This window comes from Lipophrys pholis (assembly GCF_963383615.2).
Source record: "Lipophrys pholis genome assembly, chromosome: 15".
Classification (NCBI taxonomy): Eukaryota; Metazoa; Chordata; class Actinopteri; order Blenniiformes; family Blenniidae; genus Lipophrys; species Lipophrys pholis.
In genome coordinates, this window is record NC_137642.1 from 13,666,641 (window position 1) to 13,810,819 (window position 144,179).

The following is a 144,179-nucleotide window of genomic DNA, read 5'->3' on the forward strand; positions in this document are numbered from 1 at the left end:
TAACGAGGACATAACTATCAGAGTAATTCTGTGGTTATAATAAAGTGAGCAGCTCCATTTGTTGCTACGGTCCCACTGTGTTCAATGTGGGAGCTCAATTAATAATTCATTCATCTCTACTGTGCAGCTTGTGCTTGATGTCTGTGTTTCATAGCAACGGGAGTCACCTGATCAACCCCACAGACCCTCATCAAGCTGTAATGTTATACCATACCTTGATTGGTTCATCTAGCAATTGTTTCAAAAAACTAAAAGGATGACCGAACAGTCACACCTATGAATGTTTGCTTGAGCGAATTATAAAGACAAACCGTTTCATCATTATGCTAACAAGTAACAATTAACCAACAATTACCATAACAAAACAAACAAAAGATGGTACATGATTGGTACAACATCAGCAATGTAGTATGAGCTACCTCAACTTAGTAACTATAGTTACTGGTTACTGTAAAAGAAGATAGGGGGTCACTTCACTAACTTAGAGTAAACAATGTCTCTTGGGATAGAAACTATTGGTGCCCCCAAAAAACATTAGGTGAATAAAACATCTCTGTCTCTGTCTCTCTCTATCTCTCTCTGTCTGTCTGTCTCTCTCTCTCTCTCTCTCTCTCTCTCTCTCTCTCTCTCTCTCTCTCTCTCTCTCTCTCTCTCAAGATCCCAGTTTTAATGTTAGACTATAAATCAAAACAATAAAGAACTAATCTGTATTGATTGGAAATCTTACTTCAAAAATGTAACATAGCATTTAATTACAAATAGAAATACTCTAGAACTGTATTTGATTTTTGTGTACTCTAAAACTAAAATCCTGAACTCCGTGTATCCATCGATCATGTACACCTCCTTATCCAGTCCCAGCAGACATTGGGAGAAAGCAGGCTCCCAGTGCAACACAGGGCAAAAACAGGGAGACGGACAATCACATACACTCAAAAGTGTATGGAACATTTATGACCCGTCGACATCTAAAACATGAATTTAGGCTATGTAACAAAACAGGAGATGAAGAGTAAATCCCATATTGAGATCTTATCAAAGCTAAAGTTAAAGCTCAGGAATGTCAATGTGAAATTGAGTCAAAGAACTGACGTGTAACTGATACATACTGTATGTAATGACTGTGTCGATGCAGTAAAAAGTTCAAAATGCATTTCTTTGAAATACAACTTGATATTTATGAATTATGACATCTTACTGCTAAAACATCCGGAAGTCTTTTTTTGAAGGAATTTACAGTGTAGTTTTATGTTAACCCATTCCTGTGTTGTTGTTTTTTCCCCTCAGTCCATTAGGAAGAGAGCTGCCAGCAGAGGGCAGCACACACCATGAAAAAGCATCACACCAAGGACCAACAACACCACGGCAGTCATGTCGAGGAAAACAGAAGACAAGAGCAGTGAAAATTCACTCTAGAATTTATCAACAGATAAATATACAGCTTGAACATGATTTGAAACATCAAATACAGAGCACACTATAATGGAAATGCTATTCAGTGACAGTAGTATACTCAGGACAAAAACCCATGTTGCGGTGTGATTAACGGTGACAACGATCATAGAATCTAAATGTCTTCATCACAGTTAAACATTACCCCCCCCAAAAAAAATGTCAAGTGTTGGTTCCTCTTCATTTATGCGTAGCATTTGGTTTAAAGTATGCAGAGGAAAGATGTACATGTACAGTATACGCTGTAATGCCAGTGGAATTAAATGGCATCAACAGACACAAACAGCACAACAGAGAGCAAAGCAACAACGATGATCCATAAAGTGACTCAGCACTCAAGTCTTTCTAACATAGTGAACTATAGCTTTTATTCTTTGACATTGCATGTTTTTATCTGACTCTGACATACGCATTTACTTAAACGTGATTTATCCTGACAAAGGGTATATTTAACTTAGAATATAATACATTTTAATAACTATCACTCAATTGTCACTGATACATTCTAAAAACAAAATGTTTTTATGGAGCATAATTTAAGATTTCTTTCATGAATTTGTTTATTTCTTTTAAATAAACTCTTCAAAACACTTAAAATAGCTGAAATATTTGCACTCCATGGGAAACTTTGTTGTAAAATGTAAGTTTCATTCACAATCTAAACCAAACATTCAGAAGCTTTGATAAGAACATGTGGGGGACTTACAGCATGGAGAGCTGTTGACTTGATTGGTTTTGGGTATTCAGGGCACTGACATTCCTCCACTTTGACTTAAAATTCCCACGAGCCCCAAAGAGCTCGTATATGTGCGGAGATTGAGTGCAGCACATTGCCACCTATTTTTAGGGCATTACTCAGTACAGTCATGGGCCCCTGAAACTGACTGTAGGTAGACTCCTATTGCAGACTTTCATCCGTCTGTGGAGTATCTCATATTTCACCCTAAAACTCAATGCTTAATAACACAATCGTAAAATTAAATATGATGTGCCAAGTCAAAGTCAGGGAGGTTTTGTGAAATAAATTGTGATCGTGTCTGATATTGACTGTGAATAATTTCCTGCTGTAGTTTAGTGTGAATTTACAACAGAATCCAATAACATATGTCCACTCAAGCCTGGAACTGTTGGGGGTCCGTTAGAAATGTCTGCCGCATACCTGAGCATTTAGATCCTTGCAAAAGCAGCTTGTGATAATTTTCTATCTTTCACATTGCACTTTCAAAGCATGTATTATAAAAAAAAAAATTATAAGTTTACATTTGTCAACAAACATTACTTGTGTTTGTTTTCAATTACAAACAACTGAATTAAAAGTCAGGGCAGGAGAGATGGAATGCTTATGAGAAATGGTCAAAATGCTTTCAATGGTGGCGTGTAACGTGTAAGGTACAACACATCTTGTGCATGAACGGCATTGAAACTGAGGGAGACGCAGCAAGTAAAGTGTTAATGCAGAGTTCTACAGTGCTGTTGATTTCCACATCCTGAACAATGTCCAAATGACCTCAGAGATGCCTTCAACTTTAGACATCTGACGCGGCTTGTAGCAACACTAGTAGAGGGCAGGAGCACAGTGCATTTGATTCCTTATGTGTAGCGGTGGTGATGGCATGAAATTATCTCTCGGTGATCACATGTGGAAGAGGCAGGCAGTCAGATGTGTAAAATAGATATTCTTGCGTCAGAAATATTAGAGAAAGGATACAATCTCCCGCCTCCATTGACTGGGATGAACTGAATATACGAACAACTCCAATCATATATCATGTGGGACACATCTTTGGCACAGAGAGCAAAAGCTGTGGAGCCAAAGCATTCATTCTTATCAAACATCAGTGCTTTTAGTAAAACATACCGTAGATACAGTCTGTTTACAATGGCCTTCAAAACCCCAACCCTCTTCAGAGCTCAGTTTCAAACAATATGGCTTAAAGTGTGTGTATAAAAATAAATTTGCTATGTAACACAGCCCTGAGGGTTTTGTTGTCCACTAGTGTTCGTGCCGTCTCCACATCACTGTACAGATGTGGGTCTCCGTCAACAGCTCCGCTCCGCTGGCTGGGAGCTCCCTCCTTGAGACGAGCTGAATTCCACAGCAAGAGTCCTCTGGCAAGCCACACTGTCACCTCAGAAGCCTGTTTCCTGGACCCCCTCCCCGACCCCCCACCCCCACTCACACACCCACCAAAAAAAGTATTAAGTCTCCAAAAAATATGGAGAATATTCCTCTCTTCCACATATGGAAGACTGAAGGGCCTGGTGCCACTGGGGCGACTGGGCTGCGAGATCCCGTGCTATTGGATCCTTCCTGACCCAATCCCTAATCTCATTGGCTCCTCTGGGACCCTCACTGCAAGTCTCAGTGGTTCTTTTCCATCCAGTCCCAGCTTTCATCACTGTCCTTCCTATTTTTCTCAGCCTCGATGATCTCTCTGTAGCGCCGACGGAAGAATCCCATCTGTCAAAGAGCAAAAAGAACAGCGATTAATGGAGTTTTTAAGTTGTTTCTGTGGTCACACTTGAGTACAGTGGTGAAAAAACATTTGCACTTTCAAGTTATTATGTACAAATGAGAACTGTATTATGCTATTACTGATCTATTCTTAAGCATATCATTTTTAAAGGTAAATGTTTGTTCTGTGGTGATTTTTCGAGCAAAACATCCAACTTGAGTGATACATATCTGATCCTGAAAGTCCAAGATAATATTACCGCTCCATATTCAACATGCTTGAACTGTTGGTATTTCTCTCCGAAGTACTTCTCTTTTCAACATAATGTTTGAACTCGTTAATACGAGACTGTATGCAGCAGCAGGTTCTAACACTGCTGAGGCAGTTTTGGCCTCGACAACTATTTCTAGTCTTGGTGTTGATTTTGCAACCAATTATATGACAATTTCTATGTTCTTCTTGGGAGTGAATTAAAAGAAATGAATAACTTGCCATTTCCGTTTATAACTTTTATAGATTACTGATTAACATTTCTCTTTCTTAAATTTCTTCCTTTAGCTGTTAGAGTGATTATTGCAGACCACAATTAGAAAAACATGTGAACTACATACTATGTAAACACAGTGCACTACAGGTTTAGTGTTGGTTATTTGTCACTGTCAATCTGTCCTGATATAACTTTCACTGTTTCACAACCATGTTGAACAAAGGGCTACCCCCCCCCCCCCCACCACCAACTTTAAAAGTACTCAAGCGTTCTTTTTATTGATGTAAAACAATATGGCATGAAGTGACAATCTATAAGGAATATTGCATTTTTAGATTCAGAAAACATATGCTTCTCTCTGTCTTATTAAAATCAAAATTTATCAAATTATTTACCAAGTAATAGGCATTCTTTGCTGTATTTCTTTTACTCAACATGTATGTATGTATGTATGTATGTACACCAATTACCCTCCAGTGACACAAATAAAACTGAGCTGAGCTGATACTGTATGTAACTGCAATACATAACACAGTACATATGAGATCCAGCTGCAGAACAGGAATGTTTTCAGTGTAAAGAACAAAAAAATAAAAAATATATATATATATTTTCACCATAACATTGTTTTGCTTGTCCTTCGGAAATGATTTTACACAGCTGTTAAGTGCAACATTAATAAGCCGCCGACTCCCAGGAGTCCCATTGAATTCAAGACCAAAAACAGTTATTAAAAACAGTTTCTTGCTTCAGCTACAAAATTACAAAAATAACAACATTGATTAAAATAACAACTCAGAGGTGGAGTGAGGGATATGAATATGTGCAAACTGAAATTTCTCCCACAGTGAAACATAGCATGGAGAAGAATACATCTTAAATGTCTTAAAATAGAGTTAACAGCTTGAACCATGCAAAATCACAACATGCATAGAAGCAAATCAAGAATGTCTTAAGGAATGTAATATTGGCAATCAATTTGCATTTTAGTAAAGTACACTATATATTTATCAATGGTGATCTAAAGGAGATATAAGGAGTGAGAGCAGCAGACCCTTGATGTGTATCTGGGGTGCTCGCTCTCACTTTGACTATTCATTTAGCTGCGTTTGGCAACCGAAGTTTATTGATACAGAACTGTGCTCTCTTCAGGCATTTCCTGAAAAGAGCAATACAGGACATGTGCCGCTCTTGTAAGTGGAGTTTATTTTGGCAAGATCTGAGGACCTGTGGATTGAACGAGAGGGGGATGTATCCCAGGACCGGCATTCCAAAGTTTAGTTGCGGTATTCCCGGTGGAAGACGACAGAGTGAAATAGAAAAGGAGTTTTGTGCAAACAGGGCCTCTGGACATCAGTGTTATGGCCATCTCGCCTCTTGTTTAATGTAGGTTGTGTGGTGCGAATTTGTCCGGCGTGTGATTTGTCCTGTTCATGGATGTTAAAAGCCCAAAGAGGGCTCCCACCCCCCACCTCTTGGCTTGTGCTCCAGCTGTCTTTGTACAACTGGATACCGTGCTGACATCTGACCAGAGTAAATCCTCTGGCTGTGCACATAAATGTGCAGCAACTGCCCCACATGTATTCTAGTAGCTTCAACAGAACGGTCATCTGAATGGCGTGTCTCTCGCTGGATAATCACAAGATGTGTTTTTGGTTGCTTTACCTTCCAGAGTAGCACAGCCAGCAGCAAAAAGATGAGGATTCCCACCAGCAGGCTGATGGCAATGATCCAGCCGACGACGTAGCCTCTTGGCTCTTGACTGTGGAGCGCCTCAAACACCAGCTGAAACACAACAACACACCAGTGAGCATGCATGACCTAATGCACATTCAGTCATGTGCTGCTAATGATGCAATGCAGTGCAAACTAACAACTGCCACACGTCCTACTTCGCTGTGCTCAACCAAGAGTCAGAAAAGATTTTGGTTCAAGAGGAGCTACAAGTCGACCAACAAATCACATCAGACAAATTGCAAATTGATCGCTTCTAAAATAGCAATCCCCAACTTGCTCCTAACAGTGAGCGAGCACCTTGTATGGCAGCTTTGGTGAATTGGTGTGTGTGATTAATAGTGTAAAGCACTTTGAAGCTGCTAAAAGTGCAGTGAGAGATGTAGATATTTATCATTTAAAGTGGACCTGGACACACCAAAAGGCACATGCACAATGAACTCTTGATGGTTAGAATATGGATCTTAGTCTCGTTTTTTTCTTTTCTTAATCTCTAACTGTCCAACAGGCTCTTCTTTGTATCATAGATGTAGTTAGTAGTTCCAAGTGAAACTATTACATCATGGCAGATGTTTTCATTCTGATGTTCAACAAAGTAAATACTCAACGTCTTAGAGCAGTGCAGCTAAAAACCTTGTGTCATCTTTTCACCCTTTTACTGTTTAGAGTTTCATGCTTTTAAACAGATTCCTTGAAGGCCAATAGGATTATTCTGAGAGGTTTCAACTCACGCAACTCTTAAAAACAATACCTTAATAATAAAGTACTTATTTGGGATTTTTATCAAAACATGAGAGAACACTGGATAATTGGTCACAGACTGCAAACACTGGTACAAGCGTTCACTGAAGTGAAATAGTGCCGTTATATATTATGTATTTACTTATGTTGATTCAGTAATGATTAAACAAAGTTTTTTGAGTTTCTATTTTGAAAATGTCCTGTTAAAGTTACATGACACTTGTGTGCAAGGTTCATTTGCCACGCAGCTGTTTTTATTGAATTAGCTGACATTTGACTGGAGTGAAATATTGCACTACTCAGCGCTGCAGTTAATCTGGCTTTAGAGTTAACATTCAGGCCCGAAATGGAAAACAATACAGTCACTTGAGTCGTGAAATCAATGGGTTTAGAAACTAATAATGGCATCAAACAAAGATAAATGTTGTTGCATTGTGTCAAATATCAGATAACCTTGTAGAATGTGTTGCTGAAAACAATGGTGGAACAGTTTCAGAGCTGAGTGGGGAACTTTACTCCTCCACGCTGCCGTGCTGCACGAGCTTTGAACACAAATGTGGCATGAGATACCAACTGTGAGCCAAGGCACAACCAAGTGCACAAGTGAGGGATTAATCTCACTCTTGAAGAGTTTCCCACATTGACACCTCCCCCCTACACCACCTCTGGAAATGAGCTGTTATGCATACCACAGCATTTGCACATACAAAAGAAAATAAACGCCTTGCTGGTCATCGCTTCCAGTTTCCTATTTCGACTCGTGCAAGTTAAAGTGAAGTTTACTGGACTGAGTGGTGCTTTGCTAAATTAGTAACTTGCATTCTCATGGTAAATACAGACAGATTTATGAAGGCTTGTTGATGTGCTATGGGTGAGGAAAAATAAGGTAGCAGAGCAGCCAGGGACCACAGATTATATTTGCAGTGTGTACTCTAGCTAGTAGGGATCCCGAGGGACAAGGTAACCATGTTTACTGAAACCTTCCCGAGGCAGCAGTCGCTGAAATGAGCCCACACACTCGAGTGCTGAGCGAGTGGTGCGGCCTCGACATATTCATAGCGGGTAAGAATTTTCCGACCACAACTGGAGCTCAGGGTCAGCAAGGTTGCAACCCTAATCTCTCGTGAGATCCCACTGCATGCATGCTGGGTACTAAACTTAATCATCAAATATGATCTGCTGGGCCATTCAATCACTCAGCAAATAATGGGGATGGGGGGGGGGGGGTCCTGTCCTTGTGCACAGCTGAGGACTACAGGACCTGAACACAGCCTAGAGAAGTGACACTGTTCTGTCCAGCTGCTCCGCGGACTTACAATCCATTAAAACGGCTCCTGATACAGTGCTTTAAAGGCTAACTGTATGTATCTGAAAAAAATTTAATATAGGTTTATTTGTATATTTTTGCCTACATGGCTATACAGTAAACACAGTTTTGTTTTTAAGTTCGACCAAGCGTCCGCCCCGCCACATTTCTGAGGCCAATGAATTACAGTGGCATCAGTTCTCTCAAGCATTTTTGCCAGTTTCATTTACCGAAATGAAATATATGAATTCAGAGAGAGCCAATAAAGGCATATTTTAAGGCAGTAGTTCCCTCTGGTTTCGTTTCAACCCCCAAAAACAACCTTTCTTCATCTAGAGTACTTGAATCGATTGAATTTACTCACAGAAATATCCTCCGGCAGGCTGTTTGGCACCTCCTCTGCCCTGTCATTTACTTGCACGTTGCCCCTGGTCACAAACTGGATCACAGACGAACTGTCCTGGAGGTGGAGAGAGGGTAAATCACAATATTTCGAAAAGACAAACGTGACTTAATTTCTTAAGCTCTTGACGTGTCTTACCCTCTTCAGGATTTCAGTGTTGAGTAAAAGTTTTATATCAATGCTTAATGCTTCTTCTTTTAGCTGGGGTCCCAGACTGCAGGAGATTGTCATACAAGCTCTTCCAGGTCGGTCACAGTCCTGTTTGAAAAAAAGACCGTGTGAATTTCAGAGACTGAAGAGGTGACTGTGTGACATCTATAAAGTCAAAGTGTAATATTTACCAAGACTTTACGCCCCGATTTAGTGAAGAAGGCAAATATGGAGTGGAAGATGCTCTCTTTGTCCGGGGGGATGGTGCACGGTGTCGGGTTCCTGTGAGGGGTACAGTTCCCCCGACCGTCGGCAACCTGAAACAGAACAACAATATAAGCAAACTGAGTTTCACAAGATTTAGATATAATCATAAAATTGGCTGTAATGGTTAGACAAATTACAGCTCATCTGTAGTCTTCGCTGATTGATCCAAAGACGTGAACCACAGAAATAAATAGGACTTTTAAACTCCAATTCCAAAGGGTTGTTTAAGTAGACCCAATCACTCAATCCATCCATCCATCCATCTATCCATCCATCCATGGTAACAATAAAGTGAAAAACAACTTTACAACTACTTACTTAATTCGTAATCAAATATATACTTTAATGTTGACTGCATCTTTGGTAGTAAAAACACATAAAAAAAGAAATCGGGAGAATGATGTGAGGCTGATGGTCCCATCTGGTTTACACAAACATCTTTCCAGGTGAAGCCTTTGTAGGATCGAATAGCTTCTCTCATGTCTGAATTTATTCTGCATTGTTGTGCAGGAAAATGTGGGGGAAGGAAATGTACTCTGGAAATGTAAACTTGGTCAAAATTTGTTTTGTTACTGAAAAGACTGATGAAACACATCACAATGACTGGAAATCATAGATAATATCTTAGCGATGGAGAAGGTCAAACAGAGTTAAGAATGAATGAAAAATGCATTGCAAGGCTGAAAATATAATTCAAATACATAAACAATGGTTAGACGATGATACAGCAATGGTGAAAACCTTGACTGTGACTCTATTTTCCCAACATACACTGCTCATCTTTTATCACGCTTTCATTTGAATGATTTTTTAAATTCTATTTAAGTTGTTTTGTTCATTTTTAAAAAAAAATTTCCCATCTTCCAGCCAGGTTTTGAATTCATGTGGTTTAAATGACTGAGCAAAACAAAACAAAAACAGCAACTATCTAATATGTGAATTACATTTGTGACTTTTTTTGATTCATTTCACCCCTGATTAATTTTATCCTCAAGAGTTCACCATCTCCTAGTCATAGTATCAATGATATAGCTACACTTGAAGGAGTTTTTTTTTCATGTTTGCCAAGCTGGGATTTAGGTCTGACAGTGAAAATGTCGACACAAGCACTTTTGTCATCTAATCTGGCACAACCCCACTATTGTTAGGAGTCTCCAGGGCTCGCAGGAAGCTCTCCCCAACAACAGAGTGCCCCTCCCACACAGATTTCCCATATGGAGTGATTTAGAGGTGTCTGGTTTACTGCCCAGCCCCCGGGGAGCACTTCCCCTTTCCCCCGTCTCCTCCGTCCACCCTGAAGCTTGAGAGGTTGAAATCTCCCCTGGTCTTCATCGTTGTCTCTTTTTCTACCACTGAGCATTTATTGCTGTGCTTGTTCACATCCTGTGTAGCAGCCGCCATTACTGGTGTGAAGATTCATGGTAAGCATGTGAGAGGAAAATCTAACGGAGAATAATATTTCAAGATTTTTGAGCACAAAGGCATAGAGGGTAACTGTCAGTAACTTGTACATTATCTGTGAGCAAATGAATCCCTACATAAAGTGTAATTATGTCTGGCTGTAAAACGTAAGTGTGCAACTGTCCATTGTGCCACAGCCAGTAAATGTGTTAACAGCACTCATGTAATGTGCTTCCAGGTCGGGGATGTGTACGGGCAGTAGCCAGCTCCGCAGGTGTCCCTTTCCCATTTCGTGCAAGCTGTCTGAACCCCTGAAAGTGATTCCAGATGGCTCTCGGAGGGTGGGATACAGTCAACTCTGTCTACCCGTTCACAGTAAATACAATTAACAGCTCGAGCCCCCCCATGATCTACCTATATGAAAGGAGCAACGGCAAAGGTTAAGAAAACATTTAAACCCAGTGAGCGGATTGTGTTTCTTTATCCAAATGCAAAATGTTGTGAAACAAAATGGTTGGCCGGCTTCAGTGGCAACGTAAACATTTTTGCCGAGATTTTCACTGGTCTAGTGGTGGCCCACACTAAGCAAATTGGCCATGTTGACCAAAAGCCCACCGGTTTAGCAGAATCTCTACATAAACATGACCTATGAGGTGGAGACCAGGATGAGGAGAAGCACGGTCGACTGACATGGGCTGTATAAATGAGCGAAAAAAATCTGGCTTCCTGCAGGTGAATAAGATAATAAATAAACATTTGGACTAGATAAATAGTGTAGATAGACTACTGCTGGCATCCACCTGCGTTTCAATAATGTGGAACATGTCAGCTCCGTTGCCAGCGAGCCGGTTGGGTATCCTGATGTCCACGGTGGAGCCAGGCAGCCTGCTGGGCCCTTTGTTTATGGCCTGGAAGCACATCAGACACAAGCAGGGCAGAGGAGATGAAGAGAAGTGAATACATAAGGAAACAACTCGGATTATATGCGTCTAAAATTGTGTCGATACACTTTGCCGTTGCATTACCTGGAAAGTGAGATTAAGTGGCTGAAAGTCGCACTCCATGTCTTCCAACTGGACAAAGCGCGAGGCGTCGATGGAGTTTCCGTACACGAAGGTGGTCGGAGTTACCACACTGCAGGCAGGAAAAACAGAGGGGATATGAAAAAAAACATGCATTGATAATAAAACAATGGATATTTATTTAAGTGCATACAGATGTAATAATAAAAAAAGAGTCTCCTCAACATCTCTGCCTTCAATCATGCTTCAGTCTGTTACAGAAGCGTTTTCTTAAGATATGTGTCCAGATTGGCTCTGCAGCCTCCCTTCCCATTAAAGACAGCAGCCCTATCAGATGCAAATGTTTTGGCAGAGTTGGGGCTGTTTTACTTCTCTCTCCCTTCCTTGTGAAGCAGAGCTATGATAAAGCACCCAGAGATAAGGCTTTTCAAGTAGATATTCCCCATCCTGAGAAAAGTACGCCCTCTCTTCCTGAAGCCCGGCGGATGGACAACCAGATTAAACCTTCATTCTCAGACGATACAGATGAACATTTACATTTGCTAAACGATGAGTGTGTTGTTATGATTGCTCAGGTTTGACTTGTTCTTACCCCGTTATCGTCGTGTCGGTCTCATGGATGAGAGGAATAGACAGGTCTAAACTGTTGTCAGAAAGTTTGTGCTCTGGATTTGCACTAAAAGAAAGCAAAAAAAAGAAAGGTTCAATGAATACATTTCTAGTAATAAGTGCATAATTTGCAATGACAGCCACATTAGAAAAATTTTTACTCTTTTTTTTTTTTTTTTTTACCTTTTTGCTTGAACTAGGAACTGTAAAGTGTCATTTTCCCCGGAGAGCCGACTGGTATCAAAAATCACAGCAAAATGATACTGGAGGAGAAAAAAAGACTTGAGTAAGAATAAGACTTGAAAAGAAAGTCCAGTGTGACAGATTGTTGACAGAGTACATTTTCTGAACTCCCTCCCAATTAAAAAACACAAGACCGTTGCAGATCAAATGCGTTCTCATTTACTGGTAACAGGATCTCTAAAAAATGATTTACAGCCAATGTGCATGTTTGCCATCATGCAGTAAAGTTTCAGCTACCTTGGTCTGTGCTCTCATGAAAGGAAATCCCACTCTGCACTTGAGGAAGTCCAAATCGACGAGTTCACAGGAAATACCCTTCTCTTCCTGCAAAAAGAAAGATAGACAGACGGTAAGAGGAGGCAATAAAGACAGACGGGCTGGAGACATGATGGTCGACAGAAGACACAGCGGGGAAAAAACCAGGAGACAAGAGGCAGGCTGTCACATCGCTCAATCAGCTCTGTTAGAGACAAAAAGGAAAACAAATACAGAGCATCATAGATTCTGTTTTAATTAGGTGCCACTATTTTAAAATGTTTCTAAATGTAAACAGATCTCATTGAAGTTCTAAATTAGGTTAAACAAAGAATGTACAAAGCAGTGATGGCACACACATCCTAGCGGGTGGGTAATTGGACAACCTCCAGGCTGTGTGTTTGGAAGCTTGTCCAAACAATATGGAGCTTCACCGGCTGCGCTGTATAAACACTCAGGCCTTGACCCTACGTGGAGTAAGAATTCTTTCAGCCAGAGTTCACTGAGAGGCTGTCAGCTGAGCTCGTGTGCTGCAGGCTTGAAACGGGCAGAGATACTTCACAACTGTGGCAATCAAGATAGAGAGAGAGAGAGAGAGAGAGAGAGAGAGAGAGAGAGAGAGAGAGAGAGAGAGCGAGAGAGAGAGAGAGAGAGAGAGAGAGCTTTGTGGAACTGCAGCATTGAAAAAGGGATTTGGGCAAGTCATACAAATCTCCCACATTCGTGGGCTGTGGTCCAGTTTGAGTCAGTGTTTACAGCAGGTTGCCAGATATGATAAAGAAAAGAGGTGCAATGGTTGAGTCCGCTGACAAATTTAAAGGCAGTCATCCTTCCACGGACTCATCTGCTCTCACGAAGGCCCTTATTCAGCAGATTTCCGATGTCAGGCTATAAGGTGTGGCTGTGTCCTCCACCTTCATTAGGTTGGGTTATATTAGCAGGGCTGCCCTTTGCAGGGAGCCTACAGCGCTCCGCAAGTGGGTGTGGGGACCCCAGCATAACTGGCAATGATGGAATTTCCTCTATTTCCTCTATGCCTCTGTGCTGCTGTGCAAACACTGCCTGTCCCCATGAGACTGGGCAGGATTGAGGGGGAAGTCGGCCTGTTTACCCATCACCCACCTGGCAGCCCTTGAGAGAGAGCAGAGCACTCGGACATATGGTGCACCGTGCCTCTGCAGGGAGAAGAGTGACAAAGTCTGTTTGTTCAGCACTTCACTTTCATTCTCTAGCTTACTTTCCCTCCACAAATGGCAGGACCATTACATATCACATACTGTTTATGCTGCTTCAGTGTCGGCTGAAGTATCTACAAAAGGACTATGTCAGTGTAGATGACAATACACAGGTGTCCCATTTTCTCGAGACTCCACAAGTCCCTTTAAGTCTCCATCCATTCTTGTATTTGGACATTTGGCTCTACTTTGGTCTGCCTTTTCCAAGCTGATGTCATCACCTACTTTCTACTGAGCGATGATGAAGATCTAACTCAGTGTCACTTCACAGCAGAGAGAATAAGTGATTCATACATTTTCAGATATGGAGGTTCACCAAAATTCACATTTTTCTTGTTGCATTCCTAACTTTAAGGCTTTTATCAGAAACCGTGTCTGTTCCAACTGTTGCATTACCAAAAATCAGTGCGCGAATGATGTAATCACATGATTTGCTTCTTTAAAAGCTGTCATATCACACAGGCCCAACAGAGGTAGACCATTAAAAATGTAACCATAATAAAAAGTACTGATCTAAAATAGCCCCTTGCAGAGTGATATTTATTTATATAGTAATAACAGACAGTGGACACATTATCTTTCCTTAGTTGAGTTAATGGTTTTAAATATACTCTAGTTATAGCCATTATATATTATTTATTCATGCAATACTAAAATAGAAACACTTTGAAACACTGTGAAAGCGTTATGGAAGCAACAAACACAGAGGTATGTATGACTGTATCATTCATCGCATCAGCACTCAATCTTCACTGGACAACTGAGGAATATGGAGGACAGCTTTACAAGTCAGAAGAGATTTTAATCACGTGTAGCTTTCTGTTAGACTTTGCAGTGGCTTACTTCTTAAAACTATGGAACTGTGAGCTCCTGGATCATCTTGACTTCTCACTGTGTGAGAAATGTTCTGCACTTTCTGAACTTTAGTTCTCCTTATGAGGGACAAAAGTTCTTCTAGGAACTTTTGCACCGGATATTTTGTTATTTGCGGTTTGTTTTCTCTTCCATATTTACTGTTTACTTTCTCCAAATAATTTCATTTTGTTGCATTTTTAAATAGCTTCAATGGACACTGAGCTGTACTTTTGACATGGACAATTATTAGTATTCTCAACTGAAGTATACACTACGGGAAAACCTTCCACAGCAGGAAACATCTGCCACAGCTCTGCTCAATTAGGAGAAAAATGCTAAATATGACTGCTAAAACACTTCTCCGATAAGAAAGAGAAACAGTAGCTGGTGATGCCGTCACTGATTCCCAAGAGAGTGAAGGCACCGCTCCCGAAACCAATTCACCTCCATAGCTCTTTGACAGCTTGTGTTGCAAGAACAACAGACAGATAACACACTCTGCACTTGAGTATGAGGGGAGTGCTCGCTCACACTTTTGCTCAGTGGAGGAAAAACCTCAGGGGACACCAGGAGCTGACCCCCACTTTGCAAAAGTGGGGGTCACATCATCACCTCAGTCTTCCCCATTAGTAATTAGAAATGTCTCAAAAAGCGGGTGGTAATAAATCTGCTCGGTGGCCTCTCTGTCATCCATTAATACTGTTCACTTCCTGTTCCCTTTGTGCAGAAAGCCACGTGCACTTATCAGGTTCCTGCACAATATTTGGCTTTGCTTTGGCTGGTAACCTGACACTTAATGTCAGTCTGGTTCATTAGATTAGCGACAAAGCTGAAACGGCCTCACTGTTTTTCTAATACCTGCCTGCAGCATGTATTCCGTTTAAATTCAATTTCATCCTTGTTGGGGGTTTTGAATCATGGACGGTTTTGTGCTTTCCAGGGATGGTCTTATCCTTCAAAGAGGTGAACAAGCTCAGCTGGAGGATAAACATGGAGTCTATTATGTGGGACAAAACCCTTCCTGATGGATTCTGTCAGAGAGCACCATTTGACATGGCGTCTCTATATTTCTCTGTCAGCTTTGAGTGGAGACGAAGGCTTTCTTGCAACAAGTGAGCGAACAGACATGAGCACAAGCAGAGGTGGCTGCTGTGTAATCCATTTGCGTACGGTTCACCACGGCCACATGAAAAAAATCTTTCAGGTCTAAGGTGGGATGGCAGTGGGAAGAAATTTCTTCAACAGTGACTGAATGCTAAAATCATTAGAGGTCAAACTATGTGTGACGCAGATCCGATTGAAAGCACCGTGAAGGATAATCATAATGCTCATTAGATATACCCATTAAAATGCTTCTCTATGGAATTTCCTTTCTATTAATAACAGCATTTGAATGCTACACGAGTCAAACCTGTGTGGCTGTATATTCAAAGAGTGTGTCGCCTGGCTTGTTCTCATGCCTGCAGCTCACTTGATGTCTGCCTCGAATGATCCAGAAAAGCATTTGACAGGTCAGCCAGACGAGCTGCCCTCTGAGATGGGACAGCTGTTGATGCTCCCGCTGGGACCCTCCTACTTTTTATCCTTTCATCTTGACTTCTGCTTCCACAGCTCTGTGAAAGCTATAAGTTCATCAGTCATCTCACAGATCTGGCTTTGTGTATTCTTCACTGTTTATTCTGCTTGCAATCACAGAGTCTTTTTAAATAAACTGTCTCTGAGAAAATGTACATTTCAGCAGGAAAGCTCGGGCTTCCCCCTGATAACAATGTGTAAAATTAGTTTTCGTGCACCATTTCCACTTCTGCTTCACTTTGTGTTGCTAAAGTGAACCAACCTTGTGTCAGAATCGAGAAATAAACTTGCACGCCAGAGTAAATAAACTCTGGGATACTCTAAGAGGCACTACAGACCTTTTGCCAGAAGTTGATGTAGAAAACCTCTCTGGAGAAGTTGAAGTGGATGTTGGTGTCGTAGGCGTCATCTCCGGCGTTGGAGATGGTCAGGTTCAAAGAAACATTTTTCACTCCTCCAAGGGCCAAATGGGGTTTACTATGCAGTCTGGTGCAAGAAAAAGAAAAATGATGAACTGTTTGACTGAAAATAAGGCTCTCTTATATTTAGAGGTAAATGGATAAAGAGAAGGAACCAAATGGAAAGAAAGTTTTTGTATGGTTGAAAGATTGAATCAAAGGAATAAATGTAAACTAAAAACAAAACAGTAAAGTATAACAATAGTTGTTGCCATGACACGGATATACTGTTACTCAAATGTGAAAAGAACAGAAGAGACACAATGAAAAGAAGAGGGAACTCCCTAACTATGGAAAAACATATGGATATCCTCCAAGCATGCGTCATGGTTCCAGTCCCCACACCCACATGGCCTATGACGTGAGCCTGCTTCCTCAGAGCCGACAGAAACAGGCCGAGACAGAGAGTGAATCTAAACTTTACCCAGAAAGCAAGAGCTTCCCATGAAGCCTCAGGTCTGCAGCGCAGTCGTCTGACAGGCAATTCTTCTCAAACCAAGTCTGAGGAGGAAAACAGTCAAGCACACAGTCAGTTGACCTATTTGTGTTTGTACATTAAAAACACTGACTCTGGATTCAGACTAGGGGGCAGTGTTGTGTTGTTATAAAGGACGATGAAGACTGAGTAGATTTTGCGGGAAAGCCAAGAAACCTGTCTGATCGCTCCTTTAATTGGTGTGAGGAAGGCCTTTGGTCTCGCTAAGACGGAAAAGGAAATTTAAGTCAAGCAATGAAGTCTGATGTAACGCCACTGAGTTTCAGATAAATGGCTCCTGTAGGTGCTGAAAGAAGCAAATCCCTCAGTTTTTCTCAGAGTGCAGACACTGGGGGAAACACATGTGGGGCAGGTTAGAGGTGGTTGCAAAGAAAATAAATGAATCAGACTTTTTGGATTCCACTCAAGAAAAGCTAACACAGACAATAATACGCTGAAAACTAACACCAAATCATAACTATTGGAGGTATTTCTTTCATGCTCTCTGTGGAGCATGAGAAGACGTGACTTCAAATTTAGTTCTGGTATGAGGAGAATTTCATTGTAGTCAACTGAGGAAATGAGCTGTATCAGAAAAAAAAATCTGAATTGGATTTGGTCAACAACAACAAAAAAAAGGTTCCATTTTAATTTTAAGTAAAGAATACACAGTTGATGTGTAAAAAGCTTGTTTTTCACTCATTTTTTCTCCAAAAAGATATGATTAAAAATAATGATGATATGATCATTAAATATGATTGCCTTATTTAATAATGTTCCTAATCTCTTGCCTTCTACATTTATCAGAGCTCCATTACATTTATCTGAAGATCCAACAGGAACAGAAATTAAAAAGAATGAATAACTGATCAAATACAAACAAAGAGGGTTACTTAAATTCCATGAGTTTCAATGACAGTCTATATATAAGCACTGAACTCTTCAGACATTGCAAACACCAACGCGAGCAACAATTTGAAAGCCAGATTTCAAGGGATATCACATCATTAAATGGAAATATTCTTGATTTTTCACCTCATTTTTCACGGCAATTTTGTTTCCTTTCCTCCATCGCAGCACTGGACTGAGAGCTGGCAGATCTTGGTCCTGGTGTCCTTTCACTACATGCTTCCCGAGGCTGTAAGCCACCTCGAAGGTGATGGCCGTGAAAACGTCCTTCACATCTTTCTGTAGAGAGAAACAAAAGCAATGATTCTTTAGTATGGATTTTGTGGAACCGCACACACAAAGAGGAAAACTGAACAAAACCTCAAAGATGTCAATCAGATCACATGGTCTGGATATGATATCATCACTGTGTCAATACTTCAAATACTTGAATACAAGGACACCGATAAAATAGTGTGAATTCTTTTGAAAACATAGTGATACATTTGTCTCATTGACGACCTTTATTTTGGTCAATTCACGTGTTTTAAGTAACACAATGGAGGTTACCACAGCAAATACTCAACCGAGTAGATCTCTTTTTGAAACTTGCTGGCATTACCTCTGAGACATATCTTGGCCTATCTGCCGATCCAGCTAAAACCATGAAAGATGTGTTTGATTTGGCATCAGGTTTGGAAACAATGCCGGTAGAATGAAAGCGGAAAGCTGAATGTGATCAAATCCTGCATCGTCATTAGTTGACAGCGCTCGAAGACATACAGTACATGGGAAAGCCAGATACAACTGTTGACTTTTCATCACTTCTGTCTATTAGAGCTTCACTTCACTCCTTGAAGGCAACTTGGTGGGTCTGGCTCTGACTGGCTAAAGACCGCAGAGAAAACATACATAAGCTCCCGCTGTAACCTGTGTTCCTGTGCGCAGCTGATATCCACTAATGACGAGCCAAGCCCACATGGTCAGTACAAAGGGTTTCCCAATGTCACCCGCTGGACATTAGAGGCCCTTAGTTCTTTAGCTGTTTTCCTCTTTTTATGATTTATCGCAGGTTTTTTCCAGGGTCCACCCATCCATCCTCTGTCCCCTGGCAGGCAAACAGCCTGTCTGGGCTTTTGGCATTTTCAAGATTGCCAGTAATAAAATCTCCCAACTCATCAGCATGGAGAGTTGGAGCAGGAAGGAGCAAATATTAGTGGACGGCATGAATACACAAAAATTATTGATTTTGGACTCTATAAAGGAATTGTGCTGCATGCAGATAAGCACACAACTCCCCGAATAATGTAGGGAAAAAAAACCTGTCTGGCTGATTAGAAAAAAAAATGCAACAAATCAATATATTGTGTTTTCTGTTAATGTTCCGATTGGCAGTTCCAACAGCAGGTTATCTTCTTCCAACATCCTTGTTCTTGTTCTTGTATCCTCTTATCTGATCTCGGTAAATCATCAATTCATTTTATTTATAAAACCCTCCCAAGGGCTGAAGCTGAGCTGTTGTTTTATCCACATTTGAACGATGGAACCAGCAAATGTTTGTAGTTCATGTGATAGCATCTCTGCTTCAAACAAAATGTAAATATGCAACGACAACTCCAACATGCTGATGATTCTTCTATGAAGTGGGCTCATCCAGGAGGTTAAATGACACAATAAGTAAACATGCACTGAATGGTGGCACATTTTGAGAAGCTCCAGAGCACTTCAGCTGCAGCAGCAGTTACAGCAGAGTGCTTGAAATGGCTCCTGCCCGCTGGCCTCGGAGTGAACTGACCCCCAGGGAAAAGTCTGCCCGGGTCTCCAGTCCCAAACTCCCACTGCTTATCTCACATTTTCACAAACCACAGGGGACACTAGAGGACGTACTGGTCTGAAATCAAATGGAGTGTTCTTGCAGTCAACATCTCATGCTTAAATGTGACTTTAATGCATAAAGAAATAAGCACAGTTTGTCTCTTGTATTAGTGTACAGCGAATGGGGTTTCCACTTCTTTTTAAACAGAGCATCTATTATTGAGCAATGCAACATCACTTTCCTCTTGAAATGCAGCTAAAGACGGCAAATTAACCGGCGCCCTCCCAGCGCTTGCTGCATACTCACACTAGAAGTGCTGGAGTGTGTTTGGTAACACATGCCCTATGCTTTTATTATCCCCAGATCTCTGCTGCCAATTGCCACCACCCAAATCCGCACCCCTGCTCAGACCATTTGCTCCCACCTGATCCTGCATTTAATTCCTATATTTATGGAACTGAGGATTTCCTGAGAGAGAGACAGTGTTAACTGTCTGCTACCTTTAGTTTTGTGGAAAGAAACCCAACAACTGTTTCTTACATGCTGGTAAACGTCAGAGGAGAAAACTTGTGACAGGCCATTCTCCTCACAACAGGCCAACACTGTGTTAATCCGCCACACAGGAGCTCCGGGGTGTGTCCGCAACCGCACATCAGATACACTGGAATGGATGGCATTTCTGATATTTTAAATCCAGAAACTAAAGTTCCAAGTAGACACACATCTGAATTGGCACTGTGGTGGTAGTAGGTGTTTAAACTCTAATGTAAACAATCACAACACAAATTCAAATCTGGGAAAATTAAAACTTCCTGCCATCCTCTAAAATCTAAATGATGGCTGAAGCTGTAGTTCTCAAGCTATTGAGAGTAAAGTTTTCCTTTTCTTTACACAAGAGGAAGGACTCCAATGATTGCACTCTCAATAAAGAGTACAGACATATTCCACATGGTTAATCAGAAATGGTCTGAAACCTTTAGTCATCCCCTTCGCAACATTACTTATTAGGGGTTCCAGTCAACACAGCAAACGAGCCAAAAGCTAAGTGAGAAACAGCTGTTTTCCAGAAGCCATAATTGTAAATTTTCAACCATAGGATGAAAAATCTGCACATTACAACAGTTTGCCTGTTTTATGACACACTTGATGCAGGTACTGCCTCCCTGATTGTTCATACATTCAAATCACAAAGGAGGGACAGTCAGTTTGTCATTCTGCATGTTTAGAAAATAAATCAAGTTAAACTGTTGACATTCAGCACCCTCCTGCTTTGGAAGACGATTTCTGCCAATGTACTATCTCAGGGTTTATGTTCACACTCAGGACCCATTTATCTGGTACAACAGAGCATAGCTAGCACCTCACCAACCATTAATTCTCCTTGGCTTCAATTTCAACTGCTTGAATGGCTTATTTTCCACACTGGCAGAACGTAAGCACATAAAGTATTTTCTGCTTGATTTTAAGAGCATAATGTCGCTACTGTATGAGTTAAAACAACAACGCTGAACAGGCCTTTTAGATTCCATCTCTGGATGAGTTAGTTGCGCTACAGTTGCTGTCTGATGTACCGAGCTCTGATTTACACGTCTGATCAAAAACACACCGAGCTGCCCGCTTCATGCGCTCAGAGCAGCTCCACCGCGGTGGGCGCAGAGAGAGGATGACGTCAGCCTGCATAAGTCTCAGATCCTCAGTTTAAACGCCTCATGCTTGGCTGCAATGCCCAAGAGCTTCTCTCTCAGCCAAACCATTCACTCAAAAACATACAGCCTAAGCCTGGTCATGGGAAGTCTTTATTAACTTGTGAGGGAAACGTGCACACAGCACTCCTTATAAGGGCAATGGGTGTTTGGATGGCTTGCAGGTTGAGGCCTTTTTTTTTTTTTTTTTTTTAAGGGCTTATTGCCGGGGAAGCTTAGTTTAAATGGAAAAAAGCTTTTTAGTTAAGTGATGAATGAATTCAGGTTGTCAACGTTTGTTTGGTATGTGTGTATACTGAAACACTAAAGGAGGAATTGAAATGTAAAGTATTGACCGTAACCTACGCAACATATGGCATACGTTCACTTGAGCAGCTTATCCTGAAAGAAGATGTGTGAAAGTTGGATGCTTACTGAAACTTTTTGTGACTATAGGTCAAACTACAGCCACCGCTCGGCTCAGAATAGGTTAGCAGATGTTGGGAAAAGCGTTGAATGACACCCTGAGTACTGTAGGAGTAGGAAAGAGAACTGTCCCATTGTTTTAGCTTGAAACGTTCTTGGCAAAGTCAAGTAAGAGCAGCTTAAATTCTTTTTGCAAAGATGCAACTCATGCTCCTAAAGCTTCCTGGTGACGTGTCATAGCAGAGAGATAAGAGACAAATAAAGACGGGCAATCTTTGCTGTTAAATCCCCCCCAAAAAGGTCACTTTGCAAATCATGACGGAACTACTTCAGTTAAATGTATTTTCTTCGTATCAGTCTTAACTATCAATCAGTCTCCATCCTGCTGAGGGAGAGGTTCCTCGGTTGTCAGTGGCAGGATATTTTTTTTAAAACAAAAATGCAAATAACTTCCTTCAAGGACGCAGCCAAGGACATCTTATTGTGAATGAGTGCAGCTGGTTCTAAACACGTCGTGTACATTTTTTTTTTTTTTAACTGTTCTGCATTTTATGTGGTTTTCCTCTTACTGTTTTGCTGCTTTTACTGCACTTTCATTGTTCAGCTTTTACGTCTTCATTGGGTGAAAACTCCAAACTAAGTGCTTTTTTGCAGCTCACATTTTTCAAACAATGCAGGAGTGTGTTGTTATTTAAACCTGTTGTTCTCCAGTATTATTTTGGGAGCTGCAGAGCAAAGTGTCAACAAACCCTGTAACTTTACCACTTTGAAAGGTGAAGAATATGAACATATATGCAGCAACATTAACGATAACTAGTTTTGATCTGTGTCAAATTTATATGTTAAATAAGTGATGATGAAATAATGAGGGTTCAGTTATGCTTATTTTACTGTTTTACTCTATATGCTGTATATGTGTGTATTTGCACATCATGACGATTACTGTTGGGAATTATCCCTTTAATCAGCAAGGTTTTTTTTTTTTATATTTTACACCTCATTGTTTAGAAGCCTGTGACTTCATGGTGTATTTTAGTTCAGTGGGGTCGTTTCTAGTCTGTAAATAGAAGGTCGTTTACAGTAAAACAGCTAACGAGAACTTGTCAGTGCACATGCTCAGGAGTGAATTCCCCTCAATAAGCATAACTGAACCCTCATTATTTCATCATCACTTATTTAACATATAAGAGTTTCATAAACTATTGCATATCATTCATCCAACACTTGTCAGCCGTCAGACTTTGCACCATTCTGTAGATACATGTGATGTATTCGGGTTCTGCTTTTGTTAAAATGAATATCTGGATACTAGATCCTTTACTGCTTAGTGCTTCAGGTCTTTGGAGATTTTTTAAAATGAAAGAAGAACTGTGGCCAAAAACATCACTTTGTGGGTAGCAAAAATTAACCAAATCAGAAAAACTGCAGTTTGCCGGGCTAAACTGTGACCATAGCAGCTTTAAGTGAGGAGTCCTTCCTCAGCAGTGGAAATAACCTTTCTTTGTTTGGTTAAACATAAAAAAAGATTAAAAAAAATTAAGAAACAAAGGTCTAGACTTGTAAAACCCTCAGTCTGTCCAAAACCCAATGATTCTGAGTAATCTGAAACAAACAGCCAGTCATAGGAAATGTATGCAAGGCCCCGCTGAAAACAATTCCCATTCAACATGAGACATATTTACTCCAACCACTGGAAAATGTTTCAGTCCGTCTGATTCTGCTTGTCGACCCAGTGACTCTCAGATGTGTGTCCAACCTGATAAATCACACAAAACCTGTAGAGCACCAACGCACGTGGCAGCCAGAAAACAATTCAAACTGGCACCGGCTTTCAAACAACAGGGCTCACTGGTCATCGTACACTGTGTGAAGAACACCAAGCAAATACAGAGTGAGAACTTCCTAACAAGAGCCACACGTTTGTGGAATGGTTATTGCTCTCACCTCGTGGTGTTTGACTCTGTTCAGGGCTTTACTGTGTGGGGTTTGTGGAGTTTATATGTCAGTGAGTGAGTGGATTTTCTCAGGTTCTCTGCTTTTCTCCCACAGTCGAAACACACACCGAGAGTGAAAACTGCTTTTTGTCCATTGTCAGATGTGATTCTGCAGATTGAGCTCATTTAGCTTGAAACATGAACTGCAGGGGATGTTCAGTTATGGTTCATCCATTCCTCTTGTGTACTGCTTTTTACAACATATGGTGATGGGGAGCAGCTGACTATGGGCAGAAGCCAGGGCACACCCTGCCCTGGTTCATTGCAAGGAAAACAAAGACACCGACATTCACCCCAATGGCTAATTGAGAGCCACCAATTCCTCTAATGCAAATATCGTAGAACTGCAGGAGAAAACCAGAGTACACGGTGAAAGCCCACTCGCACATAGGAAGAACACGTAAAACTCCACGTTGTGGAAGGGAAGTTAGAAAGTGATCATTTTGCTGTGGATTAAGAATGCCAACCACTACACCGCCGTGTTATTGTTAACATGAGTAAATTATACATCCATCCATCTTTTATACAGCTCTATCCAAAACAGAGTCCAGTCGACGTGTGAAGGGAGGATACAACCTGGACAGATTGCTGGTAAATCCCAGGGAAAATAGAGACTCCCGGCTGCCATTTGCACATTATTCACGGTATATCATGTAGCATTGAAAAAATAGACATCTGAGTATGTGAGTGTATTTTCATATCAGATTAATGGTATGATAAAAGTTAAGAAAAATAATTCCATTTCAATCATTTCCTTTGTCACTTGTTCTCATCCGACGTTCATTCCACGTTATCACTGTCTCGCGCATTCCTTTTGATTCTTTTAAACTTCTTTAATATGAATTCTTTCTCAACCTTCAACACTCAAGGCAGGACCGAGTGAAAAAGAAACTCTGATCAGCTGGCTTTCAAAGACAGGACACCAGATCCTTCGTACAGAGCGAACCTGACGTTTCTCTGAAAACGTAAATCAACCAAATCCCATCCTTTATCAAGAGTGAGTGCTACTAGACATGATGTTGTGTTCTAATGTCTCCCAGGAGAAAACACGCATTTCCTTTTGGCTTAAACAGAAAGGTAACGTCACTTGCACGACAGGAAACATATACCATCTGTACTGTCACGCACCAGTGCGACAACACTCGTAAATACTTCTTGCGTGTCTTGCACGGAGGGAAAACCATACATTTATATGTCACATGTTTTTCAAAGTGTCTCGCAAACGAACTGTCCTCTTGAGCACACAAACACCTATTTGCTTCAGACCCTTTAAAATGACTCAGAGATAAAGATCCCTACAGTGCAGATAAAGAGATACACATCTTCTCTTTAAGGATCCATGTTAATTGAATTTATTGCTTTTTAAAACGATGTTCACATAAACACAAATTACAGGAAACCTTTATAGGCTCATGTGCATCATGAAGAAGGCATTCAACATTTGACCCTTAGACAGTTAAAGCCACAGCTGGGATTTATAATGGAGGAGAGAAAGGTGCCTCACTTCCCCAGTGGAAATTGGCAGATGGAATTGGTTTACTGCTCAAACATACCAAATTCATCAGCGTGTTATTTTTACTACAGTCTATCAACAACAACCTGACATGATGCCAATGCTAACTTTAGCTGCATTAGTGTAATATCTGGACCTGAAATCCAGCCTGCCGCCTATAAATACACAGATGTGCTCCTTCATATCTCAGTTCCTCCTCTCTCAGCTCTCGTATTGTGATATTTCCAACACATTGTTTCTGTCCTATTCTCGGTAACGCTGCTACTTCTACAGTGAAAACAAGACCTTTTGCTCCTTAAATAACCTGGAAGCTGTAAAGTGAATCAGTGAGAAGAGGAGAAGAGGAGCTGCATTATGACCTCCTCATTCCCCAAAGTCTCCGCTCAGAGGTCCCCTCATCATTATGTCTATCTACCTTTAACCCCGACTGATCTTCGTTGTAACCTGACAGACGTACGAGGAGTCACAACGAGGACACAGCCAAAGAAGCAAAACAAAGTCGCTGCTGGAAAAGGAAAGAAGAATTCAGAGGGAATCCTTTTAAGGAAGCCGGTTTGGGTCTTTAAAGGCTGCAAATCAAACTGAAACAAGCAGGCTTTCAACACCTTATATGTCTGCATTGTATTTTGTCCAATAATAGAAAGAATATTACTCAATTTTAGGTAATTGCTTTGTTCACACGCTTCCATTTCATGCTTAATGGATTTACCATATGAGGCAAAGAATAGATAATTCTTAGATTGTCAAGTCGTTTGATTTATCCAAACGTGGCATCTTTTCATGCCTGTAATGTCACTGGCCTCCCTAAAGCACACAACGTTCAATACTTACTACAAACACAAATAATATGTTTACAGGGAAACACCAGAAAGTCATTGCCGCAGTAACAGAAACAGGACAAAATGTTGTGGTTATCATGATAAAGAAACAAATTAATGAAAAGATGGAAGGTAAGACAAACACTTTTAGAGCAGAATTTGGGCATAACACATACAGCAACTATTCAAATCAAAAGATAAGATCAGTGCAAAACCAAAACTGTGACAGTCTCAACAGTTGCAGACTATATATAATGACTGCTAAATGAAAAGCATTCAGCATTCAACCACAAATCACTACATGGCATGAGACGAAGCACGGACAGCATGAGAGTTGAGGGTGGTGCGGCTTAGTTCAGTCTCTGTGAGGAAGTCTCATCCTTCGACACTCTGACAACCCCTGTAATGGAGTAAATAGTGAAATTCTTCTTAAACAGGGACTCAGAATCAGAATCATAAAAAAACTTTATTTATCCCCGAGGGGCAATTACTGGGTAAAAAGCGATACATAAAAGGGAGGAGAGAGAATAAATACATAAATAGATAAAATAAAATAAGAAAGCTAGTTTTGTAAAAGCAGCAGATTTGTAATATTGCACAGGTCAGAGAGAAACGAATAGTTTCAGACAGCACAATTATTTATTGGGTTATTTCTCATAAACCCATTCAACTCAAAGCATCATTCTATTTGTGGATTTGTTGTTGTTTAGAAAGAACAACAATCATGTGAAGACTTCCTGCCATTGAGAGATTAGCTTCCTTCAACAGCCTGATAAATCTCCTTTCTACATAAACAGGAAGCCTGCAATCTGCATTTTAATGCAATTAATTGCACACAAATGTTTTATTCTTGAAAGAATTCCTCTATAGAGTCTATAATCTATGATTTTTCTGTCATTTGAGACACTTAAAATGCTATACTACCCAGTGACCCCAGAAATCTAATGAAAATCTCTATTTCAATCCCGGGAGAAAACATTCCCATGATGGACGAGATAACAGTGGGGAGGAGCGGATCAAAATGTTCCGTTTTCAAAATGAGTGCGAGTGTTTGGGTCTGTTCCATCCTGGTGATAGAGGAGGCCTCCAGATGCTTCCTGGAGCTGATTTCGTCACCATGCTCGAATCTGGGGTGCTTCAACTTCTCTGTTATTGTTGGAACTATTGTTTTTAGACAAAGTCCTGATAAAACTGCAGCACGCACACACAAATTTGTCAAATCCACCTTATGAGGGTCGATGACAGCCACTGCCAGATATAAACAAATGTCTTGTGTATAAATTTGTTTCATTTCCTGCTGCAGATTGTTCATGTTTACACAAGAAGGACAATTCAAAGTTGTTTTATATATATATATATATATATAAATATATTAGCGAATAGTTCAAGTAGTGGGAAATGACAACAAGGTAGTTTTTTACCTCGAGCAAACACGAACACCGAGCCCTCCAACTGTTTCCTCTGCAGTGGAAGTGGGAAACACGACAGGAGTAACTATTCCACTGTGGTCAGGCTTGGCCACCCATTATGTTGCCTTGTGGTGGCATCGTGGCAGCAGCGCGGCCAAGAGACTGAGAGAAACGTTTTGCCCAGACTGCTTGCCGGCCAAAAACAACAAGTCATCAAATCTGCACACCCCTTGGTCGCTGTTGATGTGAGTGACGACAATGGATTTACTACAGCAAAAGAACAGATTCGGTGTAATGAGCAGCCACACTAAAAATAAAACCTCCCTTATATCTTGCGTGCACATACATGAGGGAAATTTTCACGAGGAAAGTGATTTGTTGCACTGCAACTAAAGTCTGTTGGCTGTGCACCAGCAGAACTACGCTGGAGAAGAACTGTCCAATGTTCATGCTGGCAGGGCCATGTAGGGAAATCCTGATGAAAATGTTACTGTGAGCTAAAATTAACCTCAACAGCTCTTCTTCAGTGTCCAGTAAATGCGATTAACAATAATACTTGCAGCTCAAGCATTCAGCTGGATTCTTTTTATATGAAAGCGTCTATGACATTTTCCATTTGATTTATTATATATCCATATATATTTAACTTTTTTAATATATTCTCTGTAAATAGTAAGCGCTTGACTTGCTGCCTTGAGTAATGCAAGACACATGGGTTTGATTACCTTCCCGCTATATACTTTCATTGTATCAGCTCTCTTGGCCAGAGGTAAATGAAATGTGGAGCGCGGCATCGAGGGAATTGCACATTTCTGTTGAACTTTAAAGAGGAAAACAAAGCCGGCAGTGTGACGGCAGCTCCGGGTCTGCGTGTGCCAGACAGCACCGAGTTTCTGGCACTTTGTCTTACTGGAGACTTAGGATGCAACGACAGGAACTCCTGCTTGGATTTGTGCTCCTGGGTTTCCTGTTTGTCTGCGGACAGCAGACTGAAGTGGTGGAGTCAGTAGAGATGACTTTTCTTTTTTCTTTTTTTTTTAAACCTGTTGCGACTTACTCTGAGAAAGAAAGAGAGCAGATGTCACTGAGTTCAGATGCAATTAGATAATCTGTCAGTAATAAGAAAGTGTAGCATACTGTCAGTGTCAGTGACTTCACTTTAATTGTTCATCTTCAGCGATGCAGAGTCAAATCCTATTGGTCCACAGAGTCAGCAATGAATCTTTAAGGCATTTAATTTTTTTTTCTCAAACGACAGACACAGCACCTGCTTGAAGTGACCCTGACTGTACAGGAACCTATTTTATGTAGCAAATTGTATTCATATTTTCCAGTCTCTTGGCTATTTTCCACTACTACATGCCATTAGACGTTACCTTTTTGTCTGTGTCTCTTCTGTTGTGTTTGCTTTCTCCACTCTGTTATCTCTAGCTTTTTTGTTGAAAGCTTCTGACCTACAGTTAAACCAGGCAATCAGTTTTAACTGTGTTTAAACGTCCCTTAACCACAACTGGCCGCAGCAGATGGCTGATGCCTTTGAAACATCATCTGATGGAAACTTGGTATGTATTTGTTTGTCTTATTATTAAAAAGAGAGTTTTCCTTTTTACAGGCAATTATGGTAGCTTATTTGGTAAATGTACTTATGTGAGATTTGTAGGTCTTTTTCTCAACTTTAATAATGCATATTGAGTCGTAATGCAACTGTGTGCGTCCTGGTTGCAGCGGTGTGAGAACCAGAGGCTCGTCTGTTATTAGGAACACAGGTCGAGTGGCGATGAACAGTAAATATGGTGCTGCAGCACATACTTCCAAACCCAACCAGACCTGAACATCCTCATTGGACTGAAAGTAAATTGTTCAAAGAAATGCTTAACAGTTCTGTTTATATTGTTCAAAGAAAACAAATTACTTTATGTGAGAAATGGAAGCCTGTCCATCTCATATACCGCATTATCATGTGCAGGGTAACAGATAGTATTATAATGTTAGTATAGTATTTTCTATATTTTTTGCTCGGGTTAGAGTTATGTTTTTATAAATTTATTAAAAACAAAAAACGTTCTAGCGCAACTTCTGAAATCCAGAACTCCAGCCCAGTATACTGTATTATAGTATATATAATAATATAGACAGCATGATATTTGATATTACCAAATACAAGAAAAGTTATTGAAATATAAATTACGTCACAGCAAATAACCTGATGGGAAAAACCACAATGGCGGTAAAGCTGTATTTATTGTTGGTTTTTGTCTTTCCTAACAACATATTGGCATGCAAATGATGCCTCTGTAATCAGACTTGTGTAATGTAGCCAAATGGGATCCAAATGGGCAACATTATGATTCTAACAAGCATCGAAATAGGCAAGTTAAAACATTATCTCTTTTGAATCCAATTTGCAGAGCTCATGATGCGCATAACCTGGTTCCATCTGCATCTTCAAAGACCATCAGCCTGAAAGCTTCAAGCACTGTGTTGTTCAAAACAAGTCCGCACAATGGGGACTTTTATTCTTATGAGGCCGGAAGGGGCCTGAGTGCACTTAGCGTTGACAGAGAGGTGGTCATCTTCTAAATGCTCCAACAATAGCAGCAGTCTTCGGAACAAGTTTGATGGACTTTCAAATACTCCAGCGGTGGTAGACAAACGTGAGAGGACGGAGGATATATGGGGCATAGAGTAATGTAGGCCAGGGGACAGGGGGAGTTAGGATACTTTACAAGCTAAATTAAAACGGACAACTGTTACAGCTTCAACTTCAGCTGCCTATTTTAGCTCCTCCTCGGAGACTGTGACGCATCTACAGCGCTACACTAAACCACTCATGGCCACAAATGGAACTGGCTTTTGGAATGATTTCAAGACTCACGTGCGCGCCGCTGTAATGGGACGGCTGGAGTAAAAACATGTACAGTGATGGATCAACTGCCGGAGATGTAAACACAGAAGGAGTGCAGGACGTCTACTGCGGGAATACCTGAAAAAATATGATCTAAAACAGACAATGAATCAAACCCAAGAGAGCAAAATCAACCTACAACCAAACAGTACTTACTGTTAAGTACTCAATAACGAATAAAGGGTTTACAGTTTAAAGTAAAGTATATATCACAGTATATGTCCAACATTGTACCTGTTGGACTTGATAAAATAATGCTTTACTTGACATAAAACATAGAGGTGTACATAAACAACATAGAACCAAATCTAAATAGTTTTCCAATGGGACTTGGCTTGCTGCTGTACTAATGGCAATTAGACAGTTCGACAGTGTCCCACGAAACACACCATGGAATGTAAGTTGTGATGTTTTGCATGTGCAAAACTTTGGAGATGATAGATCCTAATGATTTTAGCAATTGTCTAACTTTCATCACTAGGTTTGTATTTCTGGCTCAAGGCAAAATGTTGTAATAACTTTTTAAGTGATTGTTATAAAATGCTGCGCAGCAGGAAAGACATCTAAAACCCAGAAATAAGGTTATATTTTAACACTTCAAAGTCTCTGGAGTTAACTCTTGCTGGATGAGGTTTGAAGTCTTTATTTTATAGGAATTGGAATTATTGCCTTTCTGGGAAATGACAGGGGTTGTGGACGACATTGTGCCATGACTTCTAGATAGAGTTCATCTTCTCCAACAGATTTATCACACAACAACATTTTGAGTTTTCACCAACCATGTGTTGATTCTCCAAATGTGTCGGGGTAAAGGTGAGCTTGCGAACAAAATGTCCCTTCCGACAGCAATCCAAAAAAAACACAACAATCCCACACAAATTCCTCAATAAAACTGATCACTTTTTATGAAATTAAGCAAATAAATATGACAAAGACTTTGACATTGTTTTATCAATATAATGCACTGAACTGTGAGCAGATTAACACGTAGCGCAGAGCATCACTGCTGCACTCCTTGGTACACATACACACTAGTTTCACTGTAAACTTTGTCTCAAGATAAGCAACTCTTCCACTATTCAAACTACAATATCTGTTTCTCATCATACCCACCCAGGAAAGGACATGCAGACAGGAATACGAACCCAGAAGCCAGTTACCTCTCACGCAAATATTTGGGTTGTTTCTGATGAAAGGGATTAATCGATGAGGCGTCTGTGTGCATGTGAATAATACTCAAAAGTATTTTACTACACGAACTCGGTCTGGCTTAGTCAGCTTAAGGAAATATGGCTCATACATACAACATGCCAACTGAACAAATGTACTTAATAAAACACATCAAACTCAAGAATTCTTGGTCCTCTTGTTAAATGAGTCATTTCCAGCTCACGCACGGCGCTGCGGCCCATCTGAGCTTCTAATCATTCATCAGTCATCATGACCTCCCCTCCCTCACTCGATGTGAGGTACAACTGCAGTGAAAGTCGGTGTGGAGTTTATTTTGCTAAAAATAACTAAACAAAGACCATCTGGTGCGACGGTATGCCGTCCATTAATGCCAATGAAAACAAGTTAAAAATGATCAACATGAAAGTCTTGCATAATTTCACAAGGAATTACTCCTGGAAAATTCAACATTGTACTGTTTGCTTCTTTGCTCTCTGAATAACTTTCCCTCATATTCTCAGCGTTTCCCTGATCTACTGAGCAGCCGATGCAAAATGTTACATGATTTCAAACATTGGAAATTGGGCATGCCCTGCTTCATGTAACAACTTTACCAAGTGTAATCCAAAAATGTAGTGCTAACTTTAATAACAACTAGGGGTCAACAGAAGGTCAGAAGAGTTACAAACGTGCGAGTGGCTCAGAATAGCTGATGGCCTGCTTCCAGCGGCCTTCATGCATCAGGGCTCGAGCAATCAACCCTGACGTGAAGGTTTTCCACCACCGGCGCCCGTCGATACAACAGCAGGCCAGCACCTTGCTGTAGCGCCAGTCTCACCCCCGAGCTTTCTCCGCATGTTTCAGCTGAGTGAAGGGTGGAGTAGCCCCCCCCCGCCCCGGAGGGTGCAGTTGGGCAACCAGCTGGTTTCTATTAGCATACCTCTTTCAGGGGAAAGGGAGGAATAGCTCATGTGGGCAGACACACGAGGAAGATAAATGATGCGATTGGTCCAGCAGACGAGACCCTCACTCAGAGCGGAGCCAGTTTGCCTCTGATTATTGTGATTCTGCAGCTCTTCCTCTACGTTTAGGACAAACACATGCCGTGCAACAACAAACTCATGGGTAGACACTTATCATGCTAGGTCCTAATCTTTGGCCCCTGTACTTTTTCAGACATATTTAAGGTCATTCAGCCCATAAACAGTCTGGTAAGGTTGTAATTTGGGCACCACACCTTGGCATGCACCCAGTCCTGGATAGGTCTCTGTGGATTTTAGTAACACTGGGACTCTCATAACTACTTTGTGCTGCTGAACAGGTGGAATCTGTAGCAATGTAGAACAAACAAAGGATGCCCACAGCTCCAGTGGAAATCATGATGCACTTCACACCTCAGTTAAGCCAATCCAAACAACTCAATGTTTCCACAAAAGACCCCGACATCTGCAGACCTCACTATTTGCAGAGCAAGTAAAGACTACCTTGACAGATTGTGAGGATGTTCTTATTTGCCTTGTTGTTGAGTGTGATGAGCAGATCAATTCCATTCTTTAAATGTGGATCAATAACACGAAGTTGAAATAACACAGCCTGCAGACATCCATAAATAATACAGGTAGCATTATTCAGCTTAATGCTGGTCTAAAGATCATTAAGACTGCATTCATTTGTTTTATTTAAATCTATATTAGCAGCATTAAATTGTAATTTCATTGTGTGGCTTCAGTGCCTGAAGTAACTCAGCAAAGTGCAAAATATGGCATGTCCCTAAAGTAACATCTGGCCTGATGGACCATCCTTAAAGTGTAAGTGTGTTTATCTCCCAGCCAGAAAGATGTCACAGATATGTGGCAGCTCCGAGCCCACCCACAAACCTGAAGATGTTTGGTTCGGGTGTTGAAATGTTAGACTTTCTCAGCGCAGAAACACCACTTTATGTGACTTACCCTCCTTTTAGTGTTATGTGTGTTGAAACTTCAATGGACAGAACTGAAAATTAAGTTTGAAATGAAGTGATTATCCAGCCTGTAAAACTGCCCGGGTTTATTAAAGAGCCCGCATAAACACGTACTCGACTTCGATGAATTGACGCTGATAAGTTTCATGTGCGAGTCGCGCTGAATGAAGAAGATTACTGCCACAACTGATCTGTGTGCGGTGCTCTCATTACAGTCTGAATAGAAGAATGAGTAGTGGCAGGCGCGGTAATGACAGCCCCCTTCAGCTGGCAGCTCTGCCTCCCACAGTGAAAGCGCCTGGAGAGCACCGTTAAGAATGCCAGTGAAATTTACAGGCCTGCTGCGGGCCTCCATATTAGCGGAGGTGAAACATGGATGGTGCCCTCAGGACGAGGACCCTCTCCGTGGCTGCAGGACTAAATCACAGAGGAACACAAAAGAGGGACTATGCGATGACAAAAGAGACTCTGTTTCCTGTTTCTGTCATTTTCTGCAGACGCACACTTGAGTAGCATGGCTTCAGGAGCCATCAAGGGCCAGACTGTTACCTTTAACCTCACCCGGCAGGGTGACCCAAATAGCTTCCGAGCAGATGCCTGCTGATCCGAGACCTTTGGCTACAGCACCCATTTCTCTTGCCACTATGAGACATGCAGTAGCCCAGACTTTCATCAACGTAATAATCCTCTTGTTTTGATCTGTCCAAACATTTTTACTTTCATGGTCCAGCAAGAAACTTCACAAATAAATACAGAGGGAAAACAAGACCACACGAGCAAATAAATCACATCACAAATCAGCACAGCGGGGTGAATGCGCTCAGTGTCATGGGAAAGTAACAGAGGGATCGGCTGAGGACAGCAGGACCACATGAGCGGCCCAATGCTAACACATGGAGCAGTGTGAAGGCTCAAAATGTACCTTAACGTAGGCAGTGTAGCGCTGGCAGTCCTCTCTGTTGATATCCAGGCTGAACTGCTGGTTCATCTGACTGATCTGAGATCCACTATGACTGAAGTAAATCCGGGAAGGTTGGCTCTTCTGTCGCTTATCCACATCAGCTGTTAAGTTATACAGCAACTCTGGGTAAAAAAAAGGCAACAACAAAAAAAACAGATAAAAACACTTCAGCATTAACATGGTATCTTAATGCTGAGATGTCTACTGACACACTTATACAGAACAATAAGTGTTTGTGCTGCTATTTCTACAGAGAAAGGTGAACCAACATGGTTACACAAAAAAACTAATTCATTGAATTTTCCATCTGCTGCGGCAAAACACGTGTAGGTGTGAAAGAAAACATCTTAAAAACAAAATTCCTGCTGCTTCCAGGCCTGGATTTATTGACGCTGAGACAGACAGAATAGGGCAAAACCTGTTTTGAATCCAGGAATCATAAGCATGAAGTCAAACATTAGCAATATTTCCGAGAAAACCTTATATGGTCCTCCGACTATTTGAAATCCATTCCTCTGAATGAATCAGCCTCATTCTGTAGTGATTTCTTGTAGAGGGTGTGATGCTGGTAAAACAGTGGGAGGGGTGCTAAACACACCCCAGTCAGACCAAAGCCTACTGTTTTCGCCGTCCAGCAGAGAGAAGGCCATGAGCTCACTCTGGAGGAGGCGAAGTAGGGTTTCATTATGGGAGTCACCAAACACATGGTGCTGCACTTTCCATGGCGCTCGCCAGACGGCTAAACAGAGAGTCCTTTTTCCTGTCAGCCAGGACACAGTCATTATGTAAGGACAGGGTTCCTGCTCCCCTGGAGGGGTGCTGCAAATGACCGCACCCAAACACTGGAACAGGACTACACCTCAGCTCTCAACGGGCACCGCACCCCGGCAGTCAGTTAGCGCAAGGTCGGAGGGTAAACCATTGGCCATACTGACTGTCAGCCACCAGCCAAAGGCTTGCGGTAAGTTGGTGCGATCGTGTTTACACGGTTTCCAATTTGAATCAATCTCAAAAAATTTAAAGGAGCATAAATTTCACTTTCTCACAACACAAAATGGCCAAACCACATCTATAGGTATTTGAAAGAGGGAGCAGGTTAACTGCAATGACTTGATTTTCAGTGACAATAAAGCATGATGTTTCTCAAGAAACAAATAACTATTTATTGCTTTGACCATTCTGGTTTAACATCTTCATAAAAAAAGATATTAAAGAGATTGTATTTGCTTAGAGTGCAGGTCAGCTGTTTGCCTTGGTTTTTATTTAACATGCTATATGGGATCAAACATAGTAATTGTCTGAACTAATTCCTTAAAAAAAAAGGCTCCAAGTCAAATTAAGCTTTTACAATTCAAAAATAAAAGCAGAATCTGGAATTGAAAATATTCTCTTGAAAACAATCGTTATGTGAAGAGTGAAAAACTTGATTTTAATTGATCTGCAAATGATAAAATATAATCAATTGAGCCAGATAAAAGGAGGAAAGGTGTTAATCTTCAATCAATACAAAAATACAGTGTATATCCTCTTCAGCTCTATCTCACTGGGCATCTTAAGTCATGGATAGAGAGGAGTGTGGTTTTCATCGGTCGGGATTTATCACCTATTTGGCCGGGCAGCTGTCTCCCTCTGAAGCGCATGCAGACGGTGACGTTGAAACAGTTTATGTTCTGGTGGCCCTCGTGGCACTGCGGCACTGAGATGTTGATGGACACGGGCAGGAAGATGGAGACATCCACTGTAATCACGGGCCTGGTCCTACATGATCATGAGAGAGACTGAACATTAAAACAAGTACAAAGTAAAACAAATGCTGCCTTGATTTGCATGGACTGCAGCGTCGCAGAGATAAAGTCTGCAACTCACCTCAGTAGAACCACACTATCTGCCATGAAAGCTCCAATGGTGACATCTACAACAAAAAAATATATGACAGATTTTGAAATCCAGGAAAGAGATATTAATGCAACATCTGCTGACAGCAGCCATTGCACCTGCATGTCTGAAACAAAGCACAGAGGTGTTTTGCTGTCATGCTGGCTCAGACTGACTGTCAGCTGTGGAATGTGGTAAACAAGATGCCTCAATCACGAGTCTGAACCTCTGCTGGTGAGAGTAAGAGGACACACCTAATAGGGTGAACAATCCAATTATTGATTCAATATCTATTTTATTCCCAACCTTACTGAAAATGCAGTGTGAATATACCTGAGTATCCATTGCCATCCATGTCCACATTGCCAGAGATGGATTGGCCAAACATCTGCAGACCAGGGTGTATGCTCCGTCCGGACAGTTTCTGGAACAAAGGATACCAGCCTTTAAATAACACATGTGCACATGTGAGCCAACGTGGAAAAAAAAAAAAGGTTGACTTGTGCTTGCTCTGCCTTTGTTTTTCAGAGATGAAAAATCTAATTATGTGAGAAGTTTGGGTTATTTCAGGGATAGTAGTGAGAGTGAAAGGGGAAAAGAAGCTATTGAGTGGATATCTCTGCATTTAAAAAAGAGGAACGGTGACTTATGGATATGAACAATAATATAATGGTGCATTTATGAGAAAGTGGGAGGTGGGAAAGGTACCACTTTCCACAGGGAAAAATACATCTGCACGCTGTCAAACTGGGAGATTTGCACAAGGAAAAGTGGGAGGTTTTGGACAGCTGCGGGAAAAAGTACATGATGTCAATCAAAAGTTACTCACTTTTCTTCACATTAAAGGTACAAATTACGGCGCTTCAGAGAAATAGATTGCCACAGGATCTACCCTGGATGCTCTAGCTGACAAAGCCTGACCATTTGAGTCCTGCCTAAGGACTTACAGCAGAACAGGCTAACATTGAAAATAGAATTCCCCCCCCCCGCTTTTTTCTTCTGGTGAAGCTGCACTGCTGAAGTAAGTCCTATTGCTCATTTCTTATAGTCATATGAACACTAAACTGGGAAATGAGACTTTCCCAACTGATCACTGTTCCTTGCTGCATAAATGCACTATAAATGGTTTTGCTATCATTTACAGGCAGTGTATTATTCCCACATGTTTACAGAGCAATTTGTGCAGAAAAGAGTTGCAGTGGATAATCAGGGAGAAAAAAAAATCCACGAGCAATTAGATTTATTTTTATTCACAGATTAATGAGGAAACATTTTTCTAATGAAAAACATTGTTCAATTTGTAATCATGATCTTTGATTGGAGGATACATGACAGTATATAAGGATCAAAGTGACGCCAATTGAGCTTGAAAATGCATTGTAGTCATTATAATTGACATGAGAAACTGTGTCTGGTTCTCTGTGGGTCTAAAATGTTTCCCTAAGGCTTTACCACCTGTGATTTTACCACACATTACCCAGCTATTGCATCTGCATGCATTCAGAGGCAACTGCATGGCTTTAACCAAAATTCTCTACACATTTATGAGACTATAAAGAGACTCTCAAAAGCAGAAATGAGGAAAAAAGCATATCTTGTAATGACAATGCTGCATATGATGATTAAATGATGATACTTTGAGAAATTCTTACCATCGAATACTTCTTGATAAGTCCTGTAGCATCTCCATGGTAGATGTAGACCGCTCCTCCAAAGTCATCCTCTTTAGGTGCTCCTATGGCTACGTCTGAAAAGACAAATAAATGACAAAACGTATTTCTATTAAAAGCTGGCACTCATGTGAATGATGACATAAATGGCTGTGAGGTTACACAAAATCATGCATTAAGGCCCTCTGCTTACTTTGAGCAGGCCAGCGCATGGGAAACAAGCTCTAATAGTGAGACTCGTAATAGACAATTAAGTGTTGTTAGAGGCAATAAAAGTTGTGCAACCTCTGAGAAAGTGGAAACAAGATCATAAAGTGCTGGCAAGAGTGTTAAAACGCCCTCCTTTAAGGTCATTTCAACAGAAAGTCCACATTAATGGTTTTTATAAACCAAAACACTTCCATGTCATGGGGGGCAGAAAACCAAAGCAAAATAATAAAACAATGATTAGCATTACACCCAGTTACCTCAAAAGAGAAATAAAGTTACTTTGGTCGCATGGTCTACTGTAGTTCTCTTCAAAAGAAATAGGAGCAGTTAAGTTGTAAATAATTGTCTGTCAGTTGGCGAGAGTGTCCGGCTTTTTCTGTGCAATCCAAGAGTGACAAGTTACAAGATGAGTTATGCTCTCCAGCTGCCATCTTCTCCTCAACACACACACACACACACACACACACACACACACACACACACACACACACACACACACACACACACACACACACACACACACACACACACACACACACGTGCGCTCTGCCAGGCCGCAGGCTTCGAGACATATCTCACACAGAGATGAAACCGGGCAAAAGCTTCCAGGCTCAAGTCTGAGACAGACGCCAAGTCAAGTCCTCAGAGCCAAGCCAAGCAAACGCCAGGAAAACAAATGCAGTAAATGTCTGCTTCTGTGTGTGTGTGTGCCTGCGCGTGTGCGTGTGCTGTAGATGTAATTTGCATTGCGCTTCGACGTCTCTGTGCTCAGAAGAGTGAAAGAGGACCATGTTTCCTACAAATCCTTCTCACCACAGGGGAATCAAAACAAACCGTTTGGGAAAATGACTGATTGAGTTCCACCAACTGAGCCTCCCAACAGGCCTTCACCTTCATCTGGACTGATGTTAGAAACAAAAACTATTATTCACTGACTTCTTTCCTGCCACCAAGTGGCTCGTTTCTTAGGATTATAGATTCATAAATCACAGGAGCCTCATGAGTTGAGATTAATTCTAGAATTTCAGATTGTGTTAAAATGTTAAGAGTTCTTTAAAACAAAAAGAAAGAAAGAAAGAAAAAGTCAGTTTTTTTTAATGTAGGATACTTCTTTACAGTTCTCAGGGTTACACAAACATTTGGTGCCTTGATACATTTGATGCTCCCAGTTAAAACACATGATTGAATCATCAGCATTAAGCACATCAAACTAGTGACAGTGTTTCCAAGAAGATGCACGCGTCTAATTAGTCGGATTTAACGTCTTTTTATATTGTAAGTGGTAACAGGACTGTAGGAAGAAATGCAACAAACACTTTAAGCCTATGAATGTTTTAATGAGTGCCAAATACATTCACCCAATAACTGGGAAATTGTGGTTAATAAAAAAAAGAGAAGAAGCTTAAGGCCGCTGGTTGAGAATAATGGAACATTGCACTGACCTTGATATCCGTCGTCATCTACATCTCCAATTGCAGCGATGCACTCGCCAAAGTGTGCATTAAAAGCATTGTCACCAGTTAACACAGCGTGTTCCTCCATCACCCCCTGCAAATAAGAAAACAGTCATGAATCCTTGTCCTGGAGGTCCACTGTCCTTTATGTTTTAGAGATGTCAAAAACATACAGGAGAGTTGAACTGCTGGTTTATTTTCAGAGATGGCAGAAGAAAAACAAAAGGCCCTGCAGTGCACTGCTGTAGGGTAAATTCCTTGACCCGGCTGCAGAGACTCGTCTTAAATACAAGTGATACACCCAATATACCTGGTCAGAAATAGACATTAAAGACTATTATTTTCCTTTCTCTTATCTCAGTGCTACCACTCACATTGCCCTTGCTGATGTACACAGACACTTGGCCCTCATCTCGGAGCTGGCTGTGCATGGGTGCCCCTACCAGCAGGTCCGACAGGCCGTCCTGGTTCAGATCAACTGCACACAATGAGGAGCCAAAGTAAGAGCCCATCTGGAACCAAGCCGAGCCACAGAGCAATGGGTCAGATCACAGACAGTTCACACCACCGACACGCACTTCACACTCCTACTGCGCATACTTTTGCATAGATTGCAGATTTAAAGGAACATTTAAACTTACAACTTCCCTGAAATTCATATGACACTGAATTAAAAAAACAAAACAAAACATGAGTATATCCCTTGTTATTTAGCAACTTCCTTCTTTATTTCCAAACACAGCGCCGTCCTGACAGCAAAGTAATTGAAGCGAGTCTGCAGTGTATCTGAGATTAACTCCATGATTCTTCAAGAAGGTTAAGCTTAACAAATGGTTTCTGATAAAAGAGTATAAAATAACATGAGCATAGCGTCATTGTAAAATAGACATCTTATAGCAATCCAAACCAGGACTGTTTAGATACAAGCAATCTGAGTTCATACCATTTTCCCTGAGGCTTGGAAACTCTTCACTAAAGACACGCCATCGATCTTGAAAATATAAACCTGTGCGGGGGGAAAAAACAACAACATTACAGCAAACAACACAAGAAGACTTCACCTCGATTGCTGGACGTTGGAGAAAAGATAAAGTTCCTACTTTTCCGCAGCCGCTGTGCTGAGGCGCCCCTGCAGCTATGTCTATTACATTAGGAGAGGAGAAGTGTCCGGCAGTCACTGCGTAGCCTGAAGACATACACAATAATCCCTAATTAGTTACAGATCCATTTCTCTTATATACAGTATATATTTTTTTAATATTCAACATCATATGTTTATAAACCAGCTCTCACCAAGGTAGCTGTATCTGTGGGTGTCAATGCTGTCTTTGTTCAGGCTGTAGAAGGACTCAGACGTCAAGTTGTACACCTTCACTGTCCCGGTCCAGTAATAAGACCCCGGTGCCCCCATCACCACAAGCTCCTGCAATTAAAACCCCCAACACCATTGCAGATTAAATGGGATTCGCTCACTCTCTGCAGTGGAAAAGCCCGCCGCGGAGAGGGAAGGAGAGGGAAGGAGAGGGAAGGAGAGGGAAGGAGAGGGAAGGAGAGGGAAGGAGAGGGAAAGGCTGCCGGGTGAGCGTCTGGTTAACCAATAGCCACAGACTGGTTTGTGCTATCTGCTGTTAAACACACATCCAGACAGCATGCGAGCTGAATCAGCTCCCTTTGATGTAATGAGGAACTCAGAGTGAAAGCTGAAGGCTGTAAAATCCCAGCTTTTCACAGCTCTTTGTTGTGACGGTGCACGGCTACGCAAGAGGACGGCAATTAAGACGTTCTGTCTGGGTCGGAAACGCTGTCCTGTTCTTGGTCATTAACGGAGGCAGCAACACGGGAAGAGGTGAAGTTACCACTGAGATCTATTCCACAAAACACAACAACACGGTAAGGAGAGGACCTTACTCAGCAGTATGCATTCCCTGTGCTGCAGTGTCAAACATCTGGTCACCAGGCGAACAACACCGAGGCTCAGACGAGGACAAAGGTTTAACAGTTGGACATCCTTTTTTAAAATTCCCCACATTCCTTCGAGGGGGTCGTTCAAATACTTTGACGTGTCGGCACTGAAGACTTTAGTCCATGTACACAAACAAACAAACAAACAAACAAACAAACAAACAAACAAATTCTGGGTTCATGATCCCTGATGATGCCTCTGAGTTTGAAAACAGTAGATTCATTGAGGACTCTGTCATCAGTATCACAGGCTTTTCTATCCTGGAGCTACAAATCTTCTCTCCAGTGGTATTTACAGATTTCACATGATGAGGACTGAAACATTTTGCACACAGTTAAGTTTGATGATTTCGTCTCTCATGCTTTGTGCTTTTGCATTTGTAGGGTTTAATGAAAATAATGAAAATAATGAAAATATCCTTAACGCATGACGTCAGCTGCTGCTGTGCTCGTAACAGCTGTGAAGCTGAGGCTTTATGGCGCTCCGCTGAAACACGGGCATCAAAGAATTTGTTGTAAAGCATTCACCAAATTAACAGCCAGATCAGGTAAATTATCCCGGCTTCATATCAGTGAAGGGAAAAACATTTTAACAAGCCAACATGTGTGTGTTACTTCAAAGCAGCGCTATAATTATTCTTGGTTTCAGTTCAGCGTTGGTATTTCTGGGCATTTTCTTTGCATGTTCTCTCTGCGCATGCATGGGTTTCTTCTCAGCTTTCATCTACTGTCTGAAAAACATATTTGATGCTGTTTGATTAACTTGAATAGGAATATGAGTGAGTGCTACAGTGATTGCCCCTATGATAAGCCTGGAAACGTATCCATAGCCTCACTTCAACCATAGTAAGTTGGGATCCATTGTCCCTCAACCTCTAGTTTAGTCTAACAGTCACTTTACAGTACAAAAAAACCATTTTCTCACGTGGCAGATCAATAAACAATTGAATCTTATGCTTTTGACATTGACTGCTGTTAAACAAGCAGCCACACACGATTGGCTCGTAGAAGCTGAGCTGCGGAACACCAGCACCAGGCTGTCCAGAAACCGGACGTTATGGTCTATTGCAGAAGTAAATTAAAGGAACAGGCCTCAAATTATATGGAATACGTGGTCACAAGTGAGAACGGCTTGTGCCTGAGGTCAAAGCTGAGCTCCGACGATGCATTTTTAATCATTTACAGTCTACTGTGCAGTACTGTACGCTCCAAATTGAGCGTAGCTGTAACTTGAGACAGGAGAAGGACCTTCGCAGACCATGAAGCTCATATTCAACATCAGGAAATAATTACATTGATATTGCTCTGAAAGAAAAATGTCCAAACTGCTTAAATATTCATTTTTAAATATTAATTTCATTACAAAATTGGATTTCAACCTGTCACACTATATCTATGTATGTCAGGGCACATATATTGGACCTTCCTCTCACTGTAGCTTCACTGGCTTATAGACTAACATGTGAGCAACACAAAAGGGAGACGAGCATCACAGGGTGATGTCATATGAGAATACAAACACCGGGAGCTAGAGAGGAGAGGAAACTCTCATTTTCTAAAACGTTTTATCTAATGGAACCACCCCAAAGGTCAAGTGAGGCCACGGCAGCTTTTCCTCCTGCCTGTGCGAATGGAAACATGATGTAAGCTTACACTTATCAGCAGTTGGTGCCCAGGACAGCGGTGCCTTTGAAATAAATACTCATGTATATGTGACTGCAGAATACACATTTTCCACATCATTTAACATCTTAAACAACTTGGTGGAACAAATGCCTTTCAACCCATCACTTTCAGAGTGTAGTGAGCTATATTCAAAGCACCAGAGAGTCAAAGACAACAAGAGGAACAAGAGGAAATGAAACATTAAGCATGTGGTAGCGTTAATGGTAATCATGCTTAAGAGTGCGAAAATGAGTCCAGTGAGGAGAAGAAACAGACAGTGGGGAGGATGATAATAAAGACTAACAGATTGTGCTGTTACATGAGACTAAAACAATAATAAAGAGCAGTGAAATGCAGAGAGATGATTAAATGCTTCGCCTAACTGAGTGTTCGGGTAATGACATGCAGGTGACAATAAAACTACTCAATGTAGAGTAAAAGGTGCATAAATTAGAGATTACATGTGTTCGTAAGATGAACAAGCCCTGTTACTGACCTCCATAAAAACTCCCGCTATCCCAGCTTGGCACGAGCCGTGCTCTTCCCCATACTTCTGCTTATAGTCTGTAAGAAAAAACAAACCACAAATTATTTCACTGTGTGCTTGAGCCAGCATTTACTGGAGTTTTTCCTGCATTCCATATGGAGCTAGTCAAAGTCCCGGTCCCATCCAAGAGGAATCTGGGGGTAGAAGGCAGACTGAGACAAGCGGGTGCAACGCCACATTCAACAAGAAAGAGAGAAACAGAGAAAGAGAGAGAGAGAGAGAGAAACCTTTCACTTTGGGGGCTCCAAACTGCTCTCAGGTTACGAAAATATTGAGCTTGGATCTGTGCAGAATGCCCTGTAAACACGGTCCCAAGCAAAGTGTATCTGGCTCCTATACAGCTGTTGGCAACCGGAGTTATTAAAGGAAGTTAAATTCTGAGCTGGGAGCGCAATTACAATCTGAACGAGATAAATATCTCTGGGTCACAAATGAAAACACATCAGGAACCTAATGCATGCGTCATCTTCAAATTCTTGAGTTGGACAGAGGAAACGTGACGTTTAGCGCCACGGTGCGCATGCAAAGAAAATGACCCGCAGGACAAATGGCCTCAAATTACTACAGTCATAACAAAGTTACTTTTTTTTTTCTCCCTGGGAACAAACATTTTCTGAAAAAACACCTGATTGAAAATGTTTTTCTTTGACTAAATGGTGCCCGAGAAATGTGACCCCCCCCCATCTCAGTGGGACATAAGCTCATATATGACTTAACAAAGTGCATGGCCTTTGACAGGCAGGATACTGGTGTTGGATTAGAGCAGGATTAAAGCAGGGGTGTGTGGGAGGATGAGCATTATATACAGTCTGCAACTACTGCAACGTTGTCCATAAATAAAATAACAATTATTTCTGTTCTTAAATATGCATTTTAAAAACGTAACCATTTTTATTTTTCTCGGTCAATTTCTTCTCCAAAATGAAAAAGAAACAAATACCGAGTGAAAAGATGCACACAGGCTGCACAAGGCTTTCCTACTGCCAAACACCAGGCCAGAGGCAGATGTCTGATGATTTTGGCCGCACAGATAACGTGATTATAAATAAATATATATAAAACAAAAACAGTTGATTGAGAACCAAACCACTGGTTTGAAACCTGAGGGTCTCCCCCACTCAAGCTGTCCTGAAGACAAAATCTGTGGGGGGTCACAGGACAAATAAAGGGAGAAGAAATAAACAACACATGCCTTCAGACAGTGTTCCTCTCGCACAAAGAAATTACACATTACCGGATCACGACAACACACTCAGGTGATGGTCTGCATCTTTCTTTATTAAGGCTCCATTCACACTGAAGGGAAGTGTGGCTCAGTTTGTGGGAACACGGGCATGTTATCATCAAACCAAAACATGGACGCAGACAGCTCATTGGACAACTGAACTGCAGATATGTTAGACCACGGGCGAGTATGTAATAATACTGTCTGTCTGTCAATGTAGGCGTTGCTGGGGTTCGTGGAGCTTGCACCATTCAGCACATTGTGTTTCTGTCCTTGTTGGCTCAAAAAAACGGATTTATTGAGAATCACTTCCCGCATTGTGATATAGTTTGAAGATGTGAAACTGGGGATTAAAAAAAAATGTAGATTTCATAACTTCCTCAAAAACGCTCATGGGGATACTGATGTTTTTATTTTGCAGCTGAAAGTTCATAATTGTTAACAAAATGTGGGAAACAAGTGACATAAGGTCCTTTAATCAAACCAAATAAAGAAAGAAATACTGGAGGAAGATGATGATTCTGGCAGCCGTCACAGCCGGAGTTTGATTGAGTTAGACATTGTTTGTTTGCATCAGAGTTCATTTGGGACAAACTGTTTTTAGAGCACAAGCTTTCAGACGGCAGCGTCACACCTGTTCAAATCAAATGCACTAACAGAACAATCACAGCACAGCTTGTGTTTAAATAAATCACACCAGACCGAAGAGGCTTCTCACTCTGAGCTCTGTGTTTCATCCAGGCTGATCTGCATCGGCACTTAAAATGGAGTAAAAGTCTAATTCTAAGTTGCGCGTGACGTGCTTGTGCTTGGACTGTACCTTCATAACAGGGGATGAGGGGTTTCGTCCTGCCCTGAAGCGTTGGGGAAATAATGGAGCAGTATCCATGCGGGAGGATATACTCCGAGTCGTAGTAGACGTTTTTCCAACGGTGAGCACAAGCCTGTGAGAAAGAGACACATTCAGCCACATGCTCTCTCAGTGAACACAACCCCGTCTGCAGGCGGGCGCTGATGGCTCGAGCCCCGTCTCCGTGGGGCTGCAGTCTGCGGCCGCCAAATGATCGTCAGTGAGAGGGTGAATTCAGATCCATCCACAATCCTGGACCACAACAGCTCTGGTCTGTGGTGGGAATCTCTCTGCTGCAGAGTTTAAAGCTCAGCGAGAAGATCTTCAGGTCAACGTTTGAGGAGTTTTCATTTACAGATTCTCAGCTAAAGTGGAAAAGACAAGAGTTCAGGCAGCAAATAGGTTGATCCAAAGACAAAGAACCAAACTCCCCCCTATTTAGACTTGCTGTTGAAACAAGGAGTACATTACTTTCTCAATTCTCAAAACAATATTTTTTCTACTTTTTAAAGAAAATAAAACATTCCAGGAATCAGTAAGCAAACAAGATAATATGAAGTAGATTTCAAACTTTGTGCAAAGCAGGCCACATAAATGTGTAAATGTGGTAATAATTTAGCATCCCGGGGGAATTGTGGCGGGGGTCCTGTGGCTCTGGGGACTGTTCTGGATGCCTCTCTGCAGACAGAGTTCACTTCATTTCTCCCCCCGAAACCCACTGTACCTCCCTGATTCCTTGATATACACACACACACACAGACTCATATATACACACCCTGGCAATCTAAATGAAATGGTTGACTGTGGCCATACGCACAGCGTCAGATGACTGTCTGGAAGCAAGAGGTTATTGTGAAACTCTCGAGTTTCAAAGAAAAGACTTGGCCAACAGAAGTAGCAACACCAGCATAAAGTCTCCCCGCTGAGTAAAAGCAGAGTCTTAACATAAAAGATCAGTTGTTCGATATAAACAAGGCAAAAGCAGCAGTTCTGCAGAAAGTGGGGTCTTCGTGGGGGGTGAGTGAAGTATGTGCTGTTGTCATGTTCATGTTCACGTTAAAGAGTTCATTGGTCACAAACAAGGCCCGCGCTGCAGGAGTGCTGATGAAATCACTACTGTACACATCTGCCAAGCAGCCGTTCCCCTGTTGTTGCGGGGAACGTGAGTCCATTCAGATGAGATTAAAAAGGAAAAAAGAAAAAAGAAAAACTGTACTTTGGAGAGGCACAGCAGCACGTGGCCCTGGAAAAGCCACCGCTGCTCTTTTATCATGAGTCTGTTTGAACGGGTAAAAAGTGCATGGCTAAAGGTTTGTTGTAATCCAACGCCACACACACATTCCGAGACTGACGACTGTAAGAAGTCCAAATTTGATGGACTGAGAGATGAAAACCACGCTGGTACATTCCCCTGAGGTATCGGAGGTAAACAGACGGAGAAGAGTTGAGGTTGGACCATGAGACTTCTGCACGTCTTCAGAAAGAAGACTTGGCGGGATTTTCCTGACTCCCGGAGGAGCTCAATCAGCGGCAGGGTTTCAAACACATTCTCACCTGTTATGAGTGTTTCGAGCCCCCCAGAAGGCCGCAGGTTCCCCTCTGCCGCCCACCGCAGGAGACGGGGGTTAATATTTAATGAAGGACTGCCCTCGGATGGGACCACCGTAGCGGAGCCGAAGCCTAAACAAACTCTGCACGCTGCCCTCTGATCTCTGTGCAAATACTTACTGAGCACCTCCGGGATCAGCAGCGTCCTGATTTCTCTGCAACATATTTTAAATAAACGATCTACTCTGGACAAACTCCGCTCCACTGACTCTTCCAGCCCCCAAACACGAGGTGAATGTTTCACTGAATTATGTAACCAGGCAGCCGTTTCCAAACCTCTCTGGCTTTATTGTTACTCTGGCGCTAAATATGCAGAAACTCATTCAGAAATGTTTTTTTTTTAATTATTTCTTTTAATACTTGTGCCAGTCAAAGCTTGTAAGGGTTTGACAGGGAATGGAAAGAGCTGCCTTTTCACTACAAACTGGTTTAAAGTGTCAGCCCAGCTGTGGTTTCACCGTGTGGTTTGGGGCCAAACGTTTGTAACGATGATGCCGGTATAATCAGGTCTGTTGTTACGAGACGACATGGTTCACATTAAAAGAAATTTGCCGGTGTGGCTCTGCGTTGCTGCGTCCCCAAACTCACCAGTATTTTGCCGTTGGCTCTGTCCTGGCGGGCCAGACTGACCCCCATCCACTCATCATCCCTGTCTGCTTGGCATGTCTTCCCACATGTTTCTCTCAGCTTGTTTCCTGAAAGACAATGAGAGCAGTTAAGAGACGTTGAGTCACCGGGACGGAGGAAGTCTCGGAGCGAGCAACGTGTTACTTATCAGCCATAGTCAGTCTTTTGAGATCCGGGTTTACTTTTATTTTCTGCTGAATGGGCAACCTATTTGTTCCCACAGGTGATGATTTAAAATACCGGAGATCAATCAATCTGTATTAATGTAATTTCCTCACATATTCCAGATTAATGTGACTCAGATTTAGTTAAAATAATGTATCCATTCAGCATTTAATCTTCTCTTTCTATTTATTTTATCCAGATTAGGATTATGAAGCCAGGTCAACATTATTCCAAAAATCATATCTACAAACACAGGATTTGTGAGATTGTTATACTTTCAACTAATGTTTTTTTTTCTGATTAGCAGTTTAGATGTATGTTTAATTTCCACAATCCATCAATGATCTAAATTATGTTTTTGGTCAATAAAAGATGAGAAAACAATGGAAAAAATTGTCAGATATCAACAACAACAAATCCAACAATTTATAATCCGTCCTGCAAAATACAAAACAGGACTTTCCAATAATATCTAAACGCAGAAAATCAGCTCAATCCCATAGGAGTTATAGGAATGAGACCATCTATTTTACCACGTCAACCCCCTATCCTCCACTGACAGGATCCATAACACACACGTCTAATACCCAAAGCTTCTGGACCATTAATTATATCTTGGAAATTCAAAGACAAAAAGCAGAGAAATCAACTTTTGCACCAATATACTAAGCATGATAGTGGATCCACAATCCAATCACAGACCAGATTCACACATTTCTAACACGCGCACATTTTTTTCTGACAAATGTACAGCGATAATATCAACGAACACCCAAACAAATCAGAAAAGGGTTAAATATCTTTAAAACAACTTCCCAAGAAACAAGGCGAGGATGCAGCCCCGTGAAAAGGTTTCAAGCCATATCAGTTCAAAACGTATCCATCATGTCACATCATTAAAAGGCCTCTGATTCGTCCCAGATTCATCCTGCAGCAGGACAACGACCCCTGAACCCCCCCGAGCCGCCAGCCACAGTCATAAAGATCCATCTTTAGCTAGAAGAAGAACAGGGAGTCTCGCAGCAGATGGCTTGGCCCCCAGTAGAGCCCTGATCTAAACATCATGGAGTCAGTGTGGGATTATGTGGATTTAGGTTGTCATGAAGCAACAGCCCAAATCCACAGAAGAACTGAAGCTCGTTCTGTGAGATGTATCGTCAACAAGAACCTTAAGAGAGTATACACCTTTGAGAATAGGTCTTTCACTTTGAAGTTAAAGTGAGGTCACATTGAAAATGTTTTTTCTCCACGTTGTGCTCAACTTGTGTTAAATCTAACGCAACGGCGACAGGAAGCAGGACGTCAAACTTGAAATGATGACCCTGTACCGAGGAGTGCAGTGTTGCGACATGCAGGAGGATATTCAAAATGTCTTTGTAGAAAATATCCAGTTGCCAGTGCACTATGTTAGGATCCTTATGCTCGTTGTTTCCATGTTACCGTTAGTGGCTTTGAATCCTCAAATAACTTACGAGAAAAGAGGGATTGTGGAATTACGTCATCAGGACTTTAAACAGGAAGAAACATCAATCTCATTTTCCGACAAAATGTTTGAGGGTTTATCTCCTCTGTTGATAAAGACAGCTCCAACACGTGGCTGTTTCTATGTCACTGTGTTACAGCCCTCTGATGTATTGTTGTAGTTACACATTGACTGGGTGCCAGGTTAATATTTAAGACAAGCATGCACACTTTCTGTCTAAACCACAAAAAAAAGAAGAGGGGGGTAAGAAGTGTGTGTGTGTGTGTGGGGGGGGGGTGTTGAAGTCTAACTTTTCAAGTTAAGCTCAAGTGCTTGGAAAATATTAGCAGAAGCATAAATCATATTTATCAAAATATTTATAGACCTCTTGCACACAGAACACCCCTTGTCTTTCGCGTCACTCCTCCATATGGACGACTGGGAGCTAAAAGAACAACTGCGTACTGTTAAAGTCCACTATAAGGCTGCATTATTCACATAAAAGAAAACAGATGCTTGGGGGGGTTTATGCTGAAAGTGGACAAGAAGCAGCAGCAGGAGGAAAGCCCAGCATGTGTATGTATGTGGACCAAGTAAACTTTTCTTAGAGATGGCTGTTCATTTTTGAACAGATTGTGTATGGCTGCATCATGTGTTGCCCAGAGACTGAGTGTATATATCATTATATGGTCATGGAGTGATGCTGCGGGCTGTGGTGACTGACCTCTTCCCAGATCCATCTCTGTGCAGCGGCGCTCAGGGTTGCTGTGAACTCGGCACTTATACACCGCTCCAGGAGAGAGCACGGAGCTGCTGTAGGAAGAGTTTGCCCTGGGTGCCCCGACGATCACCCTGCAGACATGAGGACAAGTGAAGATGATGGGATACAGAGGGGTAGGTTTTTTTTTTGTTTTTTTTTAAATCTTTTTGATGGGTGTCAAGAAAAACTGTAACTTCTTTACCACCAAGTCATTTAAAGCACAAGCCAAAGCGCAATAGTAATGTTTCGATTCCTTTGGTGTGAATGAGGGTCAATCTCAAACTTTTCTTACAAGGGTTCAACTTTTCTGCGTCAACATGAGAAGTAGTAGAAGGAATATTACAAAATGAGACTCACCAACGTGTGTTGTCATGATAATGCTCCAGCACAGAATAGCCAAAAAAACTAGAATTGGGTCCACTGAACACGACGGGGTGTTCTAAGTCTATATTATAAGAATAAGCCAGTGAAATGGAGAGATAGACATAAAAAACATTCTGTACTCCCGTGTTGTGCCTCAGCAGAGGAGCCATCCCTTTGCGCGTCATGCGTAATAACGCGGTTAAAGTCTCCAAAAACAAGAAGAAAAAGGAAGAAAAAGAAAGGCTTGTCAGCTCTTCTGTGGTCAAATTGTTAGAAACTACCCCTCGCGAATGTTTTTCCTTGTTTAGCACAGCGTGCAGGTTGAGAAGACATGAGGAAAAAGGTGAGGTGGAAAGTTAACGGTCCGGTAAATATTGGTGCGTCAGCTTCTCTCCATTCTGTGTCAATCTGACAAAGTTGCTGCTCGCGGACTCTCCTGTCTCAGATAAATGCGGTTTGGTGTCAAGCTCGCATAAGTTGTTCTAACAATGGAAAAAAGTTTGACCCAAAATAAAAGCTCCGCTGCGTCATTGGTACCAGACCAAAAGGAACGTAAAGGCTTTACTGTGAAAGGTAAAACCGGATAGTGGAGGGTTGTTATGATCCACAGACTCTGTTAACGCGCTCATGGAGAAATGAGAATGGTTCTGGAGCGCAAAGCATCACATTTCACCCCTGGGTTTTTTGGGGGGCTTATTTCATCGAGGGTCAGGGCTGAGGGTGCATTACTGCCACCTACTGGTGTACAGTCAAAGTGCAGTGGAGAGAATAAAATCAAAATGAAATTAAATGAAATAAAATAAATTTTAGTTACACATCGGACTGTTCTGCATATATCTATGGGGTTTACACACAAAGGTCCAAACAAGAGACAACTATCCAGTGTCAGTCCTCTGAACCAAAATGCCTTGTTGATGCCAGAGGTCACAGAAAAATGGCATCATTGCTTCTTTGGTGAAGAAAGTCAGGTCTTTCTACGCTGTGTTTGTTTCCTCTGTGTGTACGTGGGTTCTCACTTCTCCCTCTCAGTCTCCCTCTGTTGGTCATCCTAATTTACCTGGAGGTGTGAATGTGAGTGTGTGGCGGTCTAAGTTTGCCCTCTGATGGATTGTAGTAAGGTGGGTTCAAATCACGGTTGGCGCCTGTCTGTGAGGAGTTTCCATGTTCTCACTTTGGCTCTCTGGGTTCGCCCTGGTTATAATGGAGTGGTAACCTGGGTAGAAAGTGACTTACTCTTGCAGCTCATGTCTGGACAAACTGGGAGATGAAGAGATGTCTGTTTTTGGATTCACCTTTCTTTGTAATTTGGTCCGAGTGCCCTTTGAGACGCAGGTTAAAGGCCAGGGAGATTCTGAGTGAGCCCACACACCCTAGCCAGGCAGTTCTTTCTGCTGCCTGAAGGCAAACACAGAGAGGATGAGGAGGAGCTTCTTCCCTCAAGCTGTCCACCCGCTGAACCTCGAAAAAAATAGACCTGGAAAACTGCTTTGTATATAGTTTATTTGCACTATTCAACACTGGTCTACTCATATTTATCTTTTTTTTTTTTTATCTTTCGTGTGCCTACATTTTCTTTTTTCATTAATTATTATGAATGTCATGACATGTAGTGTGTGCTATTCCCATTATGTGTGCTCTACATTTTTATTTCTATTGTTCCAGCACATAAAAAGTTGTTTTGGTGCAGAACAGGTATTTAAAATATTTCACTGCACATTATACTGTGTATAATTGTTGTGACAAATAAAAGACTTCACTCAATAACACATTAACACACAGGCGGTCCTGTAATTATTGATGTCTATAGGCCTCTAGTTATGTGTATATATATATATATAATATTTGTGGATATTGTCTAAACTTGACCAAAAACATGCCTGTTTCATGTGCAATTCACTTTTCCATTGTATTCTAATTTTGAAATTCACTTGTGGCTCTACAGGTTATGTATTTTATCTCATCTGCACCTATTACTGATACATAAACAAGACATACAGGTAGTTTCTAAAGAAAAAAGGTGAATTAAAGTGTAGAAAAACATGATCCAAGAAGAGTCAGTTTCAATGCATCCTTGTCGAGAAGACGTTTTCATCTTTTCCCTTTGTGCGACAGCTTCATGCAGGACCGGCTCACGAGAGACGACCGACTTTAATGCAACAAGTAGATGATTAATGATAGAAGTGACAACAGGTGTTGTATAAATAACATTTAATTTGTTAGTCTGGAAATGTATAGCAAGTGATATAGTGCCCTATAATACAGTCTTGATTATAATACAGCTTACAGTTTGTGTTTAGGGGTCTCTTGTCAGTGTTTGTGCGAAAATATAAAGTTTAAAAAAAGCTGTGTTGCACAGGCGAGTTCCGGAGGACGATATCTTAAGGTGGTGCCGAAGCACAGTTAAAGGGCTGTTTACAGAGGGAGGGAATCAGGAAACAACGCAAAACAAAAACGTACAAATCAGCTGACCATCAGCATCCACACGTAATAAGATTATCATTTATTGCACAAGCCAATCTGTATAAACACATTCTAAAAAGGAAAACCATAAAAGGAAAACCGTTTATCTTCATCTAAAACTTATAATTTAACAAACGTAATCTCAAAATAAAAGTAGTATTATGGAAGATTTGTGTTTCTTATTCCCTCATACCCTTAGACGCATTCTCTCACTTACACACACAATTCAAATGCCCACACACAGACACACAGAAATATTTAGAAACTGACAGGAAATGCAAAGAAAAAGGGTTTGATAAAAGTCCATGGCAGTCTTCCCCTTCAGCAGCAGCAGCAGCAGCAGATCCTTATACAGAAGCAGCCAAATCAGTCGGACGCTCATCGTAGCCACGGCTGTGGAGAGACGCAGGGAAACAAATTCAGACACGGTTGCACATGTGAGCTGAGGGAAGTTTCCTCGATGGGCGAACAGGCGCTTACAATCGGTTTAGAGTCTTCGTTGTCCAAAACCTTTTTCGCCTGGTCCGGGGGAAACTTGAGCATGGAGGTAATCACTTTGGCCATTGTCTGGAGAAGTGGAGGAGAGACACGAATATGTCGTTTCAAAAGAAAACCGTGAAATTTACCTCAGGCATCAGTCATCATGCATTTCCTTTCAAAGGAAGAATTTCAGCGACAATAGCTTTACACAAATACCAGATGTGCTAACCCATCGACCTTTGACACGACACTATCAAATCAGGCTGTTTCTGAGCCAATTAAAGCCCAACTGGACTAAAATATAGATTTAAATGAATAAGACCGAGCATCATCTGCATAATGAAGCCCAGGCCCATCCGCCAGGGAGCATGCAGTTCCCCATAAACACAGAGGATAATCAGAAACAGAGCTGCTGTGGAGGAAAGCGAAGCGCTCAACCAACACTAAACAAGGCCAGCATGTCTTTAAATGGCAACTCTGCGTCATGCGAGATCTCTGTGCCAGCGGGCAGCCTGGGGGACATCCTCCACACAGGGGAGGTCTGCCATGATGCCATAAAAGAGAAACGCTTAGCCCAGGACCCCGGGGAAAATCCCGCTGACTTTAGGACCTTGTCAACAACGCTGCTAATTAAAGGAGATCACTGTTAATTAGAGCAAACAGGAGTGGACACATGGGGACGTTATGTGGCGTCCTGAAATGTCCCGTATTGTGCTGCAGGAGGGCGGTCATGAGAAAAACATTCCATTCCAATTATGTTTCGGAAGCCGGTGTATCGAGTTCTGATTTCTGAAACAAACTGTGAGACAGTTGATCAACTTCTTAATATTCAGGGACGAGTTTGAGACGACAAGTCACAGCAACTGTCCCGCTGAACAAGCAACTTTCTCTCTGAATAAAATCGAGGCAGTAATAGTCTCAGTCATAGTGAACCACAACATGTTTCACACTTGCTGCGGTCTTAAGTTTAATCGCTTCCCTTCGATCCATGATAAGATCTTCCCTTGAAGTCACGACCTATAGAGTAGCTCAGTCTTCTCTATTAAATTTCCTGAAAAATAATGAAATGAAGCCGTGGATAAATATTGTTAAGAGCCGAGGATGACCTGCGACACTTCGCTCTGCTCTGCAGTCATGAGCGCTTGTACCGACTATCATCCATGAAGGAGGATTCAAAAACAACCCGGCGTTATCGCTGAAAGATCTTTATGAGAAACTGAAAGATCCTTATGAGGCTTTCCAAAAGCGACGGTTGACATTACCCATGTCTGACATCTTTAAGACACAAAAAAAAAAAAAAATAAAATCTAACTGAAACAAAAATGAAATTAACTTAGTTCTGGCAGTGAAAGGGTTTACTGAGGAAGAACCCGGTTCATGTCTGTTTGGGAACGTGTTAAGATGAGCATACTTTTGTTTCCCGTCCCATCATGTACTCAAACAGCACCTTCCTCAGGTACTCCATCTCAGTGGCTTCTGACAGAGACTCTGGAGTTTTGAATCCCGAATCTGAAACAACAACAACAACAAAAAAAACACAATCAAATACCACGGCATGTAGACTCTTTAAAAAACACTTGAAATTCGTTTTGTCATGGACTCCTTAGTAAATTAGACAATGTAGCGTTCGACAAACATTCAAATAAAAGAAGGAAGAACAGAAAACACTGCTCTGAGACGGCGCTCACGAGACGCTTCCCTTAAAGCTACATTCCTGTTTGTTTGTGAACGTAGATGTTTTTAAAGTAGACTAATGCCCGTCACTGTCACTGTTTGTGTTGGTAACCAAATACAGTCATGTCCAAATGAGGATGATAAGTAGAGGAAAGATTGGTGAGGCTCAGCATGAGCACTTTAATGCCGCAAGAGTCTGAGAATGAGTGTTTTATTTCTATGCCCCAAGCTTTAACACCCACAATCCCTTTCAGAAAATCTGAATGAGGGAAAAAAGTGGGTTTACTGTGAGGTCGAGGCTGGGAACACTTAGACCCCAGCTTGTCCTCGTCTCTTCATTAAGGAACAACATCCAATCACTGTGTGCGTTTCTCAAATCATCACAAGCAACCCTGCATGAGCCAAGAGACACCGAGTGACTCGAGCTGAAGGAAAGGTGATGAAGGACTGAGCGCAGCTCTTTGATCCCCGGCGTGGAGTAACGGGTCGCCAATAAATCACACAGCCTCTGTCCTCCTGACCCCGCCCTGACCCCGCCCTGACCCTGGCCTGCCAACAAAGAACTCATCTCACCAGCTCTCTCTCTCTCCCTCCATATCTCTCTCTCCCATGAAAACCAGGCAGAGCTTTGATTTTAGGTGGGGAGCCTGAGTATTAACTGAGAGGAAGACAGTTCACTAACACAGTGGACATAAGAGAAGAAGGACACGGGAGGTTGTTAGGGTGAATATTGTGTGGGCTGGATAAAGAGGGAGTTTTGGTGCTGCAGGCTCCGGCATAAAAAAAACGTCAAGTCCTAAATCTGCAAAACCCATTAAATTCAAGGACGGCTTCTTCAGCGCCACCTCTCCTGACAGCAGATTCTCTTCATTGCAGCGGCGGGGAAGGTGTAAAAGGGCTCAGTCAATCTCTCTAAACCCTCTCACGCAGAGGCACCGTGTTTCTGCCGTGGTACAGTCGAGGGTGCAGCAGGGATTTCCAGCCCATCCCCCAGAGGTTTATCCAAACTTGAAGCACAGGGGTGAAACATGTCCCTTTAACCTGGACTCCAACCTGAACCAGACACTAATACAGCCAAAGCCCAGCATGTCTGAAAGCCTGCAGCCTGAAATGTGTTCAGCACGTCACGCGGTATGATCCAGTGTGTGTCCATCGGAGAGCAGCGAGAAGTCTAAAAACTGAGAAACAAAAGCTTGGAACATACATCTTCAACATTTTTTTTTTTTTACGACGACTAATTATAACAGCTGCTTAAATTTCTTTTAAACGATTACTTCTTAACATATTTTGTTGATTCAATTTGTTTTGAATTTGTCATTTTAACACCAGGTTCATGTTGCCTTTGTTAGTATTCTCATAGAGTTTTAATTAAAGTTTATAACACATTTTAATATTCAGTAATTCTCTTTTTGTCTTCTATGTTTAGTTCACTTTGTGTACAATTGAATGGTTCAATGCATATAAAGTTAATTTTATACAATCATTCCAGCTCCTACAAACCACTGCAAACTTCTCAAGATCCTTTATCTATTAAACCTGCACATAAGATATATAACTGATACGCTGCATCACCATAAAATGTGAAAATTGGTATTTTGACAGATGATCCGTGAGCGCATGGATCATCTCTCACGGTATTGCAGGCATGCAAGCGGTTAATGAAATGGAAACCTGAACCATAACGGTGTAAAATAATGTTTCCCTGCACTGTTGGAAGACACATACAAAGCAGGTGTGTGAGCAGATTATGTTTAAAACAGCAGACAGTGACTGTCATGGCTATTGAGCGTGACCAAGTCTGACTCACCAGTTATATGATTTTGCAGCATTTGGCTGATTAATAATATCAATCAATCTGTCTTCTGTCATGCTTTATCTACTCAGGGCCACGGGACACTGGAAACTGGCCGCGGTCACCCCGGACAGGTCGCCAATCCATCACAAAAGACAAACATCCACTCACAACCACACCTACAGGTAATTTAGAGACACCAATTAGCCCCAAGTACATGCTTTTTTGGACTGTGGAGGGAAACTGAAGAAAAAAAACCCACTCATACAAAGATCCCACAGCCCGAGGCTGGACTCCTCCGGGCTACGAGGTAAGAGGGAAAGCGTGTTAACCACTTAAAAACTGTCCTTTTCTTGATCGCTGAAAACTTTCAAGAACAAATGAAATCAAAGCAACTCTTCATGCACAGTACAGACAGGCTTTGACCTAGTTTTGTTCAGTGCTGATCCAAGAGAGAAAAGAAAAAAATCCAATCTGTGACTCAATACTGCAGCTTGATCCATGGGTCTTATTAGCTGTTCCACCCCCCCTGGGCTCCTGGGACAAAAACTTATGACGTTTAACATGTTTGAACACGTAACGTGATCATATGTGTCGCGTTAAAAAGATGCCTTGACATTATTTGGTGCCCCAGCTCAAACCGACAGCCGGTGAAGTGTTTGCACACTTTCCCATGACGCTGTACAGTGTGGACTGTGCTCTGCACGTCGTCTTCGTCGAGCTCATCGAAAAGGAAATTGGATCGAGAAGCAGAACTAAGCGACTCACGGTGTTAACGTTACCTTTGTACGTGCTCCCGAGGTGAGTTACAACCGTGTTTCGGTGGAAGCATTTAATCTTGTCCTCAAGCGAGTGAATCTGGTGTGGGGAGAGAGACACACAAGCAGGCACAGGTTGTAATAAAAAACCTCTTCCAATCCCGGTGGGTTAATTCTATGCATTAGCTTAATTGCATATTGGGATGTCAGCATTATTTTACGCATCCTTGGGGGTTGTTTTGCAGGAATGACGATGTGTGTGTGAGAAAGCTGTGGGAGGCGTTGCTGTGATTGTTTATGGGGTTAAACCAAATGTAAACAGATGTGTGTTGTAATTAAGCTGATGCAGTAGGAGAGCAGTAGCCACTCTTGCTGGAGGCCACAGAATCCTGGGAATATCACTGCAATGGATTTACCGTTTGGCTATGCCCCCCTCTACCCCCCCACCCTCCCCCCAAAGAGAGAACACACGGGGTCTGACACTCACTCTCTCAACAAAGCCCTGCTCCTTCAGCCGGGCCTCGCTCAGTAGTGTCGTCTTCTCAGCAAGTTGAGCCTTTAGTCGAGAGGGACGGGAGGTCAGTGTCACAAAATAATGACAAACTATTGGAGTGCTATGACAATCTGTGTAAACAACAAAAACACAAACAAACCTCCAGCTCTTCTTTGGTCATCTGTATCCAAACAAAAAAGGATGAAACAAACAAATTTCATTAATGAACATGGGTTATTATGTATAATTAAACATCCTTCTTATTTTATCTTTGAACATTAAGCTTGACAGTATTTTTCCATTTGAAAAAGTTCTGTGACAAAACATTTACAAGCTGCAGTCAAGACCTCCTGACTTCCTATGTTGCAAGGGTCTCCATTGTTCTTGAGAAAGTATTCACCGTTTAGAGGACAATCATTGGAATACTACACCAGAGAATGTTATCCAAGACTTTTCAATATTTAAGAGTCAGTAAAACATGATATAAATGTCTCAATTCATAGAGAAGTATGTATGATTTCTGTTTTATTTTAGAAAAAGTATCTGAATTGAATAAATCTGACTGGATTTCTGTGAAAGTTTAGTAAAATATAATTAAAAATCGCCACGCTACTAAATAGAATATTTAGAGGAAAAAAGTACCGTAAATATGACTTAGTAACAACACTGCACAAATGGTTTTACTATCATGCACTTTCGAGACTGCAGTGAATAGTTTGTCAGTTTATTTGTTATATTTTCAAGTAAAAAGTATTAATCCGGTGAACTAAATGAAAGGAACAGACGCTTTGCCACGCCAGCAGCTTTTAACGATCTAATTATGTACAATGACTTTTCATTCATTTACAACCTATAGTCACTTGGCAAATAAAAACACTATTCAATCAGAATGAAAGTAGAAATTCATGAGCTAATTCAAAGATTTGACATTTTTCTGAAATATAATCAACCAGGTGTTAAGAGACTCACACAGAAGTCAGAAGACGCTGAGAAGTGGGATTCACTGTTGGACTTTTCTGGATTTTCTAGCAATACCAACACAGACTATTATTTGCCTTATCATTTAATAAATGTATTCCATTCTAAACAGGTGAAGTCCACTTCAGTGTGTCCAGCTTGCAGTGGACTTGTGCGTGTGAAAATTGTTGATATGCCGTCTCTACGGAGGACCACATTGAGTCACCGTCTGTCTGAAGAATGGTTCATGGGGCCCGTGGCAAGGAAAGGCCTCCCTGAGCATAAAGCCATACAATCCACCCATAAAGTTATTACCTCACCTGGGAAAAATGCAGCAGCGAGAGCAGCATAACTCTTAGTGTTTGTGTGTGAAGGTAGAAGAATCATCGCAGGGGTCTCATGGCACCTCAACACCTGGACTAAAACATCCCCCTGGAGTGTTCTTTTTTTTTTTTTTGGCCTACCTGGCCCCTTTCCAGTGCGTCCATCTTGCATTGGAGTATTACCGCGGTATAAATCTCAGGCGGAGAATCACCGCGCATGATGATAATTGAGAACAGGGATTGTGGCTGTGCTGTCTCACAATCTCGGCTTTCCGAGAAGAACATTCCTGAGTGATTCAAATGAGCTTCACTGCATCCGGCGTGCTTTGGAAATCTGCCACGCGACTGGAGCGAGGCCCTGATCACCGTCAAGTATGTAAGCAAATTGTCCCTGAGCTCGTAAACGGAATTCTTCAATTACGGAGCAAAAACGAAGGAGAAGACGAGCATTAACCGCCAAGTCTGTTAACCTGGATGTGAACTTGACAACAGGTTTGTGCAGACACAAAGACATCTGGATTGGGCCGTCATTCAAATTTAGTAATTGTCCCATTAAACTTCAGCCTTTTTTCCCCAGAAGGGAAGTGGAAAAGTGCTGATTTCATTCAGCCATTGTTTTTCCATGCACCCAGCGTGAAGTGACTTATGACTTTTAACAGAATAACAACATGAATGTAATCGAAACGTCAAGTCTCCTAAATATTATAGAATATAAGGACTTCAGGTATGAACAAAACGTCCCGCCGGCAGTTGCAGATGTTTGGTGACCTGCTGAACCGAGAAGTTTGTACCTCAGAGGGGCCGTGGCTTTTGGTTTGCAGCTCCTCCAGCTCTTTCTGAACTTGCCACACTCGGTCTCCCATCTCTTCCTCTCGACTCTGGAAGAATAAAACCTTGACGGCTGAGTCATTTCCTCAGTACCATGTCAGCATCACAACTGAAGTATGTCGATCAGACGGCAGTCCTCTTTCAAGCTTCTGATACTTAAAATGCATTAGAAAAATCTTTCCTCAGTTTGCTGCGTCAGGGTCAAAACTAATTTGAACTGTAGAATGAAACTGACAATATTCACACTATTTTACCTAAATGTTTCTACTATTTTTAAACCTCTGGATAACCAGCAGTTTAAACACTAAAGGCACTTCCCTAACTATTTACGACTGTGTATGTTTCATGTCATAAATATCTGGGGATGATTGGAATTTGACAGTTGTCTACCAAAAGGTGCTTTAAAAAAAAAAAAAAAAAAGGAACTGCTAATATTGCAGCCCAGTGAACTTGCAAAATGTTGGTATGGTTCATAAAAGTCTCAGAAATTTTTTTACCTGTATAACTTCCTCATATTTCTTGACAGTTCGATGCAAATCATCGTCCTTCTGGGAAATCAAACTCTTCAGCTGAGCGACTTCTTCGTGGTGGTTGCTGAGGAGCTCTTCTTCAACTGTCTGAGCCTTTGCTGTGATGAGAGAAGCAGCAGTTAACCGATTAAAAAAAGCTGTGATGTAACATGACGTTAATATAAATGAGGCAAGAAAAGACAGAAATTCTGATGCAAAAGTCCCAAATCTTGTGAAACGAGATATGGGACTTTTACTTTTTTTCACTTTTATCTTCCGTTTTCAAGTCATTATCTCAGCTACTGGACCTCAGTGTGTCATCGACTGAAAGGATTTAACTTCAAATGATTACTTTCCATACTTGTACATTTTGTGGATTTGATTCCACGAACAGACAGTGTCTTGGTTTTGGCTCACCGATGGTCTCCTTCACCGTCGTATCGAGTTCCCTCTCTTTCAAGGCCATTTGTGTGTTGAACTCCCTCAGCAATTGCTTCATGGCAGAGTTGTGCCTCATATCCAAATCTTCGAGCTCCAGTCTTTCGAAAGATGGAAACTTACATAAGTACTTACTACAGTTGGTAAAATCATCTGACACTAATCTGACACATTAAAATGAAAATGTTTATTTTGCGTTCGTTGCTCTTACTTTAGCTTCTTCTCGTTCTCCTCCAACAGCTCCTTCCTGGAGAGCTCGAGGTCATGCTCGTGCTCTTTTCTCAGTGATCGCATGTCTTTCTGGAGGCTGTTGAAGTCCTTGTGGATTTTCTCTTTCTCACCCTTCATCTGCCTCAGTTCGTTCTTGAGAGACTCGAGAGAATCACCGTCCTCTTGGTTGGGGGAATGGTTTTCCATCAGACTCCCGGCTCGTTGCACGCTGCTGCACTCCACCCTCTCTTCAGGCTCTGATGGACTCTGGACCTGTTTGAGGGTCTCCTGATGTTGCTCAAGCTGGGCATCCTTTTCACTTATTTCTTCTTTAAGGCGATTTATTTCTGCATTAAGGTTTTCAATCTGCTTTTCTGCCTCTCTTAGCTTCACTTCGATTTCACGCAGAGCAGATTCGGTTTCTCTCAGCTCCCCTTGTTGCGCTGCATCTCCCTGAAGGGAGATCAATTTGTCTTCATACATGATTTTCAGTTCCTCCAAAGTCTTTTCTCTCTCAAGCCTCTCATTACTCAGGATCTGTTCGCGTTGTATCTCCTGCTCTTCCCTAAGTCTGACAAGATCTCCCTCAAGTGATTTTGTTTTCTCTTCCAGTTTTTCTACGTGCAGTTTGCCAGAAGTTTCGTCGCTCTTCATTTCCTCCAGGCTTGTCTGAAGCGTCTTTATCGCCTGCTCTTTTTCTTCGAGCTGCGACGTGAGCTGTTTTTTAATCTGACTGATTTTCTGCTCGGCTTTCTTCTTCAGCTCGGAAACCTTCCGAGCGCTGTCTGCAGAAAGTCGCTCCTCGGTTTCCTTCAGACTCTCCTCCTTGTTCCTGATAATCTCATCTTTCACTTTTTCAAATTCCTCCATTTGACTTTCCAGCTTGTTTTTACACTTTCGGTTGTCCTCCTCGAGGGAGTGCAGCTTTTCTACCATTTCTTGTTCCAGATTACCGTTCTGAGTGCACTGCATCTGGGTCTGCTGGAGCTGCTCCAGCAATTCTTTCCTTTCACCTTCCCTGATGCTGTGTTGCTGTTTGAGGTCGGACGCGAGCTGCTCACACTCTTTCGTCTTTAAGGCTAGTTGCTCCTGAAGCTCACCGAGTCGACTGATGCAGCTCTCGAGCTCTGAGGTGAGTCCGCTGACCTTCTGCTCCTTCTCACTCAGCACCTGGTCCATCTCAGACTTGCTGATGGACTGATTGTCAATACTTGTGTTTAGCCTCTGCAAAGCTTCATTCTTCTCTGAGATTTCCTTTTCCAGCTCTTCCAGTCTGGTCTGCAGAGACGTGATAGTGTTGTCACTCTGCTTGAACTTCGTCTCCGCCTGGTTCTCCTGCTCTGACAGACTGTTCCTGAGTGCCTCCGCCTGCTCTGAGGCAGACTTTCTCTCCTGCTCTAATCTCTCGATGGTTTGTTTCATTTGAGCGGCAGCCTGTTGTCGCTCCTCTTCATACTGCTGGCTCAGCTGATTTATGGCTTCTTCCCTTTCTTTTATGCTACTTGCCAGCTGATTTTTCAGGTCTCCGATGATGCTTTCCAAGTTAGTGATATGCAGTTCATTTGCTTTCAGAGTTTCCGACATGACTCTGTTTGCTTCAATCAGCTCCTCTGTTTTCCGAAGCTGTTCACTAACGGACTCAGAACGATTCTCCTTCTCGTGTGTTAAGGCTTGGATATGCTCCTTATGAGCGTTTACCTGAGCAGTGATCTGTTCTAACGAAATGCATAGTTTTTTATTCTCCTCCACCTGCTGGCAGAGATTCTCCTCTAAAGTGCAAATTTTGTCTACTTTAGTACGGACAATGTCTTTGAGACGCCCTACATTTTTCTGACTGCAGAGCAGTCTGTTTTTCAGCTCGTTTATCCGGCATTCAACTCCTTGCTGGAGTTTGTTGGATTCACACTCCAATTTAAAGTGAATCTCCCGGCAGTAATCATCAATTTGGTTGCTGATCAGAACTAATTGCTGCTGGAATCCTGCCTCCTTGGCTTGTAGCTGAATGGAAGTTTCATTAAATTTGCTCTCCAAATCCTCACTTTCCTTAAATCTTGAGCCTTCCAGTGCGTCAATCTGTTTTTCCTTTTCGTTCAGCTTCTCCGACAAAGTCTTTAGCGTCTCTCTGCTCTCTTCCTCTGTTGTACTCAGCTTGTCTTGCAGGGCATTTCGCTCATTCAGCGCCTGGTTAAGGTTCCTCTCCACTGATTCCATTTGCTCTTTCAGCAGCGCTTCACCCTGAGACAAGCTTTCAAGCTTAACCGCTGCCTCATTAAGCTCCTCTTGCAGCTTCTGCACAGTGGTCTCTCTCATCACCAGGCCCTCTTTCAAATTCTTCACTTCACATGTTATCTGCTCGGTCTCCTCTCTGCTCCGACTGAGCTGTAGGGATACCTCCTCCAGTTCCTGACCCTTCTCCTGCACGATGAGTACATGCTTCTCCATTAGTTCTTCCTCTTGCTGTTGTAACTTCTCCTGCCACTGAGACCCCAGCTTCTCAATGTCATGCTCATGGGTGGCATGTAACTTCTCCAGTTCCTCCTTATGGTTGACCTGCAGCTCCGACACTGCGCTGCTGAGGCCGTGGGAACTTTTTTGGGCCATTTTCACAATTTTTTCTTGCACCTGTTGCTCTTTCTGTTGAAGCTCAGTCTCCTTCTTCGCAAGCTCCGTCTTCATTTTCTCTTCATTTGCCTGAAGTTTTTTCTTGAAGTTCTCTTGCATTTCTTTGGCTTTCTGCTTGAATTTTTCCATTTTTGTTTCCTGTGATTTCATCTTGGCTTCCATGTCAGTTTTAACGTTTTTCAACTTTTTCTCATGAGCAGCTTTTTCGTCATCCAGTTGTTTCTTGAGGCGAGTTTCTTCCTCCAGCTTAGTGTTCAGCTCGGCAGCAAATCCTTTCTCCTTCTCCATGAGCTCGTTTTTGGTATCCTGCAGTTGGTGCTCTTTTTCCTCAAGGGTCTTTTGTTTTTGTTGACAGTCGTTTTTTGCTACTTCCAACTGATGCTCTAAATCAGTCAATTCTCTCTTACACCGATCAAGATCCTCTGTGAGCTTAGCCAACTGCCCATTAGAGTTCTGGAGGCTACTATTTTCTTGCTGGGTTTGTGAAAAACTTTTCTGAAGCTCCTCCAATTCCTTGATCTTGACTTCTAGATCTCGTGCCGCCGATTGGGACTCCTCTTGTAGTGTCTTTTCTTTGAGAACCAGTTGTTTGATCGCTTTTTCCTTTTCCCTCAAAACTATTTTCATGGCATTAAGTTCCTCCTTTAGAGTTTTCTCAATACCACTGAGTGACTGCTTATGCTCTTTTTTGATGTTTGCAAGTTGCACATTGTGCTTTGACATCTGATCTTGAAACCTTTTCTCGTGTTCCTGCTGAGCAAGTCTATGAGCATCCTCAGCTGCAACCAGCTTCACTTCAAGGAGCTGTTTACGCTTCAACACCTCGGCAAGTTCAGCCGAAACTGCTTCAAACTCTGCCTGCTTTGCGTCCAGTTTCTCAAAAGTTTTGTTGTTCATATCTTCAACATGTGCTTGAAACTGCAGCTCTTTATCTTTCAGAAGTGTCTCGATTTCAGCCTTGTGTTTTTCCTTGAGCTCCTCAAGACTGTTATTCTGCTGCTGGCTGAGGGTTTCCTTGTGCTTTCCCAGCTGCTCCTCAAGCTTTCTCTCTAATGTAGAGATTTGCTCATTGTGTTTTTTCCTCAGCCCTTCAAGCTGACCTGAAAGTTCATGGGACACACTTGATTCATCTTGTGAGATCTTGTCCACCAAGCTCTCCAGTTCCAATATCCTCTGCAATCATACACAAATAGATGGTTAGAAATCTACTTAATGCTTAACAAACGATTATAAAAGAACAGTGAGGCAGCCAAATAAATGCCAATTCTACTGTTTTTATTAAGCAATCAAGATTCAAATAAGAAAATTAACTTTAGAATTTAAATGTTTCTTCAATTCTCTGTGAGTGCGCTTGCATGCTGCTGTAGAGTCTTATTGCTCGACAAAAGACAGGATTGAATGCATGAATTTCATGATTTTCATTTCGGTAATAAAAACATGTTTGGAGTCTCTTTACTCAGTCAGACATGACTAACTCACGGTTCGTGTAGTTTCCAGCTCCAGCTGCATCTCTTTAACCTTATTATCAGCTTCAGTTATAACAGCCGTCTTCTGTAAATCTGCATCCTCCAGAGCCAGTGAGGCCTGTTGTTCTCGCTCCTTGGCTAACTGTGCAAACTCTTCTTTGCACTGCTCCTAAAAAAATAGAGCAAAATAAATAAATTAAACAAACAAAACAATTAAAATGAGTCTGTTTCATAACGGATTCAATTAATTTTGGTCAACAATGGGATTAAAGAAAATCTTTGGCACCTACCACAGCTTTGTTGATCCGTTCATTCATCTCTTCTTCTTTAGCAGACAGAGCTTCACTGTGGAGTTGCTCCATATGAGCCACTTTTTCCTCTGATGATTTCTAGAAATATAAAATGTGTGTTAATTCAGATGTAATAACCCTAAATATTACACTAATATTGGCCCTTTACGTCTGTTGAGTGGCAGCAACATGTCACTTTGTGGAAATGCAACTAAAGAAATCAACTCAGAGTGTAAAGGAAGTTCAATCAAAACACTAAAGAGCCAAAGTGTGTAAATTCTCAGAAGAAGTGAGCTCCTGACCTTCATGATGGTGACAACCTCCTGCTTGACTCTTGTTAGTTCCTGCTGCAGAGCCTTCCTCTCCTCCTCACTGGCCGTCTCCACCTGTTTCACTTGTTCCTCCAGCTGAACTTGTAGTTGTTTCCGGGCCTCGTCTGCCTTCTGAGCTACACTCAGTGCACGTTCAAGTTCCTCAAAAGCTTTGACACCAAAAAAACAACATTAAAAAAACAAACAAAAAAAACGATCCAATAACATATTCAGAGAAGTTGTTTTAAGCGAGATGATTTCTGAAGTGGCCTGCACTCACCAGATTTTTCTGCCTTTTCTTTCTGTTCCTGTAACTCTTCTTTCTGTGCAGTGGTTTGCTGCAGCCTTGAGCGCAACTGTGCAATCTCCTCTTCTTTCATTTCTAGAGTCTCGTGCATCTGCCGCTTGGTCTCAGCAATCACCATTCCCTAAACAAAACGAAAGGCCATAAGACAAAGTCAGAATTTTAGTGCAAAAACAGACACTAAATCAAACACTGCAGGCAGAAGTCGCCTCTGTGTATTTCAGAGCCCCAAACTGGAGCCTTGTGCCAATAACTGTTTGTGACTTTAAGTGCTTTTCACATTCCTCACAGACATCTTGTGAGCTGCTGACATCCCACAGAGCTGAGGTCAAAGTTTAAAAGAAACAATACGACTCTTCGAGGTGTCTGACCTCTTCAGCAAAAACAACTGCAAAGCCTTCAATAAAGATGTGACTACCTTCTAGAAAGCTCCTCACCCACCTTGTCCTGCTCCAGCTGTTCGATGAGGTTCTTGGCATCACGCAGCTGAGTGATCAGCTTTGTCTTTTCTGTTGTGTGCAGTTCCTTAAAGACAATATATTTAAGGGAATTTGAGGTGAAAATTGCATGCATAGCACTTCTGACTGTCACTCATATCCTGTATATGCCTCGGTCAGATAACTTAAAAATGAGATGCTTCCCGCACCACCCAGGATGCCTCACCCACAAGCCAAATAACCAGAGTGTATACAAGTGTAGCTAAACCAACAAATCGGCCCAAATTACAGCCCAGTCTGCAGAAGTGGCATGTAGCAGCCATGTCTCAGTGGCACCGCACTTTAACCAGCAGTTACTAAAGAGGAAATGACAGTCTATATTTTTCAGTAGTCTGATTAACAAGTGCAGCATCTTGATTTTCAAAAAAGCTACAATACCATTTTGTCTGTCAGTAGAATATGTTGTCAAGCAAGTAAACATTACATCGAAAGCCTTTGCACTGAAGCTCTCGAATTATATACAGATGGGTCTGAGACTGTGGATTAACAGCCTAGCAGTTCCAGGATGCCATCACACTGCTGCACATAGGGCGAATGCTTGTTAACTCTTTCACGATTAGACCAACAGGATTTAAGTTATGTTGTCAACCTTTTGTATAATTGGAATGAAGCCCTGGAGGCCACTGTAAAGACACTATTCCTCTATAATTATGAGAAGTGCCCATACTAGTGTGGTACTGGTGCCACGAGTAAAAGGGTTGACGCTTACTTTTCATGACAAAGTAAAACAAAGTCTACATTAAAAAAATAAAAACTATGGAAATAATGAACGCGAGCAAGTCAACCTACATCCAGTCAGACACCAACTGTCTATTATGACAGTATCTTTAAAAAAGCAATTACTTGTTATCTTAAGCTGGGAAACATCGGGGAGGGTAAGTACAAGCCACACAAGCCGATCATACCAACATAAGCTAAATGTTTTGAAATCCGCGAAAACAATGGTTTGACCATGTCACCCCGACATAACATGAACCCTTGCATTGGAGTTTGGCCAGAGTATTTGAATGTTTGGACTTTGAGAACCACAGCAATCTGCTGTGTCACAGAGATAATGGAGTCACATCGTCAGTGAACCAGAAAGAGTCTCAGAGATTTTGAAGCACAACATTAATTAGCCTAAACACGCTGCCTCTTCATGTGCCAGGCCCCATTTTAATCTAACTTCTCCATAATGACAGTATGCTGCCACAAAAATGTTTGGTCTCATGGAAATCACTCCCAAAAATATCCGGGTACTTTTCATGTATAAACACATATTACATAAAATTCCTCAAATGAGTTTGAATGAACAAATCCCTCTCCACAGTGTACCGCGGTGCAGTTAAAAGCAGGTTATCCACCTTCGTCTTCTCCAGTTCCTGAAGTCTCTCCTGTAGCTGCTGCTGCAGAGTTTCGTTCTCACTGCTCAGCTGGGTGCTCCTGTCCTTGTGGGTATGCATCACCTCTTTGCACTTCTGCAGCAGGTTTTCCTGCCTCTTCACTCTCTTCTGCAGAGCGTCCATCAGCTTTGTAGGATCACTGTTGCCCTCTACTGTCCAGAAAGCGCAAATTAAATAATTGGCAGTCGTGATCCATTTACAGCAGTGGTCCCCAACCTTTTTATCACCACGGACCGGTCAACGCTTGATAATTTTACCGCGGCCCGGGGGGGGGGGGGGGGGGGGGGGGGGGACCACTGATTTACAGAATCAGCATGAAACTCACACACAGCATGCATCATACACATTTTGAGGATTTATATGAAACTGTAAGCTTACCCTCAGACTCAGGCCCCTGCTCTTTAGATGGACTCTGTGCGGCAGAATTAGTATTTTCAGCTGCCTCAGACTCCGGGACCTCGTCTTTAGCGGACAGGGAACCATCAGTGGCCCCTTTGGTTCGCTTCTTCAACAGAGCCACCTTAAAATAAAAGACATGTTTAAATAAACACTTCTTTTTAATTGATAGACTTGTTTCAGGTATTAAGATCATAATTCTTATTTGAATCACAATCAGTAAAACTGGAGGAGCAATGCAAATTAACATACAACAGAATATTGCTTTGTATAAGTGCAATCCAGTGATCCTAGGATTTGTGCAAAAGTTTTATTACATTCAAAACATTAAATTTAAAACTCCCAGCAATACTCACCTGTGTTTGGAGAACAGTAATCATTTGATCTTTTTCTTCTAGCGCAGCATCAAACTCCTCTTGTAGATGCTTCTTCGCCTGCTGGTCCATTTGAAGCTCCTGCAGATTATTCAGTACATTTACTCACAAGTACAGCTTTGATAGAATTGCACACTTTTTATAGAATAATAATTATGATGCATTGCCATACCTCTCGCAGCTCTCCTATCCTGCGGAGTGCTTTATCTTGACTCAGACTGAGGATAGCCTGAGGGAAACAAAAAAAAACACGCTCAGATCAGTTACAAAAACATTTGCATTTGTGTTGTCTAAAAGGGGAAAATAAGTAAAGAAAAAAAAAAAAAACAGAAGGGGAGACGTTACCTGTGATTTCTCTTTATCACGTTGCACTGTTCGGTATGCAGTAACAAGCTGCATGACAATGAAATCCATGTCAAAGGAAAGTGGTCGTTGTAAACATCCCAAGATAAACAAGTTATTTTTTGTGCATAATTCTTAGTGAGATTCTCACCTCTGAGTACTTCCCTCTGTACTTTCCCAGACTCCTTTCTACTCTGAGGAGCCGGTGCATCAACTGCTCTTTTGAAAGGGACTCTGTGGTTCCCGGTGGCTCCTCGGCCTCACTCTCGATATCTGACGGCGGATCATAAGTGGGGACACCTGAGGGCTCGTTTTCTCCCAGAGGTGTCAGGGAGTCGCGCGATGAGCTTCGGACCAGACTTTCTTTAGAAGGAGAGCGAAACAGATTCTCTGCCCGACTCGCGCCACCGCGAATCAACGACTCCATGGAGGGTACTTTGAGCTGCAGCTTCTGAGCAAATGACTGTGGCTCCTCTCTTTGCTGTGAGCATGAAGAAAAGCAGCGAAAGTGAACTTGTGATCATAAAAGCAGCAATGAGTTCAATGAGAAGATTATGTAACTGAACGTACATTCGGAGAAGCACTTCCATCCCCATTGATGCTACCTCGGGGAGACCTCGCAGGTCCCTTAGAAGAACTCTGCAGAAAAAATAAGAATGTAAAAGATAGAAAAGCTGTGCCAGTGGGCTTCCCCTGGGCCAGTTAGTCATCCACACCCAGCGTGGCTCTCCCTGATTACTCTGGAGGGAGCAATATTAGTATTGCTGGGAGCAATGCAGGGGCAATGGGTACCCTCATGCAACTTGGAAAAACAGAGGGGTTAAATACACAAAAGAAGGCATCTCTACAGTACAATAAACAAAAAAGGGGTTAAGACAATACGCTACAGAACAGCCATGAGGTCAGAACAAACAGATTGTTAAAGTCCAGCAGGAGAGCTGATATTTGAATTAAAGAGGCTTGCTCGTGCTGTGTGGCTGAATTGAAGGCGCACAAGAGGCATACTCGGTATAAAGACGACACATTTAGGAGCTGAGTTGGTTTAGTTGACTTGTTAGAAGCAGCATCAGAGTGAGCTCATCTTCTCCTCCCTCGTCCGGCTCAGTTTCTCCTTCCTCAAGGTTATGGTGCAAAATATTCAACAATTACTTTGCTTCTTGTTTGTTTCCTACATGAAGCAGTCACTCCTGTGGCCACATTTCAAGACACACCAAGTTTAATGGCTCCACGGAAACTATCCACCTTTACAAGACATTGCAGAAGTGCAAGTGAGAGGTTTTATGCTTGGTTTACAGTGCACACCAGTATGATGAAGCTAAGCATCCAGGTAGAAAGCCACGTACTCGTGAAGCTATTAAAAGAAATGGTCGGTAAGTTAACAGATATACTGTTGCTTGAAATCTTATGCTTGATGATCATGTGCGCCCCTCCACCCCCCCACCTCCCACACACACACACACACACACAAAGAACTAAACTTTACAAATTTCATACACGATGCACTTGTGCTGGTCAAAGCTCTTTTTTTAAATTTTTTATGACTGACTTTCACTACTTGACCCAGCATGCTTTCACACTTCGGTGCTCGCCACTTCTGCCTCGCTATTTTTGCTCACGTTAAAAACTGGACAATGACTCATGAATAACTACCGCAGGATTGTACACCAACAGTAAATCCAGGCTATTTTTGGACTGCAAGCTCAAACACTACACATCAAAAGTCTCAGAAGAGAGGGAGAGAAAAAAAGAAAGAATCCAAAGCAGCATTGCTCTGCAATCCTGCATCACGCTGACCAATGGTTGAACAAAGTACCAGCAGTAACAAACGTACATCCACATAAAGAGTCATTGGGTAATGTTCTTGGTTGACAGACAGGCGTAGATACCAAAACTCATCTTAGCGTTCAAAAATAAAGCTACAAATGCAATGGAAGTGTTTTATCCAAAAATCAACATGATGTTAGGATGTGATGTTGAAACATGAAAATGATATGCTGATGACTCGTTTTGTATATAGCACATTAAATGTGTCCAGATTCCAGAGCCAAATGTAATTTATGTCCATAAACCCTTAATCCGTAAACTCTTTGCTAAATGGGAAACATCGCCTTTTACTTCCTTTCCAAAACAATACAGTCAGTGTGTTGAGCTGTGGGACAGACAAATGACTGACTTATAATATACTGTATCTGTAAATCAGTAGTCCTTATGAAGCTGTACAGATAACTAGCTGTATTTTATTACAATGCCATCATCCGAAATCATAGATATAAATCCTGGTTAAATACAAAAAAAACCTGCTGTGTACTTCAAACAAACAATCAAGCAAGCCACTAAACAACTTCAAGTGTCCGTGCTACTCGATCCTCAAATTTAACTGCATTCATATCTCATGTGCACTAAAATGCTGATACAAGTACATCATGAACGGCATTACTAAACACAAGTTATACTTTTATTCCAATTACTATTGCTTCAAAAACCATTTAAATATAAGTGGTTGTATCAATACAGTAAACTAAACATCAAATATCACTTAGACAGTGATGTGAACATTTTCTGGCATCGTACTGCATCTACAGGAAACATGTTTTTGTACAAATGATAAAGATTATTTGAATTAAACTTGTGGTAAAGTGTTATTGCTCCTTCCACATACAAACAATGTCTAAGCTCCAACATGGCATCCAAAAATGTCCTCTCAGTTTGTTTGTTTACTTGGAGGAGTTGAATCATTTTAACTCCTCAAGAAGCTGACCTTTCAGACGAAACATCAACTTTTCAAGTAAACAGAGTTTTTAGGCGAAAGGGATAGAGACCATCAGGCAACATAACAGGGACTTGAAGGGTCTTAGAGGCAAGCAGCTATCGGTAGCTAAACACAAAGGGGTATTCAATAATATGAGGTTGCAGTAACTGAAAGAAAGGGCAATACACCAACAAAGGGCAATAAGCACAGACGTTTCTATTCGACGGTGTAAACCACAATTCCCATTGGATGCAGGGTTAGCCTACAGATGAGATGCCTTCTTACTTCTAAATCCAAAGAAAACAGGAGACAAAGAGCAGGGAACAAGCTGTCCCTACACGGGTAACAACCCTCTACCAAATCCCAAAGGCGCAGTAGACGGGAGGAAGGAACGGGACGAGAGGAGGAGGAGGAGGAGAAGAAAAAGGAGGAGGAAGAGGCAGGAAGTGAGGACACACTCACCACACTGGCTACCTGGGTCGTTTTGGGTCGTTTTGAATGGTCCAGTGCAAAGATAGTATACTCAGAGAGAAAAGCGGGCTCTGCTATCATCCCGGCCAGCATCTGACCCCGTCAGTGCAGTAACGGGACAAAAGGTGGGGAAAGGAGAGGAACACAGAGAGCAATGAGAAAAACAACACCATGAGTGTGAAATAGCGCCGAAGGGAGTGTCAAGCCAGCCGGTCCAGAGGAGGCTGGCTGAGAGAGGAAGAGGCTGAGATGGATGGAGAGAAAGAGAGAGAGAGCTGTGAGTGAGACAGAGGGACAGACACTATATGAATTGGAAAAAATAAGAAAAGTGAAACATCAATGTCATGAATAACAGTTTGACATCCCCGCGAAAACATCTTTTGATTTTTTTTTTGGAAGGAAAAAAAAAAAAGGGTGCTGTAATCTGCCTCAATTTCTCCAACAGTACAGAGATGTCAAAGCGTTAAAGATTTGTGAGGTGAGAAAAGATGCTGCAATGTCACAAAAGGCGTCTACACCGAGGGCACATGAGCCCACACTACAGCAACAAATCAGTGTTTCCAGGATACAAGGGAGAAAGTATATAACACTTTTTAGTGAAAGCTTCACTATCTCTACTCCAGTTTGGGGTATGAAGTGATCGAATGTGCAAAACTTATCATGGCTGAGTGATAAAATCTTGTTGTAAATTGTAGACATTCCTGTCTGAGCTCTGAGACAGATGTAATAACCAGATGCTGCATCATCTCACAGACATGCTCAGCCCCACAGTGTCTCTCTATCTCTTTCTAATGAGTCAAAGAAGCATTACATGGATTCCCTGATATCTACCAGGGTAAAACACAGTAAATAGTCACCGGAGAGAGAAAAACATTGACAGGAGGATGCATCAATTATTCATACACAAGCTGAAATATGGGGTGACGCTCAACCATTAAAACGCCCCTCCAAAAGCCTATAAATGAGAAGCTGTCTTGGGTGAGCATCCTAATATAGTCATATAATATAAATCTAAAAGTAGTTATATAAATATGGTAACGAGAAACCTTTCATTCCATCAACGGAATTGCTAATATAGATCAAATAAAAGGATTTCATACACCGAGATAAAGTTTTTTTTTTGCAGCTCCTAAAATGTAAACATCAAAATGCAATGCTGCAATACGTGCAGTGAGGATTTTCACAACAGCTTCTAATACCAATGTGTACTGGTATCAAATTGCTGATCACTCTCCAGCATTAATGACCACATAGTTTGCTTGGCCCATGTGTGCTGATGAAATTATAAAGTCCCCATGAGGTTACTGCAGCAACAATACGCATTTCAATTTGCTTAAGTCCAGGGAATAATGAGCACATGTTGTTTTATCATATCAACATAATCTGAGAATAAAGGACATAAAAGGACAAGCAGAAAACAGACAGATTTCCTATTTGGTTACTTACTCACTTTCACTGGGAACATCAAATGAAGGCACTGGTATGTTACTGAGGGAGCATTAAGCGCAACAAAACACACGGTAGATTTTTTAAAACAGTACTTTGGCCTGCAAATAAGCAAAGTAGCAGGGGGGGAGAAACACATTAGGCTGCAGCTCAAGCGACGGTAAACAAGGACTGCTTATATGTACACATAAGGGCTGAACCGAGCTCACCTCTCTGTCACTGGGCGAGGGAGCGCCGTCATGGTGAAATGAAGGCGTTTGGCTGCCTCGTCGCTCTCCACTGCCGATCTGTTAAAATGTCGAAATTCATCATTATAAGATCATTACTACAGAGGCAGTTGTATATGGGTCAAAAACACAAACTAAAACAACGATATTACAAACAATCATAAGTAACTCCTGGTTTAGCTACCAGATGATTTTGCCACTAAAGACTTTTTCTATTTGCAAAGACCTATGACCTTTTTCCTCTTTGTAATGGTTTTTTTTTACCAAGCTTTGTTAATGTCTGTTTTATTAGTATGTTTTTTATTTCCTTAGCCCCACTTGTAGCCCTCGAGATGTTTTCCAAAATGTAAAGTGCTTCACAAATAAAAATGTATTATCACTGTACCTCACTGCTTATTAGGCTTAATCTGTTAACTGATTCTGTGGGAATCTGGGGTCAAGAGTAAGGAACCGCAAAAAAATATATAGTTCAGTTAAACAGTATCAGGTTGGGATGAGATGTGGAAACCTGCAAGAGTGTCTTTAAAAATAGATGTGTTAATAGCTTATTTTTATCCCTTAATGCAAATTGCAAATTGGATCAGCTGGAAAGAAGTCAGTATTTGGTGTGACCTACCTCTACCTTTAAAGGAGGATTTTTTATTTTTTTTTTTTTTTATCCCCATAAAAGGTTTTTGAAGGAACCTGCACAAAGATTGTTTTAAAACATCTTTAAGAACCAACCATGGCTAATCTATTTTGTAGATGCTGTCTGGTTCAAATTTCATAACAACTTGATTTTTTTTCTTAATTCAGAGGTCTGTTGGAGTCACAGTGTCACTTCCAGGATCCTCTTTTCTTTTTTCTTACACTCTGGCTGTTTGGGGTTGTTTTCCAATGGATTCTCATGTAGAATAAATAGGTCAATCAGACACCTTCCTGTTATTACATAATGGAAAGTAACATTATATTCCGCCTGCCTAAAAATGCCTACATTTTTTCATCTTGAACGGTCGAGCTTCCACATACTAGTTTCCTTCTACTCGCTGCAACACAAAGGGAATTGACATAATCTCGTGGTGCCACGCCTCAGTAAACGTAAGTTGCTAATGGAATTCAACTTGGCCTCAAAACCAGTTAACGTGTCACACATCCGGCACGACAGGTGCACACACCTTTAACTGAGGATTCTCAGGTGAGCTCACATACACTTCAAATTTTCAAGGTAAAGCAGATCAAACTGTTAACATATATGGTAATTGACTTAATGTCATATTGTAGGAGAACATTTGATCACATGATTTTTAAAAGCAAACACAAGAAAATAACTTGCATGAATGCATGAAGAATAAATACTATTAAAATCAGCCCCTAAGACAATAGAATATACAATTGCATAAGTAAGACAGTATTTATTTTAAGGTAAGAAGAAAGGGCTATTGAAGTATTATCTAATCGGTGCAGAAATAAAAGAGAAAGGTCATAAACTAATGCAAGATTTTAAAATATGAGCAGTGGAAAAGAAGCATAAGCTGAACTAAAGAAGCAGAAATATGATCACAGAATAATGTAGGTCATCACAAAAGCACAACAAACACAGATTTAAGATTTTTGGGCAACTTCTAGCAGATGAGGGGATTGATTCTGTTTTGGCGATTCTCAGGTGATTTTGAAGCTTTTCTTTTTAGAGAGCAGCTCATTTAAAGCGGAGAGACACAGTTTTAACCGCAGGCAATGAAGAAATTCCTCATGCAAAATCCTGAGTAGGTCATCTGTGTGCCTTTAAGGATTAACTTTTTAAGCTGTCATTCTGCAATACAATTAGACACCAGTTGTAGTTTTACAATGGCAGCTTACATCCCCCCACTTAGGATCAATGACAGCAACACAAACACACAACACAGCACAACACACACAACACAACACACACAACACACACAACACAAAACACACACACACGGTCAATTACAGGCTGGGATTGTAGTTTCAATCACTGTTGTTCGTATTGTTTTATAGAAGGTTTACGAGTTTTCTTAAACACACCACAGAGACAAGTTCGGAAGCTAACTCAGGAGCTAACGTCTACGAAAGCGAAACAACTGGATGGCATGCCATCCTGAAGAAAACTTTTACAGTGTATTGAACGAAGCAAAAAAGATTCGTAACACTAGAGTACTTAAAAAAGTGAGTTATAAATGTCCAGGAGTATCGACGACTCTGTGGAGCAGCAGCTCGCCAGTGTAAACAGACGTCAGCTTAGCCTGTTAGCTCCGAGCTCCACAACAACCAACCTGGGCCTGCTGTGGTGACTGCGCATTCCGCTGCGGGGACTGCTCCTCATTTATCTTCTGCTTCAGTTTTTTAAACATCTTGTCAGGTCAACGTGGCCTACAACAGGCGACCAGTCGCTCACGAGCGCACAGAGATGTATTTTGTTGCTGTTCAGCCTGACATCCGACCTGAGGATCAGACTTCCTTGTTCGCGTCTGACTTCCAGCAGGTGGCAGGCTTCACTGCGCATGTGCGGCCAACGTGGAGGAAATCTGAGACGTCAGAGTTAAAGAGCCAGTCTAAAAAAAAATCAGCTACAGCGCCATACCTGGAGGGACGGACACACGACAGGGAATTCACTGCTGTTGAGAGCTCCGCACGTTTTCACTCAAGTAGAAGTTGTGATACTTGTGTGAAAGGCTCAAAATACGAATTGGACCTATTGTAGCCATCCGGAGGTTTACAGTCGTATTTTATTTTATCCAAAGCAAATTTATCAAGAAAGGACAAGACAAGATAAGATATGATTTTATTCATCCCACATGGGGACATTCTTTTAAATATTATTATTTCTACACAATAAAATATTGTGAATATTTAAATAGATGTGGATGACAAAAATAAGAATTTGCAAGAAAGATACACATCCGTATTTACCTTTACAATAATAAACAAACAACTGACAAACAAACGAGAGTGTTTTCAAGGGCAATGTAAGGCCATCTTTTTTTCATATAGGAGCATTCAGACACAGTACTTTACAAGGAAATTAAGGAAATATACATTAAAACAAGACAATTAAGAATCTTAATCTCAATGTATGGCATACATGAAAACAAAGCAATTAAGAAATTCATAAAAAAGAAGAATAACTATAACTTTATTAAGATAAAGGGAATTAAATAAATCAAATCTGTTTTTCATTGGAAAGCCTGAGCACATTATAATATTTTAAGGCCAGATTTAAAAGAAATTAGTGTTTCAGCAGTCCTCTGGAAGTTTGTCACATGGGTGAGGAGCATAGGAACAAGAAGCTGCTTCACCTTGTTTCTTTTGACTCTGGGAAAAAGTTTGTAAACTTGTTCCTGAGGACCTCAGTGGTCTGGATATTTCATATTCTCCAAGTCAATCTGAGATGTATTTGGGCTCAAGACGACCATTCAAAGATTTATAGACCCGAAGTAAGATTTGAAAGTCAAAGGGGAAAACAGACATATTTATATTGTTTACAGTGGATTTAACAAAGAAAGTGTCTGATTACATTGGGTCGACAATGTTATATAGTTTCAAATATCTAATAATATTACATCAAATAAGTGAAGAGGCACAATACAGTGTGGTAAATAATTTGGCAAAAATGATCATATTTGATTCTTGTCAATCGATAAAGCTTTACATTTTTGTTATTAGCTTTGTATTAGTACTGCACTATGGGTCACAATTAGTTCTGAAAACAAAATTGAGATCAAATTTAAACACACCAAAACCAAAATATCATGCACCACAGATAAATGTGAAATAATAACAAATAATAACAATACAAAGGATGGCAGTATAATCTAGTTCATGTGTCTAGCCATTGTTCTACTTTTATATACTTATTAAAACAGGACACTGCAGATGTAAACAGCAACATTGTGTAGACAGGAGAGGGCATTGTTTTATTATGTGCTTATTGTGAATTGACTTCAGGTCAGTTGAACGCACAACGAAAAGATGTTATGTAATGCTTCATCCTGTATGTTTTATCAAGTTTTCATGGCTGGTATTATTTATCCCTGCAAGAAGAAAGTTAATTACTTTCTTTTTATTCTTGGCGCCATCCTTGAAAGAGAATATCACAGGGGAAAGCTGCAGTGTTGCCAACTTAGCAGCTTCTTGTGGGGTAATTAATGCCTTTGTGCTGCTCCCCTTAAACCATTGCCAGTTACCAGTGCTGTACTGAGCAGAGGGGTTTGTACAATCTTAAGCAGATGACCTCTACTGCAGCAGCTATTTTACCAAGAAAGCATTAAACACATTAAATATTTCCTGATGCAGTATAGTTTTACACCGATTCAGGCTTTGAACATCATTAACCAACACAGTATCAAAAGACTATTTTAAATTCCTGAAAATGTGTGAAAAATCCTTTATCCTACAGCTCTCCCAAATTCATGCAATCACCCTTTGATACTGAAATTCATACTATGAAACTGACATTAAACATAAGGCCAAAGTGATTCATCATCGTTGTACGTCAGGCTATTTGTAGTCGCAAAAGCAAGTACACGAATCTCTCCCACACAGATAAACAACTGTTCTTGTTTATTACGTACGAACATGCAGATCTGTGTGGTGGAATCCCTGCATGTGCTCTTGTTTTATAATAAACTTATATCAGCGCTAAAAGTAGAACGTCTGCATGTTTGCTCTTAATCTGAGTCATAATGTCCTTTGGTAATGTGATAAAACCTGCAACAGACAAGGAAATTGATTAAAAAGTTCACACTGTAGGCGTGAATCAGGACTTACATGGGTGGTATTTTCAATCCTTTGAGATCTGGCCCAGTGCAAATATCTCAAAATAAATATTTCTGAGTCAGACTTTTGCCGTCTGTCTATGAGAAAACACAAGTCACGTCATTTTCAGGCCTTAAAGCTATTAAAATCAAAATGAAGTTGTGATTTGCATTTTTTCAGCATTCTGACTGTAATGCCTATAACTCAGTGGGACCTTTAATCTAAGACTTGTGGGTGGAACAGTGAGTGTGAACGATGGGTGGTTAACGGTAAAATGATGGCGATCCTCTTGTATGATCTGGTGGGTAATATCTCATCCTGACATATGCAGCAGAGAGGACATGAACTCTGTCTGCAGTGTTGTTTTGGACCATTGAAGAGCATGTAGGCATTTTCAACTGCATGAATGCTTCTGTAAATGTGGGAAAAACAGGCAAGACTTTACACTTTGCACAGCTTTCAGTACAATACAGCTTCATTTGATTGTTGCCAAGTTGAAGATTAAACTACCTCACATTTCTTGTATGAAGCTACCAATATATAAAAGTATTATTATTTTTTTTTATAAACAATGCAAAATACATGCAGTATATTGTAACAGTATATTGCATGGATTGTGGGGGGGTGAACTTCTCCACCCTTCACTCCAAATTAAATATGTAAAAATATGAGATTTCATTAGAAATATCACAGGGAGAAAAAAAAATCAAGCTGGTAAAATAATACAGTGCCGCACCCCTGCTGAAATTCTCCTCTGCTCACCAGGACAAACACACTTTGGAAACCACTGGTACATCACCGTGGGACATATTGCTACAATATTCTGACTGAAGACTATAATGAGAAAATATTTTATTTTTCTCGTCTTGTTACAAAGCGAGTCAACAGCATTGTTATTCTATGTTGACATTTTTTGCAAAATGAGTACTTCTTCATACAAGTGCCAATACAATATCTGTCAAAAGTACTGTTGCATCTGAGAGTCCTGTGAAACTATCAAATCATTCTCACTCTCATCCTCATCGCTGAATATCTGAAGGCCAGTATGTGTGTGTGTGTGTGTGTGTGTGTGTGTGTGTGTGTGTGTGTGTGTGTGTGTGTGTGTGTGTGTGTGTGTGTGTGTGTTTGCTGTTTACCTGTTTTACATTTTTGTTAATTTGTTTTTTGTTACAAGCAGAATGCTAAAGAAAATTGGTTTGATATTTCAGATGCTTACCTTGTATTTCCATTTAAGGTTTGAATGTGAAAGTATGCCCAATATTTCAACCCGACATTAATTGGAGTGCACCTTGTAAAACATTCTGTTTAATCGGGAGCCCACCTTTTAACTGAGACTGATGCTGAAGACAAGAACCTGCAGAAACGAACTGCAGGGACGCATTGTACACCAAAGACTCACTGCTGAGAAGACACAACGGGGTCCAGAGAGCAGATCACTGAGGTAAGGAAGGCTACAAAGCTCCAGGGGAGTCATGCTTTCCAATTAAAAGCATATATTGAGGATAACCTGTAGACATAATAGACCCTGCTGTTCTCCCACCAGCAGCAGTACTGTACCAAGTCCCAGTGCAAAATGAGAACTACTGCAACTTCTGCAGACATCTGTGCGCATTTATAACTTGTAACAACTGTTTTAGAAATGCATGTATTCAACAGGACATGATAATTAAATTGACCAACAACGAAAACATCTGGACTGTGAACACATTTCTTTATTGTCTCCTCTATCATGTCTCCCTTGTCATGAATTTCTGCGCTGTGGACAATTACTGTAAACCACTGCCTGCACAGGGGTGAAGCCGGCAGTGAAGGGCTTACAGGATAAAATCCATATCATAGTCTGAAATACTCCCACGGGTCTCCACCCAGTTAAAGGTTATATCCTTGGTTATAGTGTCCTTAAAAACTGAGTCAGTCAATCTCATAAGTGATTTACTGAATCTCAAGAGTAGTTCCTATCGTCTTTTCTCATGCATATTTAAACTGCAGGGCGATGACGACACTGATGCACCAATTTTACAGATCAGTGAGAATCGTGCTCCTTGCCCAGATTTCTCATGCTGTGCATGTGTGTAAGTGTGCATAAGCTTGAATAACCAAGATTTACAAACAGCGGCGTTGATTCAGAAATTGCTTTCTATACTTTCTTCTACCATAGTTTATGCTTTCTTTATTTTTTGCTGTGAAATGCCTGTATGGAAGTAATTAACACTCATATATCTGACGATGACCAACTCTTGCCCCGTTTTCTATTTCCTACAGTGTCATCGTCTGGTTGTTTTGTGCCCATGCATCCTGTCACATTGAGGGCATGCCAAAATTGAGAGTAGCTGTTTCTGGGCACGTGTCACTGGCATAAATGTGAACATAGCTCAGTTAAGCATGAACAAACTCATTTTTATTCATGGTCTGAAGCGATGTGAGATGATGACTTGCAATCCTTGCGTTTGTGTGTTTGTGTTACCTGGAAACACAGCGCTCACGGTAGACTGAGGCTAGTTGCATTTTTTTCACTAAATTATGCCTTTTACTTTGGTGTATATTCACGTCATTTACCTTATGGACACATAAACTCTGTTGAACAGCAATTCTCTGTTGTTTGTTGCACCTTATTTATTGAAGGAGGTATCCACTAGGTGGAGCTAACTCAGCATCCCAACACACTCACCTTATGTAGATCTCTTGGTCCCATTTGACAGCCCATAGTCATTAATTATAGCATCCAGAGATGACATTGACATTCATTGAATGTAATATCAGGCCCACTAACACGCTGGCCCACAGCTGACAGCACATAAAAAAACCCAATAAAAAGCCAAAAAAGTGAGTATTTATTATAGCTAGTGAACCTGCCACTTGCCTCTGCCACCCAGCTGCCTGAGTTACTGCTCATTTTTAGCAGCCCTACACTTGTTCCTGGACATGATGTGATGAAAAATACACAAGTTAGCATTTTTGTTAGGATTTATAAAAATCCACTGAAGTTCAGTGAATAACCGGAAGATAAAGTGTCGTCTATGTCCAGAGATCCCAATCTTACATTCTGCGCCAGTCTAACAGTTCTTTTTGAGTAATATTTTGGAGTAGGGCTGATATTATAAACAATCATGATTCTTTTCTCCTGCGTCGTCTCTTCAAACACAAGAAGGATCTTGTTTTCTTTTATTTTTTTTATAAATCACCATTATCTGGTTTCCAAAACTCATGTTTGACCTGATACGGCAACTTTTATTAGCAAGCACAGGTTAAATAAATTAATTGCTTGTGATTTCAGGCAAGAAGACATGTGAACATGTAATGTGGACTTCCAGTTGTGGTTTAAAGAGAGCACAATTACTGCCCAGATGGGTACCGCAACATCGTGGCAGTTAAACGCAAGAAAATAATTATGTTTAATCTGTAATAGCTCAGCGAAACCGAGGGACACCTGTGGCTAAAGTGCTGGTAAAGTAGCCACACTTAACATTGAAGAGATGTTTTTTTATAAGCATGGAGGAGAGGACAGCCAGTGTGGGAACAGATTAAAGAGGAAAGCCACAAAGCACTGAGGAGTAGTGATGAGTCCGACACGAAAGGTGAAAAACTATTGAAATAGGAAGTTACACGTCTTCCTTTTAGAAAAGCCATAAAGAATAAACAGTATCTGATCAATGTAACACACTCATAATTACAGCAGTTGCAGCCTCACGGCATTGCTCCATAGACACTGGCAAGCTAATGGTGGAGGGCACGACCAAATTAAAATAGTTATTTCCCACGAACTGCCAACACTGCTCTGCTCTTCAAAGCCAAAATTCTGTCATTACTGAGGAAAATCTAGCTTTTTACTCCTATCGCTCATACCAGTAAAAATGGATTGCATCTTCAAAGAAAATGAAGGTGAATAACTACCCGATAAAGGAAATATTATGTTGATACAGCAGTACCTGATAATCACTTGCAAAATAGATTTTATAAGCCATTCTTTAGCAACATAGATACCACCACATTGAATGCATGTTTTGCATTGCTAAATAAGGCAACGATCGATTTTATCATCACGACTGTTAAAGGACTTTGCTATTTGTCAACCATTGAAAGGTTTTTGAGGATAAATCTAATGAATCAAATACTGCTGTATGTATTTGTCAAGCATTCATAAATCTTACACAAAAGGTAAGGTGTTTTTGTTTTACTTTTGTTACTCGTTGACCTGTATGTTATAACAATGCTTCTTGGAAACGAGGTGGTGCAGCGGTTAGCACGCTCCCCTCACTGCGGGAAAATCCCCCGTTCGATTTCAGCCCGTCTGTGTGGAGTTTTCATGTTCGACCATTGCATTTTAGATGGATTGTTGTCTCTGAACGGACAGAGATTGAATGAGCGTGTGGGTGATTGTCCCTCTTCGTTCATGCTGTGATGGACTGGCGACATCTCCAGAATGCACGCTGCCCATTTCATCCAGCGGAGATTGATTACCAGCTCATACTTTGAGTGATGCGTTAATGTACTGCAGCAGAGACAATTAAATGTTTAATCTGTTAGTATTTAACTCCGTTTTTCATCTTTTATATAGGAAAGCCAGAATCTATCAAAATACCAACTGCAAACAGTGAAATTGTTTCCTCCCTGAGAAGCAAAAGTCATTATAAGGCATTCCCCACACGTTGGGATCCACACTGAGATACACGTTTCCCCAAGGACCTAATTGTTTTTTTTTGTTTGTTTGTTTTGTTTCCTTCCTTTTGTTTCCTAAGTCAATATATTGTAACTTTCTTTATAATTACTGTGGGAAAGAGGGGAGGAGGTTTTCTCAGTCTTCTGAGGTATTGACCTGCACTATGACACATGAGAAAAAGGAACGTTGAACAGGAAAGCGCCTCTTTAAAAAGGTGGGTGATGATAAATGTGCTCTGGTAATTGTTTTAGGATTCTGTGTGTTTCTGCCTTGGGAATAGTGGTATTGCGCTCTCAGGAGTTCTTCGCAAAGACTCTTGCAGTTAAACGAATTTGCTTCTCGGCATAGAAGCGTACACCTGGATGAACCGGAACGGAGGGAACAGGAGGAGGCAGCGCTGGTCCAAGTATTCTTATCTCTCAAGCAGTTGGATTTCCATCGCTCTCAGCGGTCACAGCGACTGGGATCTCCAGATGGTATGAATAAAACAGCAGATTCATCCCCGGCCTTATCTACAAAGCTCATTAGTGCTTACTTGTTGTGATTTGGCATGAAAGCGCTGAGAAGAAATATCACCATATAGTATTGATTTTGTGTTTGTCCAATATCAATATCTCCAGGACTGTATCAAAAAGCCGATTTTTCATGGTGAGTGTTTTTCTTTTCAATTATTAATTCGGAGGAGAAACCTACTGAAACAAGAAAACACATATTTCCCCATTTAATGTTTAAGTCTCATTATGAAGGAAGGATTACAAACCAGGCATCCTCATTAATATTTCAAGAATTATCATGATAACTAGTCTTGTTCAGCCATTTATTGGAAGAATTTTCCAAGCAGTAGACATTATACTCCGTGCTCAGTAGTCACTCGGTGATGCACATCTGCATCCCCGGCCACCGCACACAACTGTTTTGTATACATGTCATCCATCTGCCTCCTCAAGTATCTTTATCCCGAAAAGGCCCACGGGCAGCTGGAGTGTGTCCCAGCTAACACTTGGCAAAAGTCAGGGTGCGCCCTGGAGAAGCTGCCAATCCATCCCAGGACTAACACACAAAAACAGGCAGTCACTCACACATCTATTCACACCCGCAGCCAATTATTACTTACCAAATAACCCAACAAGCATGTTTTTGGATAATGCAGGAATAGGATGTACAGGCAGCAAACACACACAGACAACTCCCCTGATAAAGGCCAGGCACAGAACTGCTCTGGGACAACTATGCCAACCAATTCACGAGTGTTCCACTGCAAACACTTCATCCATCCATCCATTTTCTTCCGCTTATCCGTTTCCAGGTCGCGGGGGTGACAGTCTGAGCACCGTCACCCAGATCACATCGCACCAATTAAGAACCTTCCTGCAGGTGGTGAGCCCACGGGAAGGTGGCGCCCGGCGTGGCACACGAACCCACTACCTGGAGATTGTTAGTCTCATGCTCTACAAACTGAGCTAGCCGGGGGACGCAAACACTTCACTTAAAATCTAATATATGCATTACATATGTAATGAAATGTGTTGGAAACTATACAAGTGTCCAAAATGGAACATATTTTACAAGTTAAATTGTCAAAATGTCTCAAAACAGTAATACATGTCTCACTGTTATATCAGAGTAATAAATTCTAATGCTTACTTGAAAAGTCAATTTTAAAGAGATTTGGAAGTTACCTATGATAGTTACTTTCTTGTGGAAGAGTTAATGCTGCATATATTGTTTAGTTTCGTCTGATACTTAAGTCAATGTTGGGTTGTATTTAATTGCATTCTTATGGATGTCTCATAAATGTTTGTGTGATATAATGAAGATGGAATTTAAAGAAGCAGAACACAACAAAACCTGTCACTAAACTCTGTAATTATCGTTTTCTACATATACTTTTTGATCGCTAGTGTCTTAGTCTCTGAGTTGTCTCTCTGTCTTTGACCTACGATGGAGAAGAATGGAAGATGGATTGATGTCTGAGTTTGCTATTCTGACAATAGACTGAAACTAAACTGACCAGTTTTTTTTTGTAGTTGTTGCTGCTTGAAAGCAACTTGACTTTCAATATCACTGTGCACGTGTCATACAAGGTATTTGTAACAAATCAGTCAAAGTGTGTTTATAAAACACAAATGAAGTCCTCTTGGGGAATTTGTTGGGATCATTTTTCATTCTTACGAGAGAGTAAACGAGAAAGAAGCAGCTATTTTGATTTGGGCGCCTTTTATAAAAACGTCTGGATGTTTGACTTCACTAAAAACATGTAAAGTTCAACCCTTCTGATGTAGATGCTTCTTAAAATGTGCTTGCAAATGGTTGATACGTCTCCATACAGGGCAGGATTTTTACCTTTGATCTTACACGTTCTATAAATTATAACATTTATGCAGTTAGTTTGAAAATCTGAACATTTTAGAGATGTTCTTTCACTTTACATTCAGACTTTTCTAACCGGGAGGTCCTGGCTCAGAAATGGATTGATGGCTTCATTATTTCAAAAGCCTGGCTACGGCTCGGGATATTTTACAATGTTAATATGCAGACAAACTGCTGTGTATGGATATGAGACAGTCGGAAGCAGCATTGCATAATAACTGATGAGCTCAGAACTGTCACTTATCTCCATTAAACCCAAGTCAAGTGAGCTCTAATTAGTTTCTACAATCACATAAATGTGCATTTAATTAGACATACACTTATGTGTTTTTGGAATACAGAAATATGTTTGCCACAACAGATCTGTTGCTGACAGCATGATTGAATGTCAGTCTGCCCTATTAAAATGTCCCTGGTTTGTCCTTATTGTTGGCACTATTATCACTTTGCAACCTTGGCAAGAATGTGAGAGCTGAGATGAGAGAGCAGCTGCAGATCTAGTCTCACGATACACTGCAGGGCAACTTAGCTTTCAGCGCTGGTAGGAGGGGTTATCTGTGCGTCCCCCAATCACCGCAACGGTGGTAATAAAATGCTGCTTTGTGGTGCAGGATAAAAGCAGTCTTGCTGGTAACTGTGATTCCTCCTCCTTGGAGCGCCGAGAGTCGGGGCTGAGACAGTGAAGCCACTGTAATCTGATCATGTCCAATAGGGGCAATTGCTGCATCAGTCAGCTGTACCATAATCTCAACCTTCTGCCCCGGATGCTATTCTAAATTTCACATTTTCTCTGAGTTTCAATGAGCTGACATCTTTGTGATTTTGGCGTCACATTTGTATCTGACTATTTTTTTTTCATTAATTTCAGGCATGTGGCATTCAAACATTTCGTACATTCACGGACATAACCATATACATACACATACATACAGTTTTTTGGGGGGAATTTACCAGATTGGAATGACAGATTGCAGATGTATGTAAGAGGATGAACAATTGCTTCGATAACCTTTTTGACTATCGTCATATCTATACCGTCACAGTCAAGCGAAGTCTTGCTTTGTTTACAATTTCTATTATTTCGCTCTCCTCCACTGCAATGAGAAACATTGAGTTTGAATTCCTATTGATTAACGTTTCGTTCCATCCATCCTCTACTCCAGGATTATTGATTTTTTTCTGCCAGATTCAGTCAAACATTTACAAAATACCTGTTGAATTCATTAACCACATTATTCATATTAGAAATGTTCTTTTCATTATAAGTAAAATGTTGAGGGTGAGTAATTTGTTTTGAGCTGTTTCTAATTATCCTATTCAATATGTCCCTAATGCTTTTCATATTGATTCTATTCTTATCTAATAATTTGCTATAGAATTCATGTTTTGATACTTATTGCTATTTTTTGTATTTGCTCCCTGCAGTTTTAGTTCTATGTTTAACGAATTCTCTATAGAGTGCGTTCTTTTTTTTACAGGCATTTTGTAATCCTCTTGTGATCCATGGGGTGTCTAAATACTTATTTCTTTTAGTGCCTTTCTTTATTGGACAGTTTCTATCATATAATAACTTGAAAGTGTTTAAAAATGTTTCACAGGCTTTGTCATTATTGTCTTCTCTTAAAACTGACAGATCTTCTCTAAATGCATTTATTATATCTTCTGTCTTCACTCTTCTAAACTGTTGTATTATAATCCGTTTCTCTCTCCTGTAGCAGATGTCATATATTACAAAAACTGGAAGATGATCACTTATATCATTAATTAATAGTCCACTTACAGTTTTATTGTCTATTGGGTTTGTAAATATGTTATCTATTAATGTAGGACTGTGAGACACGATTCTACGGGGTCAGGTGATTTTAGGATAAAGACTTAGACTGTACATCGTATCGATAAACTCTATTGTTGGTTTGTGATTATTTGGGTTCATTAGATACATTTTAAAGTCCCCACAGACAAACAAGACCTTCTGAGTTGAAGCTGTATATGTTTCTTCTACCCAGTCCCTGAAGATGTCCCAGTTGGAACCTGGTATTCTATAAATGCATCTTACAATTACATTCTTTTTTTCCCATGCAGAGTTCAACTGCTATGCATTCAAATACATCCTTCATTGCTGTTGTCATTTTCTCGACTACTTTATAGTCCAGGTTTACGTTCACACATATAGCTGTCCTCCACCAGCCTTTCTCTCTCTGTTTTAAGTAGTTAAACTCATATTGCTCCAGTTTCAGAGATGGCAATACTACTGAAGGCTTGTTTGAACTGACCTAGTTAATGTTTGATTTGGCTGAAGTTTGAATATAAGCTCCTACTATTGAAATGTATAATAGAAAGCTTATTGTCCTGTTGAATTGATCTTCACAGTAATAGCAGCAGTTGTCAGTGATCTCGTAGACGACTATCATGATAATCTCTGGACTCCTCACGCCGCTGAGGACAAATATGGTCTGGCTACATAACTGCTGGCCTATAAGAAGAATTACTGGCTGGATGATTGCCAAGGAATACACATCTGCTAGTAATGATTAACAATGGTGTTCTTTTTATGTTTAGAATTGTTCTTAATATTGCTCTCAAGTCCCACTCAGTGTCTGACGGTATCATTTCGGTGGAGAATTTAGAAAAATCAGTCAATTTGTTAAAAATAAACTGTCATACTAAAATAATGGGGGGTAATTTCTACACCACTTCAATGTTGGCAGATTTATTTAAAAGCTTTTCTACTGAAGTGCTTGGAAAACTCTAAATGAATTAGTTTGCACTCCTGAAAACCGTTTTGGGTCCATTTTTAGAAATTATAGTTTCATTTTTAAGCCAGTGCATAACAGCCATAGCCAGAGGCTCGTGGTTTCAGATTGTCTGTCCAGTTATCATGAGAGTGATATTTTGGGAAGGCCTGTAGGCAGTCTGGTACAAACATTCATGTGGACTCAAAGATGAACTGACTGCAACGTGAAGGTCACACCTTAAAGGTCACATTGTCTTCATAAAGCACCTTTGTGACTGAAGAATAACTGAGAAATTCATAGGCCAAGGATGACAAAGATTATTTGGGATGACTTGATGATCAACTTTATCGTGACAACACAATGTGCCAAAAGTCAGGAACAGAGAGGATATTTTAGTGTGTTGCGTCACCGTGATGCTGGTGTTTATTCTCTTGGTTTTACCAACATATAACTGTGGGGGAAACATTTATTTTAATATGTGTGGGCAGGAGATATTCATAGATAGCCAGGCCACGACCTATAAGAGCGTAACACTCATCCCACAGTCTGAAAGAGACATTTCACAACCATCGCTAAAAGCAGCACTGTGAGGGTGCTCTGAATTCTCACAATCTGCTGACGAAGGCATTTGCAAGAAAGCAGTGCCCTTTATCAAATCAAATCAGATTTACTGCAACAGGCTTTTTCCTGCTCCCCGTCTCCAGCGCACAACAACGTAGCATGCTATATAATTCCCTCAGCACTTCAACACTTCTGCTGAACATCCAGTTTGTGACGAGAGTCCCTCCGAGCCGCTGAGGCTCCTGCCTTTCACTTCTTTCACAAACCTTCACAAAAAAAACGGATGAACAGTGGGGCAAAACCTGTTCAACCTGGATAATACTTCACATACGTGTTGTTTGTACAGGTGCAGGTATATTAGATGTCGTTGTTGGTGTGTGTTTGTGTGCATGTGTGCGTGCATGCATCTCTGTGTGTGTTCTGCTCACCTTCTCACATCGAGATGATATAAGTTGAGGAAAACCCAGAGACAGAGCCTATAGAGAGCGAAGAATCCATAGGAAACTGCCACAGTGATAAATGAATCATGGGAACAGGCAGATCTCTCTCATAATACGGTTCAAAGCCTCAACATGCCTGTAAGGAAGCCGTTTTAAAGGAACTCTACTGACTCAACATAAAACGCTGCATAAATTATTCCAAGATTAGAAGATTCCTCTGTGCTCAATTACGTTGGTTGCCAACTCGGGGTTGCACTGTCCATAAGTCATCTCCTCAGAGATTGCTGAGTACTGACATTTTCAGATAAATAAACATACGGTTAAAATAAAATAAAAAAAAGGAAAACGACTCTCCTTCAGTGAATTAATTCAGTTCTGAATTTACTGGAAAACTATCAGCCCTTGACATTTGCTGCTTCAAGGGATTCACAGCAATTGGGGAAGCAGCTCAAGGGAAGTGAAGCTGCACAATCAGTTTCTTCCTAGCAGTTAACAAACTATTACTACATCACAATCCCACTGTTGGCGCTGCTTCTGTGTTTATTTGTCTTTGAAGTTTTAGAACTTTTTTTTTTTTTTTTTATGTAATAGCTCAGCTCGTGGTGTGGTGGCATGCAATAGGATTTTGTTTTCACATGTGTTGAACAAAATTAACCAAAAGTGATATAGCACCACACTGCAGCTGATAGTGGTTACTAACATAAGCATGTTTTTCAGTGATAAGCATCCAAAAGCGGGCTTATCCCCTTTGAAGAACACTTTGCACACATTATCTTTCTATGGTAAAGTGATGCTTGATAAAGGAGATTTGATCGGTGAAAGAACAAGCAATATGTTTGAAGAAATACCCCTGAGAAACTTCAAAGTCTTCTCTGCTTCTCCGGTGCCAGCTTGCTTGAAGGAACGTCATAATATGTTCGTTGGTAATTTTATTCTCTTGGCCGCCCTTGAGATTTGTCAGTTTTTTGGGAGGGTGATTGAAACCGAAAGGTATGATAAGAGTGGAGGACTGCAGTGAACAGCCTGATACTGTTGTAGTGGACCGCCTCCAGCTTTTGACTGGACTGTTGTCATGAGCATCTCACCAAGAGGAGTACGCTCTATGAGATCCTCTTGAAGAGCTTCGTTTTAGAGGACGTGGAAAGCCTGTTTCATTCTGCAGAGTGACTGAAATCAACATGATGCATGAAGTTATAAGGCTAAAGAACTATGCACAGTATACATGGATCCAATTATAGATGAGGAGTTGAGGAAGGAGAACGGTGAGAGTGAGTAAGGTGAGTATTTTTTCCAGACATGGCTGAAAAAGTGAAAACATATTAAATACAAAGAGAGCTTGGCTGCAATTTTCACTTGTAATTTGAATTCCTCTTTAAGGTATCACAACCAAAGCAGCAGTGAAAATCCTTTTGGGCCCGAAAAAAAAATCCTTTCAGTGTAAAATTGTATATTGTTGGTAAATACTGCCGATAAGCCAAGTCACCACTCTAGAATTTGTCATTATCAGAATAAAATGCAGATTCCTCAACGGCATATGAATGTTCAAGGATATTCCAAGACAACTATTGCTGCGAGACCGCAAATTTAATTGGATTCTTGATGGTAAATCTGTCTCAGGAGGGAGAAGCAGGGAAATGATTTTTCATTTACTGCAAATACATGTAGTACAAAACACAGTTCGAGAACTGAATTTTGTTTGTTGGTCAGAATTGCAGAATTACTTGCACTTTGTCACTTCTTGTGTCAGTGATTACAGCAGAAGTTCATTTGAAAGGAACACTGCTGGTCTGTGATGAAAGTCGGTGACGGCAACATGCAGCTTACATTTCACATGTGTCGCAGCACAAATGGACACAGGAACCACTAACAAGTGACATTTCAGGAGGTTGAGATTTGGACTTAAACAAAAATGGTGAAAGAAGACAGCAGTGAAATACAGTGAAGTTTGTTGCAAGAAAACATGACAGTGTGAACTGCACTGTATGCACGGATTTAAATGTAAAGAATCCAATGTGCTCAGAACTGTAACCCACATTGACACCGAGGCAGTGATTGGCTCATATTCAGCCTTTTTGACACGAAGCGTTAAACCATGACCAGAAATACAAATTTCCTCATCTCCTGTGTGCGCTTGCTATTTGACCATGGAATAGGCGTGGTGATGAATTTGGAATTTGAAAATGGGATGAGAAAGATAAGCTGTTTGTAGCACATATCTACACATAAATATAAATATCATTATATTGTTATAATTTATTATTCTTTTCACTTTTTAAGATAACAGCCTCCAATGTCCTTCTTTCCTTGTTTGTCCTCAACATTTTCTATTAATTAAGTTTGGAAAATGACACAAATAGGTAAAAAAAAAACACTTTATTGGCTTTCAACAAGGTCCTGCAGTTTTGGGAATGTGATCAGAACCATAGTAAAACCTACAAAGAATGAGGTTTCTGAAGGTTTTCTGTTAAACCCCAGTGGAAATTGAATGTGTCAACTCAGATCTAAATCAATATACCTGCACTCCTGCAAATACCATCACAGCGCATGTTTTCTCTAACCGTCCCATGTCAAAGTACATGCTCGAGCTCATAACACAATTTCCCATTAAATAGCCTGTATGGAGGTGTTTTGTTTTTTTTCCTTTTTCTTTTAATACATTTACAACCAAATGCTTGCCTGAAGTGAGCCATAATGAAAGAATTTGAATAAACAGACGACAGCAGAGCCTGAAATAAATGGGGACACGGGCATCTGATTGCTAATGTTGGCGTGTTTGTGGGGAGTTAACATTTGACTGGACGAATGCAAATCGTAAAGACTTCAAAAGGGTTAGAAAACAAATGAACTGATTGTTTTGGGTGGGTTTTCAGAGTGACAGGATGATGGATTCCACCATATGTTCTCAATCATTGGGGGTAGGCCTTGCCCAGCAGGGTGAGAGGAAATCCCTCACACGCTTCCCTCCCTGCTTCATCCCTCACTGTGAGCGGACGCACATCCTCCCTTGTCTCCTCATCTTTATTCACCACGGGAGCCCACATTGCTGCACTCTGAAATATTGTCTCTCCTCTGTTTTCCCCGCATGCCCTCTGTGACGGTCCAGTTACGACGTGTGCCGAACTACAGATGGACAACATTTGGCGTTTCACACGTGCACGCCGAGTCTTTCACAGTGGAGTTGAAATGGCTGTAGAGGGATTCATTGTTGGTGCTTCAACTGCTTTTCAAAGAAAAGAAAAAAAATTAGTCATCCGTTGTTTTCAAAATTAAACAGCTAAATTCATGAACAATAATGCCTGGCTCAGCTTAATCTAATACTCTCAGAAGTTACCCTGCAGCAGCTTCACTTGGTCTGTCCAGCAGCTTAAGATGACTAATGCTTCTGAACAACACACACTAGTGAGTCAGTTTTATAACTTCATGACTCCTCCTGTTGTGTGCAACTGTTACACTATGCTTTCACTTTCTCTTTAACCAGTTATTGTGTCAGTGTCACAAGAGGCAGCACACAAGTACAGCTGAAGTCTACAAGGTCACGCGAGCGTTAAGATCACTGCATCCAGCATTTAACTTATATAAATGTATACATGCGTATTAAAATCTTCTTAACTTTAAACTAATTCCTGGTGACACATCTTTGAAACCAGTCTGTCTAACGACGGGTGGCAGATAGCTGGAGCCGATCCAGGCTGACAATGGGTATAAAGGCACACATTTGAGGGGCGGTGAGTCAACTGAAGGGGAAACACGGGTGACACCTGTTTACTTAACATGCATGCCTTCAGACCGTAGAAATAACCGAAGCAGAAGAACATGCAAACTTCACACAGAAAAGTCGCCCTACTCAGCCTGGGGTTTTCATCTGAGAGCTCAGCACCAAGCTCCACAACTTAAGCGACATATATAGATTTGTTCTAATTTTATTCAACCTTTATTTGACCAAATTTCATTGAAGTGAGACATCTGTAGAGAGCCCAAGTGTTCCACTGTCCCTTCAGATATATAAATCCCTAGAATGTTGAAACACTAATACACCACCATATTGCAAGTGCATATGTGGATGAAAAGACATGTCACAAGCTCACAGGTGTGGTTCAATATTTATAATATTGCCTCTATTCTATCAATATTTAATAAAATGATCCAACTATATGATATGTATCAGATAAAGACTGTGTGAATGATTTAAAGGTTTAATAACTGCTTTATAGTGCCATATTAGAAAAGTCTGTTTAACAGCATACATTTCACACGATAGCAGAGATGTTACTATGCTATAAATCAATTCTTAACTTTATGCTTCAATACCACAAGTTATAAATACTGCAGCAGGCTACAAGGAGGACTGGGTGATCTAAATAGTCAATATGAATGCGTGCTGGTGTTGCTTGTCACTGGGGTTGTAATGATTTCTCTGGCTTCCACTCCAATGCATGTTGGGACAGGGTGCAGCCCCCTGAGAGCCTCAGATTAAATTAGTAAATGGAGAATATGAATGTCGAGAAAGGAACACCTACTGTATTGTATCCACATTATTTTCACTTAAAAGCATTTTCCTCTTGAAGTCATTCATCACTATCACTGAATGTTTACTGTCCTGTGCTTCGCTTGTATTCTTCTGTAAGCTTTGTACAAAGTATAAGCAGATTTTTCAACAAAGACCACGAGATATAATTAAGTAAATGGATGGGCCGGCTGTCAGTGCTGCAGACGCAACTTTTAATTGACGTCCTCTCCTATTACATCACTGTGCAGGTCTTGCTTACATTTTGGGGTAAAGATTAGATTTGACAAGGACAAGGACTGAGGGGAGAGGAGATAACTGTGCTGAGGATGCCCTTGTTCCGCAGTCAGCCTTGATATTTGTAAGCTAATTAATTAGATTCGAAGGAATAATCAATACAACCACCTAACAGAATCCCACCACTGCCTTCTCATTAGCTAAATTATGTCAGACTAACAAAACATTGTTGGTTTCAGCACACGTTTTGCTCTATCGCCCAAAGAATAAATCTTCTATTTTCCTCTCATTCTTCTTGATGTTTTTTTTATTATATTTGTATTAGTGTAACATGACATATGATCTGTGTGTATTCTGAGAATAACCAACCGCTCTCTCCTCAGCTGGATCTTTTTTAAACATCGGTCAATAATGTCTTGGGTATTTTTATGGATCAGCAGCTGCAGGTCTCAATTGATTTCGTGGCATCTCCACTGCATGACCATCCAAATAGAAAAGGGAGAGCAGTTTTTCCCTTAGCCATAATTTAACCCTTGTGGGGCTTGTAAAAGTTCACTGAGCCATGTACTATCGTGAAAACTGTGAGGAAGAAAATTCCAACTTGCTGTCTTTCTTCCCAGTAACGTGCTGTGGGCTTTGAAATTTTGGATAAAAGGAAAACTCTCTCTCTCTCTCTCTCTCTCTCTCGTCAGTGGGACGTTTTCCCTTGGTTCTGAAGAACATCCTGACTGAATCATTATTCATTTGGAAGTGAAACAGTGACAGCAGAGTGAGATCATGTCCATCTGCCTTGGATTTACTTAATTTCCCATGTACAATGGGCACATACACACAAGAGAGTTAATTGAGTCCTGCTTCTGGATTCTTATCATTTCCAGTGGTGGATAAGACAAGGTATCATGCTTTTTTTGAGTACAATGAGTCAATAATGTCATTGTATCTCTACTTAGAAAATGTTCCTTGCATTCATTGAACAGCTTGGGTTAATCACTTTGATCACTCAGAACATAACCACTTTTGAAAGGTTTTTGAGACAACTCTGAATATGATCTATGATGTGAGGATTTTCCTCCTTGTAGCTCCATGAGTATGTGCCAATTGAACTGTAGGTCAACATGTGAGCTGTGGCGATGAAATAGGCATTTTCATTGAATCAAATAAAGATTATACACTATATTTATTGTTTTATTTAGAAAACACGGCTTTACACTTTGCAACACATTCCGGTTTTATTTGCATTGTTTCTATTGACGTCCTATATCTTTGTACATGAAAATACATAAACTTTTTATGTGAGTTAGTCAAAGGATGTTTTTTTCCTGCATTTGCACCCACGGTATAGTGAGTTTGTGGTGAGAGGAGGATCAGTGCGCATGGCATCAGGCTGCACCGGAGTAAAAAATTAAAATGTCATCTGAAGACTACCTCAAGTAAGGACGCACAGGGATTCTCCATTTGCTCAGTCTGTCGCACAGCCTGTAAATATCAAGCCGTCTTTCTTTTCTTTCTTTTTTTCTTCCTTACCTTCGGTGGTAAGATCTCATATTGCCCTCGATTTATAGATCTCACCTTATGCGCCGCTGGATGCAATGTGCCACTTTAACGTCCATCCACATTAAGGCTGCAGCTCCACACTTCTCCAGAACAGGCTTACTCGAGAGGATAAAGTGGTGTTTTCGGACGCGCAAATTCGTAACTTGCAGGGTTTTCAGATTCAGAGCGTCATCGTGTGTGTGTGTGTGTGTGTGTGTGTGTGGTTTTTTTTTTTTCCTTTGGAGAGAAGCGTTTTGGTGCAGTGGACCCAGAGGATAGTACTACTACTGCTTGCTTTTGCACAAAGACGCGCGTTCGGTTGGATTTAAGCTGCAGTCCACTTCACGCCAACTGCAGTATAACAACTGTGAAAGGAGGGAAAACATGCGTCTATTATGAACCTGGGCGCCTTTCTCATGAACTCTTTGGCGGATCTACAGACTAACATCCACAAGTGGGGCGTTTTTCCGCTCTCGGCCGCGCACAATTCCACTTTACAACTACGATGAGACAACGTGGCGGGGTGAGTGGAGGAGATGTTGCCCGCAGAAGTGCAATAACAATGCCGGACAGTGACTTCCAGCGGGCACCCGCAGACGAGTGAATGCCGCCTCCGATGTGGAGCTTGTCGCTGTCCGACGCGCGCGTGGTGCTGAAATTTGGATGATGTCTGGCCAGCGACTGCAAGGCTGCCGCTCCCTGCACTTCAACGAGGACAACGGTCGCTTCGTGCTGCTCGCCGTCCTCATCCTGCTGTACCTGCTGTGCGGCGCTGCGGTCTTCTCGGCCATAGAGAGGCCCTCGGAGCTGCGGGCTCACGGCCGCTGGAACGGGACGCTCCTCAACTTCAGCGAGACCTTCAACATCAGCCTGCAGGACCTCAACTCCTTCCTGCGGGAGTACGAGGCTGCCATCGCCGCCGGCATCCGGGCTGACGCGCTGAGGCCAAGATGGGATTTTACTGGGGCTTTTTATTTTGTTGGAACTGTGGTGTCGACAATAGGTGGGTGATCTTTGCAGCATTTACGGAAAGCCCTGACCTTTCCGTCCGTTTGTCCGTTTGCGCTGTAAATACATTTCGACCTAAATGTATCCAATCAGTTAAGCTTGGTGAAATGAAAATGAACTCCAAGAATGCATGGTAAACAGCCCACCTGATGAAGACATTATTTGGTGGATATTTATTTGCGTGGCGTCCTGATAAATGGTTAACATTGTTATGGTTTGTTTAATAACTAAGCCACACCTTTCAATCTTTCTGTCAAAGGACTGGAGGTGCCTCCCTATGGAGCGTTTCCCCCCCTAATAGCTCACATATAGAATAAGAGATTAAAAGTGTTTCGTTTGGGTTCTTTTTTTTTTTTTCATTTTGGCTGTGAGGCACTTTGGCATTGGGAGCGAGTCTGACTCTTCTGCCATTTGGAACAGCACTCTCATCACTGGCTATAGGACAGCACCCATGGGTGCAGTCTTTTTTTGGGGGGCCACATTTTGTTCAAACCAACAAGAATGTCAATGAGAAGCCCCTTCTCTCCCCCTCCCACCCCAAACCCCCCATTTAACATTTACTCATGCAATAGGTCAGAAAAGAGCAAGTGTCCCTCCTAGGGCACCCCGAGGGCCAGTGGTGTGGTGCACTGCATGCCTGATGGAGCCGACACTGACCTGAACCTACCCCCATCCCATTCTGCCATCAAACACACCTCCAGCCAATGTGAGAGGAGGTGCAGCTTTCAGTGAGTGAGTGAATGTGGATGGATGAACGAACATATGAACCCGCCGCAGGTAATAATTTGAGTTGACAGCTGCTGTCTATCTCTGACCTTGCCCTTAATGCACAACCGCACTCTTATATACAATGTGATACCCCCGGCACCTCCTTTTAATTGAACACTGCAGAGAGGCGAGTGATAAGGAAAAATGATGGCTGTATATTGGTGTAGAGAGAGAAAGAGAATTGAGATCACATGACCAGGGGACCTGTCACAACTTTATTTACTGGAGACCTGTCAGGAGATTTTTATTACACCCTCCACCTTCTGCTCGTAGATACACAAGTGCAAGCAGCCCATGCACGCAGCCCACCGAGGCACAGGGAACTGCAGCAGCTGTGTTTGTGTCCACGTTTCTAGGAGGTTGAGATCCTTTGTACTCCAGTTGTCACGCTGCATCACTGTCTTCAACCCAACACACAGATCATGCAAACTGACTCAGCTGCTTGGGGAAAAGAGATAGAATCAGGGGTGAAGTACAGATTCTGTTTACAGCATTTGTTTTTTTTTTCGTGTGCTCACATAGATTTCTGTAAGGAGTTTGATCCAGCTTTGATCTCCACCCTTTCTGACTCTCTTTTGCTTGTGTGCTACTTTTTCTGCCTGCTTGTGAGCTGCTGATAGAGAAAGGGATTTTGGGGCGTCCCCACACAACTCTTTATCAGAGCGGCATCCCCCTGTGAACTCTAGACGCTCCTCCCAAACACTTCCCGCCTCTTACTCCGCTGTGGCAGAGGCTTCAAATCAGCAGTGACTCTTTGCTTCCCTTGATGTGCCTCCACAGCATTGCTTTGAAGAATGAAAGTGACACAGTGACCATATGAGGCGGTTGTTTACTGGGAGTTTTGGACAGGTTCGCTGGTCATTAGTGCTGTGGTTGGCGTGTTGCTTTAGTTTTTAAGGAAGAAGCGCAGAAACTGTGAGACATGCAAAACACCAAAAACATACAAAATACAGATGTCATCTGAACAACTGCAACAAAACAAGTTTTGCATAGGGAGATAAAGTTGTCTAGTTTTCTTGATGTCTGAAAACTAGGCAGAGAGTGCACCCTAAAAAAAAGGACATTTGATAAAAAAACGCTCTTGCGGCGTTCTCACTCACAGTTCGTGAGGAGACATCTGTAAAACATTCAACAAAAACTACAAGTACAAACAAAATCTATTGCTTTATTATATTCTACTATACTATTGTCACAAACTATGTATTGTAATGGACCCCGTTGCTTCAACACCTGTACGTTCTGATTAGTTATATAACATTTGCAACATGACAACTACTGACGTTTTCTCCAAATTTTTCTTCCTATCTTCATCTCTTGCTTGATTTCTTGTTTCACTGTCAGTATTACCCAAGTCTGTGACCTCCAGTAAGTAACAGCTCAGTCACAATTTTTATGTGTTATTCCACCAAACCTATGTGTCCCGGAGAGCACTGCCTCAATGCTCATTACAATTAGCTCGTATTCATAGATCCTTTGAAGGACGATAAAGCATTCGTCCACAACTTACTGAACCTTAGCTGAACTTGATGAGTGAATCATTGAGTCAGTCCAAAATCCAAAGTACTGCAAGACTTACTTTCCCTAGTAAATCTATAGGAACTAGCAAATGACTCCAAAATAAACCTAAGTGAATAAAGACAACAATGATTGCTGATTTATTCAAATTTACACATTGTGTAACCAAACAGGCTATAAATCTAATTTCCTTCACAACAGCTTAAACCCAGGTCACCTCTCCTGTGGGACATTCCCTCTTCATTTTCTCCATGGTTAAAATGTTTAATTTAAAGATCACCATTGTCTTAATGAGCATGTTAATGTATTAAAATTCACATCCAGTCCAAAGTAAAAACTGTGTCTCCTAACATGGTGATGGACTTTTACTTTGTTTGTTTCACTGTGTTGCATTGAGTTGTTTCAGCGTTCATGTCTTTGTTTACGCAGACATACACTGAATTTTCAGATTGCTTTACTGCTTGTGCTCTCATCAAAGGAGGGCACAGGAGCGTGCTCAGTAAACACAGTTTTCACCAATGCTAATTATAAACTTCAAGGTTGATTGATTAATGTCGACTTCCAATTAGAGCAGCTCCCTGTAGTCGTTTGTGGGACTGCATGGCTCTTTGGAAGTCGCTGCAGTTACATTTTCAAGAAATGCTTTGTCAGTTCTGAAGTGCTGACATGGGGGATACTTGTCAGAGAATCAAGTGCACTAAGTGAGGACTTTTAACTTGCTGAGACTGAGTGGATGAAGTCAGTCAGGGCAGCTAGTTGTTAGGCCGTTTGGATTGTGTTCTGGGCTATTTTTTCCTGGGGATAAACTCTGTACCGCCTCCTTTTGCCCCTGGCAGCCACTGCAGAATCCTGCTCCATCACACTCATATCCACCCACTCAGAGGAGCCACAATGGCAGACAATACAAATGGTATAGCCTGACAAACAGCACGCTAAAGAAAAATACTGTTTTTGGCTTACAGAGAGGTTCGATTTAACTCCAATGAACATACCAATTTCCAAAATGACGAGAAATGTCAGGGGTGTGCAGGGTCCATTGAAGATGTGGTGCAGACAAAATCTGGCTGTTCAGAGCAAGATGCAACAAGATGACAGGCTACTCCTCCCTCAGGGTACTTCAAGGTATTCATCATGTGATCTTACAACAGTTTGGCTTGGACTCCCTTCTCTTATACCTTGAGTAAGTATCTATGCCGTGATCAAAAATTTATCACATTTAAATATAAGAATGACAGAATGACAAAAATCTCTGCAGGCATCTGAGAATCTTTCAAATATGTATATATGTTTTACAGTCGCTACACACCATTAGTCTTGGCAAAGTCCCATTGCTCTCATTTACAATGTTTCCTGACATCTGTTTGTGGGACAGAACCCCCCCTGAACATTTCCTGCTCAGCACCAAACAGCAGGCTGGATAACTTGTTAGCTATCAGGTGAACACGGTGAAGTATAAATCAGGTAAAATGTCAGGTATTCCCCTTAAGAGATGGAATAAACAAAAAGGAAGCTAAAGAAAGACATTTGGAAAAAAATACTCACGTTGTTAGTTGCCTGTTGGATATTTACATTAGCTGCTGGACAACTGTTTATACGTATAGTGGACAGTGTTGGTCAGGTTTACTGGAATATCATTTCTTGATTGCAGCTATCACTTTCTTCTTCAAAAGGTTGTAAGTTACTCAGAAAAATAACACCTGGGTTATTTTTAATTCTTTATGTTGATCAGAATGTCTTGTTCAAAGAGGCTGTGTTTGTGTGACACGTGGGCTGAACTGTTGGCACTGTGTGGGTCAGTCTGATGACTGCTTCAATCACTGAGTCCGATTAAGTTACATTAGTTAGCTGGAAGTCAGATAGTGGGGCTGAGACATGATCTTGGTCTACTTGTGTAAATCAGTCAGTTTCAAAATCTGGTATTTACACCTGCTCCTGCTCCTGCTACACACGTTCCTGTAATTTGGATTCAGATTTATTCACATGTGAGAAACAGATTTATCTAAAAAAAAAAAAAAAAGGACAATTGGAATGCTTTAATAGATTTTTAACTGATACTTCAAGTTTACCCAAAGATGTCTCATATTGATATATTCAATGGATCTTCTGTATGGATTGTAACTTCTGTTATAACCATCAACACAAATTCAGTTTTCTCAGAGGTCACTTGTGATTTATTCTGCCTCAAAATAACAACAAAATAACACCCCTTATTAAAGCTCTACTGGACAAACACCTTCAGTTTTCATTTAGGTTTTTCAGTGTTTTCTGTCATTTTAAACTCTGTGGTCTCAGGGACATTTATTGGACACAGATACAGACGTACCAGTTTTGATTTTCTCTTATTTGTCCTGACAGGTGTTGTGCTACGAAATGCCTACACCAATAAGCTTAAGCCTTTTTGAGGATTAAAATAGCTTAAAACAACTGAAATATTTAAGGATGGTCGATTCTGATAATGTAGAACAAGTTAATGCCTTCATCATTACTAACTTTCTTTCCAAAATTGTCCAATAACCTTTTTTTCTCAATGAAATGATGAAAGTCATTCTCTGGATTAACTATCCTGTAAATCCTCTAAATGAAGCAGTGTCGAGATAAAGAAATGGCTCCAGCATTAACTTCAATGTGCATGTGATGGTACCTTCTTTTATCTTTTGCAGAGAAGCAAAAAAGATTAAAGAAGGAACCAAAACATTCTCTGCAAAGAGCCAGTCAGTTACAATACCGGCTTATTAGATGTTTGAAAAGCAGTGAGAAGTGGACATGGATGCGTGCATGAGACACATCATGTGACACGACTTAGAAATGTGCACCATAAGTAAAAGTCAATTTATCAGTAATCAAATATAGATTCTTCTACATCTTGAAGAAACGTAGGACTTTTCCACAATATAAATGGCGAGCATCGTCAAGCTAGAAATGTTATAGTCAAGCACCCACCTGTTGCTGCACTGTTGGCAAAAGAAGTGTAGTTATATAGAAGCAAAGAAATACTTCACATTTTTCCAGATTGGTGGTGTGTGTTATGCTTGAGGCTGTTTTGCTCCTATAATGTCTTTAGTAGCCAATTAGGATTTTAAAAGCCAGGAAAAGAGTTTTACCTACAATGCAAAACTACCCCTCAAAAAAAAACATTTGAGTTGCATTTGTGTTTCTTCATGTTTGTACTTGTTTTGTTTGTTTTTTTTAAACCGCCCTTTGAAGCAGAATGTGAAGATGTCATTTTCTGCGCGCTTCAGTGAAACTCAACATTATCCAGTATCTGAGAAATCACCGCAGATGTTATCAGTTCAAGAGAGCAACCGCAGATTCCTGTTAATGAGCAGTGGATCCACCGCCTGAAACTACAGGAACCACAAGAAAGCTCGGCTATTGTCTGTAGGTTGCTGCGCGGTCATTATTTCAGCAGCAATTATGTTGTAATCTCATTGTAAAAAATTGATTTGATTAAAAAAATAATAAGGCTCTTTTCTGTCGTATTTAGCTGCTTTAAAAATGATCCTTGAACATATGGCAACAACAAGCCTGTTATGTAACGACTGATGTAAGAAAACATTAGAAAATCGTGATCACTGGAATACTTTTCCACGTTTCTGCAGTCTCAGTAAACAATTAAGTTTTAATGGCTTGCTGAGTACCGTTCTCCTCGTCTTCATGCGCCAATTTACAAAGTGCTGATACTCATTGAGTCACACATGGGAAGTTTGTGACTATTACAAGCCTGTCTGGCCGGAGCTGTGCGTCTGAGAGAGTGCTGCAAACCAAATTTCCTCCCTTCCACTGTACTGCGCTTTGTAATTCACGTGCCTTTAAGGTTACAAGGCAAAGTCACCTCAGTCTGAGAGCGTGTGTTTGGCATTTAAGCAGTGTGAAATGTCACATGATAGACTGCGTGGACTCCTGAAGGCAGGCTGTGTTTTTCACTTTGATGTTGTGTTCTTATTTAGATTAAGCGCTCTGTGCTGCCTCACCCGGCAAAAAAGAAAAAAAAAAAACCCCATCTGTGTTGTCCTACCTGTTGGCGTATGTTGTGAATGTGCTTTCAGGTGTTTGGAAAAGGTCTCACAATCCGTGGAAGCAAAATGTATCACCGCATGTTGATGTTTCAGACTTTTAATTGTCTTTATCTGAATTCACTCGTGAAATCATGGTGATCTTGCACACCGTGTTCCTGCAGGGCAACACTGTCCTTGTGTTTAGAATAGCAGCAGTTCATACTGTACGGACAGTACAATGAGATTGCATTACACAATCATTTGAAGCCGGTCAGCATGAGTCTTCTCTCCTTCTTGTTTCTGCTGCTGTCTTTTTCTTTTTTCTTTTTTTCCTCCTCCTCTCTTGTCTTCAGATCTTCTGGGCCACTCTGAAATCACAGACTCAGAGGAAATGTCACCGTTAAAAATGGAAAAGGCCCTTCACTCACATGAAAGGCACTGGGGGTCCTTTTAGACTGTGAAGTTCAGACACTCAAAAAATTGTCTCCCCAGTGGGGAAGTTGAGCCAAAATACAGCATGACTTTGTAGAAGCGTCTCTTGGATATTGTCTAAATTATGTGGGGAACAAATATTCTTCAGTATACCCCATATCCGCAATAAAACTTGTACATATTTTGGATAAGGACAATTTTTAAGATAACTTGGTCTGGAATTGTAGTTAAAGTATCTTCTGGAAGAAGAGTTGATTACCTAACTGAAGTTTTTTTTTTTCCAACTGCACATCTGCAGAGTGATTTTATTTTTAGATTCACAGGGGTCAGTCTCAGTGGTCACGTTCCTCACAGTTCAGCGCATCATCATAACTGCTCTCCTACACACGATGATTTTTAGCAGCTGGTGCACATTGCAGTGACAAACAAAGGCAAGTTAAACACAAAGCAAGAGTGATGAATTATCTGGATGAACCTCGGTTTAAATGTGATAAAGGTGCAATATACAGTGTGGCGAAGAATTCCATTTCATGCTGAAAAGATGTTTTCTCCCAAGTCTCACATCACATCTCCGGCGACGCTGCAAGAAAACATTCAGAGCACCTTCTATTACTGGAAAGAGAAAGCTGAGAGATGAATATTTAATTCATTTTTTAAATAACAGAGGAGGGCTCTGGGTGCGGCTGCTATGTTTCCCTCCACAGTCCAAATACATGCGTTTTGAGGTTGATTGTGTCCTGCTGGTGTGAATGTGTGTGTCTCTCTGTGTTTTCCTAAATACACTGGTCAAGAAGATTGACGAATGACAGGAGAGGATCGAAGCAACATTGTTTTGAAAATAGAAAAAATGACAATCATTGCTTTCCTCTGAATGAATGGGTCCACGAACCCCAGTTGTCCTCATTTAAAAGTCTGTTAAGACATAAAAAAACCAAACTGACAATCATCAGTCTTCTTTTTTTTCAACCCTTAGCTTTGTTGCTCGCTTCTCTCCTTCCTTAATACGAGTGCGTGTGCGTGTGTGTGTGTGTGGCCTTGTGGGGACAGTGTGATTGCATATTGACCCAATGGGACTCATGTCATGGCAGGAACAAGAATTGATGTCCCGACAAACCCAAAGGGAAAATCCACATTTTAAGTGAAGTCCTGTCTTAAGGTTAGACAATACTTTGTGTTTGGCAGGTTTAGCTGTAAGTTTAGATAATGCTCTCATTGGAAATGAAAACAGGTTGTGTGCATGTGTGTGTGTGTGTGTGTGTGTGTGTGTGTGTGTGTGTGTGTGTGTGTGTGTGTGGTGGTGGTGGTGGTGGTGGTGGTGGTGGGGGCGGGGGCGGGGGGCTCCAATAAATCCCTGCCATACTTAACTGATGCTCTCCAGGATGGTTGTACACACCTCTGCACAGTCGCTGCCGGTCATAAATTTCCCCCGTCTGGCTGAGACCTGTGCTCGCCTACGAACCGTAATTCACAGAACTAAAATCATCACGACCAAGGAATATTATCATTATCATTTTTTGAAGACACAGCAAATTCACAGCGCTGCCTTCTTCTCAGCCTGGTTTTCATTTCACTGATCTTTGCGCCAGCAGATTAAAGAGACCTTACATCCTCTTTGCTCTCAGCAGTGCACTGACCTGCTCTCTGTCGGGGTTAATTTTGACAGACATTTTAGATTTCGTTCCTGTGTTAATATTTCAATCATCATCCTTTTCTCTGACAGCCCCATTTGCGCCGGCGGTGGAATTATTGCTGACTTGCAGCTATGAGAGTTTGAACTTTCCCCGAGCAGAAAAGTCTGTCTCCCGAAGCACATGTATGGATGACAACCTTTGACGCAGTGAAATCAGACACACGCTTGCAGTGGCAAATAGTCGTATAATGATGGGAGCCTGCAGAGCAAATTTATATCTGTCACACAGTATATTTACCCCGATCTTCAGCTTATGTTTATAAATCACTTACAAATGTTATGAGCTGACAGAAAGTTGGTAAACAATGTGATTTCACTGTTACCTATTTGTTTCTTTGGGTGAAGGAGGAGCTGTGAGACAGCCAATAAATGCATGTAATATTAACATAACATCAAAAGTGTAAAAATGTTCATTTGTTGTAGTCTTCTGCTTGGCCAGTGTACAAGTTGTAGAAAAAAAGTTATGGCTGCATTCAGCTGTTTGTGAGTATGAATGAAAACATGACAACACATTTTATTCATAAAAGCATTAATGTTTTTTTACTACAGTAAAAGTAAAACAACACAGGTGTATTGGCATATGAACCGAAGTTACCCCAAGTTACATCTCTTTCCTTCGAGAATCAGGAAATGCACCAAGCAAACACAAAAGCGGCATAACCCCCGAAAAGTCTTTGCATTGAAGCAGAGCCTACATTTCTGAGCATAAACTTTAATCAGTGCGATGCTTGATCATTGAGATTAGATTACAAGATGAGGGCAAAACCTGACAGAGCACCGCGCCAACCCCGGAATCTCAGATCATAGATCACCCAGCGGGAGTCATGCATATTGTACATCTGCTTTTGCCGTGAAATCAGCTTGAATTAGTGAAAACACTTCTCTCGATCCCTCCTTCATATTGGAGAGCGCAGCTGCGCAAGTGAATGTATGCGATCTTCTCAAAGAGAGTCGAGCCACTGTGCAGCCCAGCCAACTGCAGCCGAACCTGCGTTGCCCCAAAACACCTCTGAGCTAATGGTTGTACTTTCTGCTGCCAGCCGGCATATTAACTGAAATCATTCAAGCAGCAGATTTCTAACATAAAACTCCTCTGCCTTTTGCTGCCCCGACATATTGATTTTGTATTCAATTTATCTATTTATTTATTTATTTATTAATGATGGCATTGCATCATCATGGTCTGTAAAACACACACACACACACAGATAAAACAACGGCAGAATGTATTTTGTCATAATTCCAGCTTCCACAAATTATTCCACTACCTTCAAGCCTCTGGCAGAGTGAAACAGTGAAAAGCTCATAGTGGGCACATTCCAGCTATTGGAAAATAAAACCATTATTTAATTGTGAGCAACAGAGCATCGCTTCATCATTTCTCCACGACAGCCCTCCACGGTCTCTCCGTGTATGATCCAAGATCATTATTGCAGCTGTCAGTAACTTAGCAGTGCCTGACAGCGATCTGTGTTTTTTGCACTGCCATTTCAGGGACTTGTGCGTTCACATTAGCAGCAGCAACAACAACAACAACAAAAAAAAAAGCAATAAATCGAATGCCTGCAGAACAATAAGCACTCATTTCCTTCTGGCATCTTTTAAGTTCTGTTTTCACATGATGGCTAAAATTCTGACACTACAGTGATATGGTGGTTTTAGTGCTGCATAGCGACCATATTTATAGCTGAACACGGAGGCCTGAAGGTGATGCTCTTTCCAAAGCTCCACCCTGACAGGTGTGTTTGCTTTGCATGCAATAAAGAGTGAAACAAGAAGGCTTTATGGGGGTAAGCTTTTATTCAAACATTGACAGCGTATACAGTGCAAGGTAATAGGACGCACAAGGACACAGCCTTTAGATCTATCAGGCAGAAGCTATTAATCTGATGAGATAACGGCTCCTCGGTCACATAAAAGAACTTTATCCTTGTCACTGTTTGAACACTGAAACCACACACATGAATATATATTTCATCTTGTCTATTGAAGCTGTTACTGTTTGTCCTTTCGGAGATTCCCGAAATCCTAAAAAGAAGGAAAATATTGAAAAATTAAGATAAAAAAAAAAAGGAGAAAGCAGCTTTTTTCTGACAATAAATCAATATAGGCTACGGGTGGAGCCATCGGTCCTTCCGACTCTCTCTGCCAGTGAATTTACGCCTGAGATATAATTTTGATAACTCATCTGAATCTACTTTGTATCGGCAATTTATTTATTTATTTATTTTTAAATGCATCTTGGGCTTTTTGCCATTTAGTGTTATACTGGTTTTGCTTGCCATGTGTATACATCTCATGTACAAACTGTTAGTGCCGTAATTTATATCCGTATCGATCCACTTTAATGAACGTTGCCATCAGGTTGCTTTCTGATCACGTCAGTCTAATATTCCTCATGGCTTCAAGCCTTGCGTAACACATTATCAATCTCTGCTTTGACATGAACAGCGGATATCATTAATGTACTGACTATATTGTGTGTGGCTGAGCTGGTTGTAAAAGTCACATTGTTTTGGCTTGAGGGGCTTAATAATGATTCTGTTGCATGCCTGGGCTTTGGCTGTTTGTTGGGTTTTTTTTTCTCAGATAATATAATGGAGTTTATATAAAATGTGTATGTAATATCATATATCACAATGTGGCCACATGTCAGGCTGAATTTGGCATTATTTGACCTGCTTGATCATCTGCTTTTTGTAAAGGCGGCGGCTTCGTGTGACAGTTCCTATAATTATCCAGTTTGCCAGTAATCTTTGCAGGTCCTCAGCAGATGGTGCAGTGATGGTGTCTCAGGTCTGGCCATGTTGCTGCTTCCTCAGCCCTCTGTCCTCTCTGCAGACCCCCCACCACGCCACATCCGTGACTAATGATTTCCTGTTCGTCAGAGAAGCACAGTCATCAGAGGGACGGGCGTGCATGGCACTTCCTGCCGCTACTCCTATTTTCTGCTCCGAATCCACAGGCCGATTCAGGACAGCTGCCACTCGTGGGACACAGTTGGTTTTTACTGGAAACTTGTTTTAAAGTGCATTAATTGGAGGCCATGGGGCAATGGGACGCAGGTATCAGAGATTCAGTTTGCAGAGCAGTGCACATAATGAACCTCTGGCTCCACTTTCGAGGCCTCGGGGAGTTCAGGCCGATGATGTTGTCCCTGATGACACACAATGACCTTCAGATGCAAAAAAGACAAGTGAATGTACAGAACATGTCCTTCACTTAAACATATGCTCCTGACTAAGCGCTTGTTGTTGCCATTTTTTCTCCTATGAGTATCCATTAGAAGCTTTTACCCACTTGAATTAGCCATATTCTCTGTATTGTGCTTTATGGCTGTGGCCAATTAATTCTGGCTGTCCCTTGTAATTTCTTCAGTTATCAGCTGAACTCACTCTGCATACTGAAAACTTTATGGTGACTATAACCATGTGACTGTTTCCTGGTAAAGCAAAGCATTATGCCACTTTACTTTCAATTGAATGAAGTGTTACGTTACTACGTCTGAAGCGAGCTCTAAGTGTTGTATATGTACCAGCTATTAAAGGGATCCTTTCACTTTCTCTTTTTATCCATTGATAATGTATCCTATACAAAATGTGTCCATTTAACTGCACTGGCTTGTACAGATATTATGCATCAAGTGACATTTCAAATTTTATTCATATGACCTTTTTGGGCTCACAACAATTTTGCAAACGCCAAAATTCTGATAAGTTCTGTGTTGTCTAACCTTGCTTTTGCTAATTCAGGTGCAACACAGAGCTTTATTGTTGAGCTGTGAGCTGTTCTTTGATTATAACAGAGTAGGTTCTTTGAGTACACACCATGTTGGTGTCCTAAATAATAACTCATGCTCTAAATTCACAGCTGAAACATGCCTGGGACCAAAACAACGCTGACCCCTTTTTGAGTATTTTAATGAAAATAAGTATTTTGCTGTTTTACAATGTATTTATTCACAATATATTCATTAAACAAAGGCATTACTAAAAAAAATTATATTTTTGACACGTCTTTGAAGTGCATCAAACATGTTTGGCCACTCTTTCACAAAAGTAAGTAGAAATAAGCTGTAAATACAGTATCGACACTTGTTTTTGCGATTACCTGACCTGCACAGTTGCTTTTTCGCAGCATTTTCATTATTGAGAACGAGAAGTAGTAGTCGTAGCAATAGAAGCAGTAGAAGTAGTATCATAGTCATTACTGTTGAGAGCCACATTTGTGTAAGGCTACACTGAAGCACACCCTTTTGAAGCTAAAGGGAATGACAGAGTTGGATGATAATTATCTGTGGGCTCGTCTCCATGAGCAGACCCTTTCACGTTACGCAAAATCATTTGATCCATTGTCATTATAGAAATTTTGATTATAGTATCTTTTATGATTCATGTCTTCACTGGGAACTAATGGACTTTGAGCTTATTGCCACAGGACGGGGTCAGGGAAATACTAAATAATGGACGCATTTCTCAACTTTACTATTTTAATGAGATATCGACATTAACCAAATATCTTCAGCATCTCCTTTTCACTTGTTGCAATAGTTTAAGTAAAGTCTTCTATCACCACAATTTCATCTGCTCTCATCAGAGAACATTTACTCTTGAAGCTGAAGAGTGATGGAGTCGTGCACTTAATTGGTTATTTAATAGCTGCTGTTACCTCCTTTGTGCTTTGGACTTTCCAGATAATTAAATGTCTGTTGAGTGTTTTAGATTTTGGTCCAGTTTTCCTTCACTCCACGTAGCTCTTTAGTGTACTGTAATCAGATGATTGATTGCGGCTGGGGGCCAGCGGTCTGCTAAGTGCACCAAATGAAAAGCAGAGCTTTCGTGAAGTCTATCAATATATCTATAAGGGTCGCCCCCACTAATTTGTGCTATTTGTTTAGGTCACAACTTTACCACGTGACTTAATGAACCATTGTAACTTGCAATAGATTTCTAATGAGACACTGCTTGGTCAAATTGCGTCAGCTCTCTAGTAGCTGCAGAGCACGTGTGGTTCATTCTTGACTTTTGTTGCTAAGAGAAAACCTGAATGGCGAGTCCACTACAGTCCACTCCTTATCTTAATTCTTCTCGTCCCTCACCCTTCATTTGAATTTCCCACAGTCTGAAAGCAATAACAGCATCCACTTCATCTCCTCTTAAATCTGTCAAATGATAATTAATGGATACTGATGGCACCATTTCACTCACTTTCCTCCTGGTTTGATCTCTGGTGGATAATTATGTGAGTAAGCATCATTAGCCATCAGGGCGTGATATCCTTTTCAGTGTGGATTCGAAAATACTTTATTTAACGTTAATGAATAAATATTCTCTCTGGGCTCTGATTGAATTGGATTAGCGCACATATTATTTCCTGCCTTATCAAGTTCTGCTGAATTAAATGGCCCATCTCGGCTCAGACTGAGCCGAGAGATCAAAGTGTTGACTGAGGTCAGCGGCTGGATCGCCAGCGTCTTGACGACAGTTGCAACGGTTCCAAGTTTTAAAGTATAAGTGAAGATTGGGTATCGGGTCACAAAAGATTTAGCTGATCTACTCCTTGCTTTCTATTATTGTTCAGTTTCCCTAATGTATCTTGACACGGTAGTTTGGAGTAATGGCTCTGAAATGCTACACTGAATCGATGCCTGGTGCCTTTTCCTCTCTTAGGTAATTTACTTGGTAATGAGAGACAGTGCGGAAGACTGTCTCCGCGCGCACTGAGAAGATGTAATCTGTTTTCCGTGTGATTCAGTTGGCTTAGAGAGAGGCTTGGGCCGCTAATTAATTAAGTATGAAACACTGAAATAGGATTTCACTGAATGGCTTAATTTGGGTAATCGGTGCCCCTCACCTCTCTGTTGCCTGGTGTCGCCTCGGTTCTCTGTTACCAAACTTTGTCATGATCACAGAAGCAGATCGTTTGACGTCTGGATTATTGTGTCAGACCTCAACAAGTCTGTCTGTCTGTTTGCGCAAGACCTTGACGTGTGTGCATGCGTGTGTGTGTGTGTGTGTGTGTGTGTGTGTGTGTGTGTGTGTGTGTGTGTGTGTGTGTGTGTGTGTGTGTGTGTGTGTGTGTGTGTGTGTGTGTGTGTGTGTGTGTGTGTGTGTGTGTGTGTGTGCCTGTTGTGATTGTATTCCCTCTTGTCTATCTGTATCAATCAGTGTTGATCTAAATGACCCGACATGTCAACAGCAAACCCATGTGAGAGTGGTTTTTCAGTGCAAGAGATAAGGTCAAAAAAGCCATTTTGGCTATCATAAAAGAAACATTGTCTAGATATTGATGTCATTTATTACCTTACAAGGATGCTTTGTGGGAAAATAGGGGAAAGCTGTGCCCTAATGCTCTGAGAAGACTCAAATGGAGGGAAGCTATGATGGAAAAATCAATTAACCTTGGCTGGGAAGTGAACTGCTTGATCTTTCAGCACGATTTTATTTGTTGACAAATATAACATCTGCTCTTCTGTGGATAAGGGACATTACACTGTGTGTGTGTGTGTGTGTGTGTGTGTGTGTGTGTGTGTGTGTGTGTGTGTGTGTGTGTGTGTGTGTGTGTGTGTGCGCGCACGCACGCGCACATGTGCGCACAATGTCCTCAAGATAGATATGGTCGTACATATACAAGTACCTACACGATGTATACAAATAGAAACGGAACTTTTGCTATCTGTAAGGGAAAGACTGTGTTTTTGAGGCTTTCAAACATTCATTGATGAAGCAAATCAGATTCTAGAATGTTTTGCTTTTTAGTTTTATAGTTGAGGCAATAGCAAGATTCTGCTGCTGCTTCTTACCTGAAGTATTGTAAACAAACCATTTAGCGGACAGATATCCACCACTGATATGGACGGCAGACACTCAGGCACACGTGCACACATTATTTAATTTTTTTCAGCATAAAGTTAAGTTATTGTTTTCTCACGTGTGATTTCTCCCTTCCGAGGATGCCAGTTGAAGTGCTTACAGAATTTCTGATATGATTCGACTTGATGGGGATACAACGATGCGCTCAAATCGAGACACTCATGTGAAAATGTTAACACGAGAGCTGCACCTGTGACACTCCTTGAGACTGAGAAGTGCTCCTTCAACATGCAGCAGAATTCATAAACACTCTCAGCGCTCCTCTCCCCTCTTCTCCTCGCCTCAGCCACACTGAACGAGAAATCTGAAAATAGCAGGAATCCAAAGCACTGAGCTGGATTGAAGAACGTATTTGAGGGGTTTACCTGAGATTGTTTCATTCCTCGTGGGTCTTCCACTTTTATACGTCCGCTGTTCTGTATCAAAAGATCTTTCTTATCACAGGGTGAAAATCTCATGAGGCTTTTCGCAGCAGATTGTTTATGGTAAACGGTAAATGGACTTGACTGATACAGCGCCTTTCAGCTGTGTGAGCAACCCCAAAGCGCTTTACATAGTTCATCACATTCACACCAATTAAAAAAAAAAAAAACCTTGAATCTCATTTGAGATATAAACCATAGCTACAAACTTTGAATGGAATGAAAGTAATTTTCTCATTTTTTTATTCAATTCTTGTCATCTCTTTAGTTGTAAGCACAAATACTTGGCAGTATGATTGGAGTATTGTCTCACAACATCAGATTGCTTTTCATGTATGCTCTGCTCTCTTTGTCTCAGACAAAACTAAATAGATCTTTCAAGTGAAAATCTGTTTTTGTTCTACATTGTGAGATTAACTTTTTGTGATCTCTGTCTCTTCAGGCTTTGGAATGACAACACCTGTGACAATCGCAGGAAAGGTGTTTCTGATCTTTTACGGGCTTCTCGGCTGCGCCGCCACCATCCTCTTCTTTAACCTCTTCCTCGAGCGCATCATCACTCTATTGGCTGTGGTGATGAAGGCTGTTAGAGAGCGGCGAATCAGGAATAGCGGCCTCCTGCCACCGGGCATCCGCCACGACTTCTCGGCCTACTCCCTCCCGGGGTGGAAGCCCTCTGTGTACCACGTGATGCTGATTCTGGGTCTGTCAGCCATCACCATCTCCTGCTGTGCTTCAGCCATGTACACCCCGGTGGAGGGCTGGGGTTACTTAGACTCGCTGTACTTCTGCTTCGTCTCCTTCAGCACCATCGGCTTTGGGGATTATGTCAGCAGCCAGAGCGCGGCCTATGAATATCAAACCCTCTACCGAGTGGCCAACTTCTGTTTCATGTTGATGGGAGTGTGCTGCATCTATTCACTGTTCAATGTCATTTCTATTGTCATCAAGCAGGTGCTCAACTGGATGCTTGAGAAAATGAGCTGCTTGTTTTGCCAACGCTGTAATAAGGCCAATGCCTTCTTGGGCAGACGCAACGCCATCCGCCCAGGTTCGAAGAGTCGCCGCGGTCGCTTTGGCCAAGTGCCCGACTCAGACGGACCCTGTGACAGTGACACTGAGGGACGCAGACTATCGGGGGAGATGATCTCAATGAAAGACTTGGCCGCCTCCAATAAAGTCTCACTGGCCCTCATGCAGAAGCAGCTGTCTGAGTCTGCCAATGGATATCCCAGGACAGTGTGTGGCAGCTCCAGGCATAACGGCTTCTCTGGGGGGGTTGGCGCCCTCGGTATTATGAACAACAGGCTGGCAGAGACAAGTAACTCCAGGTAGAGGACATTTTAACAAACGTAAAGGTTGGATTGCCATATTAAAAAAAAAAAACTTAAGGCTTCTGAAAAGGACTGTTAATGTATCTTGTTATGCATGATATTTATGATTTGTGGAATTTCAAGCCTGTGGTGATCATAAAGGCCATGATGGTGAAATTTTAAGTGACAGTGGCATGAAAAGGAAACCACAGTCATCCCAAAAAAAAATAAAAAAATAAAAATCATGACTTGACGCATGGGGATTACCCATCACCCATTTCATCAACCTCAACCTCAAACCAGAACAAATCACTGAAAATGTTACAGATATCAATGTTAGTCTGCGGAGGGAATACTTTGCTCAATACATCAGGCATAAATGGCTGGAAAATTGAGCCATAAAGGAGCAGTACAATCTTTATCTGCTTTGGGAGAGATTATTTGAATGTACATAATGAATGGTATAACGTGGTGTAATCGCGGAATGATATAGCACATACTGATCTATGCATTATACTTGTCATGCATTTTTGCACCATTTCCAGACCTTTCATTGATTGTGCAAATCCCTACGCGCCACCATTTTTTGAAAATTTTCTTTGTCGTTCTCTCCTCACATGATTGATTTCCTTTCCAGGGAGACTTGTGGGAAGCAAAGTTCCCGAGCGTGGCCGTGATGTAGCTGATTTCAACAGGGCTTTAAAGAAGGTCGCAGGCGGGGAAGAGTAATTCCTTATTCCTCCAGATGGAGAAAAGAGCACAGTTGAAGAATGAAAATCCATTTCTCGTGAGGGAGAGACTGGCCTTCTTATCAGCCGAGAACATGCTTTGGCGGCCAAAGACTTTGACTTGAAGGGTAAAAGGAGCCACCTTCTGAATCTCTCCCTCAGTGGGCTTTTCAAGGCTTACAGTGGTCTGCCAGGGAAATAAATGATAAACCCTCGCAATATTTTAATTACTCTTTGAATGCGGGATGAAGACATTTGTTGTAAAATAGAGTAAATGAGAAATCTGTTTGTCTGACCTCAAACGTAAAGCAGAGTCAGGTGGGCAGGGATACAGAAATGGATGGATTTCATCCTGGATGCTAACTGATGTGGGTGGAAAGTAGCAGGATCAGTGACGGATGTTGAGGTTGAAAACAAATACCTGAAGGAGTTTCTCATTTGTACTGACATATCTTATCATGGGATTTATTTTTGTTTGGTTTCATCAACCGAAACTTCTTTGCATTTCCATTTTTTTTCTTCCTCTGACTACATAAATACAGGTCAGGAGAGTATAGAGGTTTGTTTCCCTTTTAATTTAAGTGCAAATGTGCAGCCGAGGCGTAAGGATGGGTAGTGTTTTGCAGGGGACACGGTGCTTCTCTGTCACACCCAACGATCAATGTCCCCGCTGCCAGCGACCGTGTCATCCAAGATGCTGGTGATTTAACGTTTGAAAACCGTGATGCAGACGTGTAGACATTGGCAGTTAGTCTGCTCCAGACATGGTAATGAAGAAGAAGAACAAGGCAGCAACAGTGGCGGAGAAGACGGAGTCGTCAAATTTGTTCAAATCCATATTCAATGCCCATTGAAAATCAATGACCTCTCACAGCTTAGGGCTCAGTTTTACCTTGAGTTCATCTTCAGCATCTAATGTCCCCTCACAGCCTCCTCTAGTCTTCTTCTTCTTTTTTTTTTTTTCCTGTCATCTCTGCATTCTCTTCACACACACTGCACCAAAACTCCTCCTGCTTCTTTTGTCTTGCAGATCTCGGCTCTCTCCTTACGCTCGTCACTCTTACACTGTGAAAATGAGACGTGTCATAAATGTGTATGTACATAGCATTGGAATGTCTTCAAGAGCGCTTTTACAACAAGGTGTGATTTTGGATCTGGATCTATCTTTGTGTATTTTCACTGTTACAGTGTATAGCTCTCAATACGTTCACCCCGCCCCAGTCTCACTAAGAGGAATAGAGAAATTGACTCAGGTAGTTAAATCTTCAGGCTTGTCTTAGTTTTTCCTGCATGCCATTATGGTAAAGCCATACAAGATAGCTGTATATAAAACAGAGTAATCTTTAAAGTCTATTTTTCTACATATAGCTTTCAAATATGTACATGTTTGTCACTGAAAATCTCACTGTCATGCGTCTCCTACACACAAGCTGCAGCATTAAACGCTTACTTATCCTGTGTAAGAAGAGTAACACAGCTTTTCCAGATGTTGAACAACATGTATTCTGGTTTTATTTCCGTTAGACTACTCAGAGAGCACTATCAGTCTCTTCATCTCGCTCCCTGCAAGAAAGCCATCACATGTATTACCTAAAAAGTCAGTTTAATCCCTAACAATTCCCAGCAGACCAGCTCATGAGTAGTGAAGTGAGCGTATGTCGGCGATGTGAAGCTTGACGCACCATGTGGGGGTCCGCGCACACTGCTGGTGGCAGCGACACTACAACTGTAGAAAAAGTGCCAAACCCTGAGACGTCTTAGCAGGAGCTTGGGCATGTTGTAGCAAATGAAACGCTGTAGTTTTAATTCATTGGTGTTCCATGGCTGCACTATGCGTCGGACGGGGGAGGTTTCACCGGCACTTTTCATGAATAATGATCTTGTTTGTGAACCTTCATTTTCCCTCTGAGACTTAAGGTTACAACAGTCGAGGTTACAGGAGTTTCTCATGGAGCGATCAGCTGCAACCTCACTGTCGTTGTGTCTGTTGGTATGCACCGGGTTTTCCAAACTAGACTAAGGAGGACAATCGAAGGACTGTGATGTTAACTTCAAATGTTTTCTCCAAATGATACCCCCAGAAGCTATTCAGCTCAATATGATATCCATTAAGATGTTGTTTTAAGCCTATAAGACATCAAGCTTTTAGGACACTGAATATTGTATTTAGAATAATGTTTGCTCACCTAAAATGCATGCGTGGCTTGAGATCAACTGCCTTACTTTTAGTCCTGCATATTACAAAAAAAATGTTCATTATTAAGAAGATCCTAGTGTGTAGAGCTTGTGTGTTGTACTACACAATCCTTTTGCATTTTGCAAAATTGATCTCCATTGATTGCAATGGTTTTAAGTGAACCACTATCCTCTGTATCTTCTGTAAGAGGAAACAGGTGGTCTTTGCATTTACTGTATGTTTGTATTTGTTAACTGCAGAACTGCGTCTTTAATGTGATTTTTGGTTTGTTTGTTTTCATCAGTCCCGAAATTTGACTAAAAACAAGCAAAATTTTGACTTCCAGCCCAAGCTATTTGTACATAAAGTGCGTGAACACGTGCGACAGGGATCACAGTGCTGCATGATTTGCAGGAAAGCTGTCAGCGTTCATTTAACCTTAAATTATTAAAATAATCCCTGACAGCATTCGGTGTGTTCCTTAGGCAACGGCTCTCTGACTGTAAAGTAGAGCCATTAAATGTCATGCTTCTGTGGCCATAACAAGCCCACAAATAAAACAATCTATTGAAAACAAGACCAGACTGGAGATGTTGTTTGCAATATTCTCATGAGTTAGTGGTGGTGCTAACAGCATTATCAGTTATTCAACAAAGTTCTCTGTAATCACAGTATGATGCAAAACACTTTGTTCCCTCCGGTGTCCGCCATGGAAGAGTGCATGAGCTCTTTTGTATTTTGTGACTGTTAAAGCCACTGAGGAGGAAAATAAATATATTTACATTAATTTGGCTGGAGCACATTGGATAAGACTGTTACCAGCAGGCCGGTAAACAGTTGAGTGGCTCTGCAATAGAATGATGTATTACTTGCTCTGCGTGGCTGCTTCTGATCTTTAACAAGAGTCACATTGCGGGCTTTGATCCAGGCTCAATTTCCGACAACACAGTACATGTGAGACGGTCTTGGATTCTCTTAAAAAGGCCGTTGATAGGGGGCCTCAGATTGTAACAAGTTCTCTGTTTAAAAGCTGCTTCTTGTCTCTGTGATCCACAGTGATGTTGACCACGCTTGTGACATCAACGAACCTCGACAACTTGGTGTGTGTGTGTGTCTCATGTTGCTTGCATCATCGTGTAACATCCAGTTAATGTATGCAAATGTATTCTGTTTGCAAGTTGCACATTTATACCAATGATTGTACTTTTATATTTATGTATCTAAAAGTGAAGCCTATATGGAAGAAGAGGGTTACATTAAACAGTGATATTTACTGAAATGTGTTTGAGTAACCATTTAATCTGAAAGTGCATGTTTTTCGGCTGTGGGATGAGAGTAGAATACATGGGGGAACATGCAAACCCCACAAATAAAGCCCATGCTAGACTTGAACCGTGGACCTTCACAGTGTGAAGTGCGATTGCTCACCACTACAACCCTGTGTGACCCTACCATGTCTGAGGAGACTTACCAGGCAAACAGACAGACACGTGACTCGACTATGACTCATGAATAAACTACATAAACAAGATATGAGCCAACATATAGTAAACGGACCCTGACTTATACAGAGCATTTTACAGCTTGCACATTCTCAATGTGGTTTTACATGATCAGTCACATTCACAAGTCACCACTGGGGGATCAGATGTAAGGGCAAACAAACCATGAAGACACAAACCTTAATTATTATGTCTTTAATTAATCACATTGGGAGACCAACTTATATCAGAAAAGTTGAGAAAACCTAGTTTTAGGTATTTTCAATGTAGGTGCCAAGTCGGAGTCTTTAAGATAGTTCAGGTTTTGTGATTCGAACTTGAATACAGACTCCATCTGATATCATTGCAGCACAAAGTTCACAAATGACTTGAAATGACTCGTCTCATCACAGCTTGTCAGACAACAGCAGTGATTCCAGAAAGTTTAGAGCACAGCCAAGAAACACACAAGTGCTTTATCCCAATAAAACCAAAACTTGTCATTTATTTTTGCATTTCAGCTTTTGCGGGATTAATAAAAAAAAAAAGAAAAAAAAAGAGTTTTCAATGTACTGGTAGGCAGAATATATTACCATCAGAGACAGAAATATAGTCTTTCTGCTCGGTTACCTCATCTCATTCTCAAATCATAAAACAGCTTTGCCCAAATGTTCTTTTTTAAATAACTCACCAGTGAGAGGAGTTTTTTTTTTTTTTTTTTTTTTGATGTTTGTCACAATTTACACGTTCAAGAAAGTCTGCAACATTGCAGAAACTCTGTTGAGTTGCAAAACTGATGCCAAGAGAGAGAAAAAAGCTCTGTACTTTGCAAGTGCACTTGCCAGTTTATTCCAACAGCAAATGTGTTTTGCAAAACACTGAATTACATTTCTGAGGATTGAAAAAGGGACAAGAGAGAAGGCTTATCTTCACAATGTTTAAACGAGCTACACTGTGTTCCCAGATTACTATCGTTTCTCTGCACGATACAGTAGTTTTCTTGCTCCTTCACAACACATAGGAGTGACTGAAAGCGCAATGAGAAAAAAAATCTCATCTTTAGTAATGGCTGGATCAGGATGTTAGTCATAAAGGGAAACCTGTAATTGCATTCATTATCGGAATGAGTCTGATCCCGGCATTATGCCGAAAAACAACATGCATTAATCTAAATGCAAAGGGGTTAAGAGGAACCTGCAAATAGGAAATGTGCCACAATGTCTGCGGTCATCAGTAATTTTCGGTTTCACAAGAAGTCTTTTTTCTCCTATAGGGCTATAAACAGTCCGGTATTGTTGCCGAAGCTGTTAACACCCACCAGAATGATTGCTGTTTTCTTTTTCCTTATGCTGGACCACAAATTATTTTTAAGGCTTTTGTTCTGCTGAAATATCTGCCTGCTGCCAGACCTGCAAAAAGTAACAAGAACTGCCTCTATTTCCCTTAAAGAAACGAAACAGGAACAAAGCTACTTTAACTGTAACACATCCAATTCAGCTTTTGCACCCAGAAGAGTTTCCTGACTTAGACACTTACGGGAGTGAACAAAAAAAAAATCTCTTTGCTTCCCCTCTCCTCAATTGGCGTACAAACAAACCTCTCTGTCACAGCAGTGCTGTGTGAACAGCGAGCATTTCCCACGGGGGGACGGGACTGCAGCTAAACCTCCAGCAGCAGGCTGAAGTGTTTCCTCGGGGTCTCAGCTGGTGTCACAGACATGTGTCTCAATTCTCGCACTGCAGCAGAAAACCCCTGATTGCCTGCAGTTTCTCCAGAAACGATCACACGGCCTCTCTGCGTCTCATCTTTTTCACTCGATGCATCCTTTTTTTAGATTCAAGCCGGCAACATCAAGACACTCTTGTTGCGATTGCAATCAGATGAATTATCCTGTCTTTAAGTGAAGACAGAGACAGAGAGAAACCACTGCTTTTCCACTCACATTCATAAGATGTAATTTGTCTTCATTTAGCAATGTCACAAGTGATTGGGCGGGCAGGCAGTGGAGAATCAGGACTTCTTAAAACCTCATCAAATTGAATAGGTTATCCAATCAGTCTTGAGAGGACAAAGTAGTGACACACATTAATCCAGCCAGTTGAGTCAATACATCATTCAAGACAGGAGCATCTTGAGCAAATAAAGAGAATTACATGATCGCACGAGAGCTGCGGTGTAGTGGTTTGCCTGCGTTTACTCCAGGCACCTTGTTTTCCACAGTTCAAACATGGATCTGAGATTAATTGGTGACTGAGTGTGTGTATGTGAATGTCTGCCTGTTTGTCTCTTGGCGTTTGCCCTGTGATGGCGACCTGCGTGCGATGCACCTGCCTTCACCTAAAGTCAGCTTGGATCCGCTCCAACTTGTTTGCTGAGACTCTGTTTCGAATTAAATTTACAGCATTGTCAGAGTTGTTTTCCCAAAACTATTAAAAATACATCAGTGATCCGTGTTGCATTTCACTGAGTGTTATGTTGCTTAATGATGCTTAATGTGAGCCGTGTAATTTATTGTGATTCAAACCAAATTCAACATTCAGGGGCCATAATTAGTCACAGGAGCACTGAGTGTGTTTTACTGTGCTGCAGCAAAATCAATTGTAACCCAAATTATTTCTTGTTTCTCTCAAGTTTCCTGAAGCCTCAGTACTCAGAACTATCAAACCCTGAATGCAGCAAGTACGATCAAGGTTCAGGCTACTGAAAACAAGTCTAGTAACAATCTAAAAAGCAAGGTAACAATCAAAAGCCATGATAGACTTGTTAAGAAAACAAGGCACGGAGGACAAACTGGCAACAGACATCCTACACGACTCTCAGCATGTTTCAAATCACTTACATTTACTTTTCTGAGTGCATGAGTGCATTTTGTCAGATAAGCCACTGTACAGTACACTGTGAGAGCACACCCAGATGGTGTGCTGAAAACTGTCAACGGGATGAGTGTAAAACATTGGACACTTGTCACACTCGACTGTCACCACACCAAAGAGGAGGAATCTGCAACTGTTGGAGAGCCAAAGACCTCAAAGGACAGAAGATATATGACTCCAGTCAATACTTTCACTTTGATTAATGGCTTGCGCGGCCATTTCTGATTTAGGTTGAGCAAACACAGAGAGCAGATGACTCGTGACACGTATCAGCTCCTACAAACTTTACTGTTACGGTATAATTGTCTGTGATTTTATTGTCCATTTCTCTTGCTGTTTCTTTTTTCTTGTAGTTTCTACCAAATTTCCATTGTGACAACTCTGCTCAATTGAGTGCACTAACTGGTGTTACGCCACATGCTTTAGTGCGCTCGCACATTTTTGAAAGAGCTGCGGACCGATCTCACCAGAAGAGTGGAGATGGCAAAACACAGGTGGAGCCATTTAGGGAGGAGTAACAATCAGGTGAGACTTGAAACCCACGATGGAATCAAGACAAGTCAAACCAAACCTGAAACAAGAGAAGTCCCGAATTACAAGAGACGAGCAGATGATAAAAGTTAATTAGAAAACAAAAGCATGATTTAAAACCTTGTTGGAGAAATTCATAGGGAATAGACTTTACCTGGTGCAATTTGAAATTTTAAGCATTTAATTTGTAGTTAAATCAATGAGAATGAATGCTTTTCGATTCATACTGATGGATTTTTCTTTTTCAGGTAGATGAAGGACAAACCAAGGACTCTTGAATAATTTGTAGACCGAGCAATGACCTGCGGGCGGCAAGACTAAAACTGCCGTCTCTACAGATTTATACACTGAATTAACAGCTATTAGCATTAAGTGCTCCAGTTGCCCTTTTAGTGTCCTCAGGCCTTTTACTCTCAACATTCTTGTTTTAACTTAGGGCAATGATACCACGTTAGGGCTCACTCTCAATCCAGACCTCCTCTGATACAGGCCTTTCATGTTGCCTGCTGCTTCATGAAGCCACGTGGTGAAGTGTGCTGAAAAACCCTGCAGGCACATCTGAATTAAAGGGTAGGGTTGGAAAATTAAAAGTCATTGTGGAAATAGGACATTTACCTGTAAGTAGCAGCCTGAATGATGAAGCAATTACTGTATAACATCTGCTCTTTCAATTACCATTGGAGGGGATATCGAGAAAGGCAGAAAGAGAGGGGTTAATAGATAAGAGAAACCCACCAATTCAGCTAATGAAGTCTAATACGATCTCTGCCTCGGATTAGGCCAGAGCGGTGTTTACAATTGCAGAAATCCTTCAGTGTCAGCTGGCTTCCGTGTAATAAACCGCAGAGTTCACAGCAGATAAAGTTTGCACAAATACTAATCGCGCTAGAGGTGAGAAGAAAACCTTTCGGCATTGAACGCGTCAGTGACTCAGAAGTGGAGGTGTGGAGCGAAATTCAATTCTTATCATGTAAGGTGGAAAAATAAGTCCAGCTTTCTAAATAAGATGCCTTCCTGTGAATCAAAAAAATTCACCGCTGCCATCAAGTTTTACTCCTTTAATATATAACTAAAACAGCAGTACAGTTTGAGTGTGAGATTACCCCTTTACATTTGAGAATAAAATTTTATAGTTTTCTTTCAGAGAAGTAAAAATGTTGAGGGAGTAAATGCAGTCAGACAGTCAAAATGACTCATTAGATTCCCAAGCACCTTTAACAATATCTAACATTCAGCTGTTTCATATCTAATGCAGAACTAACTATTGAACTGCCAGGAAATCTGACATCTTTTCAGAAGGGTTGCATTCAAAAGTCTTGACAGCGTAATAATACATTTATGAAAATTCCCCACAGTCGCAGAGATTACGTTCAGAGCATTTATCTTTGTCTTATTTCATATGGCGGCTCTTCTCGTAGACTATTTGCCTTTCATATTACAAACTGCAGGACTGAAGGGAAATTTAGTCCTTTATTTATTCCAGCTTTTCACTCTTTGACCCACGAGGCTTGAGGCAAACTGCTCACATTGACATTCACAGTGGCTTAACTTTGAGAAAAAATTAAAGACCGTGTGTAATGTAAAAGTCGCTTGCTTGCAAAGATTAACTTCCTGTTAATTGTCTAACAACCTGGGAATCTCCCCTTTGGCTCTATGGAGCATTTTACTGTCTTACACCTCATTGTTTTGATTCTTTGCAGTGAAGTGCTTTGGTGCAGCTTCATGTGACATTTTGCCACAAAGTGTCTCATCTCTCTTTTTGAAACAGTCAGCAGATTCGTGGCAATAAAGAATTAGAGGTTTTTTTTGGTGGGGCTTTCATTTAATAGCTCAGAAGGATGAATTCAGGTGGACTTGTCTGATATGAAGGTGAGTGTAAAGTGAACTTCCAGCAGCCATATAAACTATGCAGAGAAAAGGAGATTGGTGTCTTATTTCTTGGCAATACTTTTGAGGTGGAAAGTGTGAGTATCCATCCATCCATCCGTTTTCTTCCACTTATCCGGGTCCGGGCCGCGGAGGCAGCACTCTAAGCAAGGATGCCCAGACTTCCCTCGCCACAGACACTTCTTCCAGCTCTTCCGGTGGGACCTCAAGGCGTTCCCAGGCCAGCCGAGAGACATAGTCTCTCCAGCGTGTCCTAGGTCTGCCCCGAGGCCTCCTACCGGAGGGACATGCCCAGAACACCTCCCTAGGGAGGCGTCTGGGGGGCATCCGAAGCAGATGCCCGAGCCACCTCAGCTGGCTCCTCTCGATGTGGAGGAGCAGCGGCTCTACTCCGAGCTCCTCCCTGGTGACTGAGCTCCTCACCTTAGCTCTAAGGGTCCGCCCAGCCACCATACGGAGGAAACTCATTTCAGCCGCTTGTATCCGGGATCTCGTTCTTTGGGTCATGACCCAAAGCTCATGACCATCGGTGAGGGTAGGAACGAAGATCGACCGGTAAATCCAGAGCCTCACCTTTTGACTTAGATCCTTCTTCACCACCACGGACCGATACAGCGACCGCATAACTGCAGACGCTGCACCGATCCACCTGTCGATCACACGCTCCATCTTCTCCCCACTCGTGAACAAGACCCCGAGATACTTGAACTCCTCCACTTGGGACAAGGGCTCTCCACCGACCTGAAGGGGGCAAGCCACCTTTTTCTGGTCGAGAACCATGGCCTCGGATCTAGAGGTGCTGATCCTCATCCCAGTTGCATCACACTCGGCTGCGAACCGCACCAGTGCACGCTGAAGGTCCGGGTTTGATGAAGCCACCAGGACCACATCATCTGCAAAAAGCAGAGACGAGATCCTGTGGTCTCCAAACCGGACCCCCTCCGGTCCCTGGCTGTGCCTAGAAATTCTGTCCATAAACGTTATGAACAGAACCGGTGACAAAGGACAGCCCTGCCGGAGGCCAACGTGCACTGGGAACAGGTCCGACTTACTGCCGGCATGTTACTTTCAGTGTATAGTTTTTTTTTTGCACCAAACTATTCAGTTTATGAAGCTTTTGTATCGTTAACTTCAAACAATAGAAATTACAGAGCCACACAAGAAGAATCATTCCTTTCCATTACAAGACTTTAAGATTAGGAGAGAATTAAAAGAAGAGGAGTTGTGATTGCTCTGAGATGGACAGTAAAAATAGATTCGGGAATGGAGATGTTTAATTTGCTTTTGAATTGCAAATCAGTGTGCAAAACACCAGTGCATCTCAAGAGGAGAAGTTGGAAAATACAGTCAGACATTTTCTTGTTGGGTTTTCATGGTCGAATTCTGCCTGTTTTTTTTTGTGTGGGTGCTCAAAATAACCTAATTTGCAAAGACTCAGCTACTAAATGCATCTAAATATAGACACGTTTTCTCATACTGCACCAGAGGGAGGACAATACGCTGTACATTGGAATATCTTTTTCCGTCTTTTTTTTCCCGTTTCCTCAGTTTACTCTATACAAACACCCTCTGTCCCACTGGAGGAGAAGATCCTGTGGCTGCTGTAAAATCTGCTGACTGCACTATCACCCTGCTCCCACTTCAGCTCCCCAAGAGACGGCTGAATTAATATGTGACTGAACCTTCCACATTTATAGTATTTCAATAGATTTCGGTGGAATGGAGCCGTGCGACATGACGAGACGCATTAGCTGTTTTGCATTAGGGCTTTTAATTGGGCTTTTAGTAAGAAGAAATAAATGGGAATATGCAATGTTGTGATCATAGAATCTGACTAATGTTGGTGTAAAGTGGGACCAGCGATAAAAACAGAGCCCACTGTTTGTCTAGTCGCCTTATTAAGCGGCAGCGCAGAGGAAGAAGAGATGAGAGGAAGAAAGGAAGGAAGGACGAGGGAAGGACTGAGTTTCTATTTCATGTTGTTTCTCGCTCTCGATGCAGTCCCAGCAGTGCTGGGGGAATTTCCTCATGAGTCGGCTTTGCACTCCTCATTATGCTAAGACGGGTCTCAGTTTTCGAACAGCATTAATAAAGAGCTGGTTTGAGACACAAACTGACATGCAGGATGAACAAAAACTGTGATAATATATAAAAATAATAGAAGTGCTTTAATGGGCAAGGTGATGAGGGCGCAGTACATCAAAGGAAAATGAGAAAAACAGATGCGATGAGAGATTCTCCTCTTTCATCAGCTTTATTGCTTTTGCTTTGTTCTCCACTGAGATAGCTGCGGAGATGACTATTAAATAAAAGTACAATATTAATAATGCTGTTTTGAGGCATTTGCCTTTTTCTCATCAATTCTTCATTGCATCTACCACTGTGACAGTGTCTCTCACAGGGAAGGCAACAATGTCAAGTGCCCTATTATTTTGAAAGACTCCTCATCTTTACTTATACAGAGTCCGTAATAAAGGTTGCAAATATGTTGGCAGCATAGGGAAATGATCATAGCATCAAGGTAATAAGTATTGTCCATACTCGGCTGACCACAATATACTAAAAACTGATGGATGAATGCTAAAGCACATACCAATATGCAACCACACCAAGAATTATATTCAGGAAAATCAGAAGTGAAATATTTAATACTATTTCCTGTCATGGCCACACAAGATAGTTTTGCAGTTTGGTTGTATCAACAGACTGCAGAAGGCAATAGTTTCAAAGTATGACATGTTTTTTTTGTTTTTTTTTGTTAAAACGTTACAACATACTACATTTTTCAGATATCGTTGCTGGTTTGAACGGTAGAAATGAAAACTGATTTCATAAATCAATTGTGACCGGAGCAATTAACAGAAATGTTTTTCTGACTCTGGAGCCAAACAAACCTCATAAAAGGATCATTTTGTGTGTACAAATGGGACGAGCACTCTCTATTTCTAATGCAAAATATGGAGTTCACCAGGTAATTCAAAGTATATACAGCAGGGGACAATTATCACCCTGACCCATTCTGTGATGGATGGTTATAAAAAAATAAAAATCTACAGTTCAAGCTTTGCTGTGCATCAAAGTTCAATATCTTAATATCAAAGGTGACCCGTTCCAGGACATAACTTTTGATTTGCAGGTCTTCAGGGTTGAAAACTAAAAGTAAGGGTTTTGTCTCCAACAGTACCGGTTCATGATGTAGTCAGAATAGTTGGGCGTATCTGCACACATAAACCTTGCCGGTAGCGGCTTTGATACCGGGTGACGGCCACATCACTGAGGCCACTTCATATTTCCGGCTCACATCTTTTCTGCAAACACTTGACACAGCTCCATCAAGCGTGCCAACAAAAAATGTCATCCTCAAGGACCAATTTGGGAAAGGCCTCTGTGCTCTGAATATAAATGTGTTGTAAGGTTTGGAGGTGAATTTACATTGCTGTTCTATTGTCAGAACATTTCAAAAAAAAAAAAAAAAAAAAAAAGGTGAGAGAAGAGGGAGACACATAACGAAACACAGTTTAACATTAACAATAGCAACTCGCCATGTCAGCTGTGGCTGCTCTACACTACTGCATCACCCTTATCTGTGTGCCTGCCAGGCAAACAGTCACTGTGCACAGAGGAGAGGCCACACAAATGTTTAAAAAAAAAAGACAAGCACAGTGGACCAGGACAAAGAGGAAAATATGTTGGGGGTCATTTAAAGAAAGCATTTAATTAGCTGGTCCAGTCTATTTGGAATTGTTCTTTTTGTTTATCCTTGACTTTTAACAGGTATTAGCAATTTTTCCATTTAGCAGTAATAATGTACAAAACTGTTATTCACATGCTTATATTTAATTAAAATTTGAGTTCCTGGAAATACATTTTGGATCATTTTTGCTGACAAAGAACCGTCTCCATTGCAGAGAAACATGAGAGTATTTATCATTTATTTTCAATTAATTGACTTGAAAAAAACTTAAACCTGGGCCTTCGTTTAAATGGTCCAAAGTACACAGTCTTAATATCAAGAGACTTTTAAATATGGACTCATCCACTTCCACTGTTTTAATGGCAGAGTTTGTGTGATTTAATGCGATTGTACTAATAATTCTAAGTCTTGATGAGTATATTGATCGTATAATCTAATAAAACCCTTAGCTTGCTATCCATAATCCCTTTAATAATGGACATGTGCATACACATTGTCACACTTGTGATTTGGCCAAGCAGTAGTGACAGTGACAGCAGGAGCTCAAGACTGATGACATCTACTAAAAACTGCTTCTGTCTGACGGGTCAAGTACAGACGGGAAGTACAATGAGCCCCCGATGTCTTGAGTGTCACAAGCAGAGTGCAAACAAGTCGTGAGTCCACTTGTTTGTGGCCAGTAGCAGACATACCTGAATAAAACATGGTGATGCACAATGAATGTGCCTTGGTTTAAATGCAGGAGGAATTCATGAGAGCACAAATGAGCACAAGTACATCAGAGATTTCAGCTGTGTGGGTGCCAAGCAGGAAAATAACAGCTTTATCAGCCTGAAACTAGCAAAGACACTCACAACAAACACTGTGTCACTTTGAGCCGAGTGTTTGCTGAAATAAACTCTTGAAATCTGCTTCAATAATGAGTGTTCACTTCCATAGAGCGAGCGAAGGCAGTCCATGTTTTAGCAATAACTGAAAGCCATCTTAGATGATTTTACACATAGAGAAAGAAGGTGAACGGGAAGGGTCGCGGCGAGTAATGTCAGTGTGACGAAATCTTACAAATGGTCCTTGAAGGGCGAGTTATTTCACAGTTTGTTACAGCTACTGCCCCACTACTCCACGGCTTTCATAGCAAAGCCCACAAACACCTTGGCAGGCTCTCAACAACATAGAACCTGATTTATGATGAAATGTCACCCACCCTGGCAACGATTCTGATAGAACGATTCCTTTGCAATAACTCAGTAACTATTGGCCACCATCTCTTAAGTCATTAGCAATATGTAATAACATTTTGATCAAACAGCAAGCTCATATAAAGAGACCTTTCACACAGAATACATTTCAACACTGAGAGTGAGCACACGGTGAAATAATGAAGCCACAGCGAACTCCATTAATTGGCCTCACACGCCGGCTCAGTGTCACGCTGTTAAGTCTTTATTGGACATTTCACTCCAAAGTAGTTACTGGTGATATTATTAGAAAATACCTGTGCTTGTCTCATCAAGACAAGTCAAAATGTCTGCAGTTAAAAAGAGGCCTTTGTTCGCTTCGGGAAATTTTTGTCCTTGGTAATTAGCTGCTCTTCGTCAGACTACTGCTTCCTGCAAAGCTGAAAGTTTCTCAGGAAAGAGATGAGGAACTTCCTCGTTTTTCTCTCGAGGATCAAACCTCTTTAATTATGTACTGCTGCAAGCACAACCTGCTGCAATAAATGCTGCCGAATGTCGCTTTGCTAATTGTGGGGTTATAATAATTCGAGAATTATAATTCACAACAGTATCTGGCTTTGCCTAATCGGTGCCATGAATAAAAGTGTCCAATTGTGTTGAAGACAAAGGTCTTTATCATGGTGGGTTCATTCAGTTCATATTTATGTTTTTGATTTGTTTCTTAAACGAATATCTGTCTGAATGAAAACAGCCACTCCTGTGTATGGTTTTATAATGCTATCCCAATTAGATGTTTTCTATCACCCACACACCATATGCCAAAAAGTCATGTGTGGGTGGATGTTCAATTGTTTTGAATATGTGAGGCCGCCCTTATTTTCAAGAGGCAATATTGGGATCTGCTCACACAATATTTCAACTATGGACATCAATATGTGTAGTTAAGCATTTGAGTGCATCAGTGCTCGCAAGACCATGCCGAGGTGATTGTTGGTATCTCAGCTAAAATTTTTAGTTAAAACAGGATATTTGCTCATTCTATGCAAAAAAGTTTTAAGGTTTTTTTTGTTTGTTTAATAACGCAGTTTTAAGGCATTCTTAATATGGACACAAGTCACTTTAACTGGTCAACACAAACATAACATTTTGAAGAATCAAACGTGCGACTGCTGAGGGGAATAGTATTTTTTGAGTTCCAGAGAGCTGGTTGTGTCATCTCATTGAACAAGGGCCATTATTCACGAGACCTGCAGTTGTCTGCTGCTCCCTGCTGGTAGTGAATAACTAGTACAGAATACAGAACCACTGAATTACAGCTGAGACGTCTAACTTCTATATAGTAAATCTGCATTCACACTGAGGGCAATCAATTTGTGCTTCTAAAGAAATAACATGTCATTTCATGAGTTTTAACAGACAGCATTGACTTGTCTGATGAATGGTTTAATCTGTACTTTTCTACACTGACAAAATATCCATCGACCAATTTGCTATTTAGATCTCAGTCAGATATACCAGTCCACTTTAGATTAGCGAAACTGAAATTATCAGAAGAAGAAGAAGAAGAAGAAGAAGAAGAAGAAGAAGAAGAAGAAATCCTAATCTGGAGAAGGTCTTGCAATTTGACCAAAACTCCGAGCAACAGATAACATTATTTGTTAAGAGCTGTGAATGATTTGCTTTAAAGTGCTTGAGGAAACAACACACACTCACATCTTTATCCAAACTTGCAGTGGCTTTTATTTAGTTTGTCCTTCCTGCTTCATACCATCTTTCTGAACAAATCAATAGATTTGAATAGACATTATACCCACCATGTATTTGAGGTATATTTGCCAAAGTCAGTAACTGTCACTAATTACCAGTAAGAATGGACTGATATATAATGGTTACAGATCTTTATGTTAAGTGTTACTTTTATAAACATGATTCACACCTTGTTGTATTTGTTTTGAGAATAGTTTGATCTAACCAAGTGTTGAAAAGAACACGATGAAGATGTATGTTATTTATCTGCATGGCTACATCCGTCAAATAAAGTTTTTTAAACAAAAAAAAGAGAAAGAGAACAAGCTAAACTCTGAGCGCCAACAACGTGTCCAACAAGAGAAGCTGTGTTTGGATCACGTGGTCTCCGTGTTCTAGTGTACTCGCTTGTGATTGGCTGCTTGCTCTTGACCACGCCCATTACACCACACGCCTGTATTTCCCGCGAACTTGTAGCACTCGCGTCCGGCTGGATGCTAGGCTAAAGCAGGGGAGTTCGGCGACACAAGACAATCTCTCTCTAAACCACAGTAAACGTAGAGTCTTAATCTTGCAGACATGGCGAAGCAAAGCTCGCTTTTCAACTTCTTCACCAAGTCCCCGCCGCCGGTCGCCAAGCCGAAGCCGAAGCCGAGTCCCTCTCCAGCGGAGGCGGACCTGCCTTCCTCCGTGAAGAAGTCGAACTCCTCTCCGAAAGAGCAGGCGAAAGAATCTCCGCAGAAACACAAGACCCAGCAAGTCAAACGGAAAAGCGCCTCCAAGGCTTCGAGCGGCGGGTTGAAGAAGCTTTTTGGCGACAAGGCCCCAGCAGCTAAAGACAGGTGAGACGCTTTCTGGAGCGGTCTACATGCTGGAGTCTCGCTTTCCTCTTCCCCTGCTGTAAATGTCAGGACACCAGTTTGCCTAAATACATTGAAAACTATCGTTTACTTCTGTGCACTCAAACGCCCCGAACGTAAAACTAGTCGCACGTGGAAGAATCAGAGCTGACGTTTTAAAAAAGTTTAACTGGTAAAGTCACTTCAGTGGGAAATGAAATATATCTGCTTTATCACAAGACGAACTGCAGCGATGGAAAGAATCTAAAGTACAACTACAGCTACATTACTCTTGTTATACAGTACAATGACTTTTCTCATACCTCCTCAACTAATAATGTATATACGAATCACAATGTCAATTTATGAAAACAATGCAGCGCAAAGAATTTGACTATTAATCTAAATTGTGTGTCTCTGTAAAACTACGATGTTAGAAGTATCAAAGTGCAACCCCAATTCTCCAACTAGTTGGAAGGCTCTATAAAATATGAATATAAAGTGAGTTCAAGTATTTACAAATCTCTTAAACTCACATCAAGTATGTTCTGGCAGCAATGCAACCCAATCAAATCCAAAATTTAGATCTCATAATGGAACAATAATATGTCCTTTAACACCTGACACTTGTAGTTTTTTTGTCTCTGCATAAAAATTCTGTGTTTATTTAGATTTTTACATCGTGTCCTACATTTTGGGAAATAATGTAGCAGATTGCATGATACAAGTTGTTCTTTCATCTCTGCTTAAATGTGTGTATTCCTCTTCCCTTCAGCAGCCCAGCATGCCCCTTCACTGCTGGTGCTCTGGTGTGGGCCAAGCTGGAGGGACACCCCTGGTGGCCGTGCATGGTGGTGCCCCAACCCCTGACTGGTCAGCAGATGAGGGGCCGCGGTCGTGAGCAGCGCGTACACGTTCATTTCTTTGACGACCCTCCCACTCGAGGATGGGTCAGCTCCAAATATGTCAGAGACTACCAAGGTTGGCTCCTGCGAACCCTCTTAGAAGTGATGGTGGTCGGTCAGGCTGGTGCGGACGGTTTGAACCTGATGTTGTTTTTTCTACTGTTACAGGCTCGGACAGTAGTGATGCTAAAATTGGAGGGACTTTCTTCTGTGCTAAACCTGTAATCCGCCGTGCGATGGAGCTCGCTGATGAAGTCATGTTTGATAGCTCTGAAAAGAGATTGAAGATGCCTCTCTGCATGGATCCATCTGATGAGGAAGAAGATGACGACGATGATGATGATGAAATGGAGGTAACATGTTGAATGTTTTTGACTTGACCAAACATAGATTATCAAATTTTGATACTGTGTTTAATGTAGACTGGAGTATTTCAAAGTATGTGTTGTTGTTGGACTGTGTCTAAGCAGAACTTGAACCACAGAGTTCTGCTGCAATTTAGTCATTTTCAAAGTGAATCAGAAAACGGCGTTTTAAAAATAAATGAATAAAACAAAGCTGGCTACTTGGTTAATGTAGAATATCATCGTGACATGAGCCACTTTGAATATTTGTAATATGTCATTATTTTTCTGCATAAATATTCCTCAAGAGTCTGATAAAGAATGTGTTTCTAATAATTTCATCACCTCTGTCACAGATCAATCATCATCTTTTTCTTTCTTTCTTTCTTTTTTCCTCCCTAGCTTGACAACTCATCACTGACTGATGATGAGCAGGTCAGTGATTTGGATGAAAAGAAAAGTGAGGGCACGAAGGCGCCCAGAGTCAGTCGACGTTCAACCCGAACATCGACAGAAAAAGGAAGCGGAAGCAAACCCAAACGCCGGCGCATCGTCGTAGCTTCGGACAGCGACGGCTCGGAGGACGAGTTCAAACCCGAGCATGCAGCGTCCAGCAGTGAGGAAGAGGAGGAGGGGGCGGTGAGCAGTGAAGAAGAGGGAGAGGCGAGCATTGAAGAGTCGGAGGCGGACAGTCCCATCAAGCCGGTTAAGCGTAAACGCCCTGCAGACAAGCCTGCAAAACCCCCCGCCGCCCCCTTCGCTGGACCCAAACGAGCTCAACCGACAGTAGCAGTGGACACAAAGTCTCGTTTGTCTGCCTTCTCTGCACCCGACAGCTTCGAGAGCCAAGCCAACGGGTCGGGGTCCGCTGGGGCGACAACTGTCTGGGACCATGAGAAACTGGAGTGGCTGCAGGATGGACGGAGGAAGGACAGGCGGAGGCGGCGACAGTCGGAGGAGGACTACGATCCCACCACCCTGTACGTGCCTGAAGACTTTCAAAACAGAATCACTCCTGGCATTCGCCGGTGGTGGCAGCTCAAATCTGAAATGTTTGATACGGTGATTTTCTACAAGGTGGGGAAGTTTTATGAGCTGTACCACATGGATGCTGTGATTGGAGTCAATGAGCTGGGACTGACCTTTATGAAGGGCACCTGGGCGCATTCGGGCTTCCCGGAGATCGGCTTTGGGCGATTCTCTGATGTGCTGGTCCAGAAGGGCTACAAGGTGGCTCGAGTGGAGCAGACGGAGACCCCGGAGATGATGGAGGCTCGTTGTAAGACCATGGTGAAGCCCACCAAGTTTGACCGCGTCGTGAAAAGAGAGGTGTGCCGTATTATCACACGTGGAACCCAAACGTACAGCGTGTTGGACGGCGCGCCATCGGAGAGTCAGAGCAAGTTCCTTCTGAGTCTGAAAGAAAAAGCTGAAGAGGAGAGCTCCGGTCGTTGCCGTACGTATGGCGTCTGCTTCGTAGATACCTCCGTGGGTTACTTCCATGTGGGCCAGTTTCAGGACGACCGGCACTGCTCTCGCCTGCGGACCCTGATCGCCCACTTTGCCCCAGCGGAAGTGCTCTATGAAAAGGGAAACCCGTCCGTGGAAACGCGCAAGATTCTCAAAGCATCTCTGTCCTCCGCTCTGCAGGAAGGACTTAATGCAGGGACGCAGTTCTGGGATGCTCAGAAGACGCTGAAAACTCTCTCCGAAGAAGATTACTTCAAAGAGGGCTCTGGCACCGAGCAAGGCTCAGGGAACGGTTTCCTTCCTGCTCTGCTGAGAAACATGACCTCTGAGAGCGATTCACTTTGCCTCACCCCTAAAGAGGGCTATGAACTCGCTCTGTCAGCGTTTGGCGGGTGCATATTCTACCTAAAGAAATGTCTGGTGGACCAGGAGTTGTTGTCGATGGCGAATTTTGAAGAATATGTCCCTGTTGACGTGGAGCTGGAGAAAGCAGTTGAACCTGCCAGTTTCTTTGCTCAGACTCGTCAGAGGATGGTGCTTGATGGAGTCACTCTGGCAAACTTGGAAATCTTTCAGAATGGCTCTGGCGGAACAGAAGGGACGTTATTGGAGCGTCTGGACACCTGCTCCACTCCGTTTGGAAAGAGGCTGTTGAAACAGTGGCTGTGCGCTCCTCTGTGCAACCCCACATCCATCGCAGACAGGCTGGATGCAGTGGAGGACCTGATGGCCGCTCAGGCGCAGGCCACCGACGTTACCGACCTGCTCAAGAAGTTCCCTGATCTGGAGCGTCTCCTGAGCAAAATCCACAGCATCGGCACTCTGAAGGGCCAGGACCACCCCGACAGCAGGGCGGTTCTCTACGAGGAGGTCACTTACAGCAAGCGCAAGATAGTGGACTTCCTGTCAGCACTGGAAGGCTTTAAGACCATGCAAGAGATCATCTCTGTTTTCGAACCGGTGCTGAGTGAATTTCGTTCCTCGCTGCTTCTGCAACTTGTCACTCTAAAGGGTGAAAAGAAGGGCCTGTTTCCTGACCTGTCTGCCGAACTCAAGCGCTGGGACACGGCCTTCGACCACCAGAAAGCCCGCACTACCGGCGTCATAACTCCCAAAGTCGGCTTTGACCCCGAGTACGACCAGGCTCTGACTGAGATTAAGTCCTGCGAGCGAGAGCTGTTGGACTACATGGAGAAACAGAAGAAGAGGCTGGGCTGCAGAACCATGTCCTACTGGGGGACCGGTCGCAACCGCTACCAGCTGGAGGTTCCCGAAAGCGTCTCGCAGAGGAACATTCCCGAGGAATACGAAGTGAAGTCTACAAAGAAAGGCTGGAAGCGCTACGTGACCAAGGAGACCGAGCGTCTGTTTTCAGAGCTGCAAGGTTTTGAGGAGAAGAGAGACGCTGCGCTGAAAGACTGCATGAGGCGGCTCTTCTACAACTTCGACAAGAACTACAGAGACTGGAAGACCGGCGTGGAGTGCATGGCAGTGCTGGGTAATGACACCTTCCTTTCTGCAGGTTGTTGTCAACGGTCTGAACATGCTTTTGTAGGCTTGTAAAAGCATTGCAGGTGTCTGTTCTGAATACATTTCCTGCAGCTGTTGGAGGTAAAACTTCCATAATATGTATTTAACGTGCAGATTGGAGCACCACCCTTGAGTGCTGATTAGAAATGAGATTGTCACTGAGCGATAATTCCATATCAAGCGCGGATATCTTCACACTAATTAGTTTGTTTTTCACCATTGCAGAAATTGTAGGGCTGTGTTTTTTCCTGACAGAAGGAGGCATAATTGCGCGGGTTATTACCAACCTCGCCTGCAGAAACATAATGCGCATATAATGTGTTTTTGCACCACTGGGGCCTCCCTCAGACACAGGCTTGTGTTTACTTATTTAGCTTTCACAGCGCCGAGCTGCAGAATACTCCCCTGGAATCGTTGCGAGCGAGCCATAAATCAGGATTTCTTTGCAAGCCTTTTAAAAACGGGCAATTTAAATATTTAGTAGTTCCTGGGCTTTATGAACACAATGCTGTCTCTTTCTTTCAGACGTGTTGCTGGCCTTGTCGCGCTATAGCCAGGGCGGAGACGGACCGATGACCAGGCCACAGGTGATCCTGCCAGAGGACGGCCAGCAGGTGGCGCCCTTCATTGAAATCACTGGATCTCGCCACCCCTGCGTCACCAAGACCTTTTTTGGCGACGACTTCATACCAAATGACATCGTCATCGGCTGCCCTGGCAGCAGTGGCGCCAATGAGGAGGGAAGTCAAGCTTCCTGTGTGCTTGTGACGGGGCCGAACATGGGCGGGAAGTCCACTCTCATGAGACAGGTCGCTCATCCCTCGAGGTCATTTGCTATGAAGCTACAGGAACTTGTGAAGATGTCTGTCTTCAGGTTTTGTGCTTTTCCTTTCCAACAGTGTGGACTTGTGATCATTCTGGCCCAGCTCGGCTGCTACGCTCCAGCCGAGAGTCTCCGCTTCTCGCCAGTCGACAGAGTCTTCACGCGGCTCGGAGCCTCGGACCGCATCATGGCCGGTAAACCTCACATTGTCCTCCCTCCAGCCAACATGGAAGGTTAAATGTAGACTTCAGCAGCATGGAGAAACCTTTTGTCTTGTCCTTTTTTTTTTTTTCTTTGACAGGAGAAAGTACGTTCTTTGTGGAGCTGAGCGAGACGGCCAGCATCCTGCACCACGCCACCAAACACTCGCTTGTGCTTCTGGATGAATTAGGCAGGTTGATCTACTCCGAGAACTCCTCAGTATTCCGAGGATATTAGACGATCTATTACAGAACTTTCTCACTCAGCCGCTCGCTGTTTGCAGGTCGGGGCACGGCCACGTACGACGGCACAGCAATCGCCAGCGCCGTCGTGAAAGAGCTCGCTGAGAAGATCTGCTGCCGGACCCTCTTCTCCACACATTACCACTCCTTGGTGGAGGACTACGCAGACAACTGTGCAGTGCGTCTGGGCCATATGGTGAGAAAGGCAGAGCCAGTTTAGCTATTAAAAAAAAAAAAAAAAAAAAACTAGTATACAGCTTATATCTGACATAGTGTCCCGCTCGGTAACTTTCAAAGTTACATTTCATTGGGAGATTTTATCATTTTGGTTGAAAACAATTCTCTCATGTAAACATACTACATTTCACATATTGCATCCAGCAACTGCGCTTTTTTTTTTTTTTTTCGTGAATGCTCTATGCACTTTCTCTACACAGCTGTTTTCCATCGAGTGCTCTTAACTTTCTGATCAAGTAGCATTTTGTTAAAAAAAAGACTTGATTATCTCGTGCACTTCTCTATGGGTCTGTGCTTCACATGTGATCCACTTGCAGCACACTGATTTGATGCGTCTTGTCCGTTTGTCGCCTTCCAGGCGTGCATGGTGGAGAATGAGTGCGAGGATCCAAGTCAGGAGACCATCACATTCCTCTACAAGTTCATCTCCGGCGCCTGCCCAAAGAGTTACGGGTTCAACGCCGCTCGGCTGGCCGGCCTGCCGGAGGAGGTCATCCAATCGGGACACGGAAAGGCCAGAGAGTTTGAGAAGAACACCATCAGCCTCAGACTGTTCAAGTACGTATCAGCCGTGGTGTTATGACGTGTGAAGTTCTATCCAATCAAAGGAACCGAATCGTTTATCCCCCATCATGTCACTTTACAGGAAGCTGTGCCAGTTTGCTGAAGACGCTTCGCCGGACGCCACAGTCCTCACTTCTCTTGTTCAAATGCTCAACACTCTGTAATTTGTATAACCGAAATCACTGATTCTGCCGGCGGCACTTGGTGGGGAAAAACAAAAAAAACACTACTGTTGTGATCTAATAAAGTTTATTTTTAAAAAATGACAATGTTTCACCTAGGAAATTAAACCCTTTTAATTCACGCTAGCGCCTACATAACGGTTATTGAATACTTCACAATATATTAAGTCTAGATGTTATGATACATGCATACATTTCAGTCTGTATGAGAACCCACAATCACCAGTACACATGAATGAGGGGGGGAGGAAAAAGGGGCGGGGCAATGAAACCATAAAGCGCTGTATATGGATACTTGTCTCAGCTTCAGTAGAGTAAAAGCTTTTAAATTCTCCAGCAGCATTGGCAAACAATGGAATAACATCAAGAGGTGTGCTTTCACAGGACTTTTACACTTGGTGAACATATTTGGAGTCAGATACATAGAAAATTGTGTATCACTGGACCACGAAGCAGCATATCAGTTCAACAAACCAAACGTACACAGATTACAGTATCTACGGACTGATAATCCCATTTACAGTTCTACAGAAGGTATAACCAACCAAACGGCTCAAGGCAAATTGCCTATCGGAGGGATTAACATTTTCTACTTCCACCAGCAATGTGATTTGTTCATTAATGAGCGACGGAAGAAGCTGACCTGACAATTCATGGATTTCTCTGGCAGCAAAAGAGGAAAGTCGGTATTGATTTTTTACACAAACGTCTTTCTCGTCCGACCTTGTAACTGGGTCTTGCGTGACAGGCCAAGGAAAATGAATGAAACAATAAATGCATAGATTATGTAAAACTGTCTGGCATATAAAAAACCTCCATACCAAGTGGACAACAGTACAAATCCTGTGAAAGCACCTCTACATTTTTTTTTTTGTCTGTATTGCAAATGTAAATGAGTCAATGTGGCTGGAGAAACTATTTTAGTGTTTTGCTCTCTTTTCTCTGATCTCTTTCACAGAAAGAAGTTAGATACTGCGACATGAGTATAATTACAGCAATCCTCGGGTATAATAACAAAAAAAATAACACATTTAATAAAATAAAGACATTCAAGTACAGTAAGATTTTTGCATGAAAATACAAAACTACACAAAAGCATTAAAATCAAATCTCAACAGTTGTCTCAAAGGGAAAAAAAAAAAAAAAAAAAAGCTGAAGTGCTAGGTCAATTTTCTCGTACGTGTCGTACGAGCAGGTCGGACGCTCAGTGATGGAAGCATTGTTGTATTTCGGGGCTTTTTTTGCCTCCTCATGAGAAAAGCTGTGCCTCTTCTGAAATGGTCGCCTGTCCACAGCGGATCTGTACATCACTGCAGAGTCTTCTTCCTCTCCTGAAAGCAGACGAGCCCGGATGGTTTTTGTCCCGTCTCTCGCTGGCCGAACGAGTCAATACTCCCACAAACCCTGAGTCAGCTGCTCTTCTGCTCCGTCCCACCGGTCTCTTGCTTTCAAAATATTTCAGAAGAAAAGGCGAGGCATTGCTTGTTTTTACCCCCCCCCACCCACCCTTACAATGTCTCTTTCAGGCATATTTATGTCCCAAGTCTGTTGCGTTTTTAAAAGTGGCTGTATATGCTCTGTAAAAGTGAATCTGTATTTTAGCTGGGAATTCTTTCTTTCTTCTGCACAACTTTAAAGTGTCTTATGTCCATTACTGCTGCAGAGCACAAGGTCCTCCAGGTGTTGGGCTCAGTTGTGCTGCAGTGTGTTGGACTCTATAGGGGGAGCCGAGTCGTACAGTGTGTCTGTATCGTGCGTGGGCTCTCCAGCTAACGTGCAAGGATTAGACAGCGTCCCGGCACCGCAGTCACAGAAGAACCTGCAAGCAGAGGCCACAAGGTAAGTAACTACCAGTCAGTCGTCGTCGTCGTCGTCATCACAGGCTGAGAAACATTAGTACTGATGAGCGGACACAAACATGAATGATTATTCTCAAACTGTATTTAGAGGTTCATCCATTAAAAATCTCAAGAAAAGTAAATTCTTTAAATTGATATAAGTATTTTGCCGTCAATTCTTTAACAGAGCTGTTAAAAAACCTCTTCACTGGCAGATGTGCCGTGTAATTCCACTGGAATACCAACGGCAGTACAGAAAGCTTTTACCCTCAAGTGTTGTGACAAATGTTCAGTCCATTAAACATGATCAGCTGTTGTGAAAGTGTGACAGCAGAAAAGGCATGCACACGAACAAGTGCTGCAGTCTGGACCAGGTGTATTATGAGAAGTCGGTCTCTATCAGGTTGGGCAATCATTTACCCTGAAAGCGCACATGGCAAATCAGGGCTGGTGTGGACGGCGTACCGCTAATCGACTTCAGTTAATCTAAGTGTTGGTCCGTAGACACACAGCCTGTTCTCCACAAGCCAAACACAAACCTTCATCTTTGACTTCTCTGAATAAGAAATAGATCAAAGTCTTTATAAAAAAAAGTTCACATTTGTTAGCTCTGTAACCACAAAATGTTTATAGTCAAAATGGTTTTGTCAAAGATAACACTTTATTAAAATGGGTAATCTCTATCAATCACTCACCTATCGTGTCTGATGAACTCCACATCGTGTCCTTGGTGACACTTCTTAATGCAGTTCACACAAATGGCGTTGCGGTCTGTTGTGTTACAGGTGTGACACCTGCGGCGACACAAAGTGGGAGTCCGTCAACGGCTGCAATAAACACTGACGGTACTGTGGTTACACTGTGAGCTTCAACATGAATTACCTGTAAAAATCGTGCATTGGGTAGCTGGTGTAACTTGAAATCTTGTACAGGCACTGACCTCTGCTCACAGCCTTCTCAATGGCATCTTGATTGTTCAATATCTTATTGTCTGGTGGAGACAGCAGAAATTAGCACAAAGGAAACGGTGGTTGGCATTTTGCGCTGCAAAAAGATGTGCTCAGAGCTTGGTGAAGTACCTTTCATTGTAACATTGACACCAGATGCAAGAAACAATCCTCCGAAACGATTGTTGAAGATCTGATTGCCCTCCAGGGTTGCCGTGGCATGGTTGGTGATCTCAATGCCTATTTGATTAAGACACATACATGCACGCACACATTATCAGCATGTCAATCGAAGTGGCAAATTGTTCTTAATTAAAAAATAAATCTGTTCACAGACTGAAATGAATGAATGCTGAAAGTCCAGAATAATGACTGCAGTTAAGAGTTTTTATTAATGACTGATTACAGCCGGAGTAAAAGACGTTACACACCTGCAGCGAAGCCATCGAAGATCCTGTTTTTCCGCAGTACGGGGTGACTGTTGGTGCTAATGAGGACACCTGCTTGGGCATTCCTAAAGATGTCGTTCTCTTCTAACAACCCTGATGACAGAACATACCGCGTTAATCTGACAAACTGCCAACACAAAGCACTCCAACAAAATGTTTGGAGATCATTTGGAAAGATCTATGCAACTCAATTCAACTATTTAGAGCTGCATGTCTGTGGATTGTAAGCCTATGCTCATTCTCCAGCTTAGTCAAAGTCCATGGGCCATATGACCATACTTAGTTTCCAAAAATAAATTCATGATTGGTTATAAAGGCGACTGGAGGAAGTGAACCTCTGGAGTTCGGCTGTTTAGACCCATCAGTTGTCCATCCTAATTTCAAATATTTCTCTCACTTAAATTAAATGAATGACTTGAGTGTTTCTGCAGAAACTATGGATTTGCATCAGGGAAACTGTGCAGGAAATGTTTTACTTCAGAACCAGTATTGACAAACTGTGTCGGCTCAGGGTGATGAGTTACCTCGTCCTCCGTTGAATATGCAGATGCCTCCGTCTCTCCCATCGTGGATCTTATTCCTCCGCAGAGTGGGGTTGCTGTCTGTCTTGATCCACACTCCGGCCATTGCATTGTCAAAGATCTCATTGTCCTCAATGAAGCCTAAGCCTGAAAAACAAATATCCATGTTGTAATATTAGGTTGATGTGGATTAACACTTTAATAGAGCAACAAGCCTGTTGAAGCACATTAAAAAATGCTTCTCTGCCTCTCACCTGAGTTGTAAACCAAAATTCCTCCATTTTGGCCTCCCCAGATCTTGTTCCGTCTAATCTTGGGATTGCTGCCAGTTCTGTCAAAACAAGGACACAGAGGCACAGTGAGTCATCGCTTTAAAAATGTTAAATTTGTCTCCTTTACCCACTGAGCTCAGCATCAAAACATGTGACTCAAGCCCGTCCTGCATAAACACGCTACCATTTCCCTATATTGTCCCACTCCAACAAACCTTATCTGAACTCCAGAGTACATGTGGTTGTAAATATCATTGTCCTCCAGCACACCGTGGCCATTGTCGTAGAAGTAGACCCCCACCTGTTCAAATAAGAGTCAAATCTTATCATCGTTTTTAAGTGGCAGAAAAATCCACTTAAAACAGAAAATGACAGTGGCGTGACCCAAACGTGTCTGTATTCTGTGACTACAAGACATCAGAGACCCAGATACATCACATCCAATACCCATGAAGCACTTCCACTGGCTGTGTGTTTATTTAACATCACTCAACATGTAATTCATCTGTAACCTGACCTGCTTTCCGCTGTGTATTCTGTTTCTCCTCAGCACTGGCGTGCTGCCAGTTGTCACCCACACTCCTGCCAGTGTGTTGCTGTACACCTCATTCTCCTCAATGACTCCTTGTCCTTTTTCATGCTGCAAGATACACCGACCATCACTGCCGTGTTTCCCAGTGATCATACATCAAGACTGAACGTCATCGTCCTTTTAACAGCTGCATATTTAGGAAACTCTTACCACGTATATGCCGCCATGTTGGCCGTCGTGGATCTTATTGTGCCGGACGATGGGGCAGCTATTTGTCCTGATCTGGATTCCTGCCAGGGCGTTACCATAAATGTCGTTTCCTTCAATGAGGCCTCGGCCATCACCGAAAATATAAACCCCACCTTGGTTACCATTGAAAATGGCGTTGCCCCTGCGTGTGGTCAGAACAAGAGAACGGCTCAATTAAGAACTTTCAAAACAACATTTTCAGATCATTCGATGATGTAGCAGCCATGTGAGACCGACCTTATTGTAGGGTCGCTGTTAGAGGTGATCCACACCCCTGCAAAGTTATTTGCATAGATCTTGTTTTCAATGAACTGTCCTCTGCCCTTTTCATGCACGTAGATTCCCCCTGTCTGGCCGTGATGAATCTCACAGCGAACCACTGTTGGATTGGCGTAGGCCTTCACTTCAAAACCCGCAATACGGTTCCTATGGATGTTGCAGCTCTCAAAGTAACCCTGGAGAAAAAGAGAAATACAAAGCTATTACATGCCAGAAAAAGATGCTATTCAATCCGTGAGAAACAAATGAAAACAAATAAGCACTTGTTCTGTACACATATAATGCGCAAAAACAAACATTAAAGAAACAGTAGGATGCCAAAGCACAAACAGGAAATGGTCTGTTTAATATTAGTGAGTCACATCTTACCATGCCATGGTCGAAGGTGAAGACGCCCACATCTCTGCCGTGGTGGATGTGATTCCGTCTGATGATTGGGTTACCGTGGTTTTTCACCCAGATCCCAGCCAGAGCGTTGTTGGAGATCTCGTTGTCTTCATATATTCCCTGAACAATGTCGAACAAGTTCAGTCTATCACTGTTTATTCATATAGTGGAGCAACATTTATTCAGATTTTAACTAAAGAAAACCAGACAGAGATACGCGGTTTCATTAAACACATCTTGACATGTGCCTTTTGAGCTAAACAAAACGAATATATTACCTGTGCATGGTCAGTGATGTAAAGGCCAACGTTTTCACAGTCACTGATGATGCAGTGCTTGATCGTGGGACAAGCTCCCTGGCC

At 41.6% G+C, this 144,179-nt stretch overlaps 5 protein-coding genes across 10 annotated transcripts in view; 2 read left to right on the plus strand and 3 right to left on the minus strand.

Moving 5' to 3' along the window:
• Positions 1-1,406: 1,406 nt before the first annotated feature.
• itga9 (integrin, alpha 9) lies at positions 1,407-51,519 on the minus strand. The gene is made up of 28 exons (XM_080481612.1): positions 51,104-51,519; positions 50,711-50,838; positions 48,321-48,427; positions 46,095-46,218; positions 43,999-44,066; positions 41,169-41,298; positions 40,976-41,061; positions 40,819-40,881; positions 40,250-40,387; positions 39,864-39,969; positions 38,194-38,288; positions 36,875-36,965; positions 36,533-36,578; positions 36,270-36,424; positions 34,628-34,788; positions 18,160-18,312; positions 17,074-17,150; positions 16,530-16,677; positions 12,509-12,595; positions 12,212-12,291; positions 12,012-12,095; positions 11,423-11,531; positions 11,198-11,305; positions 8,921-9,046; positions 8,718-8,837; positions 8,541-8,636; positions 6,061-6,180; positions 1,407-3,913 (listed from the first exon to the last, which is right to left on the minus strand). The coding sequence occupies exons 1-28, from the start codon at positions 51,292-51,294 to the stop codon at positions 3,815-3,817; spliced, it is 3,096 nt and encodes a 1,031-aa protein (XP_080337738.1). The 5' UTR covers positions 51,295-51,519; the 3' UTR covers positions 1,407-3,814.
• A 1,780-nt stretch (positions 51,520-53,299) lies between these two features.
• golga4 (golgin A4) lies at positions 53,300-77,402 on the minus strand. Of its 4 annotated transcripts, none has more exons than XM_080481614.1 (25): positions 77,179-77,402; positions 74,891-74,968; positions 73,227-73,328; positions 70,586-70,654; positions 70,167-70,496; positions 70,019-70,066; positions 69,846-69,902; positions 69,656-69,754; positions 69,282-69,423; positions 68,865-69,052; positions 67,466-67,549; positions 67,001-67,148; positions 66,712-66,890; positions 66,410-66,508; positions 66,133-66,288; positions 62,033-65,826; positions 61,801-61,922; positions 61,372-61,502; positions 60,838-60,924; positions 58,927-58,947; positions 58,761-58,829; positions 58,298-58,373; positions 55,461-55,558; positions 54,050-54,136; positions 53,300-53,962 (listed from the first exon to the last, which is right to left on the minus strand). In XM_080481614.1, the coding sequence occupies exons 1-25, from the start codon at positions 77,254-77,256 to the stop codon at positions 53,948-53,950; spliced, it is 6,357 nt and encodes a 2,118-aa protein (XP_080337740.1). In that variant the 5' UTR covers positions 77,257-77,402; the 3' UTR covers positions 53,300-53,947. The 4 variants fall into 4 exon arrangements, with proteins under 4 accessions (XP_080337740.1, XP_080337739.1, XP_080337742.1 ...); XM_080481613.1 differs by having other exon boundaries at positions 68,865-69,055; XM_080481616.1 differs by lacking the exon at positions 73,227-73,328 and having other exon boundaries at positions 77,179-77,392.
• Positions 77,403-96,958: 19,556 nt separating this feature from the next.
• On the plus strand, positions 96,959-114,931 carry kcnk12 (potassium channel, subfamily K, member 12). The gene is made up of 2 exons (XM_080481620.1): positions 96,959-97,700; positions 113,842-114,931. Exons 1-2 carry the CDS (start codon positions 97,361-97,363, stop codon positions 114,732-114,734), a joined length of 1,233 nt encoding a protein of 410 aa, XP_080337746.1. The 5' UTR covers positions 96,959-97,360; the 3' UTR covers positions 114,735-114,931.
• A 16,518-nt stretch (positions 114,932-131,449) lies between these two features.
• Positions 131,450-138,468, plus strand: msh6 (mutS homolog 6 (E. coli)). Its single transcript, XM_080481822.1, has 10 exons — positions 131,450-131,848; positions 132,621-132,826; positions 132,919-133,103; positions 133,497-136,062; positions 136,620-136,903; positions 136,994-137,111; positions 137,219-137,308; positions 137,402-137,556; positions 137,956-138,155; positions 138,244-138,468. The coding sequence occupies exons 1-10, from the start codon at positions 131,586-131,588 to the stop codon at positions 138,323-138,325; spliced, it is 4,149 nt and encodes a 1,382-aa protein (XP_080337948.1). The 5' UTR covers positions 131,450-131,585; the 3' UTR covers positions 138,326-138,468.
• The window catches only part of fbxo11a (F-box protein 11a), a 12,850-nt gene continuing 7,066 nt past the window's right edge, over positions 138,396-144,179 (minus strand). For 2 of the 3 annotated variants that reach the window (XM_080481823.1, XM_080481824.1), the window contains exons 10-22: positions 144,096-144,179; positions 143,800-143,937; positions 143,389-143,606; positions 143,113-143,293; positions 142,888-143,010; positions 142,586-142,671; positions 142,353-142,429; positions 142,102-142,245; positions 141,560-141,670; positions 141,261-141,368; positions 141,064-141,172; positions 140,877-140,975; positions 138,396-140,162 (exon numbers count right to left, since the gene is read on the minus strand). The exon at positions 144,096-144,179 is cut by the window's right edge and continues 23 nt beyond it. In XM_080481823.1, the coding sequence (XP_080337949.1) occupies positions 140,033-140,162; positions 140,877-140,975; positions 141,064-141,172; positions 141,261-141,368; positions 141,560-141,670; positions 142,102-142,245; positions 142,353-142,429; positions 142,586-142,671; positions 142,888-143,010; positions 143,113-143,293; positions 143,389-143,606; positions 143,800-143,937; positions 144,096-144,179 (1,608 nt within the window). In that variant the 3' untranslated portion in view covers positions 138,396-140,032. The remainder of the gene's footprint in view (positions 140,163-140,876; positions 140,976-141,063; positions 141,173-141,260; positions 141,369-141,559; positions 141,671-142,101; positions 142,246-142,352; positions 142,430-142,585; positions 142,672-142,887; positions 143,011-143,112; positions 143,294-143,388; positions 143,607-143,799; positions 143,938-144,095) is intronic. The other variant, XR_013936054.1, reaches the window with a different exon arrangement.

Bases quoted from the DNA above. Each gene is read 5' to 3' on its own strand.
- itga9 (XM_080481612.1), bottom strand. From the start codon at position 51,294: ATGACGCGCAAAGGGATGGCTCCTCTGCTGAGGCACAACACGGGAGTA. The intron at 41,299-43,998 runs GTCAGTAACAGG...TTTTAATTGCAG, and splicing joins TAGCGGGAGTTTTTATGGAG to GAGCTTGTGGTGATGGGGGC. The intron at 3,914-6,060 runs GTAAAGCAACCA...GCTCTTTGACAG, and splicing joins TGGCTGTGCTACTCTGGAAG to ATGGGATTCTTCCGTCGGCG.
- golga4 (XM_080481613.1), bottom strand. From the start codon at position 77,256: ATGTTTAAAAAACTGAAGCAGAAGATAAATGAGGAGCAGTCCCCGCAG. The intron at 69,903-70,018 runs GTAACGTCTCCC...TGTTTCCCTCAG, and splicing joins GTGATAAAGAGAAATCACAG to GCTATCCTCAGTCTGAGTCA. The intron at 69,755-69,845 runs GTATGGCAATGC...AATAATCTGCAG, and splicing joins GGATAGGAGAGCTGCGAGAG to GAGCTTCAAATGGACCAGCA.
- kcnk12 (XM_080481620.1), top strand. From the start codon at position 97,361: ATGATGTCTGGCCAGCGACTGCAAGGCTGCCGCTCCCTGCACTTCAAC. The intron at 97,701-113,841 runs GTGGGTGATCTT...CTGTCTCTTCAG, and splicing joins AACTGTGGTGTCGACAATAG to GCTTTGGAATGACAACACCT.
- msh6 (XM_080481822.1), top strand. From the start codon at position 131,586: ATGGCGAAGCAAAGCTCGCTTTTCAACTTCTTCACCAAGTCCCCGCCG. The intron at 131,849-132,620 runs GTGAGACGCTTT...TCTTCCCTTCAG, and splicing joins GCCCCAGCAGCTAAAGACAG to CAGCCCAGCATGCCCCTTCA. The intron at 136,063-136,619 runs GTAATGACACCT...TCTTTCTTTCAG, and splicing joins GGAGTGCATGGCAGTGCTGG to ACGTGTTGCTGGCCTTGTCG.